This window comes from Eublepharis macularius, chromosome 13 (genome assembly GCF_028583425.1).
Source record: "Eublepharis macularius isolate TG4126 chromosome 13, MPM_Emac_v1.0, whole genome shotgun sequence".
Classification (NCBI taxonomy): Eukaryota; Metazoa; Chordata; class Lepidosauria; order Squamata; family Eublepharidae; genus Eublepharis; species Eublepharis macularius.
Window position 1 is genome coordinate 33,246,053 of NC_072802.1, and position 124,889 is coordinate 33,370,941.

At 42.3% G+C, this 124,889-nt stretch overlaps 5 protein-coding genes across 10 annotated transcripts; 3 read left to right on the forward strand and 2 right to left on the reverse strand.

Annotated features, from left to right (window-relative positions):
• The first annotated feature begins 17,019 nt into the window (after positions 1 to 17,019).
• Positions 17,020 to 22,476, forward strand: C1GALT1C1 (C1GALT1 specific chaperone 1). 2 transcript variants are annotated; one of them, XM_054996614.1, is made up of 2 exons: positions 17,020 to 17,078; positions 21,107 to 22,476. In XM_054996614.1, exon 2 carries the CDS (start codon positions 21,123 to 21,125, stop codon positions 22,071 to 22,073), a length of 951 nt encoding a protein of 316 aa, XP_054852589.1. In that variant the 5' UTR covers positions 17,020 to 17,078; positions 21,107 to 21,122; the 3' UTR covers positions 22,074 to 22,476. The 2 variants fall into 2 exon arrangements, with proteins under 2 accessions (XP_054852589.1, XP_054852590.1); XM_054996615.1 differs by having other exon boundaries at positions 17,027 to 17,078; positions 21,118 to 22,476.
• A 1,356-nt stretch (positions 22,477 to 23,832) lies between these two features.
• On the reverse strand, positions 23,833 to 30,708 carry MCTS1 (MCTS1 re-initiation and release factor). The gene is made up of 6 exons (XM_054995719.1): positions 30,527 to 30,708; positions 28,894 to 29,046; positions 28,405 to 28,502; positions 27,255 to 27,388; positions 25,641 to 25,708; positions 23,833 to 24,055 (listed from the first exon to the last, which is right to left on the reverse strand). Exons 1-6 carry the CDS (start codon positions 30,535 to 30,537, stop codon positions 23,974 to 23,976), a joined length of 546 nt encoding a protein of 181 aa, XP_054851694.1. The 5' UTR covers positions 30,538 to 30,708; the 3' UTR covers positions 23,833 to 23,973.
• Positions 30,709 to 34,741: 4,033 nt separating this feature from the next.
• CUL4B (cullin 4B) lies at positions 34,742 to 64,058 on the forward strand. The gene is made up of 20 exons (XM_054996126.1): positions 34,742 to 35,795; positions 38,904 to 39,019; positions 44,441 to 44,544; positions 45,880 to 45,949; positions 46,911 to 46,984; positions 48,339 to 48,501; positions 48,601 to 48,690; positions 48,929 to 49,011; positions 49,519 to 49,586; positions 51,076 to 51,194; positions 53,025 to 53,217; positions 54,123 to 54,227; positions 54,506 to 54,616; positions 55,958 to 56,043; positions 56,945 to 57,052; positions 57,646 to 57,759; positions 58,713 to 58,818; positions 58,896 to 59,068; positions 60,094 to 60,246; positions 61,016 to 64,058. Exons 1-20 carry the CDS (start codon positions 35,237 to 35,239, stop codon positions 61,109 to 61,111), a joined length of 2,691 nt encoding a protein of 896 aa, XP_054852101.1. The 5' UTR covers positions 34,742 to 35,236; the 3' UTR covers positions 61,112 to 64,058.
• Positions 64,059 to 67,839: 3,781 nt separating this feature from the next.
• Positions 67,840 to 89,173, forward strand: LAMP2 (lysosomal associated membrane protein 2). 2 transcript variants are annotated; one of them, XM_054996248.1, is made up of 9 exons: positions 67,840 to 68,005; positions 75,739 to 75,857; positions 76,768 to 76,975; positions 79,155 to 79,316; positions 79,752 to 80,089; positions 80,568 to 80,690; positions 81,505 to 81,571; positions 81,978 to 82,145; positions 87,038 to 89,173. In XM_054996248.1, the coding sequence occupies exons 1-9, from the start codon at positions 67,915 to 67,917 to the stop codon at positions 87,178 to 87,180; spliced, it is 1,419 nt and encodes a 472-aa protein (XP_054852223.1). In that variant the 5' UTR covers positions 67,840 to 67,914; the 3' UTR covers positions 87,181 to 89,173. The 2 variants fall into 2 exon arrangements, with proteins under 2 accessions (XP_054852223.1, XP_054852224.1); XM_054996249.1 differs by lacking the exon at positions 87,038 to 89,173 and adding an exon at positions 83,382 to 85,393.
• A 5,003-nt stretch (positions 89,174 to 94,176) lies between these two features.
• On the reverse strand, positions 94,177 to 119,912 carry ATP1B4 (ATPase Na+/K+ transporting family member beta 4). Of its 4 annotated transcripts, none has more exons than XM_054996739.1 (9): positions 119,621 to 119,912; positions 119,321 to 119,385; positions 108,072 to 108,240; positions 104,378 to 104,506; positions 103,169 to 103,276; positions 101,019 to 101,215; positions 98,382 to 98,438; positions 97,178 to 97,270; positions 94,177 to 95,490 (listed from the first exon to the last, which is right to left on the reverse strand). In XM_054996739.1, exons 2-9 carry the CDS (start codon positions 119,381 to 119,383, stop codon positions 95,332 to 95,334), a joined length of 975 nt encoding a protein of 324 aa, XP_054852714.1. In that variant the 5' UTR covers positions 119,384 to 119,385; positions 119,621 to 119,912; the 3' UTR covers positions 94,177 to 95,331. The 4 variants fall into 4 exon arrangements, with proteins under 4 accessions (XP_054852714.1, XP_054852713.1, XP_054852715.1 ...); XM_054996738.1 differs by having other exon boundaries at positions 119,603 to 119,912; XM_054996740.1 differs by having other exon boundaries at positions 119,592 to 119,912.
• Between the last annotated feature and the right edge of the window lie 4,977 nt (positions 119,913 to 124,889).

A 124,889-nucleotide genomic window follows, 5' to 3' on the forward strand; every position in this document is an offset into this window, starting at 1 on the left:
CAGCGGAGTTAAGGTGGGGGGTGGATATTGCCTCCTGCTCCGCTCCTAATACCTGCTGGGTTAAGGCAATGGGTGGGCAAAGTCACCTGTTCTGCTTCTGATCCCAGCTGGGTGAAGGGGGTGGGCATTACCAAGTGCTCCGCTCCTAATAACAGCTGAGTTAAGGTGGGAGGGAAAATTCCACCTGCTCTACTCCTAATACCAGCTGGGTTAAGACGGGCGGTGGGCATTGCCACCTACTCTGCTCCTAAAACCAGCTGGGTTAAAGCAGGGGTGGCCATTGCCACCTGCTCAGCCACTAATACCAGGTGGGTTAAGGCAGGGGAGGGCATTGCCACCTGCTCCACTCCTAATACCAGCTGGCTGAAGGAGGGTGGGCATTGCCACCTGCTCTGATCCTAATACCAGCTCAGTTAAGATGGGGGGTGGGCATTGCCACCTGCTCCGCTCCTATTATCAGCTGGGTTAAGGCGGGGGGTGGGCATTGCCATCTGTTCCGCTGCTAATACCAGCTGGGTTAAGGCAGGGACTTGCCACCTGCTCTGCTCCTGATCCCAGCTGGTTCAAAGGGAGGGTGGGCATTGCCACCTGTTCCGCTGCTGATAGCAGCTGGGCTAAGGCAGGGAGAGGGCATTGCCACCTGCTCTGTTCCTAATACCGAGTTAAGGAGGAGGGTGGGTATTGTTACCTCCTCTGCTCCTAATACCAACTGGGTTAAGGCAGGCAGTGGGCATTGCCACCTGTTCTGTTCCTAATACCAAGCAACTAAACAAGAGGAACCTACTTGAAAGATAAACTGGAAGAGTGGATGACACACGAGTAGGAAATAAGGCTCAATCACCAGAAATTTACAAAAGCAATTTACAAAAGCATTATACTGGAGTACAAAACTCTCAAGTCCAATCAAAGAATCATGTACATCATAATCAAACAGCACCTCAGAATTAACTCAGTGTAACTACACTTGTCCACGTGTAGGACAATATAACACCCAATCAAGGAAGGCATTCAACAGGTAAGTATCAAAGTCAATAAATAACTACAGTAATGTCTATAAGTAGTATTCTTCTTTTTCCAAACAAAGTGTTGATGGTGGGTCACAGATGAATAAGTCCACGATGCCCGACGTGTAGTGCCGGCTTGGTACCGCAGTTTCGTATTCACAACCTCCTCAGGGGCAAAGTATATCCACCACAACTAAAGAAGACATGTAATGATACATAACATACTGCATCTAGAAACATTAATATACTTCAAAAGTCAATAATACATAAACAATAAAGGCTTACCAATAGTCAAACCATACATCTATATTCAAGTCAAACAGTCAGTGCCAATACAGTCACAATGAGTCTCAAATGATGTTCTCACATGCACAGCAATACCAAAGGGTGAAAATATAAGCGCATGATTGCAATTAACGTGTAACGCTGGGAAAGTTTCTGCCAAGACCTATTATCAACTTAGAGATAGAGGCTAAGTGAAGGGCTTCACTTAGACTCTATCTCTAAGTTGATAATGGGTCTTGGCAGAAGCTTGGCCGTATACTCCAGTATACTGGAGTTTTGTACTCCAGTATACTGCTTTTGTAAAATGCTTTTGTAAATTTCTGGTGATTGAGCCTTATTTCCTACTCGTGTGTCATCCACTCTTTCAGCTGCTCCTAATACCAGCTGGGTTAAGGTGGGGAGAGGGCATTGCCACCTGCTCCATTCCTAGTACCAGCAGGGTGAAGACAGGGGGTGGGCATTGCCACCTGCTCCACTCCTAATATCAGCTGGGTTAAGTTGGGTGGTGGGCATTGCCACCTGCTCCACTCCTAATACCAGCTGGGTGAAGGCGGGAGGCGGGTATTGCCACCTACTCCCATCCTGCTTCCGTCCTGGGCTTTCCACTGTGGCACGTTTTCTGGAGGAACATGGTGCCTTGCCTAGGCTTCCCTCTGTGGCAGCGCCCTCTGGTGGTGCGCCAGGGTATAAAGTGAGTTGTCTGAAATACACTTACTCAATTATATAGTAAGATTGTTCTTTTATTGCACTTTCAGCACTTAACACTTTTCATATAAGAAAGTATAAAAAGAAAAAAGAAATGCTTTAATATATATTTCAGCAATAGATATAGTAATATTGTGTTGTACCCTCTGGCAGGTTGTTCCTTTGCTTTACTTCTTGTTTCTATTCCAGCGGGGCCCCTTTATTTGTTCTCCCAAAAACAAACAAGCAAACAAACCCAAACGTCTCCTTTGCAAAGGCAGCAGCTGAATATGACTAGACACAAAGGAGTGAAATTGTTGAACAAAAACACATTAATTCCAACTACCTTTCATGATATGTTGAATGAGGAGGTGGACAGAGGTGACAAGATTCTGGACCGTACCATTTCAGACTATAGGGAGAGCTATCATGTTTTTGAATGTTGCCCCTGCAGCCTGAAGCCAACAGATGTGTCATTTGGTCTCATGTCAGAGTACAAGATAAGAAACAATGCTGATGTACTCATTTCTTTCACTTTTCTAGGGATGTCACCCAATTCAAGGCATCTTAGTCAACTCATGTATGAGTTTTCATCAGTCACCTTTTACTTCATACATTTGCATGTGAGTGAAAACAATGTTGCTGAAGAAAGAAGGCATACTTTGTTTTCAGGTGATATGCCCGCAAGTCACAGCAGGCATCACTTTCGTGGAAGCATTTCACCCAACACAGGAGAAAAGACGAGAATGCCTGTTCTAAGACGGCGCCTACCACACATGGTTTTCAAAATTCTTATATTAAACTGCTCTCTGATCAATCAAGAACACCTGTTGAGCCACTCAGCACTTTTGTAAAGGAATACTCTGACCGTTTAACCAGTTTGCAGTGCAATCCTGTGCAGGTTGTCTCCAGTCTAAGCACACTCATTTAAATGGGCTCAAACAGGAGCAATTCTGCATGGGATTGCACTGCAAATATTTCAGCACTATGTTTTACTTATTTACTCATAAACTTGTATCGCTCTTTTACTCCCCTTTATTCATTTTATTAGTTTATTCGCTTGCTTTACACAGTTTGCATAAATCCAAAGTCCATTTGCCAAATGGAATTCGTTGCATAGTTGTTTGGATTCTGGCCTATATACATTTGTAGATTCTAATTTGCCCCCTGAAAAAATTGCTTTCTGTGTATCTTACTTTCTTCTCCTTACGTAAAGGGGGCGGGGGGGGGAGAAGGAGGAAGAGTACAGATGGCTTAAAAAGAAAATATACTGCCTAAGCCCTTTTCCCTGAATGGGATTCTAATCAGCCGTGCCGCAGCTGCAATACTGTGTTTTGTGTTCCTGTGATTTATTACAGCAAGGGACAGTAGACATCATCTGCCAATGTATACGTGTAAAGTAACGAAATGGTTTCCCAAGAAGAAATTAAAATGAAACTGCTTTTAGAAACCGGTTGGCATTTTCTTTGTATCCTGCCTGAGAAAATCTTTTGAAAACCTTTGTACGAGACATAAGCACAGAATCTTGACAGTAAGCAGCTCTCTTTCATTCCAAGGAGCTCCAGGAAGGAGGCCTACTCGTTTTAAAGATTAGAGGTTAAAATGGCAAAGGAAAGGCTTACTCGAGCAGGTTGAGTGTTGGGATGGGAACACTATGCGGGCAGGAGAGAAACATGAATAAAATGTATAGTTACAACTATGAATGTACCACCTTATGTTTCATAAGATGACCAAGGACAGCTTGGAATTTCTGCAGACAGGTTATTGTGCTTCCAGTGCTTCTGCATGAGAGCACATCACAATTTTGCATAGGGATACCTGCTCCAGCTTGGAAAATTCCTGGAGATTTGTTGTAGGTGGAGTCAAGTACATCATTAACATGCTGGTATAATTTCACCCAGAGGTCAGCCAGCATAATGCATGATAATAATTTAATTTAAACTGTGTAGAAAATGGACACTTGATCATTCTGAATATATTGTTGATATTTATCTTGAACAAAGAGCAGCCATATTTTGTAATATCAGAGCTGCGGGAGCCAAAAGTTAAACGTTCAGCCTCTCAGACTAGCCTAGTTTATGAATTTATGAATTTATGAATCTAGCTAAGACTTTGAAGAGAGGTACATCAAATAAGCTTTTAAAAACATGTCTGCTTCTTTCAAGTTATAGCTTGTCATCCTAACTCTCTAAGGAGCACATATTACCACTTATTGACTTCGACACACTATCTACCTTGGCAGCTGGCATTGTTGCCCTTCTGACCCAAGCTGCACAGAGCTGAGTTGTAGAAGCAATGCTCAGCAACTTTAAATCAGGCACAATATTTCCAATAGCCACCATCTACTGCTACACTCGCACATCTCCGTAAGGTGGCTTTCTTATATGAATAAAACATTTTAAATTGCAAACCTCTACTCCAGGCATATCCTTATCGCAAACAAGCAATTGCTTACAGTGGCAAAAAGTGCAGCACTGCTGATCAGATTTATTCAGAGCTTGTTCCTGCATTAGAGAATCAAGGAAAATAGAAACATTAGTAACTGGCATACCCACTTTCCCAGCCTATTTAGCAGCGTGTAAAATGGGACTCCTGCATCTATCTTGCCGTAGGTAAGGCCTGGAAATCATCAGAAGTTTCCAAACACAGTTTCCATGGATTATCAGTCTTCCTGTTGTATTCATCATCATCATCAACATCATCATCATGCATATCCCTCCCTTTCATCCATAAATGGCAGGGTGGATTCCAACAAATTTAGTATTAAAAAGTCATTGAAAATTACAAAGCCATTAGTAACAGTGGCCCCTAGTTAAGAATGTTACAGCCACTATAAGTGAAACCAGCATCTGTCAGTCCTTGGCAGGTAGATCCCCAAGTCCTTCACAGCAAGCACTCAGGTGCATTGGTTGAAGTAACTTTTATTAGAGATCTATACAGTCCAAGTGGTCTATACGAATGCGTTAGCAGAACTGACTATTCAAAAAGGGGTAGTGTCAATTATAGGGAAACTTCCCGCCCTTTAGGTCCGTTAACATTCTGGCATGAAAACCCCAAAGAGTTACATGGGAACTGATTAGTTTAGGCTAGGCATAGTACAGGATGAAATCATCTCAGTCTCTGAGAAAAGATACATTGCTCGCTGCCCGCAGCTTGCATCCAAGGCCACTTACTGTAAAAGTGAAAGTAAATACCTTCAACAGATAACAGAGAACCCCCACTGGCTCTCCTGTACATTTCATGTTAGCAGTTTACACTTTCAGATGATTATTACAGTGCACAGAATATAACCTCAGCAAACATTTATGATCAGCACAAAATGCAAAACACATTATTGGCAGGTATGCAGGCAGGCATACATGACAGCATCCATTATTTATTTATTTAAAACCACTTATTAGCAGAACTCAAAGTGACTAACAATAAAAACAGAACAAACAAAAATATATCAAAACACAATTTAAAATCATAATTTAAAACTATAAATGCTTTTTAAAAACTGGCTAAAGAAATGTCATTCTGAATACAACAGTCTTCAGCTGCCTTCTGAAGTCTGAGAATGAGGGGGCCAGGCATATTTCCTGGGGACTGTTCCATAATCGTGGGGCAGCCACTGAAAAGGCCTATCACCTGAACTTCTTTGGTTGATGGGATAGTCAGGAAGATCTCTTACTTTTTGCATCAAAAAGTATGATTACAGATTTCAGGCATGTGCAGTAGTGGCAAGATTGGTATTTAGAATTGGAATTCTAAAGTCTGGAGTTTCTGGATATTTAGAATTCCATTAAAGTCAATAGGAAATACTCATTTCCCACTTTTTTTAAAAAAAGGAAAAGCACATTTTTAAGAATTCCTCTCATGCTCCAGATCCTTTTCCAAGACCCAAGCCAACCCCAAAGAACTGAGTAAATATGGACCATCAACAGCAACAATCACAATTCTCAGAAGTAATGCCCAAACACTGGACAAAGACTGCAATCTGAGCATTCCGATCCCTGAGTAGTGCAAGTGTCAACAAGGCCGAACTGGGCATGACATAGTGGAGGACAGAGCAGCTGGTGCTGAAGGAGAGCAAATATCTGGGCAGCACTGGCAAGCACACAGTGTAGCCGGCAACAAGTGGTAGAATGGCAGGCAACTATACCCAGCAGCATGGGTGCTGTACAGTGGAGTGTATGGGCACAGTTCTGGAGCAGCAGTTGGAAGAAGTGAAGCGGCAACAGAAGGATGAGACAATGGGATAAAGCAGGGTTTCCCAACATGGTGCCCATGGTGCCTGCTGACACCTTTCCTGGCACCTGCCAAGTGTTTTTAGAAAGAGGGTGGAGCGAGGTGTAAAATAAGCTGCTGATAATTCTGAGTATATTTGGGAATGGATTTATCAGTATGACCGAGAATCTTGGATATAATCAGGATTCCCAAATATAGCCAAAAATACAAATAAGGTATTTTTCCAGTATATTTTCAGACCAGATATACTGAATTGCACACTCCTACACTCTCCCCTAAAAATAAAATATCTGCTTCAGCAGAACACAGACAGGAGAAGAACCAAAACTCTCTCCCTCACTCATGCAAAAATTCCTAAATCCATTACCTAAAACATTTAAATCTATCTTAATAATCCTTATCACGCCTAATATGTCAAAAAGAAGTAAATAGTAAATTTACTAATAAGTAAATAATTGCATCAAGGGGCAGACTGGAACACAAATGCAGGATGAGATGCTCAGGGCCAAGCTACAAGTGACGAATGACACAGGTTGGACACTTGTCAGCTTCCCTCAAGTTTTGATGGGAAATGTAGGTGTCCTGGTCTTGCAGCTTGGCTCTCCAACTGCTGTCCAATGGACTTTTCAACTGTCACTTGTCCAACATTCCACCAAGCTGCCTACATTTCCCATCAAAACTTGAGGGAAGCTGACAAGTGTCCAACCTGTGTCATTCGTCACTTGTAGTTTGGCCCTCAGAAAGGAGTACAGAGAGGACTGGTCGGATGCAAAGCATTAACCAAAGGCAAATGGCCAGGGCACAGCAAGGAGATGATAAAGCAACTATGCCTGCCTTTCAGCTGGAAAGGGCCAAATGCTTTCTGCTGACTTTGCCTACTTTGGAATTCCGTACGTGCTTTCACCCCAGCCCCCCATCCTTCTTTGGCAATTCCAGTCTAGGGACACTCAGTCTAGGAACACCAAGGATAGTCAGGGCAAGAAGCTGTCCAGGCAATATCTAGCACTTTACATGAGGCTTTAGGGGCATGTTTTGTGTTATTTTGAGTTGGCAGTCCACCACGAGGCAAGTTTTTGCCTCTCTCAGCCCCCCTCATCGTTTCTTCTGTGTATCTGAACAGTGTCTGAAGCTAATAGCTATGATTAATCTGTTGGATTAATACATTTCTGCATTCTTTATATATCCTTTTGCATATGAATTAGATAATCTATTGATGTCTAGATAAATTCTCAGTTGGTTTATGTACCATATTAAGATTCTCAGGATTACTGGGAACCATGTCTTGAAACATCACTGGGAGCTTTGGTGCAGAATTCCAGACTTTTTGAAAAGAAATTACAGGAAGAGGTCCATTTAGAGCACTCCTTTAGAGCGCTCAGGAAGTTAATTATGCTGATGTTATCATGATATAAAAGATAATATCTTAGACAATGCATATTCTGTCTACAGAAATTATATTAAAGATTCAATGACTATAATTTCTGCCTCTAAAATTAGATACCTATGTTGAGTAACTGCAACCTGAATTGTTAACCTTCCGTCAACAGACAGCAGGCTCAGGGAAACAGACTGAGCCCTTTTCTTTCAGGAATAGGATGGCCTTTCTGTTCATTGAAAAAGCAGTCACTATAAAAGAAGACAGATGCAAGTGTCAGTGGTTACATTTTAGGCTAACTGAAATAAAATCCCCATCCAGTGTATCTTGTTTATAGCGAGGGTCCAGGAAGAGGGGTGTGAATCACAGGAGACAGCTATTATGTTTGATATTCAAGAGGATGCCAATAAATGACATAAACAGAACAGATGCGGTAAACAGAGAGAGAAACAGACACGCAGAGACAGGTTGACAGACAAAACAGCAGAAAAGGGTGAATTGCTAAATTAGTAGTAAATTAATAGTGATTAGTAAATATTTGTTATTATATTTTGCAAATGCATAGAAAATAGAACCAAGTAGTCTTGAAAAATAAAGAAGTAATTGAAATATTGGAGAACCAGTACGGTAGTGGTTAGAATGCTGGATTATAATCTGGGAGATCCAATTTCAAATCTCCATTGTGCCATGAAGTTTGATGGGTGATCTTAGTCCAGCCTAATCTACAGCAGAAGATTGTTGTAAGGATAAAATGGGGAAGGGGCAAGGCTGCCATAATCACGTTTCCCAAAGCTAATCTGCATATTTTGCACACTGTTTCATAATTATGCAAATCAAATACATGTACTATTGGTGTTACCTACCAGTTGTTTTACATTTTCTACTTTTCACTACTACAAAAATGTCATGGAAAAGCTACCTTTTCCTGTCTCTTTGGCCATGCTAGGATTTGCTCAGGCTCTATTTTGAGCAAAGGTGGCATGGAAGAAAGAAAAATGGGACAAGGCTCTTTGCCCAAGGTCTCTTGTTTTGTAGCTCCAGCGGTGCCCCTGCAATTAATGTCCAGTGGACCGTCACAGGTAAGTGATTCTTGTTTGCTTTTCTCCCAAGTCTTTTATAGTTAAATATAATACCTTTGATAGTTAAAAGCTAGATGTGTGCATACACCACAAGCTGTAGTGTTTAGCCTTGGTAAAAATGGACAGTCTTCATAGTCATCTGAAATAAGGGATGGGATGCTGTTCTATGTCCTTCTAGATTCTCTTGGCTTCCATGAAATGTAATGTTGATAAACAGAATAGGAACAAGAAACAAGTAAATTTATAGTCTACAGCCATAGGGCATCACAAATTTTTCAAACCATACATCACGTCAGCTAAAAACAATTACATCTAGTATCACAGACGTAAAGAATTAAATAAAACAATACAACAGACCAAGGTATCCCAGAAATCATGAAATCACCCCATTCAGTACCACTTTAGATCTAATCTTGGCTGCAAGAAGGGGCACCCACAGTTAGTGCTGGGATGGGAGACCACCAAGGAAGAGTGGAGTTGCTATGCAGTGGAAGGCAATGGCAAACCACTTATTCGTGTCTCTTGCCTTGAAAACCCATGGCCCTGGGGTTACCAAGAGTCAGTTGCAACTTGATGACACACAATTATTATTATTATTATAAATACAACCACACTTGTCTAATCCCGTTATCCAGATCCCCAGATGATACAGTAGAGGTACTGAGAGCCAAGGTACAAGAGACAAATTACACAAGAAGGAGCATGTGAAGGGAGTGGCAATGTTAGCTGGGAAGCTGAGTTTTAAAAGAGGTCGGAAGGCTTTGTCAATTTCCCTTTCTAAAGAGCCAGGGAGATGCTGCTCAGAGGGTTTGTTAATTTCCATTTTGCCTCCAGAAGGCTCTGTCAGTTTCACCTCCCCTTCTAAGAGGTGAAGAGGAAATAAATTCTGAGCAGCCATCTCCCTGGCTCTGTAGAGAGGGGAAATTGATAAAGCCTTCCGATCCCTTTTAAAACTCAGCTTCCCAGCTAACACTGCGACTCCCTTCACGTGCTCCTCCTCGTGTAATTCATCTCTTGTAGCTTAGCTCTGAGTCACTGCTTGACAGCTGTTGACAATTGGTTGAAAGTAAACAAATTTAAATTGAACCCAGACAAGACGGAAGTGATGCTGGTTGGAAAAGAAGAAATCTTGAAGGACATCATGCTACCGACCTTTGATGGGGTTCAGTTGACTCAGGCTAACACAGTTAAGATCCGTGGTGTTATACCACACCCAACACTGATGCTAAAAAAGCAAGTAAATGCTGCAGCAAAAAAAAAAAAAACACCTTCTCACAGCTCAGAGTAGCCTAGAAGATGGCCCCATATCTTGACACGGCCAATCTGGAAAAAATGTTGAATATATTTTCCCACTGTAAGTTGATACGATGTGCCACTGGAACCAACAGGCCAGTTGCGATCCACGGTTGGGTAAAAGGTGTTATACATTTTAATATTATTGTAATTCCTATCTGATGTAGGTAACACCATGAAACAACAGTATAATGATAGTCTGTAATTATTGTTGGTTGCTTATTCCAGTATCAAGTGATAGCATCAGTCCAGTTACAGCAACATAAAAATATCATTTCAAGCTTCTAAGAGGTTTGCCTTGCTAATCTTCTCCCTTGTAAGTGGAGATGGGGGAGCTGAAAATGTATTGGAGTGACACTTGAAATCTGTAGCTACATTCGTCATTCTGCCAAGAACAGGGAGAGAACCTGCCTGAACACCAGCAGGAAAACAATTTGCTGAAATAGCTGAAGCAGTAAGTTGCAACTCATTGAAAACCATCCCTGGCACCCTGCTACATGATCAACAACTGTTGAAGTGGGACTTGAAATATGGGCTTGATGATGCAAAACAGAAGATATATAACGCATACTTTGGACTGACCTCCACTTGGTGGAATGTGATAACCAGCATCGGCAGAGCTATCTGCATCTCTCAGATGAAATCATCTGAGACACGATTGCCCCGGTCGTGAGTGTTCAAAGATACTACTCCGATGCCAGAACTCAGAGCGTGAAATGCGAATATGTAACTTGTTCCACTTGTACTTTAATCAAATCCAGGATTTTTTTTCCCCTACCCAGATTGGCTCTCAACTCCTAGGTCTGATTCTCATTGAGGCAGGTAAAGATTTATGTGATCGAGCATGTTTCAGTTTAAAACAAATCCCTTGCACAGAATAAAATAGATGGCAGATAGAAGGTTTTTAGCCTGGTAGCCTCCTTGACATGCCAGTTTTCTACATGTGCATGCTGCTTTTATGGGGACCATTAAATCATACAATTTCCCTCCTTCAGCCTGACGTGGTGCACCCCTGACAGATTTGCCATCTTACTTTAAAAGGAAAAACAGGTGGTTTACACCACTCAGTGGTTCTGTCTTGCACTTCACACAATACAGATCTGTCTGCTCTGTTTCTCCAACGCTACATCTCTACTCAGCTCCAGGGCTTTTATGTTTTTGACAGCTGAGACATGCATTGCACACTTTAAAATGTTTTCTTTTTAAAAATAAGAATGACCTCCATTACTGAGGGCGCAAGATTAGGACTGCCAGCATCCAGGTGCAGCCTAAAGTTCTCCCCAAATTACTATTGTTCTCCAAACTAAAGAGATCAGTACTCCCAAAGGAAATGGCAACTTCTGAGGGCAGACTCCATGCTTCACATCCCACTGAGTTCCCTCTCCTCCTCAAACCTCACCCTCCCACATACCATTCCCAAATCTCCAGGAATTTCCCAAGCAAGACTTGGCGATCCTAGGCAACATGGCATGTAGCCGCTCTTTGCTCCTTGCCATATTGGTTTTCTTGTTATAATCTTACCTGATTTATTATTCTTAGTTTTGTAAAACACCTTGGAGGTTTTTGAATAGAAAGGTGGGGGGAAACCCTTAAAAAGTAAACCCTTTTAGAGAAGCCACCAATTTTAATTAATATTAAAATAATCACTTTTCTGAGTGTGCGTCATCATTGTAGGGAGGTAAGCCCAAAGCTGTAACAAAGAGACAACAAGGCAATCTTTAAAGAAAGTAATTCTGCTGCACTGGGAACAGCTGAGTGATCCAGAGACAAAACAGAATTGACCCACCCTTAGGAAGTTGACTGAAAGAACAGAAAGAGACACGGTCAGAGCAGGTAGCTTCTTCTGAGGGAAGCTAATTTGGGTTAATAGGAAGCTTCAAGGCTTTTTTTCAGCTGGAACGCGGTGGAACGGAGTTCCAGAACCTCTTGAACATGGTCACATGGCTGGTGGCCCCGCCCCCTGATCTCCAGACAGAGGGGAGTTTAGATTGCCTTCCACGCCGTGGTGCGGAAGGCAATCTAAACTCCCCTCTGCCTGGAGATCAGGGGGCGGGGCACCAGCCATGTGACCATTTTCTCCGAGGGCAACCCACTGAGTTCCACCCCCTCTTTTCCCAGAAAAAAAACCCTGGGAAGCTTTAATTATTTATTTCTTTATCTAAGGTTGCACTCTTGCAGTTCCCATTTCAAGGTAGCCAATACATCATCCTCTGCAAAAAAAAAAACAATTTTATTCTCAATTTGAGGGCGGAGAGCCACGCTCTTGCCTCCAAAGATGTTTGGCCAAATTCTGCCCACAATGCAACATTTGAGACACAACAGGGTACAGTCAACCATTTTCTTAGAATTTGAGCAAGGCTGAATTATATTTTCAGATATTGCTTTAGTCCAAGTAGCTGAACTGTAAAGCATTAGGGAAACCACTTTCAAGTTAAAAGCCTGTAGAGCCCCGGGAATGTACTTCTCTCCCTTATTATAGAAGAACCTGATTACAGCATTTGCACAGGGTTTTGCTTTGTTAAACACCATTCTGAGTTGGGGATTCCAAGATAAGTCTGCCGAAAACAGAATCCCAAAATAAGAGACGGTCCTAACTTGTTCAATATTAAATCTGTTGATTGATCATTGTAACAGGGACTATCTCCTACTTTTGGTGAAGACTAGGATCTTTGATTTCTGGTAGTTAATCACCAGACTCTCATGCAGAGAATAGTTGGGAAAGATTTGCAAGGCCCTTTGCAGACAAACTCTGGGGTAAGACAAAATGGCGGCATCATCCGCATAAAGCAAGACAGGGACCCTAGTCTCAACTAATTTAGGTGGATGGCATTGTCCTTCAAAATTAGATACTAAATCATTTAAGTATAAATTAAACAGAAAGGGAGCTAGTAAATAGCCCTATCTTGCTCCTTTTTCCAGGTTAAATGAGTTTGTTAAATGTTCTTCATGCCCATAGTGCACTTGAGCAATTGCGCCACAATATAGTTGTTGTATAAGTTCTAGGAACCTTTTGTCAGTGGTGGCTTGGGCAAGTTTACTCCACAATTTGGGGCAATTTATAGAGTCGAAGTCCCCTTTAAAACCAATAAAGGCCACATATAATCACCCCCTTTTAAAGGGTGAATATTTCTCAGCCAGATGGTAAAGGACTAGGCAGTGGTCATAAGTTGAGAAGCCCGGTTTGAAACCAATCTGCTCATGACCCAGCAAAGCTTCTGATTCCATCCAATCCAAAAGTTTCCTAAGTAAGAGGATACAGCTATCCCAATGAAGAAAAAAGGTTATTTGGCCAATAACAAGCATTCATCAGATTTAAATATTGGGACTAGAGGTGTGCACAAACCGAAATACAAACCAACATTTGTCACGAACTGGGGCAGTTCGTGGTTCGCAAACCGGCAGTTCGTCAGAGCCCATTTCTGACGAACCACCACGAACTTTAGGCTGGTTCATTTGGTTTGTTTTTCGGTTCATTGTTGCAGACAGCCTGGTGCCGATTGATCAGTTTCCTAGGCAACTGGGGGGGGGGAATGGGCTTTCTGCAGCCCCAGAAGTAACCTTCTGCTGCCCCGGAAGTGACGTTTTCACAAACCAAATGAACCAGTTCATGAACCGAGGCACGTTCATGAAAGTTCATGGTTCATGAAACGCGATGAACCATGAACCGCTCAGTTCGGGATTTTCCCAGTTCGTGCCCACCTCTCACTGGGTATATAATCAAATGTAACCATGACTATAATCAAATGTAACCATGATTTAGACATCTGGCAAGATGAATTAATTAAAGTGAACCCTGGGACTAGGACTGTAGTCCACCATTGAGGATCACCCTTAAAAATTTCATTAGGACTTAAATTGGGGCCAGGAGCTTTTCCTAATCTTAGCCTCCTAATAAGACACATGACCTCCTTGTTTAACACATCAGGCCAGGGAGCCAAACAGTCAAGAGAAATAAAATTCGGATTGGAAGCACCAGCATCATAGAATAACTCCCTTAACTGATTTTCCCACAGTTCCTTCATTCATGATGTGGTAGTTTTCCACACAGAAACCCTGATTTTTAAAACTTTCTTTTTACAAGTTCTCCATGGTAAGATGTCTTAGTCAAGAACTGGACTTAGTCAAGAACTTAGTCAAGAACTTAGTCAAGTCCAGTTTCTGTACCATGCATCTGATGAAGAGAACTTGATTCTCGAAAGCTTATGCTACAATAAAATTGGTTAGTCTTAAAGGTGCTACTGGACTCTTTTTGATTTAGTCAAGAAAATGTTTAGGAGGAATAACTGAAAACAGGAGCCATTGTCTCTGTATGTTAAGGGACTTTTCTTGGACTACCTGTTCATAAGAATGTGTTTCATAAGAATGTGGTTTAGGTGGCATGAATATTGCCTCCTTGTATCTCAACTGGACCACAAACCAGAGTGTATTGCACTACCTTTCAATACAAGAGCTGCTTGTTGGGCTGGGAAATAGAGGCAGGAAAACTGCTTTCTTTTTTGCCACAAGATGGCAGTGTTTCCTTTCTAATTTCTTTTTAAAATCTTAAGAATAGTTAGGACAAAGATAAGTTGAGTGTTCTTCGTTTTTTTACTAGAATTCCTATATTCTACCAAAGTGTTTTGAATTTACAAAGTAAAAGCACCTACAGAATTTCTTTGCCAGTATTTTCTGTTGTCCCCCCCACCCACCCACCCACTTGTGGAATTGTCTTCTGAGACCAGCACTCTCATCCTTATATGAGGGCAAAATCATTGGTGCTTTTTGTAATTGATTTTTGATTTTCCATTCCTGCCCTAATTATTTGGAGGCGCACTTTTTCTTTCCAGGTTTATTTTATGTTACTGACCCCTGGGCGATTTTCATCTCTTCCCTAAAAGCATGATTTGACTGTTGTGATGCATACTCTGATTCCATCCAGGTTAGATAACTGTAACACACTTTACGTAGAGTTGCCACGGAAAACTGGAAATTTTAGCTGGTTCAGTAGAGACCACACTACTGTCAAGGGCAGGATACAAAGGTTGTATCTCCCCAATACTGAAAGATCTGCACTGCCAGCCCATTTGTTATCATCAGCGTGGTGTAGTAATTAGTGTGTCAGACTGGGATCGTAGAGATCCTGGTTCAGATCCCCATTGTGCCATGGAACCTTGCTGGATGACCTTGGACCCATCAGCCTAACCTACCTCACAGGGGTGTTGTGAAGATAAAATAGAGGAGACAAATGTCTGCCACTTTGGGGTGACGCTAGTGGGGTATAAATGAAATAAATGGATGAATAAATAAAAATGATTTTCCACCAAAGTTCAGTGTGCTGTTTCTTATCTTTAACAGCCTGGAACCTTGATTGTTGAAGGACTGCCTCTCTCCATATCATACATCCCACAAGCTAAGATCTACATTCCAGCCTCTTGCTCTTTGCTCCTCTGCAGAGGTGAGGTGGGTAGCACAGGTGGTGACAAACCTTTCGAAGATTCTCCCCCTTGAGGCTTGCCTGCTGCCTACCCTACTGTTAACAGCAGCAAGCCGAAATATTTCTTTTTACCCAAGCTTCTAACACAAGTTTTATCTCATCCTTTTAAGCTGGTTGTTTTATGGCATATATGGAGCTATTTTTATTATTATTTTATTACTATTGCTTATAAATGCTGATTAAGCAGCTATTTATGCTCCTTTGTGGTTTTATCATTTTATCGCTCAGTGTTATTAATAATTTTATGCTCCTATTGGTTTTACTTTTTTGTTCGCTGCTTCATGAGAGCTGGTCTAGGAATCTCCTAAATAAAATAAACAAATATTGCTGCTTTCATCTATATTGCTGATTTATTGTTTTGGCTGCTGTAATTTAAAAACAAAAAAACTGTTACTATAAGCCATCAAAAATGTCTGCTGAGTAGATAAATGTTTTAAGAAAATAATAAATCCAATAGCATATTGGTGTTAAAAGATTCTAAGGATACGCAGTTGCTAATAGATCAGAAGATCCAACAAGTCCCAACATTCTTTGCAAGAATCGCAGCTTGCAAAAGTCACCAAATGGTCCACCAGAAATTATCCTGCGCTTTCCCACTGAACCACAATCTAACTTTCTTTACCTTTCTATGGGGCAGAAACTGGAGATTCCTACCTAGATCATTACCAATGTGCAACAAAAATGTTTATAAAAATTATAAGCAGCAACGTTGTAATGAAATAACTTGGATTTCTTTCATTTAGTATTCATTGTATTGAGTACTGGGAGTGCTTGGAGGTGTTTTTTAGAAGCATTCATCTAGTATCATCACCTAGCTGCATGGCATTTTTCTCTTAAGTGCTTTTATACTTTTTTCATAGACTGCATGAGATAACCATTGTCTTAAAACACTTCCGTAAGCTTACATCTTTTCTGCAGGATGACCATTTGGCGGCAATGTTGTAAATAATAGGAGGATTTGCACACCACAGGTTTTAACCCAGGAACTCCAAACAATAGGCATAGTAGGAATATTGTGTTTGGTATGTTAATTAGGTATCAGTATTTGTATAAGTGTGTGATGTTGAATTAGATTTGTTTCAGTATTGGGGTTCACCTGTGGTTCATAAGCTTTGGTTACTGTTCTGGATTTCAGTTTGCTATCGGTTTTTGTCAGCGCAAAACTAGCAAGGAAATATTCTTTTTCACAAAGGAAAAGCACTCTGAACATGATTTCTCACGTTAGTCTTAAAGGCGCTACTGGACTCTTTTTGACGTTAACAAAATCTCCACAACTCTTCTGGGTTTCCAGTGGAAAGTACGAGACGACCAATGCAAAGAAACAGAAAGCTGGCGCAGGAGAGGAGAGAAATGCCGCATCCTTCTCTCATAGACTTTTAAAGCGTTTCTGGCTTCTTGCCCCCATGCCCCTCATAGGAGGGTCAATGTGTACCGGAAGTGCTTATTGTGCACAACTTGTGTTTCTCTTGAGCTCTGAGAGGGGCGGGCCGTCGCAGCCGTCCCCTAACCTCCTCCTCCCTTCCTTCCGAGGAGGGGCGGAGCTGCGGTTTGCACCATAGAGATAAGGAAAGGAAGCGGATCCGGTTTCCTTTCCTAGAGAGGGAGGGTGGCTGTCGCTGACTTCGGCTGGGCGCTGTGGGAGCGGCTCCTCCTAGGTGAGCCCTCGGGAAGGGGGAGGAAGGGTCGCGGGGACGGACCTCTTTGAGCGGTGGGATCCTTGGGGGGGGGGGCCTTGAGTCCTCCCCCCGCCCTCTTTTCGGTGGGTCTCCCTGAGGCTTCGCTTATCCTAACCTCCTTTCGAGTAAATCCACAACTGCAGAAGAGGCAGGAAGCCTTGTCGCAGCAGATCTTCGTTCTGCCCCTTCACCCAGCCCATCCTTACCTGCAGTTTACAGCGCAGTTTGTGCAAAGAATACATAATTCAAGCGGGGGACCCGCAAGGACTTGCCGAGGCGTCTCCCCACACACCCACCCACAATATTCTCTTTTCCCTCCTTTTGGCAACCCCCATAGCCTCACCTCTCCCTGCTTCCTTCTCTTCTTCCCACTCACCCACCAACTTACCTTTAACTGCCCCTCTGTCTTCAGTTTTCCCTCCTTCCTCCTCCCAGCAGCCTCTACCCAGGAAAACTATGGCCCACTTTTGCTGTGCTGGCAACAGGGTCAGACACAATTGCAGGTGGGGAACCTGCAAGAATTGGGCGGGGGGGGCTTGTAATTCCCCTGTATCTCCCCTATCTCCACTCTCTTTCCCTCATCCTGGCAGTTCTCATAGCCTCACCTGTCCCTGCTTTCTCTTCTTCGCGCGCACCAAGCGGCTTACCTTTATCTACCACCCTGTCTTCAGCTTTCGCTCCTTTCCCATAGCAGCCTCTACCCAGGAAATCTAAGTTGGGGGGAGGGGTTAAGTTTTCAGATTTTTCTGCAAACCTGGGGATTTTCTCAGATTTGTAGAAAAATCTGGTTTGTCAATCCATGCCTTCATTTTCTGGATTTAAGTATCCACATATTTTGTCCTGTTGAGAATTTGATATATTGATTGGCAGCACCAAAAATGTTCACATTGGCCATGTTAATATTGACTGTAGTAATGCTACTTTATTTGCTGCAATTTTTGTGCTACAGTCAAACTCACAGAGTAGAGGGTAGATTGACTCTGTGTACTCAGAAATTGTATCATATAGATACTGTTTATTTATAGAGTGCTCTCAGAGTTTAAAGTGCTACATGCATATTACCTTGTAATATTTCCAACCATCCTGTAAATTAGGTTGCTGTTTTCATCCCCATATTCTAGAGACAGGGGTTGAGACTGACAGAGTGGCTTGCCTGGTGTTCGTGTGACAGAGGCATGATTTGAACCAGAGATCTCCTCCCTCACAGCTCCCTTTCTTAACCGCTGTGCTCCACCAAAAAGTTATGAGACCAAAAAAAAATACAGGCTGAGATCTGCTTCTGAAAACTTTTACAAGTCACTACTATGGCAACAGACTGGCAGCCTTTGAAACTTCTGCCCAAATCAACTTGTAAAACGTCTGCAGTGCCACTGCCTTTTCATTTGACTGCTGCAGTGCAAACTACAATGTAGCGTGAATATACAATATCTTTTGTATATTTTGTAGAACCCTGCACAGGAGATCAGTGGTATTATTCCTATATTGTGCCAAGTTGGAGTGGGGTGAGGTTGCCTGCATGAATTGTGGCTTCCTTGAGACCTCATAGTGAATTCATGGTAGAAATCAATTACAAAGGAGGGACTTCCCAATGTCACTCACCTTCTTGGCTACTACATTACACTCATGTATGCTTGTATTTAGATTTTAATCCTACTCTATCCCAAAAGCTTGGTGGTGGAGAGTGCCCTCAAGTCATAGCTGACTAACAGCAACCCCTAGTGGGCTTTCCATGGCAAGTTACGAGCAAAGGTGGTTTGCCATTGCCTACCTCTGCAATCTTGGTCTTCATTGGAGGTCTCCCATACAGTTACTAACCAAGGCCAACCCAGCTTAGCTTCTGAGATCTGACAAGATCAGGCTCACCTGCGTTATCCAGGTCAGGACATCCAAAAGTTTAATATTACAGAATTTCCTGGCTGTTATGTAAAATTGCAGACAGTGAAGTAAAGAGTAGCTCCTCTTCTCTCACCTCACCAACCTGAGACTTTTCTAACACTTGTGCACTACATCGAACTGAGATGCCATGTTGTTTGAAGTGCATTAGGCTAACATGGCTACCTCCCTAGAATATATCAGACACTTGAGCATGAATACAGCAGGAGAGAAGGCAAAACACTGTTACATAAGCAGAAGAAGGCAAGACGCTGTTACATAGTCTTGCCTTCTCTCCTGCTGTATTCATGCTCAAGCGTCTGATATATTCTAGGGAGGTAGCCATGTTAGCCTAATGCACTTCAAACAACAGGGCACCCTAAAAGTTAATTTATTATGGCATTTGACATAATGGGCTCTGGCCCAAGAAAGCTTATGACAGAATACATTCATTTACCCATAAGGTATCATGAGGCTCGTTCCAAATGACAGTTAACTCTGGACAAATGGTAAAACTGACCTGTGTATTAAGTAAGAAGTGCTTACTAAGCCAGGGTTGTATAGTGGTTAGAGGAGGACAGGATGGAGGCAGATTCAGATTCCCTGTTACAGAGAAATTTACATTAGGGCAGTCACTCTCAGCCTAATCTACCTCATAAGGCTGTTGTGAGGATAAAATAGAATAGCGTAGAACCATGTATACTGTCCTGAGTTGCAGTAGCATAGTGATTAAATGGTTCAGCTGCAGATCTGCACTCTGCTAGTTCGACTTCCACTACTGCCATAAACTCTGCAGGTGGCCTTGAGTAAACCACTCATCTCAACTCTAGCTCCCCAGCTGTATTGTGGGGATAATAACACTGACTTTGTTTACCACTGAGTGGGGCACATCTGTCAAGAAGAGCAGTATATAAGTGCAGTTGTTATTACTATTGCTGCAGGAAGAGATCTGTGACTTTGTTCACTGCTCTGATTGTAGCACTAATCTGTCGAGAAGGCCGACATATAAGAACACTGTTGGTTTTGTTGCAGGAAGAATGGGGTAAAAATAAATATTTCAGACTATGTATAGTAGGCTATGTATTGTAATCTAATATGTTTGATCTGTTATGCTTTTGAGCGGTTAGTTTATTGGATATTTCAGTGTGAATTTTTGTAAGCCACCCTAAGCTGTGAAAGGGTGCGTTATGAAACATTTACTAAATAACCAATAATCATGAACGCAGCTTTCTATTCTGCTGTATCCTTCAACATGTGGGACAAGCATGTTTTGAAAGAGTGGGCAAAATATACCTACTCTGTACCATTCTCTAACTATGGTGTTTGCTTTGACAGCAATGTAATTAGAAAATAATTATGGGCGCCCTGGGTCTCCCAGTTGAGCTGATAGCTCACATGGCCAATACACTCACCACGGTACTTCCCTGCTCCCCCCACCCACCCACCCCCTGGTAGTTCTTTATTCCTCCATGTGAATTCCTAAAGTAAAAGCTAATTGAGAGAGAGCTCTTTTACCACCAGGCAAACTACAGGCAAACTGGCATTTTTCTTGTAGGGAAGAGCTGAATAGGTGTGCTAATTAATCCCCTTCATCTCTTTATGTAAGAACTACTTAACTATGCTGTTAAAAATTGTGCCTAGTGCTGTCACTATATGATGGATGGCTCATGACCGTGCTGCCCTTTTCTGTTCCTTCTGTATCCGACAGTATCCAAAACTTTTACGGGCAAGAAAGACATTTAGAAAATGGATAGATTAAATTCAATAGTATCTTTGCCATTTCCAAACTTGGTTGATGGCCAAGTCAGCATAGGACATTTGCTGTCCCTTCTCTCTCTCTCTCTCTCTCTCTCACACACACACACACACACACTCACTCACTCACTCACTCACACACTCACTCGCTCACTCACTCACTCACATACCACACACACACCCCAAAGTACACTAATCTAGCACAGTAAAAATACTTTTAATTCTTGGTGTGGGCATGTATTCCTCCATACTGAAATACTAATTTTGTTAGGACTCTGAAGCAGGATACAACCAGGGACACATGCAAACTAGGTTCTCAGTTTATACAGTTGCTAACAAAATGCCTCTCTCTCCCACTTCCCTCTGCATCTCATTGGCAGTTTTCTTCTAGGAGCCATGATTTCCGAAAGTGGTGCATTTGTGAAGGGCATGATGCTAGGAGGGGTCTTCTGTGTATTGGTCACTCTTCTTGGACACATTAAGATGGACCACAGCACCAAATCTCACGAGCACCGCCACCTTCAGGCTCCCAGAAAGGAGGACGTTTTAAACCTCTCTGAAGATGAGCGCCTGGATCTTAGCCACAGCATCCGTGTCTATTGCATCATCCTCGTCAAACCTAAGGACCTTAGCTACTGGGCAGCTGTGAGGGAGACCTGGAGCAAACACTGTGACAAGGCAGAGTTTTACAGTTCTGAAAAGATCAAAGTATTTGACTCCATTGTGCTTGACACGCAGGACATGTGGATCATGATGAGGAAAGCATATAAACTCGCCTATGAAAATTACAAGGATGACTACAACTGGTTCTTCCTGGCTCATCCCACCACCTTTGCCATAATAGAAAATCTCAAATATTTCCTGCTGAAGCAAGACTCGTCCCAGCCATTTTACACAGGCCGAACCGAGACATCTGGAGACCTGCAGTACGTGAACGGTGATGGAGGGATTGTCTTAAGTATTGAATCACTAAGGCGACTTTATAAAATTTTTGAGGATCCAGACAAGTGTCCAGAACAGGGGGGGATGATTTGGAAACTGTCTGAGGATAAACAGTTAGCTGTCTGCTTGAAGTACACAGGGGTGCAGGCTGAAAATGCAGAAGATTCTGAAAAGAAGGATATCTTCAACACGAAGTCAGTTGGTTCTCTTATTAAAGAGGCAATGTTAAGTCACCCCCAACAGGTGGTAGAAGGGTGTTGTTCAGATATGGCCATCACGTTCAGTGGGTTGTCTCCTAATCATATGCATGTGATGATGTATGGAGTCTACAGGCTCCGAGCATACGGACACAGTTTTAATGATGCCTTGGTTTTCCTACCTCCCCCAGGCTCTGATAATGACTGATGACATTGTTACACTAGATGTGTATAATGCATATAGAATATGTGGTCATAATGTACAGCATCTTTCAACAAACAGCATGTACATAAGCTGGTACAAATTTTGTATTTGATGGTATTGGTGTAATGATTTCTTCTCTGGCACAACCTGCTTTCACAAGTGAGACAGGAGGTCTTTTTTTTAAAAAAAATCCTTTTTATACAGACTTAAAGATCACATGAGAAACCATTCAAGGTTTCATTGTCAATACAATGTATAGTTATGTAAATATTTAATAAGAAAATATCCATGATCTACTTTAAATTAAATCTATTTTTACAGAATTTTGATGGGTTTTTTAGTATCTCTAGGTTTTCCGAAATGGTCAAATGAGAATGCAAATTTGCTATTAAAGTCTTCAAATGTTTCCTTCTGACTTGTGCATAGACATCTCAGTCTTTTTGCTCCTTTTAAGATGAAGCCTACTCTCTTGTAACTTTTGTGTCATAAAGGGAGTACGGGGGGCAGCTTTGGCAGCAACAGGGCCATCTGAGTGAGGCTGGGCTGGGCAATACTTCATCTTAGTCCTCTACCCTACCCCCAAAGTCCTGCATCAGCATCACAAGCAGTGCAGTGGTTTAGGTTCATTATAGCACCAGTTTTTGTCTTCTTTACATTGTAATTTTAGAAATGTTTTTACCATTTTAGTGTGCTACCTTGAGTGCACTGAATTGCTTATCAGATGTTGCATCCTATCAATTACATGTAATCTGCTTTGAGTCTCAGTGAGAAAAGTAGATTAAACAAATATTGAAAGGGTATAAAATGCTCTAAACTATTACAGAAAGCATGCAAGGGCATACAGTATTAAGGAATTAATACTGTTCTGAAGGCTGTAGTCCCTTAATGATGCATGACTAGGTACCCTACTGTGTCCCTAGCCTGGACACTGGAAGCTATTTTAGATATGCCCAAGAACCTGGGCAGGCCAAGCAGAATGATCAACTTTATGATAACATATTATGCTACTTTTGGAAGTTTCCTCAGTTTCTAAGGAAGTGTAGCATATGAGCTGTATCATGGTTGAGAGGTATATCCTTTTGGTCTTGCAGAACTAATTGCACTCTTTGGCTGGGATCCAGGTGCGTCAGTTTAAAATAGGATGGGAATGGCTAAAGATCTGCTGGCCAACTGGAAATATGAATCTTTCACTTTTTATAGGGGCAATGTACCCACAGCACCATATCACGACTGAAACATCTTGCAACAGCCCCATGTAGGCCCTTCGCTGTGTTCTGGCTTCTCTTTTACACACCTTGTTGATAGTGTTTGAACACTGCTCTCATTTTTAAGGGGACTTTGCAAAAATCTGCAAGTTTATTTTACCACCTAAAAATATCAGCCTGTTGCATGAAGAGTCGCTTTACCCACTGGCCTCTGAAACCTCAGTCCAGGTGGTGGTGTTGTAGATCAAGTTACTCAACTTGTTAAGCAGTTGACATTCTTTCCACTCCTAAAGGAAATGAGTTCAACTCACCGCTTTTAAAAATATGTGGTGGAGTTGGCAGCAGGGAAGTGGGGGGGGGAGAGAGAGAGAACGTGGAAAATACATGAAGCTGCCTTATATGAAAATAACAATAAACCAGGGCTGATATATACCTTCCCTTACCGTTCCCATTCCATCATCAGCAGATTAATCTCATGATTGTTTGTCAGTGTTTTTTAAAACTAAAAACTATTTATGTTCAAGGTTGAGTGTTTAGAAAAGCATCTCAACAGGAACTGAGCATTCACTTGATTTATTTAGTGTAGTCACAGGACAAAATAAATTTGTACATTCAGTCACACGTTAAAAACAAGAATTACAAAGTAGTCCATGTTTACTGGAAGTGCATTCCTCATGTGCTGCGCATGTTCTGCTGCTTCACTTGTATGTCTTCATGTGCCACAGCCCATCATTTAAATAGTGGATATTTTCAATGCCAATTCCTTTGTTGACTTTCTCACTTTAAGAGGAGTGGGAGGCAGGAAAAAGAAAAGCATATTTCCAGTGAAATTTAATTGGACTATATAGCCCAATAGGACTAGTCTCCAAATCAACTTGTCATCTAGTTCAGTTCAGCAAGAGAATCTTCCATTGACATCAAGCAGAATCTACACCACCAAGATTTTGTGCAGACACACCATTTACTGCTGAGTGGGGAAAGAAGCTGCACTGCAGCCAATGTCAGAGAGGTCTTCCTGGGCTTTTGCAAGCAAAGTTGCAAGTCTGAATTCTAATCCCTCCCCTCCTTCCAGCATACCAATCCTCCCTTAAAACAAAAATCTTGCTCACAAACACGGAAGAGGGCTGGCTCCCAACTCCTATTAGCATGCAATTAGAAATGGCCTTCTGGAGCATTCTGTCAGCAACTCGTTTCACCAAAAATTGTGCCTGCCATCCCTCCAACTCCAATGACCTACTCTGAAGTCATTGTGCCACAAACACGATCTTATTCACCCCACACTTTAGCCTCTTGGTTGTTTTAATGGTGCATCTGAGAGTGCTCACGTTAGGCCCAGGAGCCTCTGGTTGCTGATCTAGTGCAAAGCCTTACAAAAAGATTTCCTTATTTTCATATTTGCTAAGAACCTTGAAAATTGCTGGCAGCAAAAAATGCAACAGAAAGTGACTAGGGAGCACGGCCTAAAGTTCTGCCCAAAAACATCTGCAACCCACTTTCATATGTGAGAATCTTGACAGTTCATAATTAAAACTACATTTCATACTTTGAAAAAAAATGCATGTTTTAGGAAACACAATGAAGGATCTTCCATCATTTGCGGCTGCTGGGAAGAGCCAGGAATCGCAGCCTCTGCACTTGCCTGGGTGTAAAGAAAAGCCTCACTGACAAGGGACAAGAACCTCTGGTTGCTAGGGTCTCGCACTCCAGGGGCACGGGCCATTTCCCTCAAGGCCATCACAGAATATTTAAAGAGCAGCAACTGGAGCAAGAGCAACAGGAGCATCTCAGCCCTGAGTAGAGGCCAATTCCTATCACCGCCCTTTCAGTGCCTTCATCTGATGCCTTATATGGCCGTTAAAAATTATTATTTTAATTACATCTCAATTTACTCTTATTATTGCTGGGCAGGAAGGTGGTGTGTACATTAAATAAATATTTGCAACCTAAGAACTGCACATTCTTGCAAATTCAGCTGTGATTCACAAAAAAAAATGGGGGAGGGGTAAGTGTACATTTACACCCAATAGTAAGGGAACAAGAAAAGGGTTTTCCATTATGATCTTCAAAGGAAAGGAAACTGAACAGTTTATGATGGTACCACACAAGCTTAGAGGGCATGACTGCCTTCTGCATAGCTCCTCCTAGCTATGAAAAATATGCAAGAGTCATAGAGGGCACTGTTTCCACATCAGTGGGAGGAAGAGCAATGCCAGGCTAATTCTGAATTAATTTATGGAACCAACAGTGCAAGAATAATGTTGGCCCAAGATGCAGCTCTACAGTCATTCTTGACTGTAGAGCTGCATCTTGGGCCAACATTATTCTAGAGAATGATAGCATTTCCCTTTTTAAAATCAAGACTTACATGTCGTCTGCTGACATCTTCATGACTCCAACACACAGCGCATGTTGCTTTCCTTCGGCCATTATTGCCTACAACAATTCGTTTAAGGAACAAATCTCAAATATTCTTAAGCAAAAAAAAACAAAAAAGAAAACACCTTATCAAAATGATCACTGCAATGAGAGCATCCTGGAACAACTAGTTAAATATGTAGATGTAAGAATACTACAAGGTCTGACATATATACTGCTAGACAGTTTACTTGTTGAGAAAAAAACTTCCTAAATCTTTTTAAAAGTGTATTTGCATAGGCTCCCAGTGGTCTCCCAAGAGACTCAATAGGGCTGCTCCTGCCTGCATAGACTCAGCAGCTCTGGATTATCTTGCAAAACTTTGTCAGGGTCTTCAACCTTTTTAAGCTCCCTACAAGGACATATTTGGCCATCATGTACCAAGTGTCAACAGTCATCCTTCCTGGAGGAAGGAACCCCACACTGAACTGTAGAATCCAAAGGTTAACCTGGAACTTCCTCAAGCCAAAATTCAAAGAAACCAATACAAAGATGAACACCATGGTAATCATAAGTTTGCTTTCCTTGACCACCTGATGTCTAACTGCCTGGGCAGAGAACCCATTAAGATTTTACTATAAAATCCTACATGATCAGAAACTCACATACCCGAAGGGCAGCCTGTCCGGATAGGAACCTGTGCACCAACTTAGAGCTGCTCAGAGGTTCTCTTCTGACTGGGTCCTCTCTTAGGTTTATTTATTCAGCTATAGCTCAAACAGCCATTTTTGGCCACCATGCCAGCCCTCTGGAGCAGCCTCCCTGTGAAGGTAAGGATAGCCCCCATCCTGGGGTCATAGGCTTTTTAAAGCCTTTCTGTTAAAAAAGGCACTACATGGAGGCTGAGGCTTTTTCCATTGGCGGTTTCATCAGCACTGTACAAACCATTTTGAGCCTGTGTAGGTGGGAAAGGCAGAATATAAATATATACTGCTAGACAGTTTACTTATTGAGAAAAAAACCTTCCTAAATCTTTAAATACAAATAAACCACAAACTCCCAAACACAGTTTAGTGTGATTCTAGAGGGACACAGAAGACCAGTGCTTGGTCCAGCCTTTGTACTGAGAAAGAGGAACAGAGGTTGGATTGAAGAACTTATTTAAGGGACTGAATGACTTTAAAAAAAACAACAGGACACTTCAGAAACTATAAGGAGTTGTATTATAAGACGGTTCCTTCAGTCAATGTCCTCAGACCTATAACCCATCAGACTAATACTGCAAACTGACTAGAAAAAACAACACTAATACAAAACTTTGCTCTTCTTCATGCAAGTAATTCTTCCCATGTGCTACAGTGAAAGCCAAACTATCCTGCTGGTCCCTTGCCTGTTTTGTTCCGCTCCACTGTCTAATGAGATCTTTTGTGCCTACCCAGAGTGATATGGATTGATATTTTATTGTTTTGTGATTTTAAATTGTACTGTATATATATATATTGAAATTGTGGTTTTATGATGTTGTGACCCATCCTGAGCCCACTCATGGGGACAATGGGATATAAATCCAACAAATAAATAAATAAAATAAATACAGCCCCACAAAGCAACTTCCCAAGGATACTACAATTGTATCTGCAGCAGCAGGGTAAAGTTTTGCTCCAGGAGACGTCAGACCAGGACACATTATATTTGCTCCGCTAAGTACAAATTTAATGGCTCCTTTATCAACCTGTTGATGTGGTAGAATGAATGGATCTAGGAAAGGAAAAACGTTAGTATCAGAGCAGATACAGCAATAATTGGGCTCAGTAATATAGCTGAACATCTAATGCAAGCATTATTGAGTGTATGTCAGCAAGAGTCTATTTTCTAAGATGAAGTGAACTGAAGAGAACTTACTATGCTGTTGACATTGTTATCAAGTCACTTCCTTACACACCCTCAAAATACAGTATTCAAGTTTCCCTTAACAATTCATTCTCTGATACAAGCTCTCTTATATTTTGTCTGCTTTGTATCTCAATCCACATGGATAAAAATTAAAATGAGCACATGGTCTTCCCTTCAGCTCCAATCCCAAATCCTCCTCATCTACAAGGAATTGTCAGAAGTAGCAGTTGACCTTAGATTTTACCTACTCTCGGATGCAGAACCCAAAATTTTGTTGAGTCCACAACAACATTATTTTGTAGTACTTGGAACATTCCAGGAAACTTGCAAATTGTATCCAAAAGACTGCAGTTTAATATCTACTTAATACAAACAAGGAGGTTCATATATATATATATCAAAACGTGAAAGAAAAAAGGATTAAGGAAAAAAAGACTAGGGACCAACAACACCAAGAAAGAATATATTTGAAGAACAGCTCCAGCCATCCTAGAACAACACATTTGGCAAATAATTTTTAAAAACTCAAACAAAAGTGTTGCAATGTTATCAGATTAACTGCCACAGAAAGCAAAGCACAAGCTGAAAGCAAGAAAAGGTGAGAAACATAAATACAGAATGGAAAGAACAGGCAATCTATGTACTACACACAGTAAGTATACAAAGCTAAAAGCAGACAACAGAATCTGGAAAGCTTCACCATAAAACATGCAAATAGCCACAATGCAAAGAAGATGCAGCTTAATACAAACAGTTAATGAGTGAGCTCTTACACTGTAACTGTGCACAACGTTTATCACAGACATTCAAGTGTAGGTAAGGAGTATGTTTTAATAATTTGCTTCTCCCCATAGTGCCTGCATTTTTTCTTCCACACTTACATTTATGAAGTAATCTCAGTGTAGGATAAAAAGGCCCTTCCCTTTGCCTGAAGAACAGCAATTCTCCATTTACTGTAAGGATTTCTATATGTTCATGACTGGAAGACACAAGGTTAACTGAAGTTTTAATAGGTGATTTCAAATGGGGATTGGGGTTTTTTATCCAAGAGAAATAATTTATCCCTTGCATGTTTACAACATTTTCTGTGTTACACAACATAGCTTAAAGGACTATATCATCCAATTTATCCACTCAGCTAGATAAAAATCATGATTCAGGATAGGCCTCCTCACTGGAATTAATATTCCTTGTAAAACCCAAAGAACCAGATTTGGCCTTCTGGTTCTTTGTAGTTCACAAAATATAGAAAAACACTTTTAAAATTTGATCAAGCAAAACACCAGTTTTGATATTCTATCATTATTATCGCTGGCCCAGGTAAATACAGTAAGAGCAATTTGAAGATCAGTGTAAAAGGAGATACTCACCATCGTACTATCTTGACAGGGTCTTTCTTTGGCATAATTTGGTTTAGCCATGGCTCAATACCAGGAAACTGATCTATCAGTTGGTTCTTAATGCCTTTAATAACAGATGTTTTTAACTGGATGCAGTTGGATACATTCTCCTTTTCATCAAATCTGTCAAATAAATGAAAGTGTTTCTGAAGTGATCTCCAGATTCACAACTCATCCCTACCTCATTAATTTAACCGTAAGTCAGCCATATACTTGAGAGACTTATGACATGGCGGGGGGTGGGGTGGGGGGAACACACCTTAAGCCTCCAATAATCTTATGGATGACTCCTTAAAATATCGTTCTGGTATTTCAGGTATTCTCCCATTCTGATTTTAATAATATTGTTCCTTGGCTCGTCTTGTGACTGTAATAAACCTTTGATTGATTGATTGATAATATTGTTCCTTTTGTGTAAGCTTATTTCCATGTTACTGTGCCTTCTGCATCACCCAGAATGATACATATTTCATGAGTATGCTTGGCAACTGACATTTTAAGCAGTTGAGTATCAATTAAGGATTTAATAATTGCATGCAATTATAACAATTAACAATTATAACAATTAACATTTAAATATCTAGCCTTTATAGAAGGGTACTCTGACCCTTTTCTTTTACAAGAATCCCCATGCTCCACAAGCATGCACTGTAAAAAGCATGCACTCCTGCAAGACAGGAGAGACTGCTTTTTTATATATTCCTGGCATAACTTCGCTGAAGCAGGGAACAGGCTCTTATTTTAAAAGATCACAAGCAGCTTGTTGAGTTTGGCCAGTGTCTGCCTATTCCAGCATTCTCTGCAAGTCCCAGCAACTAGCATGCATTAAATGTTTGCTGTTGTAATTCCCACTATTAGCTAATCACACTTTTTTGATTCCTGGAATTTTACAAAAGGTCTATGATAACTCAAATGCTAAAGCAGCCAAAGGTACACTTTCAGACCATTCTTGCTCTAAAGTTTCTAGAGGCCTATGCCATTTGAAAGTCCCCACACTCAGCACAAAAAAGATCTCTTCCTACAAGTCTACAATAACAACTGTGCTTATATACTACTCTTCTAGACAGATTAGTGCCCATTCAGAATGCCGAACAGTCTTGTTATTATCCCCACAATACAGCCGGGGCTGAGAGGAGTGGCCCACTCAAGGCTGCCTGCTGAGCTCATCGTGACAGTAGTGGGATCTGAACCAGCAGAGTGCTGATTTGCAACTTAACCATTCCAATGCCTTTATCTCCTCCTGTGTTTTTTGCCTTTAACCATCAACACTGTGCCTCCTACTCCTACAGCAGACTCAGTCCCCACCTGGGTTTTGGGTAATCTATAAAGTCCTATCTTTCCGCATACCCTGTGCAAGCAGAGGCCGCTACTTTATCTGCAGGTGGCCTAGTTTCACTGCGTTTGAGATCAGCACGCTCCCCGGTCATTTTACCATTAAGATACGATTATGCTACATTTAACCCCATAGCTTCTCCGGGGAGCTCAGGGAGTAAACCCCCCTCCCCGTTTATTCTCACGATAACTTTAAACCCGCTGCGCCCGAGGAACCCCGCGCCCTCGGACATCCTCTCTGGGCTGGTTTCCTGCTTCGCTCCCCACTCACTTCTTAAACATCCTGGGGCGCTGGGTCCCCGCGCGACCGGGCGGAGCGAGGGCCTGGGAGGGCGGGGGCTGGCACCCACTAGCTCCCGACTCGTCCCTCCTTGCTCTTGCACGCGGCCCCTCAAGCCCACCTTCTCTTCTGCACCAGCCGTAAAGGTAGCCCGCGTCGCTTTACGGCCTTCGCGTCGTAAAGCGCCGCCCTGCCGCACCTTTGCCGAGCCAAGGAAACACCCTGAATCGCTTGCGAGAACGGAGGGAAGCCAAGACTACACCTCCCAGGAGGCAATTCGTGTGGGAAACGGAAAGGACCTCCCTTTTCTAATCTCGGTTTAGCCGTTGCCATGGAGACTTTCATCCGTTTATATTGGCCTTCAGACGAAATTAGACGCAAAAAACCGATTTCAAGTGCCTTATTTACGCATTATCCCTGTTCTAGATAGTCCAGACAAGCCCGATCTTGTTATATCTTGGAAGCTAAGCAGGGTTGACCTTGCTTAGTAATTAGATAGGAGTCCTCCAAAAACCAAGGTTGCAGAAGCAGGCAATGGCCTGTTAAGCTCATGCCTGGAAAACCACAGTCCGACTCACCATAAATCAGCTGTCTTGACAGCACTTTCCTCCACATTGAGTTGCCCCAAACACAAATGCCACCTCACTTTTGAAATGGCAATAATAGTAGCAGGGTAATTATGTTACTCCGTTGCAGCCCAAAAGGTGCCAGTGCACTTCTGTTTCATTTTCCTGCAACAGACTAACATCCCTCCGAAGCACCAAAAATAAACACTTTTAGGGCATCTTGTTTTATTGTAGCATAACCTTTGAGGTCTTCAAAATTTACCTACATATGCAAGTGCCATCATGTCACAACTGACTTGGGGTGGCAAGTGACTTTCCAGGCAAGTGAGGAGATGGTGGTTTGTGATTGCCTTCCTCTGTGGAGTCTTCCTTGGTGGTCTGCCATCCAAGTACCAACCCTGCTTAGCTTCCAAGATCCGACTAGGTCATATCGCCTTCCCTCCCCTTCAAAAGTTTATGCTAGAATAAAACCATTTGCTGTAGCTAACACAGCTGTAATAATCACGGCGGCATAGTTATGTAAAATCCAAAAGTAATCAAGAAAATCACAAAATCCAGTGGTATTTTTTTAAATCTCCATCTTAACAAAACTACAATAATAATAAAACCTACAATAACTGATTAATCCCTGGTCCTTTAGAGATGACACCAGTTATTGAAATCTAACTCAGCAATTTCATGCTAGAGTTTTCCTTTGAAGTTCTTCTATTGGATAATAGCAAATCTTAGATGAATGTAAAACTGCCTTATATTGAGGTCAGCATTGAGGTCAGTATTTAGGTATTGATAGCAGTCAAGGTCAGTATTGGCTACTATGACTGATAAATGTTATCTAGGGTCTCAGGTAAAGAACTTTCATACTACCTGAGCTTTTTAACCAAAAATGCCAGGGATTGAACCTGGGACCTTCAGGGTGCAAAACAGATGGTTTACTACTGGGCCACAGCCACTACAAAACTTATCAGCAACAGTGCATGTTTTTCTAGATTTTGAATTTTAGCTAATTACAATGCATTTTTTAAGGTAAAGTTTCACAAAACGTTGTAACAGGGAGGGGTAGTCCAAACAGCCAGATTGGATGTCTTGCCCAAACAACCATGTTGCTTGGTTTGAGAATTTCACTCCTCATGATAGTGGAGCAATGATGATTTTTATTTATGGTAGCAGATTGTGGCACCACAGGCCATCTATCCCTATTTCTGTTTTAAAAGTGCAGTCCATAAAATCCCTCATTTATAAATTCTCTGGGATTTTCACACATTTAGAATTTTAGGGCAAAAAAAAGCCGCCCATATTCATTAAAAAAAACCACATAACAGATTGAGAATGGGTTGTATTTTTTATAAAGATCAGTTAGTGTTTCTGATGTGCACAGAATTATTCTTCATATAGGAAGAACTTGTTTGTTATTGTGTTGCTGCAATTTATATATTAATGAAGGTTAAACTGTGGGTGAAGAGCTACCTATAGTTAGAAAGTAATACAACTATCTAAATCCTAAGGAATTCAGCACACACTGAAGAAAAAAAATACCAAACCTCTTCTCTCATTCTCTCCAGTTTAAGTAGCTATCCATATCACACATACACGAAACAGAGCACAATATACATAGTGTTGCTTCCAATTTCAGCTTCAGCTGTGAAACTTCATATGACTTTACAATATCCTGTTCACTTCCAGCTTGCAATCTACTGGGCATCGGTATAAAAGATAGGCAGGTCAACATTATAGATTTAAGAGTGGTGTAATTCTGCTGCTTTTCAACACAGAGGCAAGTTGGCAAGAACAGAGATATGAATGAGTCAATAGAAATTCTGATGTCAAGATAAACTACACACACAAAAGGAATAAAATTAAAATGTTTATATATGTGCTTAAAAGTTCAGAAAGAATGTTCAGCATTAAGAAAAAGAATATAAATGTTGTGTCCATTATAAAAATGGAGTATTTATTATCGCCTTCATTTATACCTGGGCTATCTCCCCAGTGAGGAATCAAAGTGGCTTTGTTATCCTTTTTATCTCAACATCCGTGTGAGTTAGGTTAGGCTAAAACTGGGTGACCAGCCCAAGGTGACCAAGCAAGCTTCCATAGCAGAGCAGTGATTTAGAACTTCCAGATCCAAGCTCAACACTCTTTAACCACTACACAATACTGGCTCTCAAAGGGCAGGTTATAAATTGAGGGTGTCATAAAGAGCAGGTCATATTGGAAGCGATGGGACACCTTGTGTCTAAACAACACACAGATTTCACTGTGAGAACACGTGCATCATCAGCAAAACTTTTAGGAATAAACACTCCAGATGCACAGTCAAAAAAAAAAGACGACAGTAACAGTGTTGGTCTGGAGCTTTGAATCTTGAAAGCTGAGACCCAGTTTGGTGCAGCGGTTAAAAGTGCTGGACACTAATCTGGAGAACAGGTTGGATTCCTCACCCCTCCACTTGTAGCCAGCCGGGTGACCTTGGGTGAGTCACAGCTTCTAGGAGCTCTCTTAGCCCCACCCACCTCACAGGGTGTTTTGTTGTGGGGATAATAGCATACTTTGTAAACCACTGAGTGGGTGTCAAGTCATCCTGAAGGGCGGCATATAAATCAAATGTTTTATTATTAATATTAGAAATCCATTTTGTCTTTAAGGTGCTACTGGAATCTTTCTCTTCTGCACAAAATTAACAACGTCCCTGTCAAACAAATGTATTATTGCATAAACTTTCTTCGCTAGATGTAAGAATATCTAAAAAAGAGAAAAAAGTCAGGTAAACGACGGCTGCAATCCTGTAAAAACTTACTTAAGGAGCTGACCATTAAACTCAGGACTGATTTTTGTGTAAATAAGTAGAGACGTCGTGCTGTTAGGATGCAACGTTATGAGCTGTTAAAAAGTTGAGCGCGCTTAATGCTGCACAGGAGCCCGATGCTAACATGCAAACAAAACCAGAGAAGGTCCCAAGGCGTTCCCCCTCCCCGTTTTCCTCAACCTATTCCCGGCCAAGGCAAGAAGGGGAAAACACGCCTCCTAAGCCTGCCCCTAAAACGGGCAGGGAGGAGAGACAAGCCGCATTCGAGGGACTCCAACCTCCCCCTTTCTTCCGAACTTCTCCGCGTGCACAGCGCCCCCCTCAACCCTCCGCCTAGGTAAGCCAAGACGGCTGAACCCGGTGGGGGTCAAGCCCCGTCGCGCCCCAGGGGGAAGCAAGGCCGCCGGAAAAGCCGCTCCAACGGCCAGCAAGGCTCAAGCCAGCCGCCCGTCCTTTCTGGGATCGAAAGCGCGGCAGCCCCGCCTCTTTCCATAAGGAAGCGCCGGAGCGCGAGGGCTTCCCAACGGCCGGCCATCCCATGGCTGGGCGCGCGAGAGGCCAGCTGCAGCAGCCACCCGGCAACATGATCACTTCCGGTAGGTCAGAGGTCACAGGGGGCGGTGCCAGGTAGCGGGGGAGGCAGCGACGGGAGCGGGGAGAGGAGGGGAGGGCCGCGGGAGAGGGGGAGGAAGGGCCGGTCGCGTTCCTGTCCGAGCCCAGCGTTCGTCCGGTTGAGCCCCACAGGAGGGAGCTGAGGTCGGTTCCGAGGCTACCGGTAGTGCTTCCGTGCAGGGCGGCCTCCCGGCATTCCTAGCGACCGGATGCGCCGCCATCTTTGGGCTCCCTACTTCTCCGCTCTAGTATTGACAATAACAAGCCGCGATCCGAGGCCGGCCTCTTTTCCCCCCTCCCTCTCCTGGCAACGAAAAGGAGGAGGAAGTGGAGGGGAAGTGAGAGAAGGGGAAGGGAGCCCCACTCCCCTCTCCCCCCGTCAGGAGAGAGGCGGTCTCGGGCAGGGGGACGAGAGAGAGAAACCGGGAATCTGCCCGCCTTTGAGAGCGGAGGAGGGGGCAGAACCCAAAGAGAGGCCTGCCAGAACCGAGGGCGGGGAGAGACGCTTGTTCCCCCGGGGCAGGCAGAACTGCCTGAAAGAAGGAACCGGCCAGAGGGGAGGGCGGACAAGGAGCTCTTCCCTCCCGACTGGCAAGGAGGCAGAAGCTTCGGATCTCTCCGGCGAGGCACAGCTGTTCCGTTACCGACTCTCTCTCTTTCTGCGTGTCTGTCACACCAGAAGGATTTGATGCCCTTCAGCCTGCTCACCTCTGTGTGTTCATGTTTCCCACAGGTTTCTCTTCCCCCAACCCCTCAGCAGCAGCGGCTCAGGAGGTCAGACCTGCCACTGATGGTAGCAGCACTAGCTCCTCCTCTGCCTCCAAGAAGAGAAAATTAAATAGCAATAGTAACAGCAGTGAGAGAGAAGAAGTGGACGCCATCTCCTGCTCTTCCCTTCTTTCCAAAACGAATTCTTCCTCCTCCACCTCTCCCTCCTCCTCTGTCGTCACTACTGCTTCTACTGCCTCCTGTTCCTCTTCAGGGGTTGCCTCTTCCAACCATCACCTGCAGAAGAAGTTGCGCTTTGAGGACTCATTGGATTTTATTGGACTTGATGTGAAGATGGCTGAAGAGTCTTCCTCTTCTTCCTCTTCATCACCTGCTGCTTCTTCTCAGCAGCAGCACCAGCAGCAACTCAAAAATAAAAGCCTTCTAATTTCCTCAGTAGCTGTGGGACACCACGCAAATGGCCTGACCAAAGCTGCCTCCTCCACCGTCTCCAGTTTTGCCAACAGTAAACCTGGTTCAGCCAAGAAGTTAGTGATCAAGAACTTTAAAGGTAATGGATGGCCATTGTTTCTTATCTCTGACATGTACATATGTGTATGTGGTTGGGGTGGCCTGTATATTGCAAAAAATCTCTGGGGAGCTTCAGTGCTCTCCTGTAAAGTCCCATATCAGCAGAAGCAAGACCACCTATTGTGTCCTCATAACCAGGGCTTTTTTTCTAGGAAAAGAGGTGGTGGAACTCAGTGGGTTGCCAGCACAGGGGACAACTCTTGGCAGGAGGTGGTGCCCCTGGTACCACGTGCGCATGCAAAGTGCACACATGCTCCCAGGGCCAATGACGTCACAGGGTCAGCTGGAACAAGGGGGGGGTAAAAGTTTAAATCGCCCTCAGAGAGGTTCAAGAGGTTCCAGAACTCCATTCCACCATGTTCCAGCTGAAAAAAAGCCCTGTTCACTATCACTAAGTGAAGCACTTTATTTTTCCCATGGGAATGAATGGCAGCATGCAGAGACTCCACTGGGGTGGGTTTAAACTGGTTCCCTCTCACTGCTGAGCCTGTAAGATGACTCTAGAATGGATAATCTGAGTCCAGCCTATTCTGGACTTTGTCCAAGAGAATTAAGTAGGATAGTTGACAGCTGAGCCAGCCCCCTTCTGTACAGCCTCACCCCTTCATCTCCATATCTCTTGCCTCTGTTCTGTTCCTTGGTGTGATGCTAGTGTGGGAACACTATAGCATGACAAAATTTCAGGTCTTTAAAAAGTTGGCAACATTGAAACCTGGTTCTTTTAAAAAAGATATTATTTGCAGGGAAAAACCTGTGTTTGTATCCCATGGCTTATCAGAAAAGTTTGAGGCACGACTCCTGTAAGCAGTCATACAGAGATCTGTATATACAGATATGTGCAACCTTCTGCTGCTGCCTGTGAAAATATATGGATTTGAGCAGAACTCCAACAATAGATAGAACTCTATCTTCCTCTTGAAATCACATATGAGAAGCTTTCATTAAACCAAAGCAGCAATTCTTGGTGTATTGTCTTAAATCATATTGGGATGGTGAGACAATTTGCAGTCAGCCCTACCAATCCAATGTGAATTCATGACAATTTGATGGCTCTTTGCCAGGGGTACCTCATCTTTTCTGATGGGGGAAGATGTGATTCTTCCCTGGAGCTGCAGATAGAGACAATGTGGTGTAGTGGTTAGTATGTAACTTTGGAATAGTCTCTTTTAGGGGAAAGGCTTTGGTTAATGGAGGAGACTCGGCTTTGTATGCAAAAGTTTCCAGGTTCCATTCCCAGCATCTCCAGTTATAAGGAGCAGGTAGTAGATGATGTGAAAGACCTCTGCTTGAGATACCAGAGAGCTGTTGCCAGTCTGAATAGACAGAACTTACCTAGATGGACCAATGGTCTGTTCTAGTATAAGGCAGTTTCATGTGTATTCATGTCTAGCCTACATCACAGGATTGTTAGAATAAAATGTAGAAAGGAGAATAATCTACACCTATGTTTATTGGAGGAAGGAAGGAATAAAAATGTATCAAGTATTAGAACTTATCAGTCACCCCTGTTTGAGAAACTCCTACATTTATATACATTAGACTGTCATTTTCTCAAGTGACAGAAGGCCTAGTTTGAAAAAAATATTTCCTCTAATGTATAGGACTGAATAAGGGACTTGGATTTATTCCTAGAATTGTCATAAGTAATTATGTACTGATGGGGCTTGGCAGTGAAGGTGTATAGAATGAGAGTTGGACAACCTGAATAAATCCTGGCTTGGCCATCAGTTGTGCTACTGGGTGAGCCTTTGAATAGAGTCTTGGCATATCAAAGGCCTGTAGACTGGTGTTCTGTGGCAAATGACACTACCTGTACATGTAAGGGAGAGAAAAGTAAAAACATATAGAGCAATACATGCTCACTTGTTTATATATATGTGTATTTATCAATATATATTATGAATCTGCCTTATATTGAATCAAACTATCAGTCCATCAAGTTCAGTATGATGTACTCAGACTAGCAGCAGTTCTCCAGGGTCTTTCACATCATTTAATGCCTGGTTCTTTTAATTGGAGATTGTAGTGACTGAACCTGAGACTTTCCACATGCAAAGCAGAGGCTCTTCCACTAAATCACAGCCCACCCCCCACACACTTCTATTGAACCGCAGCCCCTTGTTAGACATGTTTGAAAGTATTTTCTCTTTCTCTCTTTTATTGTGTGGAGAAATCTCTGGCTCTTATCTCTTTTCCCCAAAAATACTTATTTGCCTCTGATCATTAAGTGTGCATCTCCCTTCAACATGTACTTCCTGGTCCTTTATAAAAATCCAGTTCGTTCTGATCTACCGTTTCCATGTTTCCATGCTCTTCTAGAGCCTCTAGTATATATGACATATCAAATTAGTAGGGCCATGCATAAGTATATCCTGGATTTATGCCTCATGTCTGCCTCCTTTTCTGGCCTCCCTTCCTCTATGCATAGTTCTGGTCAAAATTGAAACCTGCATAAATGTCTGAGGATGGCCTTACTTAAGTGTGTACATGTTTGTGTTTGAACTTAATCAGTAGCTGCTGTATCAGAACAACACCTGATACAATATAAAATGTATTGGACATTTAATAACATCAGGTCACTTGAAGAGAGTACATAATGTCTGGAGAGTCATATTTTATCTATTGCACATATCTATAATTATAGTTAGAGTTTTCATAGCCTACCAGTAAGCCAAACTTTACTTGCCCTTTAACAGCACTCTAACAGAAAAAGTCTTCTATCCCAACACAATGCTCATGTTTAGTGAACCTTGCAAAAAGGAGAGTTCCAGAGTTCAGAGCATTTGATGAGGACAGTTCTTGCATATTTAGGAGGGCTTTTTAAAATTCACCTGAGAAAGCCTAAATGATTTTCACAGTGGAGTCAGAAAGAAAAAATATCCCTCAAGAGCAACCTGCTGTTCCACGTATCAGCCAAGTCCTTGCAAATGGTCAGAGTTAATAGGAAAACTCCACGGAGTTCTGTATCCTTTCTGTGTGGACCAGTCTAACAGTTATTTGAGCCTCTGGTCTAATTCAGCAAGGAAGTTATTGCATTCTTAAAATGTATTTGCAGCAATCGATTCTAAAAGAATTTAATATCTTCCAGACAAACCTAAACTGCCTGAAAATTATACAGATGAAACCTGGCAAAAACTGAAGGAAGCTGTAGAGGCAATTCAAAACAGTACTTCAATTAAATACAATTTAGAAGAACTCTATCAGGTAAGCATTAAAATATAATAGGCTTCAAAGTGACAAGTGGAGCCCTGTATACCTACGAAGAGTGCTGTTTGGGGGCATGTCCTTTGACTGTCATTTCCTGATTTGTGTTGGATTTGGGGTGTAGTTATAGATCTGTAATCTCTCTCTAGATGAGGAGAAACTTCTGGTTAGATAGAGGACTGGTTCACATAACTCTTTTTTTGGACTTGTTTTCTATCCAAGAAGTGTATCTCTTTTCTTTTTTGCCTCAGTGAACCCAATAAAAATATTCTGATAGCGAATTGATTAACTAAGCAGTTGACCGAGAGCCCAGTCTTCTCACAACCATGATGGAATTTATATGGAAATCTTGCCAGAGAATTTATGGTGGCTGTTTTAAAATTGTGGTTAATCTTCATTACTTTGTGGAGTCATACAGTTCTTGGAGGGGGGAGGTGGTAGAAAAAACATACCTCCAAGAGCTCATTCTTGGACATAAGTGGTAGGGAAGTGAGGGCTCTTCTCGCCCCTGCTTTGGCCTATGACCGTCTCCATTTGCTTCAAGGCCAAGTTCACTGGAACTGATCTGACTTGGAGGTGAATCATAGCATGGTAAAAGGTAGGGATTCCTGTACAGGAATTGCCTCACAGTAAAAATTGGAACGTTCAAGTCAAAGGAAAGGAATGCCCTGCTCTGTCCCAGCTGCTGCAGATTCCTTCCATTTCTCTTTTGGGCCCACCAGCTCCACCTTTCTTTTTCTACAACACTTCTCTGGCTTCTTGATTCCATCCCATATTATTATCATTCTTAACATATTTGTAGCCTACCTTTTAAACAAAATTCTCTTAAGGTGGTTCACAATCCATGAAAAACCATACTATAATCATTAATAGTAGCATAAAATAAAAATACACGCTTTGTAGGAGGTCTTGGTGTGTACAGAAGCACCAGATGGTCCAAATAATGTCACAGATACTATTCCATCTTTTCATCACATTTTTTTTACATTTTTGTCTCAGTACCAGTGTGTGTATATAATATCTGCCCAGTCATACTATATACATCTATTCCAAGAAGGTTTATGTCACGATAAGACTGTTGATCCTTAAGGTGCCACAAGCCTGCTCTTGTTTTTGCTGCAGAAGAATAATTTGGCTATCTGTCTGGAACACTTTCTGTATTTGCAATTTTTTTTAAAAGATGAAAAGTATTTGTGTAAGCAAAGTTAACAGTATACATGGAGTTTAATAGACAAATCTGGGAAAGAAAGTTGCAGAGACTGAAATCTAACACATGGTGTTAATGACCAGTGGTCACAGTCGTTATTTACTGGGTTGGGTTTTTTTTCTCAATCTGTGCTTGAAACATTTTAAATTCTAAGCATCAGCCTCAATACTTGAACATCTCAGATTTTCCCAGCATTGCTATCAAGTATGCATAGGAAATCAAAGAACAATTTTGGTGTAATGCATTTGTTATTTCTATCCCAAAAATATTAATTTATAAGTTACCTCAGTGAAGGTGGCCCTTAACTATCAGGTTTTGGTGTTTACCTAATGATTTGTTATCACTACCTCTAACATAATTCATTAACTTAAATGTTTTAATTCTATTCTTGTCTGACTGAGAGTTACAGGTTTCGCTTGCCTTAACAGGGCAACAAAGAAGCATTTGATTAATTTAATGAAACAGGTATATGATGTTTTGATAGGCTTTATGGATTGATCTAGCAATGCTTCTTTCCATATATTCCATGTATATGCTACTGCATATATTTGTTTGGACAGTAGTCCTGAACCATTTTTGGCTCTGTATTAAATTTTATGGCAGTCTTTCTTGGTGACCAATATAGCACTACAACATACTGCATGGTTTTGAGTTTATTTTAATGTATGCCTGTAGTTAAATATACAGGTGAAGTTGAAAAAGGTTTCCAGTAGTCCTCTGCTAGCCCACAGACCCTTAAGATTTTATAATTATGCATATGTCAGATTAGTTGCTTTTCACCTTCTTCCTTTATGTTCCATTTTTGCTCTTGGGAATGAAAGCCAATTTTTTAATTCAATTTCTTCCCGGTGTGTTCAAAATGTTTTTTCAAAGACTAACCCAGGACCTTCTAACTTCAGGGTATTGCTCAGCACCTCTGGTTCAGATGAAGTTATATGGGATTTCAGGGTATGGATCTTGAAAACAATTATTTGGAAATTCTTGTGTTTAAAGGAGCTTGTTTCTTATATGATACAACAGAACTAGAATTATTTGTTAGACTATCATTGTTAGGAGACAGTGTGATTCATTTCTTAAAACAGGGTAAATGTTGAACAAAAAAAGATCAAAGTTTTATTGCTACTTCAGTGTTGACATTTCAGATGAGGCATTGTCATTGTGCATTTTATTCTACTGTTGCAGTCCTGGTCAAAGTTCCCAAAACATTCTGCATAAAAGTCAGAGGCTGTTTTTTATGTAGCGGCAGCCATGCTCTCATCATGTGGCTGTGATTATTGAATTTTAACCGTGTCAGTCTGTCTTGACTCCCATCCAGGATAAAGACCAGATTCTGCAGCTCCAGATTTGGTGTTAGTGGAACCATGATCAGGGCAGCTCTCGGTTCTAAGACTTCTTGTTCTAATCAGCTTGGATGCTGTCGTGTGGGTTAACTTTGCTGTCCAAGCTTTGTGGCCAAAGAGAGGCTCTTAAACATGTTTGTCTTTTTCTTTCTTGGAGTCACTGCCGAAAAAGTGATGAGAAATAGAATGTTGAGTGTTGAATACAAAAGGTCTCATGGTTACTACTACCCACAGTTCCCTCTCCATTTAAAACCCAGTTGTATGGGAGGTAGCTAAGCAGTTATTTGTTGTGCTTGCTCATGCACAGCAATTACTGTAGACTAAGTTTTGGAGCATTCATTTGGCGATTTGCTTACCAAAATATTGTTTGGCATGTACTTTGGGATAAATGCATTTATTCAATCAGTCCATTCAATCATCTAGCTGTCCTTATGTGCATTCGCTGGAAATCCATCAGTCTCTTAAGGACAAGGCCTTATGCCCCCCCCCCCCGTGTAACTGTGCCAGTACAAGAGATTCTAAAAGCGTAGCGGTGGTTGTTTCTATTGAGACAGTTTGAATCTAAATAAATACCTTGGGTTAAAAATAGTCATGTAAATTGCTGGTGATGTGATGCTAAATAAACCAGTTCTTTGCTTAAGAGCAGCTGCCTGGTAAATGGATCCAATTCCAAATGTTACTCTTCAGGCACCATTATCTATGACACAACGTGTCTTATTTTGAATAGCAGTACGTTTCTTAGCACAGGCCTTCCTTTACCAGTAGCAAATAAAACATAGTGAAAAAGCAGCAGGCATTTTATGTCTCACTTTTGCGATGCTCATTATCTAGCTTTGAGGCATAGCCATTTATCCCAGCTTGCTTTCTCCCAGCCCCCTCTCAGATAAGTCTGCATAGTTGTTTTGAGAACTATATTCATTCATTTTTTTATATAAAGAATTTGATTATATGGTGCCTTTTAATATACATGTTTTAGTGAGGAACTGAACTACTGTTAACTACAAATAAGGTCCTGCCCCAAAACTAAATTTCAGCAGTTGGAAGGGGAATTGGATCAATGCAAGCAAATGCAGATCTGTGTATTTAGGCTTTGTCTTAATGTTTCTGTTGTATGCTTCAACCATTCAAAGTCCTGCATGTGCATTCTCAGTAGACTATTATTATCCCTGTATTGCAGATGTGGCAGTTGAGGTTAATAATTGTGAATGAAGTGAAACTTGAGCTAGGTGTTTTGTAGCTGATAGGCTTAGCTATACTGATCCACCTCTATAGTTTGCTCTTGTCGTGCAAGAGTTAAGTGCTGTCCCAAGCACTTTTTTGGCCCAAAGCAGCATAACAATTGTGCTAGAACTATATTCTGTAACACATCTGTGCTAAGCAAAGTTAGACTCAGATCTTTGGCAGCAGATCCTGTTTGAGGTGAAGGTAGCAGCATTCTTGGTCTGAATATTGCTCATTTGCTAATCTTGGGATCTTTTGGGTGTTCTTCCTTTCCACTTGCTTGTTGTTAATATTACTATAGGATTATTAAATGCTTGTCTCAGCTCCATACTTTTGTGCCCAGTGAGGGAGGGGGGCATTGCAGTCTGTTCCTAATTCTTGGTGTGTAAATTCTCTGAATCAATGCAAAACACAGTAGTTGGTTTCCTATTTAAATGTTTAGATACTGGACAAATGAGCTTAGCAGATTGCACCCAAACACCATAAGTGATTTGAAAAAGCATCAGTTGTTAGAAAGCAAATGCAGCCTCTTTAAAGTGCCCAGTTCGCAGGATGTCCATGAAAGAACTTGGGAGCATGCTGAGTGACTCTGCTTCCAGATACATTTGGAACCCTCCTAGTCTTGATGGGATAGGGCAGACCCCTGAGGAAGGTGTGTACTGGAGGAAGCTCACATCTTCAGTCATTGTCAGGCCCACATCATCTCTTCTTGGGACTCTGGGAAGCTTCAAGCAGCTGCTTTCTGCTGATTGTAGCTTCACAGTGACGATATAGCAGGTGGATGCAAATCCCAAGAATCTTCCTGGGTCCATGTAACCTAAGGTCTCTGTGACGGGATGGATCAACTAAATGAAGACCATCATGCTTGACAGAGTAACTTCAGCTAACCTCGCTGGTTTAGAAAAGCCATTGCTAAAGGAAGAATTGTGCATCTGGCATCTTTCCACCCTCCATGTTTTCTTCTTCTTGACGTACCCATGCAGAATTTGTGCCAGACCAATATGCATTATTTTCAGAGGATGACAGTATCAATAGAAATACTTTTCTGGTGTCCTAGTTAAGTCTCTTTGAGTTATTGAAAAAGATGTCTCATCCTCATTAACTGTGTCCCCAGCAGCTGAGAAGGCGAATGGAGCAAAAGCTAGCAGAAGAATATTTTGTTTTATTGCTGTGGCACTTTAAATGCAACTCTCTTTGAACAAATAGGGCTACAATCTTGGAAATCATACCTATTTGTTATAGAAAACAAACCATATTTTTATCAAACCTATATGATAATTCATTTTCACTGTTGGTAATCTGCTCAGAGTCTTCAAAATCCTAGCCAGTGACAATAGATGTGCTGTATAGCCAAAACTGTTATTCATTACTGTCTTCTGTTAGGTCTGTGACCATTTTTACAGGTGATGATATTGTTGTTTAATTGTTAACTATTCTAACATCCAATGGTGTTCTAGATATACATAGGAAGAAATTTGTTACTTTTGTTCTTCTTCAAAGTATCATATAGATAACCACATTTGTATTAGAGATGGGATCCCAAAATCACATATATGAATGAAAGCCAGTTATGCTATGCACATTTTTTTGTATTTGAAGACTTTTTTCCTCCTTGGATCTCTATCCCTGACCCTGTTTTTTGTTCTTTTTTAGGCTGTTGAAAATCTCTGCTCCTACAAGATTTCTGCAAATTTGTACAAACAATTAAGACAGATTTGTGAAGACCACATCAAAGCACAAATTCATCAGTTCAGAGAATATCCTTTTGATTAGTAAATCATTAATGTAACATAAAAAAATTTTATCTGCTTGTCTCTGGCTTTGGAATCCTGTAAACAGTTTTCTGATTAGCTCACCGATTAAGAAGCAGCCAGAATTGTTATTTGTGGATTTTTAATTGTGCTAAGACTGTAATGAAACTGTGGCTGTTTCTTAAAGGGATAGTGCAAAACCTAATGATTGTGTGGCAGTTTGAAAAGCATAGAAGTAGTACAGTGTTAGTTAGAGGGAGAGTTGATTAGGCTAACTAAGATATTGGTAGTGCCATTGCACTTCGTATTGTGACGGCCTTTGGCCATATACAATTAAACCTACTACTACTACTAATGCCATTGTACACATCACAGATGCTTGAACAAGAGTTACGCAAGAAGGAATGACAATATTTTGAACACTCAAAGAATGTTTTAACAGGGGAAGTATCTTTGTTCAACCCTGTAATTAAAAAGTGTGTTGGGGGGGGCGGTTCTAATCATAACTAAGCTATTATATTCCCCTAGGAGCATCAGTCACTCCATATGTACAGCAGATTTTGATGACTTCTGTTTTTACACTTTAATTTTAGAGATTGGGAGTTTTTATTCTGGGGGGTGGTGAGGAATAAAAAGTTAAGTATTGAAATTGGTCTTTAGAGTACAAAGGAAGCTTGACTCAAACGCTTATACCCTGGGAATCTCGTTAGTGTTTAAGATGCTATGGGACTCTAATCTAGCTACAGTATCCAACAAATCTCTTGATTTATGGTTGTTCTTCTGAAGGCTACAATTCAGAGATGTATGCATGCATGTTGTTGTTGTTTTTCTTCCCTTGGTCTCTGAGGTGCTCCTTTATCAATCCCTAAGTGATTTTTTTTAGCTCTAGGGAATGGTTTGAGATATAGAGTGAGAGCTTTTGATAAGGAAAGTGACAAGAAGAACTTGGGTGTTTGGAAGGCTCTGTGTACACTTAATAACATCACCAGATCACAGAATAAGTTGTGGAAATTGATATCAGATTTGGGCGTTTTGACTTAGAAGTGAGGGTTTCTTACATGGCTATACTCTGGTTGATTTCAACAGAGCTGCACCATAGTAAATGTTCGATAAATACTGAACCTGCTTATATTAGTATTGGGGATTAGCTATCAGTTTTGTTTTGTGCTTTTAGCTAACTTTAGGTGGACATACCCAAAAATAAAACACACAAATGTTTTAAAATTTAGTTTGGCTTTTAGAGTTATTTTATAAGAATTAATTATGAATGTAGAACTGTGGTGTCAGCCTTTTGGTTTTATACATCATATTTCGTTATGACATTCTTAACCGCTACTTCATGGATTCATTGGATAGTGTTCTTTTTCTCAAGAAAATAGACAAATGTTGGCAAGACCATTGCAGACAAATGGTAAGGTTTATTTTCAGTTTAGAGGGTAAGCTTGGTCCAAAGGCCTGCAGTTCCCTAAAAAATTGCCAGGTTCATGATCTTTAAGTCCAGGCAGATGTTGGGAATAGTTCTGGCGATGTGAAAACCTGTGTAAATACAAATGATTTTTGCTTTGCAGCGGGATCTTTAAATTCAAGCCTTGTATATTTCCACATTGCCTAGCAGTAATTTTCATTTCGCAAATAATTCTCAGTCTGATATTCACACAAATATAATTCTTCTTGTTAGTTGTGAGGCCAGAAAAAGTTGGCGGTATTTAGAACATTTTTATTTTGCTGCTTTTCTAGATTCTGACAATTTTCTCTGATTTGCTCCTCTTGAAGGCTATTTCTGTGTTTTATGCCTCACTTGTTGTGTTGTATTGTTATGTGGTATATTTCAAGAATCTTGTTATGATATCCTTCCTTGTATGCTGTTTATTTCTGTTTCTTATCTGCTCCCTCACCAAGCCTTGAATTAGATAAAAACTACAAAAAGCCCTGTTAACATACAGCATATAAAATAAATTTAAATGAACCCTCAGCAATTAAAACAATATTTATTGAAAGCCAAAACAAAAGAGGCTTTTGAAGGTACTCTGGCTCACATTTTTGGGAGTATCTGGGCAGAATAGTTAGGAATCACCATTGAGATGATCTGCTTTGATTGTTGAAACTTGTAGCATTGAAAGGGAGATGCAGTCAACAATCAAAGGAATTCAAGGGAGAAGGTGGTCTCTAAGCTCTCCCAGCATGTCTGACTTTAAAACGTTACTGTTGTAAGCATACACATTTGAATGTACATTCCATTGAAATGGGTAGCATTTCCTTCCCAGTAAACACATTTAGGATTAGGTTACAAGAATAAACACTTGTGTGGCTACATATGATAGACTTAGTGCTTAATCTGTCACAGTGCTGATGGCTTGCATTTCTTGTTACAGATAATGATTAGAAGTATCTTTTTGTTCCTGGATCGAACCTACGTACTTCAGAATTCAATGCTGCCATCAATTTGGTGAGGATGGAAAATAGCAGTATTGATTTTTTTTTTTTTAGACTTCCAAATGGTCTGTCAAATATAGATTAGCATTTTTTTCTTCTGTCTTGACTGAATGATGCAATTTTTTTGTGAATGGAGAGCCTTTCTTGTATGGTTAGTTTGTGTATGTTTTCCCGCCTCTTCTTTTTTTACAATGTAGGGTTTTCTGTGGTGCTTTAAAACTGAACTAATGTCAGCATCCTCAAGTTCGGGAAGCAATAAGATTTTAGACCACGTAACAATTAAGGGATCAGTTAGTATCCAGTGACAATTCATGCCCGGTGTTAACAGTAATGCATGCTAGGAATTAACCGGGCCTCCTGAGCTAAGCATTCAGCAGTTTTCAGAGGCAGAACCAAATACTAGTTGACGATGAGAGACTTAGAAATTTTCTAAGCCTGTTTTCTGTTTGAAAGACTACCCCATGTTTGTTTGTTTATATTTCCTTCCATATAAGTATACATAGGTAAAGGTAATCCCCTGTGCAAGCACCGAGTCATTACTGAACCATGGGGGGACGTCGCATCACGACGTTTTCTTGTCAGACTTTTTACAGGGTGGTTTGCCATTGTCTTCCCCAGTCATTTACACTTTACCGCTAGGAAACTGGGTACTCATTTTACCGACCTTGGAAGGATGGAAGGCTGAGTCAACCTTGAGCCGGCTACCTGAACCCGGCTTCCACCATGATTGAACTCAGGTCGTGAGCAGAGCTTGGGCTGCAGTACTGCCGCTTACCACTCTGCGCCACGGGGCTCTTCAAGTATACATAATTCATGTTAATAAATGTACACATAAATGTTACTACATGAATCTAAATCTCAGGGTTCTCAGTAAAATTCATAACTAATGTGGTGCCCTTGAATTTTAACATACATGTTTTGCTGTGTACATCATCTTAGTTCATATGAAATCTGGCGAGCTGTTGTATAAGTAACAATTACTGGCTACTCAAACATGACAATTTTCTCAGCTCTTTATGGGAGGCGTGGCTATCAGGCTTGCCTAACTTCACCCTTTTCTCTCTGGATAGAATTCAGGGCTAAGTAGTAGAAGATCAGATGAAAATATTATTTCCCTAAGTCAACCATAACTATCTGTCTTTGGTAATGAGTTCAGGACATGGCTACCTGAAAAACTATGACTCATTCCCTCATACAGTGTTCAGGAAATAGTCCTACTAGGCTCTAAGGCTTCTGCCTAGGCGACTAGCCACTTGAAACAAAATGAACATATGCCAGGGTGTCTGGTATAACACTAACGATGCCAGTGGACTCTGCTTTGTTTAGGCGTGTTTAAAAATTGCTTAAGAACCGTTCTCTTTCTTCAGGGATATGGGGCTAGAATTGTTCAGGACTCACATAATTAGTGATCAGAAAGTTCAGAACAAGACCATTGATGGCATTCTTCTGTTGATTGAGAGAGAGAGAAATGGCGAGGCTATTGACAGGAGCTTGCTCCGCAGTCTTCTAAGCATGCTTTCAGATTTGCAGGTAAGAAAGGCACAGTTCACTTTTTAAGCCTGCGTAATGTGTTAATAATGGCTATAGGAGCATCCTTAAAAAGTGATTCACTTCTGTTCGTCCCCCCAGATTTATCAGGATTCTTTTGAACATAGATTTTTGGAAGAGACTAATCGGCTGTATGCAGCAGAAGGACAAAGGCTAATGCAAGAAAGAGAGGTATTTTGTTTCCCTGTTGCTTTGGTAGTTATGAAACTGTTTGCTTCCAGACTTCAAGAGTGAAATGGTACCTCCTATGACATTTTTTGTTTCACTGGAAGTAGCTAACAGGAGGCACAGCATCAGTGGTATGACTTGCATGTCCAGTCTTCAGATTTAATTCTCAAGAAAGTTTTGTCATATGCAACTGTTGGATAGTTCCATTGTCTTTAACTTTTCTATATAATTTATTCAATAGGTTCCAGAATATCTTCATCATGTCAACAAACGTTTGGAGGAAGAGCAAGACAGAATTATCACATACTTGGATCAAAGCACCCAGTAAGTATGCAGTAACCTGGAGTGTGAATCCCAGTAGTTGCTTTTTTGCCAGTGTGTGGGATCATGTACTAAATGTGGAAAACCAAGTAAGATATACCTCCATCAGTTGCAACCCTTGTCTCTTCCTTTGCTTTCTCACCCATAGCAACTGAGAATGTAAACTCCTCAAGGTGTGGACTTGTCTCTCTCTCCCAACCCCCTCACTCCCCTTAAACTGTTATCTTCCCAACTATGGAAAAGGGTTACAGTGCTTTTTCCCAAGGTCTGAAAAGAGCCAGAGATGTTGCATTTATTCATATGTCAGCTTGCTGTTGATTGTTCTGCCTTTTTGAGAAGGGGAGGAAGACAAACTGAGTCACACTTTTTTAAAAATCATGTTAACCATGAAAGTGTTATAATAGTTGAGATGTTACTATGTGACATATAGCTACTCCTGGTGTTCAAGATGGATTGAAAATGGCTACTACTGAGCCAAAGGAATATAATTCTAAACATTTGTTCCTATAGGAAACCACTAATTGCTACTGTAGAAAAACAGCTACTAGGCGAACACTTAACAGCCATTCTACAGAAAGGTAATCTATCTTTCTTTATAGAAATCTTACTGTTTACTGCTTCTTCGGGGCTTTCAGTACCTGTGCTCGAAAGGATATGACATGGTCAGGTGCTGCTTCTTAACCCCCATTGCTACCCAGTTTATGAAACTGCACTGAATGGTTATCTGGGGTTCAGGACAAGTCCCATTCTCCCTGCCTGAGGTAAGGAGCCACAGCAGTGTCTTCAGATGTACTTCAGATTAATAACTCTAGAAATAAAAGCAAATATGGATAGAGCTTGTCTGTAATGGTAATGTGACTTGAACAGCAAGATGTATGGCGATAGCTGCGTTACCACCATTTGAATATCCAGAAAAGTTGGTTAAACAGCAATGTCCAGGAGGCAAGTTTTCCCAGCCACCAGGTCCATGCATCTGTGGGCTCCCACCTTTCCAGATGGGCATCTTGATGCTTCTAATCTTTGCTGGCTGAGTGGACATCATCCTTGGGCACCTCTTTTCTCTTCAGTCTGCCTCAAGCTGTCAGAAGCCACCTATGCTGGAAAGCTTCCAGGCAGTTAGCCCATTTGTCTGCCTGCCCTGTAGGTTGACTCTGTGGCTGAGTAGGGAGGGCAAGAGTCCTGCCAGGTGTGGGAGCTGTTGCCATGGAATTCCCAAAGGGGTGGGGTTTAGTTACCATAGATTTCTCCAGGTAGTGGGTGGAGCAGAGAAATAAGTTTGACTATTTGGCACATTTCATTAATTGGCAATCTCCGTTGCCAATAAATCTCCCCGTCTGTCCCTGGCCCCATTGTGTGGATTTTATGATCCACACTTTAGGGCCCAGTTCAGAAGTAGATATTTCATCTTTAGTATGGTGTAGGGAAAGACAAAATCATTGAACTTGCTCTAACAGTGTAGAATAGGAACCAGGAGGCTGAGCATCATAACAATTGTTCTCCAGATTGTGAAATACAGTCATTAATGTGGTCTCTTCTCTTAGCAATCTTAATTTTTTATTTTAAAAACGACACCACAGTTGACACTCACCATTGCTGGTGCTGCCAGGAATCAAAGATCTTTTTTAGGCTTCTCTCAGAGCTTTTGTGCACACAACTAAATTTATGAAGACATAGTTTAGGGATTAAAGTTCTATAATGTAGTTTTCACTATAGATTTAGAAGCCAGAGTGAGAATTCAAATAGAGCTTTCATTAAATCTGCGTAGGGTCAGTTCAGGCTTTTGCTTTCTATCTGTTCTCTTTTAATTATAAATCTAGTTGCTTCTGTATTCTGATTCATGCTGGTTTTCGACAGCCTGTGTCCATAAAAGAAACTGGCAACAGCAACAGAAACCCTTTACAGTTGCCATTTTCCTTGTTTTGCTCTAGCAGACTTCTTGTAACCAGAAAATAATGGGAAGAAATTATCTGTCTTATGAACCGAGGTGAAACTTTTATGTATTTTTGTTGAACAAACATGCACGGATTTGGCATAAATGTAACGTGCTTTAATACTGGAAACTTGCAGGTTTAAACCATCTCCTGGATGAAAATCGAATTCAGGATTTGTCTCTACTATATCAGCTGTTTAGCAGAGTGAAAGGAGGCGTGCAAGTTCTCTTGCAGCACTGGATTGAATATATAAAGGTACAGACGTATGACTAACCTCTCTCTGTCAACTTAGGAGCAGCTCTTACATTTATTGGGGTGGGGAGAAAATCCTGTATAATATTATAAACAGACTTATCACTAAAAGACAAAGGCCGAAGCAAAATATTCCTGTATTAAATCATGAGATCAATAAATTAACAAAATAGTCTAAATATGGGTTGTGCCAAGTTTTCATCAGTGTACTAAAACTACAGATGGGAGCTGTAGTTATGTTAGATCAATCATATTTTCTGTCTTGAAACAATGTTTTGAAAGTGTGAGGAGGCATTTTGAGCTGAGTGGGAGATGTAAAGCAAGAAAGTCATACTCGGTAAGCAAAAATAGCTTCACTCACAGAAATGCTCAGCTGAATCCATACCTTAACTTTGTAATTGGTTGTCTTTCTACCCAAATCTGATATGGCTTCACATGTTTACAGTTCCATTTTTTTTTTACTTTTTGTAACACGAGTAATATTTTAAAAATAATCTTGACAATTTCTGCATCAGTTGACTGGTGCCAGAAATAGTCTGAAGTGAACAGTGCATGGTTGTTATGCCTTGAGACCAAAAGGCACAATTTGCTTATGCAATTGGTCTGATTCACATAGTAAGAGATGGGATAAGTGTGTGGCATAGTAAATGTTGCCGTGTGTTGCTTTTCTTTTGTAAGGAACTGGGCCTGTGCAATTGTGCAACCTTTTAACTTGAAAGTCAAAATGTATCAAATGATTTACCCACCCAGATAATGTCTTGTAACCCAGCTGACTTGTGTGCATCAGCTCTTGCACTGTGCGGTCAGAGTAGCCTGGCTGGTACATGGATCAAGACTCTTGAGTCACCAGTATGAATTCTCGCGTTTTATTTACCCAAGGGGATGCTGTACCTTTTAATTAGGAAAGGAACTTTGCCTGCATAAGGGGTTCAGGGATGGAAAGAATTCTGCCTGATACTTGAAAACTGCTGCTTGTCAGAGTAAACAATACTGGACTAGGTGAACAAGCCATCTCTAAGCCATCTTTGCATGTTCATATGCACTTTTGCATTTCAAAAGTGTTCTAACATTCAGTGAAAGAATTGTGGATTACCGGGTAAAATTACTCTGGAGCTTTTAATTCTCTTGGAATCCTTCAGTTGTCAGGGATCCTTTTGAGTCACCTAAGGATGCATTTTCCCCCCTCAGGATGCCATTGTCCATGGGGTTATAATAACAAAATAAAACAGCATGTACTGAGGGGTAGCCATATTAGTGTTTAAGATGTTACAAGGTGCCTTGCTTTTGCTGCCACAGAATAACAGATTTTATTTTAGCGTAAGCTTTTCACAGACTAAAGCAATCTTCAGATTCGCTAAGTAGATGCATATATATGGCTGCCTAGTAAAGATCTTTCAGAGACATCTGACAATGTGGGCTCTACTCTATGAAAGTTAATGCGAGAATAAAACTGTTAGTCTAACAAATATGAAGGGGACATGGCTCAGTGATAGAGCATCTGCTGTGCATGCAGAAAGCCCTAGGTTCAATCCCAGGCTGGCATTTCTAGTTAAAAGGATCAGGTAGTAAGGAAAACGAAAGATCTTTACATGAAAGCCTTAAGAACTGCTGCCAGTCAGATTAGACTAGAGTATACTGACCTTGGTAGACCGGTGGTCTGATTCCATATAAGGCGGCTTCATGTGTTGAAGTCACAAGAAGCCTATTTTCACCAAAGATAAAGTGTAGCTGCAACTAAAAAGACTTTCTTCTTGTGATGCGCAGATTGATTGCCTACAAACTGAGTGCAACTTAAACTGGTGGCTTGTTTGAGATGATGTTTTTGTTTTGCAGGCATTTGGTAGCACCATTGTAATTAACCCAGAAAAAGACAAAACCATGGTCCAAGAGCTACTAGACTTTAAAGATAAAGTTGATCATATCATTGATATTTGCTTTCTGAAGAATGAGAAATTTGTCAATGCCATGAAAGAGGCCTTTGAAACTTTCATCAACAAAAGGCCAAATAAACCAGCTGAGCTCATAGGTATGTTTTTCATTATTCCATGACTGTCCATCTAGGATGGCAACAAAAACCGTAATTATGTGACTTGCTAGTTTTGTAACAAATGTGCTGTTGGTGTATCCCCCATATAAAGAATGCTGATTATACTGTTTTAGGCATCCTTTTTGCAATCAACAAGCATCTTAGCTTCACATTTAATAAATCTGAGATAAATATATGTTAGAAAATATTACAGCTTACCAAATTGCAAACATTTGCCACAAGGGAATGGTCTAAAATTTAATGAGTTCTTTATCTTGTGTTATGATTTTTCAGTCAAAGCAGTACTATTACTTTCACAAACTGAATGTCAAAATGTTATTTAAGTTTACAGTGACATTAGGCAAAACCTTTGCTTCAAATAAGGTGTTTATGAAATTCAGGGGAGCCAACTTCTGCTGGGAGTGGGTGTTTAGCTTAAAGGCAACACAAGATAAAATCAGAGGTGACTAACTTTTGGCAAGTTATATTCGTCAAGTAGGGAAATCTTGTTTTAAGATGTATTTAGGAAAGATTTTATCACAATAAAAATACATAGATTAGTCATTTGGTGCAGTTTCTCTGGGGGCTTTGCAGCCCTTGGCTTAATTTTAAATGGAATTGGGGCCAGCCTTCAATCAGGCTTGATACAGATATCAGCTGTAATTGGTGTGCAAGGAGGCAGGCTGGAGAGAAGCATTTCTGTATGTTCCTTTGGTCTGCATATTGGGTCCATTGTGCTTCCTTTCTATAGAGATGTTCAAGTTGACAGAGCCAGAACTGGACACTGCCTGCAGGGCATTCATCAATTATAAGCAGCCGCACACTAATGAAGGTTACAGAGCATACTCTAGAGTAAAGTAAAGGCATACTTTAGATCTCATAACTCCCTTCTGGTTTTGTTTCAGCTAAGTATGTGGATTCAAAGCTTCGTGCAGGCAACAAAGAAGCTACTGATGAAGAGCTTGAAAAGATGCTGGATAAAATTATGATCATATTTAGGTTCATATACGGTAAGAGCTGAACTTTTCTGTAGCATTAAGCAGCTACACAAGTATTAAAATAATGTTGAAAGGAGTTTCAGTACAAGGTTTAAAGAATCCAGTTATAGCTACTGTCCTGTGGATGATTGCCTTTCCAAATTGGGGTCTCAGAGACTAGTGTGAAGTCCTAATAGTTCCCTTCAGAAAGTCCAAGAGCTGCTAGTTGCTCACCTAATGCATGGTAAGGGGGCTACAACTAAAATTCCACTGGGGCTTTTTTAAAAAAATAAGTCTTCTGTCTTCTACAGGAAAGGATGTTTTTGAGGCCTTCTACAAAAAAGATCTAGCTAAGCGGCTATTAGTGGGCAAAAGTGCATCGGTAGATGCTGAGAAATCCATGCTTTCCAAACTCAAACATGGTAAGGTTTTCCTTTGTTCTCTAAATTCTCCATCAGATTGTCTCAATGTGTTTCCCTTCTGTCAGAAATGCTGCTTGCATGGGTGTATTTGCAAAGAAGGGTGTAGGAGCCCCCACACTGAGTCTCTACCACCACTTTTCAGTGTAGGGGGAAATCATATACTTGAAGCTCCTTAGTATGCATAATTATAGGGGAAGAACACTTCATCATTCTTCACAGGCTTTGATGTATGTTTCCTATGCAGAGAAAGAAAAAAAGTTATAAAAGCAGCCCCGAAAGACATACAGAATGTTCTGTTTAAAGGGGCTTATGTTAAAGAGCAGCTAAAGTAAAAAAGAAGCAATTAGTGAACATTGGTATCCTGAACCTTTTAAGCAGACATTTGAATCAAGAAAGATGACTTTATGGAGTGAAACCCAGTATAGGTGCGGAAACAAAGGGCAAAGTGCATATTCTGTAGGACATGTGGAGCTCCCACGTGCTTTCAGGTCAGGTGCAGGCAGTTCCAGAGGCACATCCCCTTTTTGGGCAAGGAGCAGTTCCTGCTGTTGCTGAGAAGGGGAACACTTCTTGTTGAGAAGTTTACATGCATATCAAAACACCTAGTGAGTTCTGGACCAGTGTACCTTCTCAGTACTGTCTGCATTAATCTATGCATGTTTATATCGGTTTGATGTGAAAACAGTTTATCTTTTATCAGTGGCAAGTGTTAATTCTATGATCCTCTGCCTGTTCTTGGAAACAAATTCCAGAGATTTTTAGTAGGGCTTGCTTCTGAGTAAATACACTTTAGGATCCCAGGCCTTTGCTGATGATCTTTCTACAAATCTGAGTTTTACATCCTCCATACTGGACCTTTGTTTTTGACACAATGAAGTCCAGTGCTTGCGGAACTAGGATTTTCTGAGCCGCACTGGTTTAGCAAAGAGAACTTTGAAAAATCTTGTGGCACCTAATTGTGAAAATAGTTCTGACATGAGATTTCATGGGCTACAGCCTACTTCATCAGAAGCAGATATGTTTCTTAGTGACTGCATGTGTTTCACATACACTACAGTATGGCTGATGAAAACACTCACTGCCAATTTATGAATGTTTTAAAGTACTACTGGTCTCTGTGTTTGATGCAGAGCTTTAAATAATTACTTTCTAGAACTGATCTGATAGTTGCAAATTGATCCTGCATGCTCTGATTTCAGTCAGGATTGTTGTGCAATTATCGTTTAGTGCTATAAAAGAATTTCTTTATGATATCTAGTTAATGACACATTTTTTACATTTTCTGTTGGAATCCACAAAATAAAACTAACTGAAATTTCAATCCAAATACCATTTTTATAGAATGTGGAGCTGCTTTCACTAGCAAACTTGAAGGAATGTTCAAGGATATGGAACTTTCTAAAGACATCATGATACAATTCAAACAGGTATGAATACAAAACCTGCCGTAGTATATTTCTTTCTGGGTGTGTTCTGCTTTCCAGGCACTTCTGGTATTTTAGCAAAAAAAAAAACCCTTTTGTAAATACACTTCCCAAATGAACCTTTTTTCCATCACCATAGGAGTAGCTGCCTCTCATTTTAGTTCTTTTAATTTGCATGGTATGCCAAATCTGTAATGCCCATTGTTTTTTGTGGAGTCTGTATGGTGGTGTAGTGGGTAAAGAAACTGTGCTGGAGACACCTGTGTTTAAACTCTGCTTGGCCGTGAAACTCTGGGTGCAACCACAAACACAGCTTATTTCACTGCTTGTGTACTCCTATCCCTCCTCCCCTTGCATGCAAAATGAAACTGAAAGCTTTCAAACAAATAGCAGTTTGCTATGACATCTCAATGTGAGGATCTGGGGAAATTGAAGTTTGTTTCTTCTCCGCAAAATTGGGATTCCAAACCATGGTTTAATCCGTTTGTGAGAAAGAAACAAGTTCCACTTTTCCCAGATGCCCATATTCAGGAGTCATTGCAAACTGGAGGGGGGTTTTGGAGGCTTCGAAAACCAGAAAGCTTTCTCTGACAATCCACATGCTGGGGGGGAGGGGTGTTAGACTAACAGCATGACAAGCTACATTCATTCCTGTCATTCACAAATAGTCACAGGGTTGCGATGACATCAGAATAAAGTCACTTTATTTTAGCCCAAACTACCTATCGAGTTTCATTGTAGTAATAAAATAGGGGGGAAACACTTGCACCACTCTGAGCTTTTTGGAAAAACAACAGGATACAAATGTCATTCAGATTTATTTGTACAGAATCTGACAAATAACGCTTCTAACTTGTTTGTAATTCCTTAATGTCATTCCTCCTGTGTTTGGTTCTGCTTGTAGTATATGCAAAATCAGAATGTACCTGGGAACATTGAACTCACCGTGAATATCTTGACTATGGGCTATTGGCCAACCTACGTGCCTATGGAAGTCCACCTGCCATCAGAGGTAAGGCTACCTGCACTTGAAAAAACAAAAAAAAACTATTACTTTTGCCTGGCTTTGACCAGTACAAATCAGTGGTTAAAAGCTAAAACTTAATTGCCTCCTAATTTCCAAAACTCTGTGTGTTCAAGAGCCAAGAATGTCTGAGATAACATCAGTCTCTTGGCAAGATATTAAAAATAACTTATAAATTGAGAAGTAAAATTGGGCATGAACTTATGTTTCTGTAGATGCAAAAATAACATTTCTGGGTTTGAAAGACAATGACAAAATTACAATTGGATTTTTGATGCATCCTGTATTTCTCCCTTTCTAAATTACATAAACGACAAATAGTTTTGATAGTTGAAATTATATAATAATATCATACTCAAAGAGAAGCTACTTCATGATTAAGGCTACAGTCCTAAGAATACTTTCCTGGGGGTACGCCCCATTGAATAAACTGACTTCTGTGTAGGCATGCTTAAGATTGCTTCCTTATATTCAACTATTAATGCAGCTTTTGTAAATTAAAAAGAAGAGAAGGACAGAATCTGGATGTGAGAATACTTGTCAGTTTATATAAAGTGCAATTGATATTGTTGTTTCTCTAGATGGTAAAACTGCAAGAAATATTTAAGACCTTTTACCTAGGAAAACACAGTGGCAGGAAACTTCAGTGGCAGTCAACATTAGGACACTGTGTACTCAAAGCAGAATTTAAAGAGGTAATTTTCCTTTGATACCTTTATGAACCACTTGGCACATGTTTGAAACTGTAATGTAGACTTGAAACTTAACAGGAGTTTTGTGGCCATTCTGAAACTTTCTTATGGCTCCCTGGGTTTCCCCCTGGCTCCTTTGAACTCTTCTTGCTTCTGTCTGATTCGTACATTATTCTGCTGTGCAAATACTCACAAATGCAAGGCTTTCCGTGCTTCAGAAAAAATCAGCAAATGGCAAAGGACATTTGTATTATCGTGCATGTAAAAGTAGTGCTATTCTGTGTTTTTGATCTAGTGCACATGGAGCTTATTTAATTTTTTTTGTATCTTATTTTACTCGGTTTACGCACTTCCTTTCTCCCCAATGGGGACACAAAGTGGTTACATTGTTCTCTCTTCTCTGTTTTATTCTCAAAATAGCCCTGTGAAGTAGGTTAAGCTGAGTGTGTGTGATTAACCCAAGGTCACCTAGTAAGTTATAATGTACAGTGAAACCATGGTTTTAAGATTGCTGAGCCAAGCCTTGCCCAGAAGGCATGTATAGAGAGATACCACTGAAACTCACTTGGCACTTTTCAAGTAGAGAGGCTGAAGTAGTTTAGGAAATGGTTTTAATGGTTTAATCACTGCAAATAAAACACCTAAACTATGGTTAATACACACCATGCTTCTTAAACCCACTTCAGATCAGTTTTACATCCTGTTTATGTGGCCACACTGTAACCATGGTTTGTGCTGCAGTATAATGTTTAACTTAAACTAATGGAAACAAACCATGACTAAACATTGTGCCTGCACAGAGTTGAAGTAATCGACTGCAAAGGCAGCAGTTATCAAAATAATATTTCCACAAGCCGTATGTGTCTATATGCATAGACATGGAAGTGTCATAACAGTGAATTACATGACATCTTCAAAAGTGGTACTGTGACATTTGATTGCTTTCTTCCTGACAGGGCAAAAAGGAGCTACAAGTCTCTCTGTTCCAGACTCTAGTGCTCCTCATGTTTAATGAAGGCGAAGAGTTCAGTTTAGAGGAGATAAAACAAGCCACCGGAATCGGTTAGTATTGGGAGCTGCTGGTGGCTTCTGAATGTTAGCTGCTAACCAACTAAGCCATCTATTTCTGTGTGTTGTAGAAGATGGAGAGCTACGACGAACTCTCCAATCGCTAGCCTGCGGCAAAGCAAGAGTTCTAACAAAAAGTCCCAAAGGCAAGGATGTGGAAGATGGAGACAAATTTACTTGCAATGATGACTTCAAGCATAAGCTATTCAGGATAAAAATCAATCAAATCCAGATGAAAGAAACGGTACATCTTTTGTTTTGTTTTTTTTCTGTAGTTTACTGTAACAGATGTCAAAGACTTTCTGGATGCCTAGGCAGTGTCCCAAATCACCCAAAGGCAGCACAGTAGCAACCACATTGACCCAGCTGCCCATTTATGCAGCTTGGGTGAGCCAGAGTCATTTGATGCGGTGAGAGTGTCTGCCCACACCCTCCTTTTGAGGTTGGGATGCCAGATCAGTGGGACAAGGCTCATTCCCATCAATTCATGGGTTGAGTGTTAAATGATATTGGACCTGTCAGTTCTCTAGGTTTGTTTGTATTTTTAATGAGTACCTGTTTATAGTGCATACATGATAATTTGGCCTAGGATCTCTTGCTGGTTGGCTTGTTAGCTGCATTTGTTTTATTATAATACCCTGTTTAGTGCCCATTTTCTTCCTATTATCAAGTACCTTTCCAGAATAAAATCTGGGAAGAAAGCTTATGTTTTGCACTGAGTCTTCTCTCTAGATAGGTTTTGAGTTGATAATGAAAATGCACGTCCTTCCTACTGATTTTAAATGGGCTCCCTGCTTAGAAGAAGTGTCCCATCACTTACTTCATTTATACCCCATCACTTTCTACAATGGGGAGCCAAAGCAGCTTACATTACTCTCCTCCATTTTATCCTCGCAACAAACCTGGTTAGGCTGAGAGGGTGTGTGACTGGCCCAAGGTAACCCAGCAAGCTTCCATTGGCAAATGGGGATTCAAACCCAGATCCTGGCCTGACAACAAGTGCTATATCATGCTGACTCTTGAACATGTACAGAATGCTTTTAGCTTCCTTCACAATGACTGCAAACAGGTGGTTTGAGTATCTGGGTTATATGGAAGAGGCTTCCTAGTCTAAGTGTACAGTATCCAGATAAACATCAGTACTTTGCCCACCGAAAATTAACTGTTAATTTAATTTTCTCACTTCACATTAGAGATGACAACAACAGACTTATTTTGATTCCTGGTATGTTTCTTTCCTCCCTTTCTCCCAATTTTTTGCATGCTCAGGTGGAAGAACAAGCAAGCACTACAGAGAGAGTCTTTCAGGACAGACAATACCAAATCGATGCAGCAATTGTGAGAATCATGAAAATGCGAAAGACACTTAGTCACAATCTGCTTGTGTCAGAGGTGTACAACCAGCTGAAGTTCCCAGTAAAGGTAAAAGTGTGAATAGTGTTCAGCAATATATTGCTAATACTCTTAATTTAGCACTTTCTCCAAAAAAAATCAAACCACTTTTCATCGGACTGTCCAGCATGTCAGAGCTTCCAGCAATTTAGCCAGACAATGAAAATGATTTCCAACGATAGATCAGCTAGAGTGGCAGTGAGTTTTGTGTGTGTGGGGGGGGGGGTGTTACCAGAACAGGCAACTCACAGCATATACTTTGGTGCACTGTGGAATCAGATCCTGCCTTCCCTAAACAGGAAGATCCAGCGGTGGCTCAGCAATTGGCGCTTGCTGCTTCAGTATGGCAGAATGCTATACAAATTCAGGAAGCCCTGTTGGGCGTGTGCAGTTTGCGGTGCTGTATTTCAAGATACCTAGGGGAGCATGGAGGGGGAAATGAGCATTAGCTATACCAGCTCCTGGGTAGGGGTGGGAAGAGGTGGTGGTAAGGTGAGATGCAGTGGTGACACTGGTGCTGGCAGGCTGCCAGAGGGGGACACCACCCCTGTCCAATGCCCAAGGCCATCATTTACAGAACCAGCCCTGGGGAAATCTTTAGACAGGAAGTGCATGTTTACAGCCACCTGTTCAGTGACTGAAAATGAAGTTCCAAATCTAAATTCCCTATTGTTTATAAAGATTTGCACACTTGAGGGAATTAGATTGAAAAGTATACTGATGCTATATAAAATCCATTGTTTTTTAATAAAAAAAGAGATACAGAAACAATTGCTGATGTTCTGAATTGCTTTTGCAGCCTGCTGACCTTAAGAAGAGAATAGAATCGTTAATTGACAGAGACTACATGGAAAGAGACAAGGAGAATCCCAACCAATACAACTACATTGCATAAAACACACACAGTGGGCCTTTGTTTTCCTTTTCTGCACACTTGATGTTCTACTTGGTTGCTGGTGGATAAACAAGCCTGTTGGTCCCATTAAATTAACTTTTTTCTACTACCAATGACTGGAGTGAAAGCAATGTAACGGGGGGGGCGGGGGGATAGTAGAGTGGACTTTTCCAGTGGCTTTAACATGCCCATTTAAGAGAGTAGTATTTACATTTTAAGAAGAATGCTGTTGAACTCTTTGCATGATATTTGGTATGATGTGCAGAAATCTGTAAGGAAGTACCCAGTCTTTGTGATTCTATTGATCCCCAGATCTAAAGAGGAAGTCTCTCTTTATCGTAAGGCTATCATCCCTTTTTTTCCATTTCAAAACAATAAAAGGGTAACATTTAACAAAAATGTAGTCTTTTTAAAAAATGCTTAAAACTGCATGCATATCTCTGAATTACTGTACAGAGTTACTGGATGTATTTATCAAATAGCAAAACCTTAAAGGGATATAATTATCCCTCAGAGTAACAATGGTCCTCCACCATATCCTCAGAGTATACCAAGACTTTTTTGCAACTGTTGGAACAGAATTTGCACCCTGGCACACGGACCTTTGAGATTTATATAGCTTATCCTCATTTGTTGTTGGCATCCTGAATGGCTTGGGTTTGTGCTGTGAAGATTAGGGAGTAAACTGCTGATACTTCCTCTATTCCTAAGTACAATGCAAAAAAGAAAAAAAGGAAAATATTACTATAAAAGCTGCTGTGGGGAAACTTGTCTCCCCTTCCCCCCCTCTCCCCGCTTTTTTTCCCAAAGAGGGAAATTCTAACCACATGAACACAGAAGTGGACAATGCCACAGGTTCTTCATCCCTACCTCTGAAATCCTAAGTTTTTTGTCCATGATCTCCATGGCCCTGTGGATATTACACCTGTGTTTGGCAAAGAGCGCTGTTTTAAGGCCTGACCTATCTGCCCAGCCCCCAAGTCCTCTGTAACTTTGGAGGACAAAAGTAGCTGCAAAGAATGTGGAGATTAGGTCTTCTTTCAGACATGCATAGTTATAGATCAGTGCCAGCGAACGGCAACAAAAACTTTTTTTCAAAACTTCTGATCTGGGAGCACACACACCCTGCCCCCCGTTCTTTTCTCAATTCTTAACTTGGAAACTAAGCAGCATTAGCTTAGCTATCTGGATCATCTATCCAACCAATTAGAGAAGATCCTGTGTTGCGTGCTATGTTGTATTCATTGTGTTTAGGGAATTCGTTTGTTATGTGGCTTTAAAACCTGCACTGTTCTAAATGTTTCTCTTCAAGCATCAGGCTTCCTGTTAAGAAAACTAAGGGCGATTTATCAGTGCGTGAAGCAATATTGATAACAGCTATCGCCTATCAGCCCTGACCTTCAACAGGTCTTCACAGCTGGCCCCTGCAACAAAAATTGTTACAATAGTTCACCTTCAGGTTTTCGTTTACCGTTTGTCCCCCACTGTGGAAACATTTCATCATCTCCTTACTGGCATGATCACCTCATGCAGCGAAGTAATATTTCTGGAGGCTTAAGTACTAGAGGCTCTGCTGTTGTACAGGACTCTGAATAATCTTACTAGGAAAGTGGAGTGTGGTTGAGCGTGCAGGGAGACAGTAACAAGGAATTTAAGTTATGTATGGAGAAGCTTGGCAGAAAAATAAGTCAAATATGGGGGGACAGAGGGATACAACTTGATGAATTAGTGCAGTAAATGAAATACATGATGTAAATGCAGTGTTTCTGAAGAAAGGATATATCTGCCCTCTCTTTTATTTCCAAGTGAATATGGCAAGATCTCTTTCTCCCACCCCTGGATTGGTGATAGCTATGGCAAAAAGACAAAAAAATAATCTTTTCAGCCATACTGTTCAGCAACTCTTTTGCTGAGATCATGTGCCTGCTTTATTGAGCCATAAATATATTTATAGTTTGTACACTTTTTTCTGGTAGGCTTAAACTGACCCACACAGCTTGTCTGGCCATAAATTTTTAAATCTTTCATCTATTGCATGCAGTTTATAGCAGCCTAATTTATAAGAAGTTACAGTTTATTCTGATAAATATTTTAGTTTTTTGGGTTTTTTAAAAAAAACTTTATACCCAAAATAGATTATTTTTTTTCTTTCTTGGCTGATTTAAACAAATAAAAGTGACCATTTTGTTTCAAAACTAATGGCAAATGTGTTGTAAAGATTGTTCTGTTCTATAGCTTACACAAAGGTGCCAAAGTACATACAGTTAATAAAAAAGTAGAAAATTGTTAAGTTTACTTTAGCTGTGGTTTTATCTTTTTGATCTTTCAGATGCTCATTTTTTGTCTTGCGCGTATGCGTGGTGTGGGTGTGGGCGTGTGTGTCCTGGTCTCCTTAACTTTTCCTGAGCGTATCATCTGTCCTAATGCTTTCTCTTATAAAACAAATGTTTTTGTTTGTGCATTTGAAAATACCACTCCTTATTTTTTTGTGCTTTCATATAATAGGAAGAGAATCTCCTTTTTGAAAAGTTTAAAGTTGTAAGAGTACAGCAGCATTCAAAAATGTAATATACTTTTTGTATAACTAAATTCTTCAGATGAGTAACTTTGGAGTTTGGGAGAGGGAGGGGCATACAGTGGGAGGGAAAACAAACCTGTTCCTTTTAAGAAGCCTTTTCAGAAGGCCATTTAGAGTATGAGGCTGTGCTTGATCACTGCATAGAAATGTTCAATTTAACACAGATCTTGCAAATGGGGCATGTCAGCATTGCGTCCTTTAATGCAAAAAAAAAAAAACCTTTTTAATGTTTCATAAGAAGTCAGTGATGGGTACAGAAAGTCTCTTCTTTGGTAAATAATGTAAATACATGTCCTTTAAAAAGAGTGAGTCTGTTATCTAGGTATTTTGTGTCATTTAATAAATAATAAACAGTTTTGTGTTGCTAAACTCTTCATTTTGTTAATGTCCGTGGAATGTGTTTCATGTTCGTTGAGTGTTGTCATTCTCAACATCTTTCAAAAGGGTGGCTTTCTCACAACAAAAGAAGTCTGCTGTATGCCTCTCTTAACATAAAACAAACATGGGGCTTGTGGCACCTTAAAGATGTAAGTTTCAATGGGCTTTCTAGAGAGCCCACTTTGTCTGTACATTTCCAAGAGGCAGTGTGTATACACACACACACACACACAAGCAGAGGGGAAAGGAGCAAAATTGTAAAACAAATTATAACAATATTGAAAAAACTCTAAAGCATACAAGATTAATATGGTGACCACACTCAGCTCTGTTTAACCTTTTGTTGTACAGCCATGAACATTTTGAATATTTTTCTCATTGCTGAAATAAGTAGTCCTATGTAAGAAAGTTTGACAATACTGATATGCTTCCATGGCTAGAAGAAACTGTGCCCGCGACAGTGTTCGCACTATGGCATCCTTTTAGGTCTGTCACTCAGCAAGTTGCTCTCACAACAAAACAAAGTTTCGAGGAAGAACACACAGTAAATGAGTGTGTGTAAACCTCTAGCAAAGTTGATTTAGATGTAGCTGATTCTTCTCAAGGCTGAAGATCTAATAAAATGGCTTTTCAGCTAAATCTAGAATTGCAGAATACTCTGGGTGGACAATTATGCTAGCAAAGAGATTTGGAGCCATTTCTCATATTTATTGGAGCCTCTGAAGGACTTGTATTTCTTTGATACATGCAAGAAGAAATTAAGAGTGCTGCAGTTTGTCACGCTAGCTTCACTGGCATACATCAAAACAACTGGATTAAGAACAGGCCCAGAGTAATATTAACTTCAAAAGATCCAGCTGCTTGTGAGGGCCACTTAAAGGTGGCCTACATTCAGATTTTGCTGCAAGTGTTGTGTGGAGGGGAAATGAGCAGAGGCCACAGACAGCACTCCTTTGTGACCCAAACCAACCCAGATGATTGAAGTCACAGAGCTGTTCAAAACAAGCAAGAGGCAATTATCCTGAAAGTCTGGGCTTCCCCATAAGAGGATCAAGACAGCTTGAAAGAGTTCACTTTCAATCTGCTTTTAATGGCAAAGGGGCTTCAAGAAAAGTTGCAGGTGCTAGAACCCAAAGCAGGGGCCTGCCACCCAATTTTCTTAGAGCCTGGTTCAGTTACATCAAGTTGCTCCCATGAGTGAATCTGCCCTCTCAGCCTTACACATCAAAATGCAGACTCTCCTTCCATGAACCTTGCTGTTTTCCTGTTGATAGAAGAGGAGCTGTAGTCCTGTCTAATGCAGACCCAGACAGACCAAAGCACAGTAAACTACTACATGTTTTAATGTTTATTTATAATGTTTTTATTGGTTGCAAATTGTATGTTGCAAATTGTATGTTGTTACACCACCCGGAGCCCGTCTGACGGGAAGGGCGGTCTAGAAATGCAGTAAATAAATGAATGAATGAATGTTTTCAGCATGTAATAATTAGAGATTTCTGAGGAGCTGTATGGAAAATCAGCTTTTCTAGGAACCCTGCAGTACCATCCTAAGCGGAGTTACACTCTTCTACACCCACTGCCTTTAAATGGGCTTAAAATGATATAACTACTTAGGATATCTCTGTGGACAATACTCAATAGTCCTATACTTGCAAGCATATACAGGGCTTGAATAGTACTGATGAAAAAGAGTTACAGCCATGCAACTGTAGTTAGTTAATGCTGACCGGACTACCACAATCAAGTTTTTGGGACCCTGGCCTATAGGTTGCTTTACTATCTGAAGGTTATCAAAGGCTTGTGCTGCAGTGGAATTGGATAGTCTAGGGGTGCTGCTGAACTCTTTGATTTTGCTACTACAGACTAACACGGCAAACTCCTTTGAACCTTTACACAAGCAAACTGATCCCCACACCAAAAGGAGCTGTCTGCATCTCCATATCAAAGGAGTTGTTTACATCCCCCCTCCCCTCCCCCCCTCCCCTCTCCTCCTCTATATTTGGCCAGTTTCGTTCTGCCCTCCATGCATCTGACGAAGAGAACGTGATTCTCGAAAGCTTATGCTACAATAAAATTGGTTAGTCTTAAAGGTGCTACTGGACTCTTTTTTATTTTACTATCTGAAATACTCTTTTTTTGCCTGCTCCAGATCTTACTCCTGCCCTGCTGTAAGTAATATCCTTTGTAGTGCATCAGTTTATTTGGGTCTTTTTACTCTAAAACTTTAACTTTGCCAACATTTCTATTCTGGTTAATGGGGTGCTGAATCCAGTTTTGTGGCCTCCCTCCATTGGGATATGGGTGGATCCCCTCACACTTATACTTTGCTTTGGCTTTGTTCTCAGATTCCTGGTTGGCTCTAGATTTCCACTATACAAATACTATGGCGTTGTTAATTGGATGTTCCAGTTCTGTTGTATGAACTTGCTCTCTGTCATCTGCCTTGAACCCCAGTAAGAAAGGCAGACTATAAGTAACACAAATAAATATCATTCTAAACACATTGTTAAAAATTACCTTTAAAGTAAAGTCGGCTTATAATGCAAAAGAGCCATTTTGAGCAGAATAGATCAATGAATGAATTCAGGCACTGAAGAGTCTGATGATTTCTCAGTGCCTCCCTCGCCTGCCTGACCCGTCTCCGTTCTCTTTCCCTCCTCTCTTGCCAAGGTGACAAAAGGCGTCTCCCATCAGTTCTGCAGCTCCCAAAACTTTCAAATCGGCGGCGTATAAGCTGCACTCACAAAAAATGCACACGCGCATCACATATAGCCAGAACACTCTAGACTGTTAAACGTAAAATACACACCGCTGTTAAAAACGTACCGACAACAAAATACTCACAGAGCAGGTGCCTGTTTAAACACACAGACCACCACGCAATGCGCCGCTGCACATCACTGTGCCAGCGGCAAACAGCAGCGCCTTTATTTGCAATTGTTACAAGGCTTCACGTGACTGGCAGGACAGCCTTAACTCAGCATTTTCCGTCGGCGGCTGCACAGCTTAATTGTTCGGTTTGCCGTCCCCGCCTCTCTCACAAAGAGAGCTGCCATTCAAAACGCAGCACATCTGCGGTCCTCCGCTGTTGATAAGGTTGCCAAGTTCCAGGTGGGGACTGGAGATTTCCCAGGATTATTATTCTTGCTCTCTGGGCTGTAGAGTTCTGTTCCCCGGGAGAAAACAGCTGCTTTGAAGGGTGGATTCTATGGCATAATATCGTGCTGAGGTCCCTTCCCCCCAAATCCCGCCCTCTCCAGGCTCCACCCCCAAATCAACAGGAATTTGTCAACCTGAAGTTGGCAACCCTATTTGGTTGCCAGCCTCCAGGTGGTGGCTGGAGGTCTCCCTGAATTACAACTACAGAGATCAGTTCCTCTGGAGGAGATGGCTGTTGGGGGGGGGGGGTATCTATGGCATTATACCCTGCTGAGCTCCCTCCCTTCCTCAAACCGTGTCCTCCCCGGGCTCCACCTCCAAATTTCCAGGAATTTCCCTGCCTGGAGATGGCAGACCGAGCAACTGTATCCTGCCCTTTCTGTCTTGAGCCAGGAAGATGAAAGCTGTACACGAATTTTACCAAGCGGGCGACGTATAAAACCAACTGAATCACCGCAGGCTGCAAACGCGTCGAAAGAGTCCTATCCTCCCTCGTCGATCCCGGAGGCGGCTTGGCCTGTGAACCGCAGAGTCTGCGCCGGAGAGAGCCGGGCGCTGCGATTGGCTAGCTCCCGAAGGCTCCTCCTCCTGTCTCTCCCCTCCCGCTCCTCACACGGCAGGTTTCGGGTCTCGGCTTGGCTGCGCCTGCTGGGAGGCTCCGGCTCGTTTCTCCTGCGCTGGGGGCATGGAGACGCGGCGCTCCCTCTTCGGCCGCCTGCTGGGCCCGCTCTGCTGTGGCCTCCTCCTTTTCATCCTTATGTTACTGGACGGCTCAGGTGAGGGCGGTTCTTGTGGCGAGTGTGGGCAGTTTCCACCCGCCGCCGCTTGGGCAGGTTGGGAGGAAAGCGTGACTCTGGAGGAAAGTAGTAGTTCGTGGATTCTCTCTTATGAGAAGCAAACTGCTCAAAGAGGTTTTGTAGGAGTCTGAGGAAAAGGAGGAGGGTGCCGGGTGTGTCTCTGTGAGTCAGCGTGCTGGTTATAACTTGCTGCTAAATTGTTTGAGTTTGGTTTTTTTCTTGCACTGGAAGATGTAGGAATGGTTCTCTTGCAGCTATGCACGGAACTTCCAGAGAGACAACAGACACACTCTTCAAACAACATAGATAAGCGATTGAATGAGTTGCTACCCTGTGTGCGCTTCCTTCTAGTTAGTTTTAGGTGGGTCGTTGTGTAGGTCTGCGGAAGAACCGCAGGATTTGGGTCCAGTGGCACTTTAGAGACCAACAAGATCCTCAGGGTATGAGCTTTTGAGAGCCAGAGCTCCCTTTTTCAGACACCTTCCAGTTCGTTTCAGGGGGGTGGCTGTGTTGGTCTGCCGTAGAAGGGTAAGATTCTGGTCCAATAGGACCTTAAAGATTTCCAGGGTATGCGCTGTTGAGAGTCAAAACTTTCTTTTTCATACATACTTCCACTTCTGAACATATTTGGTGAGGAGAAAGCTCATACCCTAGAAACTTGTTAGATCTTTAAGGTGCTACTGGACCTGAATCTTGCCCTTCCAGTTAATCTCTTCTGGTGGATGTGTATGTAGGGAGTGAAGTAAGCAAGTATGGGCTAGTACTGAGTACAGGTAAGAAAGCATCCCGTCTTTAGTTTTGCACTTCCAAGGAAGTTCTGGTAAGAAATTTAAGCTCCTTTTACCCTGTGTGTGTATCTTTTTTTCGTTGGATCTCTCTGTTGTGTTCAGCAATGCAGCAAATATGCTTGTCTTCAGAGGGAGTTGGCCTTTGGGGTCTTTCAAGTAGCTGGATTTCTGGGGTTTGCTCTTGCCACGTAGCCTGCATGTTTGGAACCCCTCTACTGTAGAACTGTAGGCAGGGGTAGTTTTTGAAGGTTTTTACTGTTATACTGAAGCATGAAAGGTGGTGCAGGTAAGAAGCCTACAGTGTCTGTAGTTTAGTTTGGGAGGGGGTTGTCTATTAAATGGAAATCTAGGGAATGCATGGCTGTTGAGAGCTGGGGCGGGGGGGGGGGGTGTAGGAGGCTTTCACCTTTTTTCCTCCATCAAAAGAATCTCAACACTCAGCTTGTATCCATGCTTACCCTGTAGTTTAAGTTCTATCACTTCAGCTAAGAGAAGCTGCTTGAAATGTCTCCAGTTATCTACTAAAACCACACTGTCTAAATAAATGTGACATTTATGAATTGCCTTTCCACAGATAAACAAGTTGTTGCCAGCCATGCTGGTCCAAAAGTAAAATCCCAAATCCCAAGCACACAATCCGTGTAATACCTCCTATTAGGATTGATCCATGTCACATATTATAAATTGCTTTTACATTCATATCCAGTTCAAACATGGGAGCACTATTTAAAAGCCCGTCTAAGGCTGTAATCCTGAGAACACTCAACACCTTGTTTTGCTTAACTAACAGTGCAATCCTAAGCAATGTTACTTCAAGTCTAAACCCATTGATTGCAATGGGCTTAGACTGGAGTTACACGTTTTAGGATTGCACTGTAAGGGAAGCTTGCAGTTACAGGTATATTCACGATCCTGCTACACCCAAGAGAGATCACTGTGATCTAATCTCTCTCCACCTCACAGCCACACTCTTCAGTATGCGTTTAGCAAGCAAGGAGAAGGGACATGACACAGATGAATGCCAAAAGAAAGTGAAGGGTTACCAGTCCAGTAAAAAGAGGGGAGTAGAAAATAATACCCAAGTCACTGTTTACTAACAACACTAGAAGAACCCAGCAGCATCAACACAGTGCATTCAAAGGGCAGACCTCTAATCTGGCACCAGAATAAAAACACTGTATTAAGGAGTATCATGTGGTGCCTCAACGGTGCAACAACACAGACATCAGCTCCAAGCTGTAGAATTGATGACATGTGGGTGCTTTGCCTGTAAACAGTGGTAGCGCATGTTTGTTTTTAGTTCCACTGTCTGTTGCTCCTTCCCAAAGACAGTATATCGGAGAAATACCAAATAGAATATGAATTATCCCATCCCTGGTTAGTGCTTTGTGTGTGAGAGAGACAGAGGCATCAAAGAGCAATTATGCTCTCTTTAAAAAAGCTCTTTTGTCAGTAAATGTAATTAGAGCCACTTGAGTTGTTTTTTCCCCCCATCTGTATAAAACAATTAAATGTGGCTGGCTGTAACACAGTCGCAGCAAACCCCAGCCTACATTAAATACTCATGATGAGTTGGCTGGATTGTCAAATAACTGACTGGGTCAAAAGGGTGGCAACCAGTTGTGGCGTATGGTTGAGGTGGGTCTGAAAACGGTCCCCCTCCTAGTAGATATCTGCATAAAAAGGGGCAGGGAACCTGGCTATGTGGTGGTGGAGAAGACATTTATAAAGCAAGGCTCTACTTGCTTCAAAGCAATTAAGGATCAAGCATGTTGGTGCATTTTACTGTTGCATCTGGACAAAAGATGCCTTATTTGCAATGACATTTTGGGGGTCCATCCTAGGGATAGGCTGTAGATTTCCTTTTTGCCTCAGAGCAGCTCTATGATGTTAGTTATTACTGAGCAGAAGGTACTAGCAGATCTCCCTTCTTCCAGAGCCGCTGTTACCTAACAGAAGGGGGAGGCTTGCTTTTTCCCCCCCTCCTTACTCATAGGTCTGCTCTGGCCAGGCTTCCTGAAAAAAAATCCTTTGGAAAATGTTCTAATATCCGAAGAAGAACATGATTTGATTTAGTGTATTTGTTTTCACTTGCATTTAGTAAACATAGCTTGTCAATTCTGTGTTCTAGTAACAACAAATACTTGCAATATTTGATTAGGGGAAGAATTAGTCACGTGGCTTGAAGGTTACACAGAAATGACATTGAACGCTCTTAGTAGAAAATATTTTTATTGGCACCATACTTCTAAAAAGTTTAAGGCAATATAATATGTACTTTGTTTAAAGTGCAGCAGAAAACCAGAGGTACTGAAAACTGTTGACTTGCTGACACTGCATTCCTGTACCGGGTCATTCCAGTCTAAGACCACTGATTTGAATGGCCTTAGAGTGGCTTAACACTCCTTGCAAGAATGTACTTTGATGTTAGCACACACTAAGAATTGAATGCTATGCCAAGGGCGTAGCTGTCTACTCATCTGTTTCAATAGAATTTAACTCTTTCACAGAGGTTACTGGGGGACTGCGGTTTCACAGTCACTCATTGTGGCAATACTTAAGTTCCTTATCCGTTTGTTGATTACACTGTCTCTTCTATCCTGTGAGAAAAGACATGTAAGAATGCAAGTTAAATAAAAACCAAAGTCAGTGGAACATGTGTGTATTGTCTCACGCAGTTCGTAGGGATAATTGCCTGAAACTTTAATTACAACTTTAAACTTGCCAAGCTTGCCTAATGCTGCAATGATGCACCTTCATTGTCATGACAATGGATCTTTAGAAATGGGAACATTTCCATGGAAAAATAAAACTAGAAAAAATTCACTAGGAAACCTTCTTCCCCACATCTTTGGCTCCAGCCCTCAGAAGAGCATTAAAATCTCCTTCAAAATCTTACAGTGTGAGAGTTCAGTGTCTGAAACAAAGTGGGATGGATCAGAAGCGAGTCTTTTCCTGCAAGCATGGTCACAGCATCCGATAACACGAGGCCTTCAAAACCTTTTCAGCAGCCAGGAAGTGGGAATACTATGAATGCTTAATTGCAAAAAGATGAGTAATAGTAACAGAAAATGTGACTAGATATGAGGCTCTTGGTGTGTTTTCTCTTAAATGAAAGTGGAAATCAGCTTCATTTCTCCATCTCTACTGGAAAGTTTAGCTTTTTTGCCGGGGGGGGGGGGGTGTACTTGAAGCTGATTCCTGTTTTTGTGGCTTCCTTTTGTAGACAGCTGAAACATGTCCTGCTATGAACAAATTCATGAAATACAAGAGGCTAGCTCCAGGCCTAAAGCCAAGATCTTCGTAGGTTTCAGCAGCAGAGCTGGAAGGAGTCATGGCTAAAAAGGCACACACCTAAAATAAATGTTAAACTTGTAGTTGGGTAAGAATAACAATAGGTAGTATTCTGACAGGGGTCTCATCCTGTCCGCACCAGATATTCTAGAGGAGTTAGGAAAAATGTGCTAGCTATCAGCTGGCTGAAAAATGAAGGTTCTAGTAGAGCTGTTGTTCCCTTCTGCTCTTTACATTTTAAAAAGGCTGAATGGGAATATTGCCCTCTTCAGCTCCATTCAGTACTACAGTCTCTGGTTTAAATCTCAGGCTGGCATCATGGGGGTTAGGAGGCTTTGGTATGCCACCCCAGAATATTTTCCTGTATGTAATGCGGAGATTCTACTGGCCTATCTTGCCTGCTGTAAAGATTACTGAGTGTATGAGGTATAGAACTTCGGAAGCATTTGCTGCACAGTTAAATGGGAAGAGCTATTTGTTCAAGAACTGGGCGAAATGTTACAGATCTGGATCCTGAGTTCCAGCTGTGACCACCTAATGTCATGCCAGCTTGGTTTAAACAATATGACTTTGGAAGTTTGGAGTGTTTTATAATTAAAAGAGGTTGTCCCTGCTCTGAGAGGAAAATGAGTGTTAATACAAGCAAACTCATAATTCCAAATCGATTTAAACAACAAAAGCAAAAAAAATTCCATTGCTCTGTGGGAAACTATTGTCCTCCTTTTCTACCAAGAATGGATCCACAATGCAGTTTATAACATTTTCTAAGCATTACAAAAATACATGTGGCTGCTGACTTTTATATTTGAAATGTGCCCAATATCAGTTCTGCAATGCAGCATGTTCCCCACATTGCAGAGTGGGGGCTTTTCAGTCATGCTGTAACACCTCTTTTCCCCCTTTGCCCTTTATTTTGTTACATACCAAATCTCCAGCATGGTAGAGTTCTGGGAAGCTAAAAAGCTGGCATGCTATTTTGTGATATTTTGATGGGTCCTAATAAGTTGTTCTGTTTCTTTTGTTTTGATTTTGTAGGGAGTTTGTTTGTTTGTTTGTTTGTTTTGCTGTTCTAGTCTTTGGAAGCAGCATATGTTTTTCCCCCATGGAGAGTTTTTGGCTCCATGCTGAAAAACCTGCCACGAAGGGGCTGGTCTCCAGACAGTAGACTCTGGCTGCCTCCTTGTGATCTATGATCAGCAAAGTCCCTAACTTAGTAAACACGTCAGTTGCTCATCCCTATGCACATGTGGCAAAGGGAAATGATAGGTAGGTAAGGAGGTTAAAGGATATTTCAGGATATTTTCAGAGCCAGTTTGGTGTAGTAGTTAAGAGCGCGGAACTCTAATCTGGAGAACCGGGTTTAATTCCCCACTCCTCCACTTGAAGCCAGCTGGGTGACCTTGGATCAGTCACAGCTTCTAGGAGCTCTCTCAGCCCCACCCACCTATTGTGGGTATAATAATGGCATACTTTGTAAACTGCTCTGAGTGGGTGTTAAATCATCCTGAAGGGCGGTATATAAAGCAAATATTATTTTATGAATTTAAGGGTTTCAAAAGCCGGTGCTTTTGGCTTGTGCCTGCCTCCAGCCCTTGCTTTGCTGAAATATACCCACTGTTAGTAGCTGACCAGGGATGTATAGATATATGGGCCCCAACATGTTGAAGGGGTCTAATTATCTCTGGGCTTTGCTGGGTCTTGGTGCCACATGAAAGGAGGTATTAAAGCCTCCTCTCCCTCTTGTGAATGGCTCTTCCAAGCTTGACTTGACTGCTGAGGGCACAAGGTGCACACAGAGCTGCTGTTAGTTGTCACTCTGCCTCAAGCCTGTCTGCTATTTCGGCTTCCAGCCAAGCCTAGGAGTTTCTATTCCTTAAACAAGCACACCCATCTCTTTAGCTAATGTCTTCCCCATGTGTACTAATGCACAGTATCATGAAATGCAGTGAGGATTGAAGCAACAAATAGCAGTGTTACAATTGAGGGGTTGTGGTCCAGGCATTTGCTAGACTCAAGTAGTTCTTTTAGGGGGCAAGTCTCTCATAGTGTTCCAGGAAAACCTGTGGTTCCTCTGAGACTTATTGGGGGCCTTTTATATAATATAATATAATTGGGGACAAGTTTCCCGGAGAGGCAGTTTGTTCAGTACTCGCCACTAATTCTCAGTAGTTTGCAAAAGAAGGGGAGTATTTGTTAGGGGCACATTCTCTGTTCACATCAGGTAACAGAGAGACTATCCATGTCACCCATATATACATGACTAGAAATGTCCCAGAATCCTCTGCAGCACACCTGTCCTTCAAGAGATACTTGGGCACTAGTTCTTAAACTTTCTGAAGCCCACTTCTAAAATTACTACTAAAGACCTTCTTGAAAAGTACCTCTATCTTGTGTTTCTGCCTAACAAACATAAAACACAGTAATACCAGTTAATGAGCTGACATTTTTAAGTTTAGCATTTATAAATATATAGCATTACTGAGCCATGGGCAGCCTTTTATGTCCATTTTGTGTAAGAGGCAGAGGCAAACCCAAATCTGCTATCAAGTTGACTCTTTCCCTCAATTCCTCCCTGTTGGTTTCATGACCCATTAGGGGTTCCCTGATCAGTAACATGGAAAAGATTCCTTAAAGAATGGAATGTGCAGCTGCAGAAAAGGGTTGGTGTGTTAATAGGTAATCATTATTTTTTTTAAAAAAGGCTGTGAAACAGTCCAGCATGGCTAGTAAGAGCCCCACACTGAGTGCGCACCGTAGTACATACTCCAAAATACTCTGCTATCTTTAAAGTTATGTGGCAGTTATACAGTGATCCCTTGGCAGAATCAGCAGGATGCAAAGGCTTTTCTGAAGGAATTCTCTTTGAACACCACTGGCGGGAACTAGAGATGGAAAAAAACCTGAATCATGCAGTTTGTGGTTTGTCGCATTTCACGAACCATGAATTTTCATGAACCTGCCCTGGTTCACGAACTGGTTTGTTTGGTTCGTGAAAACATCACATCCAGGTCAGCAAACCATCACTTCCGGGTCAGCAGAAAGTCACTTCCAGGCCACAGAAGGCCATTTCCAGGTCTGCAAGAAGTCCATCCCTTGTTGCCTAGAAAACTGATTGATCGGCTCCAGGTTGTCTGCAGTGACGAACCAAAAAACAAACCAAACAAACCAGCCTAAAGTTAGTAGTGGTTCATCAGAAATGGGCTCTGATGAACCACCAGTTCGCGAACCATGAACCAACCTGGTTCATCAGGAACTTTGGTTTGTATCTCGGTTCATGCCCATCTCTAGTGGGAACCAAGACAGCATCTGTACCACATTATGTTAAAAAACGAGAGAGAGAAGAGTTTGCTCCCAGGCCTTCTGGTGAGGTCTAGAATATGGCAATGCTTTCTACATTACAATTCGAGGAGACATCTGGCAAATGAGAGGCCTACCAAAAAATCTCTTGTGGAACTACTCTAATACATGTAGCTTGTTGCTTATAACAGTCTAAACCTCAACTTTATGCCATATAAATAGAAGCAGAAGATGAATATTAGGAAGGAGCGAGCTTATCCATAAGCAGTACAAATAAAAGGTTGGGATTGAAGAAGTGGCTCGAGTTGTCTTGACAAGTAAATAATTTTCCAGCTTCTTCCGAGATGTATGCTGTTGACGTAGAACTGAAGGATGCTTCCAACATCACATGTCTCTATGCAAAATGGATGATGAACTTCTCGATAACATATGAATCCAATATTAGTGAATATGTAAGTAAACCTGCTATTTGGGCTTTTGGAATACGTTTTGTAAGAAATCTTGCACAATGAAATACCTCTTGATGGCCAAGGCTAAAGGAGTGTTTGTTGTATTTAAAAGGAACTCTTTAAAATAAGATGCTGTCTTAAATTTGACAAGATACATCTCTCTGTTAATATTATTGATGTACTAGTGAGGGACATGCAAGGACTCTGGGGGCATTTCATTTTCCCTTCCCCTGTATTCCCCTCCCAATACTGCTTCTCCCCTTTCTCTGCTTCTTACTCTCCTACCCTACAACTAATTCACTTTTACCTTTATCTGTTCCTTCTGGCAGCCTCTCCCACCTTTTCCATTTCCCTGCTTCCTTCCTTCCCCTTTGACTGACAGAAACCAAGGCTTGGAAGGCTCAGCAGTATTCCCCCCCCCCGCAACAGCTGCCAAGATCTTGTAACATGGTTCTGCCATGGATCCACCCTGAGCCTACTGATGCAGGGAGTGTGGAATATAAATTGAATTAAATAAATAAAATCTTGGTGGGCATTAATCTCTTAAAGTTATTGAGGTTTCTTCAAAGGGAGGGAGTTCTGCCAGATTTCAGATTTTTCTGCATCCCCCTATCTGACCCTGGTCCCATTGTCTAGAATTTTTGATCCACACTCCAAGAACTAGTTCAGAATTGGGCACAATGATGTACTAGATAGACTTCAGGAGAAATCACAGCTTTACAACTGCCTAGCAAATGAGTTTCACTTTAAAAGGTGTACAGAGTCTGACAGCCTGAAAAAAGTGATATTTGAACTGGAACAAAAACTGAAGTATAGCATTTTGGTGGCTCTTATCTGAAGGAGATGAGCTGTACCCCTGCTGTTAAAACTAAGCTTACTGTTTAGGACTGGCACGCTTTCTCCAATCTTTCAGAAAAACAAAGCTTTTATGCTCCCAGAAAATGTGAGGTATGATGGAAGCTCTTGTAATGGAACCAATGGCCCTCTGCTGGCAATAGAGTTTGGAGAAGGTCACTTCTGGAGTATCAACTTTGCAAAAACAGATGATACTTACCAAGGAAACATCACCTTTATCTACAATACCAATGATGCAGAATTATTTCCAGATGCTAAAAGGAAAGGTAAACACAGGATTCCAAATGGTTCTGCAATAATAGTTTCTGCTGCTGTGGTTCTTATCCTAGTTGCCTGTTAGGGCTGAAATCAGGGCTACCACTCTGGAAATCGTAGAGAGGTAGCCATTTTAGTCTGTTGTAGCAAAATAAATTCCAGTGGCACCTTAAGAAATGTGTGATGAGTCTTTTTAAGGTGCTACTGGACTACTTTTATTTTGCTAAAACCCTGAGCACAGGTAGTTCATATTCTGTACCAAAGGATCTGAGTTTTGCAATCTGTGTAAACATTACACAAAGTGCACCATTCTGCATATCTTCTCTTTTGCATAAGCCAGGTTTTAGCAGTCATAGGAAGGGCTGAAGCCCCACCCATTCCGCCAAACCTTAAAATCCCCATCTAGTTTAAGATTTGGTAGATGTTTCCCATACTTCTTCAATCATCTCTCTACATCCCTAAGAACCAGGGCTCATTTTGAAGGGGAACGCACAAGAACACAGTTTCAGCAATTCCCCAAAGAGGTCACATGTCAGGTGGCCCCACCCACCTGACTCTCAGCCATTTTGGGCGTGTTTCAGCCTGGATCGGGCCTCTGACAGGTGGTGGATCACTCTTCTGCTCATCAGTAGCCCAATCCTGACCATTTTGGGCCCCTTTTCAGCCATCTTCAGACCCCTTTTTGCCGTTTTGGGCCCAATTTCGGCCCTGAATGGGCAGGATTGGGTCCAAAACAGCCAGAATAGGTGATGTCAGGGGATATGGCATATGCAAATCAGTTATGCTAATTACACACTTCCGGTGACGGTAAGAGGCATGGCATATGCTAATGATTATGCTAATGAGCTCCAGCTCTTTTTCTACGAAATGACCCCTGCTAAGAACTAATGTGATGATGACTTCAACATTTCTACACCCACTGCTGCTTTTTCTACCCTCTCACAACTGTGGCATACATGTTCTGGCTAAAACTTACCTTGAACTGAGTGATTGGCAGTATCTTCCTGGCCACTTAAGCTAGAATCTGTTTTAAAGTATTGTGGGATCTCCTCAAGGCTCAGGTGCTGAACCTTGATAATCCATTTTACATTTTTGCTCTGGGTGCTCCTAATTGCTGTGATTTTCAGCAGAGTGATCTATAATTAGACCGTCTAGCAGAGATGACTTGAGTTTCAAATCTCAGAACTCCCAAGTAAGTTGAAAACAAAGAGAAAACACAGTGAGTCAGCATATTGGAAATAATGGTATATTTATATTGTACTGTACCTTCTATATCTAGCAGAAGGATAATCATGATAAGCTACTAAACTACCTTCTGTTGAAACAATTTGGAACTTAATGCACTATACATGCTTTTTCTTTTTTGTTTGCTGTATCTTGACCCTGTTGCATGTGAAATGCAGTATGGCCTACAAAAGCTCATGCCCTAAGCCTCCTGGGCCCAAAACTAATGCAGGAGACAATGATCAGATCTCTAAGCTAAAATTGATCAGGAGAGCAGAGCTGGTGTATCTGTATCTTACTTCTGCTTTCTTCCCATGTCATTTCCCTGTACTAAGTAGTCCTCCCCTGCTAGGAGAAATGCAGGATAGTCATTTCAGATGGTTCAAGGGAATGGGTGATTTCAGATGGTTCAAGGGAATGATGATTAAATGCACAGCCCTCTGCACCATCTCCTAATCAAATTAGCAGCCCCACACAGCAGCTTTGAAATAGCGTATTGGGAAAATTAGTCGCATCTGATAGGACCTTAGAGTTCTGCAGTAGCTTGATTTGCGCTACAGATATATGCTCTGCCACTGAGTCATGCCCGCTCACCCTCTATTAAGGTAGAGGGGAAGGTTCTCAGTTACCTGCAAATTATGCCAGGGTTAACAGGACTTAGGCTCCAGGAAGGAAGCCAGATTGTCTGATTTGCAAGTAGGGAGTCCCACATTCAATCCCTGGCCTCTCCAGGTGGTAGGTAACGTACCTGGAGAGCTGCTGTCGGTCAGAGTAGACCATACTGAGCTCACTAGACCAATGGTCTGACTTGCTATAAGGCAACTTCATCTGTTATTAGCAAAATGAAACCTTCAAAAAGCAGTCTGCCAACATCAGCCTACCATGTAAGAAAAACAGGATATAGCGTTTTGCTTGATACCCAGCACACATAAATGACTTCTTGCATGTTTTTTTTTCCCCGTACAGGACTGATTACTGCCTCTGCAAAATATCCTTTGCATCCGATTCAGTTACATACAGTATTTAGCTGTCATCATGTAGATTCTGTCAAAGCTGGCAATGTCACAAATGATTTCTGGAACATCACTCTGCAAGCTTTCCTTCAGAATGGCTCCTTAAGTACAGCATGTGAGTAGTCCGTCATGTGCAAGTATTTCCGGTAGCAGTATACATGGGGGTGAACAACAGCCGCTGCCTAGTTTGGTCTCTACGCATTCAATAAATTGATCTGCCCTGTCCCAAGTCCAGAGATACAGCTCGGATCTGCTGCTGTCAAGTAAAACCTGCTGCCCTTGATGGCATGCGCTTCAATTCTGATGCGGTTGCAGGACTAAATGCCTGCGCTCTTTGTACCCCTGCGTCAGCCACTTCCCTAGTTAAAATCTGTCAGTTTGTGCAGATAGAACCAAAACCTTGACGGTTACATATCTGGAAATCTGTACCAACTAGATACAGCTTTTAACAAATGCCAACCTCTTTCAGAGTCGTTCTTGCCTCCATTTGAGTGTTCATGTCCAAGACATCATGCTACTACTAGTGTGTGCACTTATCTTTCCTTTTTAGATACTTACTGTGATAAAGATATTGTAGCTACCACTGCTGAAAATGCTGTGAGTGTGCCGACTGCAACCACCACTGAGCCTACTACAGCTGCAACTGTAACTACTACAACTGTACCTACTACTACTACTACTACAACTATACCTACCACCTCTTCAACTGTCTGTACCACCACTACTACAACTGCAGCTGCCTCTGTTAAAACAACTTTGTCACCTACTCCTCCGCCCACTGCCAAAACAGAGGAGAAGCCTATGACAGGAAACTACTCAGTCAACGTTGGTACCACAGTCTGTCTTCTGGCAAGCATGGGCCTGCAGCTGAACGTCTCTAAAGAACAGGTTTTATGTTGTCCCTACATTCTATATCTAGCCATGTAATCTTAAGGTTTCCGGATGACTTGAACATTGTGGGCCTCCTGACTCAAAATATGCTTCACAAAAGGAATAGAGAGGAGTGTGTGGGCTTAAAAGTACCCTTCCCTGAGGGAGGGGGAGGGGGTCCCAGAAATCTATCAATATTCTGTTTTCTTTCCTGTTGGTAGTGTTATTATGGCTGCTATAGCATAGTTTTCCTTTAGAGGGAGCCCAAACTTCTAAGATATAGTCATAAGGTTTGTTGGTGTTACTTGAGGCAACAGCTAGACCAGTTACACTCCTTGGAACTGGAAAAAGTAGACGAAATAGCTATTCCTTTCTGAAAGTAAGTAGGAAATGCTGACCTGCTACTGTTGGAAAGTTCTGTATCTGCCCACAAGAGTTGTTCAGCAGAAAATTATGAGCCTGTTTATTAAATGTCTTAATTTTTTTTAATTTTTAGGTTCCCTTGATTATTAATATTCAGCCAAACACTACTGTTGTAACTGGTAACTGTGGTAAAAGATCTGCTGACCTCAGACTGAATGATCGCAACAGCACAATTATTGATTTCTTCTTTGCAGTTGTAAGTGAACTGTGTGCGTGCAAGACCTCCTTTTTTTTCTTTTGATGGGCATTGCATCATGTTCTACAGCTCCATTCATGTGAAGATAGAACTACTGGGAAGGAACCATAGCTCAGTGGTTAGAGAGCATGCTTGACACGATGAATGCCCCAGGTCCAATCCCTGATACCTCCATGTAAAAGAGTTGAGTGGTAGATGCTGGGAGGGGGACACCTGTCCAAGATCCTGGAAAGCCACTGTCAGAGTAAACATTATTAGGCTAAGTATACAAGTGGGTTGATCTGGTGGAAGACAGCTTCATATATAGTAATTCCTGCAATACCTGTTTGACTGGGTTTAAAGGGAGGGTGAGTCTGGTTTTCCCCACAAAGTGTGGGGAACATAGATACTTGCCTTTAAAAAAAAAAAAACTTCTGCTTTTCCATGTGCTGGAAGCAGTTGGAAGTGGCTTTGAAATGTACCAGCAGTGCTGGTGGGAATCTCTTCTGCCTTCCATTGAAGCATCTTATACAAACACTTCCTCGTACTCCCAGCTCTTGCTGAACTTGTCTGAGCTCAGTAACAAGCCAACAAGCACTGGACTTGAACGTGGCAGGGAAATACTGTACACCAGTGAAGGGCAAAGCACGTGGGCCGCATGTAGCAACATAATTGCTGCATTAACTGCAATTCTGCATTCATTATTGCAAATGGTAGCTTTTGTTGTTGCTGCTTATGCTTTTGAAGCATTAGTAAAACTAGAAAGTAATAGTTTTAAAGCTGTTTGTCTCCACTGTGCATAACTTAAACTTTGGTGGGTCTGTCTTTTAAACAGAAAAACACAAGCTCTGAAAAGTTCTACCTAAAAGGTGTGAATGTCACTGTCATTCGTCCTGCTAATGGTAAGATGCCCACGAGTTTAAAACATCAAGTATGACCTAGCAAATAACTTGTCTGACTTTCTGAATTCATCTTGAGTTGGGTTTACCTGACTGTCCAGAAATTCCGCTTGGAATATTATGCTGTGCAGTTTTCATAGAATCATAGAGTTGGAAGGGGCCATACAGACCATCTAGTCCAACCCCCTGCCCGGTGCAGGATCAGCCTAAAGCATCTCTGCCAAGTATTCATCCAGCCTCTTCTTGAAAACTGCCAGTGAGGGGGAGCTCACCACCTCCCTAGGCAGCTGATTTTCCAAGCAATTAACATAAGATAAACTTTCCTAGCTGCAACACACTATTAAAATCTGTTGGGTTTTACAGTCCACACCTGTTGCTAGTAAGATGATGTGACCTTCTTCTTCTTCAGGCTCTCTTTATGCTGCAAACAACAGTCTCAGTTACTGGGATGCCTCCTTGGGCAGTTCATACATGTGCAAAAAAGAAGAGACTCTTGTCGTGACAAAGGGGTATCGAATAAAGACCTTTGACCTAAGGGTTCAACCATTTGATGTGAAAGAAAACAAGTACTCTACAGGTAAGAATGAACGTTCAGCTGGACAGACTTAGGATGGTGCGGGGGGAGTGGAACACTATGAATGATTACTCTTTCTGGTAGGAACAAAAGCTGATAAAGAAACTCATTGGTCTCCTTGACCAAAACTCAGCTTCTTAGCCCAAAGTGAGCCAGGCTTCTGTGTGTGAAGTAGCAGTTGAATTCCAAGTAGAATCCAAATGGTAGTTCAACTGCACCTGCAGATACTGTCCAAAATACTAGTGTTGGTTGTAGTAAGCAATCCTATTCCATTAGACCATAAGTAACAGAAGATCCAGAGGATAAACCCTTGGCAGCCCTGTACTAGAAATTCCTACAAGTTCAGTCATTCAAAAGGCACCTTCCCCTTATCTATAACTTTTTTTAAAAAAGGAAGGGGACTTTACCCTAAGAAGATACCTGAACAGTTCTGGAATTATTTTGCATACTACTAGTGTGTTAAGACCAGTTGGGTCCTTTGAAAGAAGCTCTGGACTTCTTTTCAAATTTTCTTAAAGCTACGCAGCAAGTGCAGGTTTTTATGCAAACAGGACAGATCTGGCTTTGGGGGATAGATCACTGAAAGTAATATCCATATATGAATATTTCTGGGTGACCTCTCATCATGTCCTAGCTTACCAGGCTCAGGAAAACCATTTTTTCAGGTTGAGTAACCTAGTTCTTTATTACATAGCATTGGACTGTCTGGTAGCATGGCAAATATGGGTAACCAAAGAGGTTGGAACAAAAAAAGTGAACTAAATATAACTCCAAACGTGGCAGATATATCAGGAAAGCTTTAAACTAGCTGCTCTTGAGCCAGACTTTTCTACCGTCTGTAATTGTTGCTACAGTCAGAAGACTCTAATTTATGCCATTTAGATTCTAATTTATGTCATCTAGCGTCCTCATATGGAGAGCCTGTTAGAACTTCTGCCTCATGTGGAGTTTGACATTGATCCAATTAATAAACATGCCAAGATCATAGATCAAGCACTTTAGTGATGTACAAGCAATCTTGCAGAGTTTTGCAGGGGATATAAAGCTTTAATCATTTGGTCGCCTGAAAGACAGTTGCATTCTAGTTCATAGAGTGGTGTGGCAATGGGGCTTTTAACTCCTGCAGACCACCTTCTAGGATTTAGACTGATAATCGTAATTATTTAAGGCAGAGCCTTTTTTGGATTGCCGTCAACAAACATCTTTTTTTTTTTCTTATGTCACCACTTTTGCCTACAGCACAGGAGTGTTCAATCGATGATGATACCATTTTAATCCCGATTGCAGTGGGCACTGCTCTGGTGATCCTGATTGTCATTATAGTATTTGCTTACCTAATTGGCAGAAGAAAAGGCTATGGTGGATATCAGACATTATAAATCTTGCGAGACTGCTCTCCCTCAGTTGCGGCTCAACCAGTGGCAAGCTCTAAAAAGGAAGCCAGCTACCCAAATTCATGATCCTCCTCAAAGGCACAGAGATGCCCCCCGAAGTCACAGTCCAGAATGTGTCTTCTGAACTTGTTAAGATTTCATAAGACAGAGGAAACCAGATACTGAGCAGAATGATAATTTAGTCTACAAGTTTAAACTTGGCAGAGTTCTATTAAATGTAAAAATGCCACATAGAAAACATGCCCATTAAGCAGAGAGCAGTCTAAATAGGAAATTTATCCTACGCAAATTAGAATTAGTACATGCTGCCCTGTACATTCCATTGTTGACAACTGAAGGATAACCTGGCTGCCTTGGTAGCTACCACTTGGAATCCCAGAACACTTGCCAAGTGCGCAGTGCAGAGCTTGTGGTCTTCCACAAGCTAGTGGCACCATAGACTCAGCAGCCAATTCAGCGCAAGCAAGCCTGCTAGACAAGTGTGTACAAACTTCCTTTACTAGTACTGCAAAATTAGTGACTCCTTGAGTTCATGTATCCTGAATAGCTGCATCCGATGCTGTCTAGTGACCCAGGAAACTGCATAAACCTAATCTCATGGGATGTGACTATTCAGTGTCCACAGAGGCAGGCAGGATCTTTCTTCTTGCTAGACCTCTTCTTAAAATAACAAAATCATTTTTTTTAAACTTCATTTTGCATTTAAAACCAAAATTGGCATTTCTTACCTTGAAGTGCCCGTAAGTTGCAGAGTAACTAGGTTCTTGGTTAAACACTTCCTTTCCAAGCCAGCATCTCTTGAAACAGCTGAAGTGCCTGTGACATATCCATTATGGAGCAGGTATTAGTTGGTTCATAAGCTTGGGCATACAGCTGTGCATTTAAAACCTCTTGGTTTTGGTGATTACTACACTTTTGTTTCTTGAGGTGAACGTGACGTATATAGCAGTGGGGTCTGGGAGGAGGAAGGCAGAGCTTGAGCAAGAGTAAAATCCACCATCCATGGTTATAATGTGCGAGAGCACAGGTCTACTACTGGATTTGCATATTGTGCTAGTAGGCATTATGCTGTACAAGCCGCACTAAATGTGTGGGTTTTGTGACTGTTGGTGTTCTACATTTGAGGGAATTGCCTGGAAAAGGGAATTTTCATGCGTGATTGTTGAACAAACTCTTGTGGTTCAACGTTGGTTCCAAAGTGAACAATTTTTAGCAAAAGGAACTTAAACGTGACTACTGCATGGTTTGCTGCACACGCAGTTGCTTGTGGAGTGTGTGTACAGAACGCAGATTGGCTCTTTATTTTTAAAAGGTATACTTTTTAATACTCTCCTAGACTAGTATGAATTGAATTTCCTCTTAGAATCAAGGTGTGTTTCAGCCTTTTCATAAGCATCCTTTTGTGGCTTGAATGGACAACAAAATGGCTGCCTTTCTCCTTGCATTCTCCAACAAATAAGTAGCTTGTAGTTAATGACTCTTGTAAAGACCCCTTTCTTGGCTTGCTGATGTAAGGGAGAGTTAAACATCTGCCAGGATACCATCATAGCCATTGTCTTTTCACATGCTTCTTAGTAGGGAAACATAAGCCAGCTAGATCTGTCTGAACTTTAGCAGCACATTTGAGATAAACACAGCCAAGAGTAACTCTCGCTCCAGCGAGCTCATGAGTGGCATGGGAGCAAAGGCTTGTTTTCTGATGCTGCTCACCAGCCACTAACTGGCTCATGTTAACCTCTAAAATGTCACTGTCTGCTTGAATCTGTTGAAGCTCTTTCTACACTGTATTTCTACATATAGGTGTGATTGTCTGTCTAAATAAAATGCTTTAATAAAGATTCTTCTATTCACAAGGAAGCTTGGTCACATTACTTAATGGTGGGGGGGGGAGCTTTTCCTTGAAGGTTCCTCTGCTACTGCTGCACCAGCCATAAAACTTGAGGTAGAGAAGTTGCTTGCTTTAAAAGTAGTGGCTTTCAAAGTTACTGTTTCGCAGGGACACTTGTCTTCATTGATGTGTCCATTACACACCTGATGCAGAACTCCATACAGGTTATAAAGGATTCTAGGGCATCTTCTAGTACACAGCACTAGACCAGCCTGGGCTATCAGATCTCATTGGTGCCTTGTATGGAGTGCTCCTGCAATCTTTCCTTGACAGTATAACTGTAGGGTCTCTCTTCTCATACTGGAAGCTTCTGCAGAACTTCCAAGTTCTCTGGAGCTGTTGGAAGGCAGCTGATTTAAAGGTGGTTTATATTTCAGTCCACATGCTAACTTCTGCCAGAACACATACTACTGGCACATTTGTGAAGAGTGTTAGCCTAAGTGAGCCTTAACTGCTGCGTATCTGCTGTGACTGCCCAATCCCCTTTCAAAGCCATCATCATGTCCCCTAGCAGTGAATTCACAATTCAGTTACTTGTTGATCCTGTACCAGCTCTGGTCAGATAACAGGTCTAGTTTCTCGGTGTTTTTTATGTGTCTGCATTTTCTTTGCTCTTAATTTGACCTCTCCACTTGCGTCTTAAGAGAACCTTCAGAAGCTGCACCTAGACTGAACTTTATCATCTTAAAGACAGAAACCAGGAACTGGTTTGTTCCCAAGTCTCCCTGAACATCTCTTGTAGAATACTGATCTGTGCCATATAATGCAAACCTACTGGGAAGCTATGGTAGGAAAGGCAATGGATCTCTGGCCTGTGTCCAGGAATCCATGGATTCCCCCTACATACAGCTGGCAGGTTTACTTTTCAGTTACCATCCTTCCTTCCTCTGTAGAGCTCAGAGATCATATTACCTGGGTTGGAAAGGGGCAAGTTTTGAAACTACCCACAAGAGGTTTCTCAGTTGCAACTCCATATCTCTCTCTCTGTTGCACACATACTTCTTCCAAAGAGTTCAGAGTGGCTTGTATATGTTTCTCTGGTAGGGAGTCCCAGACAGGCTGCTTGCAGAAGTTTGCCTGCTAAACTTCAACTGTAAACGGGTAGTTTGTGTCTTCAGACCACATTGGAAGTCTTTATTCCATGCATCCCGTGATAGTGATGGGCCAGTTACATTATATATGCAAAGGACAACAGGAGTGCTTAAGTCTTGGTAACAGTGTGTGATTTTGGTGGCAGGAAACATATTTGCTGCATCTTTAAGAAGGCTTAAAAGGGAACTGAACAAATTGATTGCAGCTGGTAGGCCATCAATGTTTTTTTTATCCATGATGACAACATGAAATCTCTGTCTTCAAAGGCCATGTGCTTCTGAATGCCAGATGGTGTGGACAGACAAAAGTGCAGGAGAGGCAAAGGCCTATATGCCCTCCTTGTGAGTTTCACTACAGCATCTACCTGTTCATCGTTGGAAGACCCAGCTGGGCTCTTCTTGTGGTGATCTATTCAGACATCCAGAGTAAATGGGCTCCATACGTGAATTTACCTTAGCACCTCAAATGAAAAGTGGGCACCAGTGTTTTATCCTCTTACTCATTACCCTTTTTCTATCCAGCTGAAGACTGCAGCCCAGAGGTGGACCACTTCTTCGTGCCTATTATTCTGGGAGCAGCACTGGCGGGACTAGTGTGTTTGATTTTCTTGGCTTTTTTTATTGGCCGCCAAAAACATCACAGTGCTGGCTACGAGCAGCTTTAAAAACAGGATGCTGTTTGGGCTGAACACTTCATTCATCGACCCACTGAGAAGTATTTTGCACCTGCAGAGTTTTTAAAAAGATACATGTGGATTTGTAGAGAAAACAAGTGTTGTGTATTGAGTTGTCTCATTAGAATAGGTTTGAAACCATTCTGTTTTGGAGTGCAGAAGGCTGATCATAAGCCAAATTTTCCTCGAAAATGTTAACTGATGTGCTGAACTATCAAAGTGAAAAGGGCTGCCTGAGGTGTCCCTGTTCTTTGAATCCTGATACAGAAGTCCTGCTGGCTCCTTGCACATTTGAAAGCTAGCTTTGTGGATGCTTGCTTACCTCCACTCCAAGAAAGTAGTTCCACCCCCTTTGCCCTCCCTGTATTAAACGTGCTTTTCATTTACATAGGCCCTAACGCAAACCAGGGTTTTGAGTGAGTTACGTTCTGACATCCTGGGTGAACGGACTCATTTCAGCTCCCTGAGCTGTGGGGAACATCTTTTGTTCCAGCTGTGGTTTACATAGGCACATGCGTTGGGGAGGAAAGGGAGAATTGCTCCAGAGTGAAGAAAGGAACGCATGTTCTGTCCCAGTTTGCTAGCCATGACCTGTCAAGAGAGACGATTGCGTCTGCACCAGCCTAAAACCCAAATATACAAACAGATCTTCATCCTGTATAAATCTAATATGTGGAACTGTGGACTAGTTTGGGGAGCTCTTTGAATGCTGTGTGCGAAGAGCTTGTTCTGACAATTGGGAAATGGGAAAGATGCTCAGCTGATACTTCTCTTCCACAGGAAATGAGGTACGCACTCAAAATGTATGATTTTAAGCAATTCATGGGACAAGCATGTATAGGCGTGCGTACCATTTCAACAGGTGGAGGCTGGGGGCATGTCCCATGTCTTCTTTCCCACTGCACCCCCACCCCTCCGTATATGAAAGTCTTCTCTCAGTTTTCCAAATGTAAAGCTAAACCCAAAGAGCCCTGTACCAATGTGAACATCTGAAGTGGGTCCTGGATCCTGTGGGATGTTGTAACTGTTTCCGTTATATAAACAGAGTGCTATAGCTTTATTCTAATATTTGTGAACAATAGCCTTTGTTATGCCTTATTACAAATCGTCTCTAATTATGTGCACGTATATTGTCATTCCCTATGTAATTTATTTGGTATTTTGACTTGATTCTACACCTGTGTGTACCACTTACTGCTTGCCTTGAGAGTCTTTGGGGAATACAGAAAGGCAGAAGTTCTAAATACAAATTAATAGTAGTGGCAATTAATCCTTTGGGATAACTGTTACCAAAGCAGCCTTCAGTTCTGTAATGGAAATGTGCCTTTGTGTTGTCACTAGAAGCAGTGTTACCTTGCAATACATTTTCCTTAACATAATCAGTAAACATTGCCTTCTACTATGAATGCTTGTAACCAAAATGTTTCTGAAGAAACTGTAGTATTCTGGATACAGTATGCCTTTAGGAGTGTGCGTCCCCTCTCAGCCATTCTCCAAAAGCTGACAGTGTAGTGATACACTTCCTCTCTTATATGCCCAGCTTGTGAGCCAGGTGAAGCCTCTGGAGTGTGATGTTTCATGGGCTTTTTCCCACTTGCCTCTTTGAGAACCTTCCCTGGGCCTGTTTCCTAAGAACTCCAACCCTTTGCTACTTTGAATTGATGGCATTGCTCATTTCGAAGGAGAGTGTCTCTGTCTCTTTGGCAGACTGATGAGAAGGTCAAAGCTTGTCTGGGCGCTAGCCTCTTTTGACCTGGAGCAGACTGCCAGCAGGTCAGAGAGAAACCTGGCAGTTTGCAGAGTGGCGTCGCTTATGTTGTCATTGTTTCTCCTATCTTGTCTGCAGAGATATCAGTGAATTGTTCGTGGAGAATCAAGCACTGGTATCCAATTTTGGGCCGGTTTCTCCAGCTAATGTTGGAGTTCTGTAAATTGGTTTGCATTGTTTTGACATGTTGCAAAATTAAATTCTTCTTTGTGCAAACTTTGAGTTACTGTCATGAAGAACAGCGGGGGAGGGGGGGAGGGGAGCAAACAGCTTTGCAAATATGCCCACAGACATTATACATTGCTGTAGCCCAGCGGCTTATTTATATAACATTTCTGGCCTACAAAGAAACATATTTGATTGGTTAGTTATTTAGTGCAGAAGGCTTCCTCTAAGGATCTCAAGGCCAGTGTATTTTATTCTGTGTGCCTCCATTTTATTTTTACAATTATCCGGTGAGATAGGTTTGCTGAGAGAGTGACTACCAGAAGTATCCCAGCAAGATTCATGGCAGTAGGGAGAATTGAACCAAAGTTTCTCAGGTTATAGTCCAACACTCTTAAACACTGCACACACTGTCTCTCAGGCTAGACTTCTTTACTTGGTAACCTATAGGAAACTCTTGCTTTCTGTGGGTGAGTTGTTGTTGAAAGACCTGTGTCAGTACAGCTAACACAACCCCAGGGGCATCACCCTCCATCCCTTTCTGCATGGCAGATTCTGGCAATGCAAGATTGGGTCAGTTGGGGTGGGGCTTTGAGGCCAACACAGGACCTACACAAGTCTGAGGTAACTGGATTCAAACTTTCAGAGGCATCATATGATCTTTGATTTCCCCACCATCTTAACAAGGCTTGTATTTTAGCCTCAGTGGAAAGCTATAGTTGATAGTTGTTGTGGGTTTTCCGGGCTGTATTGCCGTGGTCTTGACATTATAGTTCCTGACGTTTCGCCAGCAGCTGTGGCTGGCATCTTCAGAGGTGTAGCACCAAAAGACAGAGATCTCTCAGTGTCACACTGACACTGAGAGATCTCTGTCTTTTGGTGCTACACCTCTGAAGATGCCAGCCACAGCTGCTGGCGAAACGTCAGGAACTACAATTCCAAGACCACGGCAATACAGCCCGGAAAACCCACAACAACCATCGTTCTCCGGCCGTGAAAGCCTTCGACTATAGTTGATAGTTCCTATCAGAGCCAAACAAGCAACTGAGATTCACAATTGGATGATTATCTTACGTTTAGCAGCTGCACAGCTGTTTACGTAGCTTTTTAAAATGTCTCTTTGCAAACACAGCCTTTCCATGCTGTCTTGAAGAGGATACTAAATTCACCTTCGGTAAAGCATAGATGTTTACTTAACCTTGTAATTTGTTGACAGTGATCTCTTCGCACACTAGTTTGCTTGAGTTGGAGGCAGCAAGGTAATGCTGTCCATGTTGTACTGAACAATTACGGGGGGTTCATTTTAAGAATTATTTGGAGGCCCAAAGCCAGGCTTAGAGACCCTTGCTTTTTTCTTTAACACAGCTCTGGGAATTAAAGTCCCAAAGATGAGTTGGATGGAGATAAAAGTGACTGGGGAAAAATAACTTTTAAAGGGAATATATAACCATGCTTGGCTGATTTGTTTGTTGCTGCTCTTCACTAACTTCCTGTCCCTTGCTTCTTTTTTTAAATCTTTCTTTCTGCAGCTGAAGAGTGTAGCAATTCTGATGTGACCTTTGTCATCCCTGTGGCAGTGGGTGTGGTGGTTGGCCTACTTCTCATTCTTGGCGTTGTCTGTTACATGCTTGCAAGACAGAAAAAAAGTTCTGGCTACCAATCAGTATGACTTTTTCTGTGCTGCTTCTGCTCCTCCCTTCTCTTTTTAACATATGGTATGAGTTCATGCTTTTCTAATAGTAAAAAAAAGTTTACCTTGCTTGCATCTGTGCTTATGATTGGGAGAATGACAGCTGACCTAGATTGTGGTTGCAGATTGGACTGAAGCCATGATTACCCATGCGGTAAGTTTTTTTTCCTCTTTTATTTTGTGCTGAAGAAAGTAATTCTAGAGAAATATCATCTCACCAACGTGCCCCTACTACTAGTATTACTAGGGTGCTGGCCTACAGCTGAGGAGGACTGGACCAAATAAAGGGGGGTTAACTTTTACAGGAAATGCATGGAACTTCAGCAGTGTTTTACATAAACATGCATCCTTACTCATCACTAACTGTTTAGTAGTTTGAGCAGGAACTGCAGGACTTTCTAGCTCTATCTTTCTGAAAGAGCTTTGGGACTTGAGTTACTGGACCAAGTGTATCCCTGATATTTTCTTACCCTGGCTTCTTTAACTCAGAGCCAAGCTACAAGTGATGCCTGACACAGGTTGGACACTTGTCAGCTTCCCTCAAGTTTTGATGGGAAATGTAGGCATCCTGGTCTTGCAGCTGTAATGGAGAGCCAAGCTGTAAAACCAGGACGCCTTCATTTCCCGTCAAAACTTGAGGGAAGCTGACAAGTGTCCAACTTGTAGCTTGGCTCTGAGTGGGATTCCCAATAATAGTGCATGATATAGCAGGGAGTGTTGAGATGGAAGTGTGTTCCAAGAAAAAAAGTGAAGTCACTGTTTCTGAAATGTTGGCTAATTCTAAGTCGCTTTTTGGAATCTTGGCCCTTTTTTATTAAACCCAGTGGACCAACGGAACATCATCGTTGGTCCTTATAATAGTGCAGGAGCTTAGTACCAGATGGAATCAGATCACTTTTGTTCCAGCTGCATGTTCCAGCAGAATTTCAGGAAATCACCCAGGACATATTCTTCTCAGAAAGTTCTTGTTGAGCAGGTAAGTCCTGCTGAAGTCATAAGGACATTGCATATTGTTACATCATTTGGGGCAGAACCTAGCAAAGCTGTATATTGATTAATCAAGCATAATTTCCAGAAGAACCATCACTGCGTAAGCTAGTTATTGTTGCTATTCGTTTCACAGCATTTTTGGCACCACCATCAAATATGAACGTAGCCCTCAGGCCAACCCTCCAAAAGATCTGGAACAAATGAAGGCATTTTTCTTATAGTTTGCTTGATATTGTTATCTTCAAATCCTGACTTTTTGGAGATGATCATGAAGTAGTTCAGCAGAGTTTGGTAACAGGAAAAGCAGAAGCTCTGAGATAGTATATATACACATCTTGCATCTAAACAACTGAGGACAGAGCCATTTGCAGTTCAAGAACTGCTGTTGTGTGGGATTCCTAAGAAAGAAGTGCAAGCAAGTTGAACCCATATTTGGAGAGCAGGACATCTTGAGTGATGGGTGTTTCCGTTCTCTTGAAGCTGGCTGTTAGCCTTCAGGAGGTGAACGTTCTAGTGCAGTAGTTTTGTACACTGTGGCAGTATGAGGGTTAGTTAGCATGATTTTATCTCCAAATGGAAAGAGCAGGCTACATCTATGAACAATTTATTATTATGAAGTATAAACTACTACTCAGTGTGATCGATTTTGGGATGCAATCCAGTGCTGTCAGTTTCCTCCTACATTAGAAAACTTATTTCTCACTTGTCTTCTAGCAAGAAGAATGAAGTTGGTGATTTAATTTTGCTTTCTTTGTGAGTGGGAATCCCACAGAACAATGATCTGTTAAGCAAAGCAACATTTAGGCTGTGATTCTGCTAGAACCCTTCATTCACTGCAGATTCCTACAGCAGTTTTTGCAGAGCTGCAAAAGGAGACAAGTATGCTGTGCTCATTCTTCTTCCTCTCCTGCCCTCCCCCGAATTCTATTGAGCCTGAAATCGGTCATAGCAAAGTCTACCTCTTTAGGAGGAGGCAGGTAAAAGTAAAATATACAATATAATTATGTTGATGGGCAGGGTGGGTGGGGTTTGAAGGCACGACTGTGAAAAACAAAATTGTCTATCCCAAAATGGCTGAGATGCAGAGCAAACTAGGCAGACAGCGTTGAGCTTTTCCTTGCTTCAGCCACCAGTGCCGCCTTCCGTTTGTGCAGGAAGCTGGTTGGCCTACTTCCCTTCTGGCTAGCTCCCCAAGTGAAGGGCAAGTGCAGTTGTCCTTCCCGTTCCAAATGAATTGGGAAAGGAACAGCCAGTCACTTCCTTGCATCCCAACTGGCAATAGTACAGCCTTCCTTGTCTTATTACTATACATACCCTGTCTTGGAAAGCAGTGTTAAATAGACTGTTTGGATGAGACCTCCATGTAGGCCCAGTTGTTTCCATGTATTTACTATTCTAACATTCCCTATTTATGTCTGTTTTGTTGTACTTTTTCTTCTTCTGAGGTGGACATATGGGGAATCACCCCCACCCACAGACACATGACGCACCTTATCTCTTCAGTGGCCTTTGAAGGTCTCTGAATGTTCTCTACCGAGTCCTTAGATTCAGAGACCTTTTACATTTCACTTGCATTTCTTGACAACACATGATGTACAGAAAAGTCATACATAGACTCAAACCCCTTTTCCTGGTTCAATTATGGCTGAAGTGTATCAAACTCAAACGGAGGGGGGGTCTTTATGTAATTATCTTTCCCCCCAATATAATTTCCATCTGAATTTTAGCACATCCATAAACATTTCTCTTTTATTAGACATTAAATTTTAAAAGAAAATATTCCTGCTACCTTAGGAGGTCTTAAACATGTTGGGCGTGAATATGCTTGCAGAATTGTAGCATGTGTGCATTTGCTACATCCTGGGGAGCTGTGAAATGATAGCTGTTCCTCCCCTCCACACACAAGAGAGGCCTAAGGTGATGCAAGAATATGCAGCAGCTTCCACAGGTGAGTCAGAGCCACTTGCTGTCAAGGGCCTTGGTTTCCTAGTCCAGAAGGTGGTTCAAAAATTCATGTGGCTGGGGTGCCCTGAACTACAGTGGGGGTCCCTTACAGAATTTGCAGAAGCTCCTGTCCTTATGCATATGGCACGTTTAGAATAGACTCAGAGTCTGCAGCTGATTGTCCTTCCTCTCCATTTCATCCCATCAGATCCTGTCTGGTATATTTGTGCTACAGCATGCACCGGTCATAAACCAGCAGCCATGATCCAAAAAGTGTATTTATACATGTGCAAGGAGCAGTAGGTGTGGCTCAATACTGAGTTCTTTTCTGCTGCGCCAGGGTCTTTTTTTCATTCTCCTCTTTTTCCCACTGCGTCACAAGCCTTTTTTATCTACTTGGGTAAGTTGTCATATGAAGAAAGAAGGGGTATGCATTGATAGAGATTTACTTATTTTGATGTGTAGTCCATCCTAGCCAAAGCATATGCAGCAATTAAAAATATGTTAACAAAAATTTCATTTGCATTGATTAAACCACAACTTGCCCTATCCTGGCTACCAAAAGCCAAAAAGAACAATAAAAGATACTGCAGAATTTTCTGGGATCTCCTATCTTGAGCTATGATGAGTCTGCAGGGGGAAATGAGGGGCTACTCTCAGGTTGCTTTTCTGTGTGCACCAGAGCTGTCCTGACATGGTGCCCAGAAGTTATATTTAGAGAGGCCGTTCCCTCTTTTGACAAACATGGTAGTAGAAAAAACTTCTTATATAAGATGGACCCTGGCATAGGTTTTTGTAGTTCATCACTAGCATTTGAATAGAGCCTGAATATCACTACAGAATATGGGTATGGGACTTGTGCCCTTCTAGATAGATGCCATTGCATGAAAAGTTTTAGACTGTGATAGGTTGACAAGTATTACCACCACCACTACCTTTATGGCTAGCTCTAACCATTCTTGCAAAATTTCGTAACTTCAGAACTGGGTGTCTTTATCATCAGCCCAAAATTAGCAGGAGTGAACTTTAGATGTACTTGAGTGACAGTTTCTGAAGGTAGCTGCTGATTTTACTTTTAAAAATCAAGAGGGGAGCTTTTAATCATTTACATAAACTCCTGGCTCCCTTGCTGAAGTCTAAAAGAATGCCTACCATAGCGCACTATGCTGGGATGAGAATGGGAGTCAGCTGATTCACTTCTATCCAGGAAACAAATTCAGGGAAAAAAGTGTAAAGGTGAATTAGTACATATGGTTCCTTTAGAACTTTGGGGTAGGGGTGAAATAAACGACAACTGAATGTCATGCAGCCCTGGAAATCTAATTGGACTATCTTACGTGTATTTTTAAAAACGAAGAATCCTCTCCTGACTTGTGCGTCTCTCCTGACTTGTGCAAGATCAGTTATGGCTAGTGATAGTGTCAGTATTTTATGAAATGTCCTTATTTTGGGGTTTTGTTTTAAAAAAGAAAATTCAAGTAGTCCCCTAAAACAAGTTTGGAATTTCCATTTTCCATTAAAAGAGAGGATTTGATTGCCATAAAAAGAAGGAAAATAAATGCCCAGGAGCAGGTGTTTCTCCGGTCTATTCTGTGACAGACAATGAAAAAATAATTCGTCCCAAAAAACGGTCATTATGCTTATCATTGATTATGCCGACTCCATTCAGCTGACATTGAATAGGGATTAATTGGTTCTTGATGACAGTAAACTGTATGGCTACCAGCGGGGATGTGTAATTCACCTGGGAAAAGAGAAAATATTGATCAGTGAAACAGAAATGTCCAGTGCAGAATAGTTCTGTGTACATTCAGTGGACTAAAGCTTGAATGTGGGGGAAATCAGGTTGGGCATGCCTTGTTTTGCTTATTTCCTTGGAATAATTGTATCCCGCCTTTTATGCTAAATATACCTTGAAACAGTAAAAAAAATCAGGTTGGGCATGCCTTGTTTTGCTTATTTCCTTGGAATAATTGTATCCCGCCTTTTATGCTAAATATACCTTGAAACAGTAAAAAAAATATAAAGTCAACCTAAAAACATAAAATGTAACAATAAAACCATGACAGTGAAACCAGCAAGCAGAAAACATTCCAAAATGATGGCACTGGAGATTTAGGGAGGAAAAATACCAACTTCTAAATGCCTGCCAAAATAAAAAGGTCTTGGTATGAGATAAGACTGAGTGACAAGGAACCAAGGCAGTTCTTGAGGAGCCACTCCTGGAGCCAGAGTACAACAACAACAAAAACCAACCCCACCCTCTACCCTGCATATTCACTTCCCTTCGTTCAATAAGGGTGTGCAGAGCAGAGCTCCAACCAAACAAGAGTCCTAGGTAGGTCCCTGCAGTCTTTCAGAGACCCTGACCCTAAGCCACTTGGGGATTTATAGGCCATCACCAGGTCTATAAATTAGACCTGGAAACAAACTGGAAATTGGCAAAGATGATACCTTCCTTGAGTGATTTCCTCCCAGCAGGTCCATATGGTATTTCCCGGCCATAATTCTATACCAACTGTACTTTAAACTGCAGCCCCAAAAGTTACTATTGCACTTATGGCTGTGGCTGACTCCCCTTGTCTAGGAAAGGGCACAGTTCACAGGCCAGGGCACACATGCATGTCTGTTGATTCTTGATCCACCATCAAATGACGGTTGTTTCCATAGAAACCTGCTGAGTGAAGGAAAGTTCCACCCATGTGTGCTAGATCGTTATTGTTGGTGTTTGGTAGTAGCCGGAGTCAGGGCCTTGGTGGCCTTGATGACAGCAGAAAGGCAGGGTATAAATTTTGTAAAAGGAACGACTAACTGTGTTGAGTTTGGCCAAAATCAACTGAAAACTCTTGTCTTGGGCCCTGGAATTAACAAGAAAAGGAATTTGAAAACTTCGTCTGGATGATGTCATTGGATGTCAGAGTTCCGTGGAAAGGACAAACACTGAGCCCTCCAGATCCAAGAAGAGAAGAGAACTATCTGGGACTAATTAGTTTTGGGTTGCTAAGCAACTGGACTTGCCATGAGATAAGACAGCCAGGGAGCTTTTAAAGGAATGGTAACCCTCAATTGTGTACAGTGGTGTCAGATTGAAGCCCTGGGGGTTTTCAAAGAAAGTGATGAACAGAGGTGGTCTGCCATTGCCTGCCTCTGCAGAGGGACCCTGGACTTAATTGCTGGTCTCCCATTCAAGTACCAGAGCCAAACTTGGTTAGTTTCCCAGATCTCACAAAATCAGACTACTTTCCAGAGCACACAATCCTCAGTTGGTAAGGTAAGAAAAATACTGTGGCACTTGTCTCATACAAAACATTACCACAACAGCTACTGCTCTCTATTTTAATGACTCACTTGCTTTTACATTTAATAACAGCTCTTATTCACAGCCAGGAAAACTAATTATGTATTAATTCAACAGCTGTGCTTCTACTTACATGTGTTGATTTGCCATAGTAAGGAAAGTACATGGGATCAAATGTGGTGTTTGGATAGAAATCCACTGCTTGGATATCACTTTCATTACCTTTCTGCAATTTAAAAATAGGGGCATGAGAAGGACATATGAAGTATACAAAAGACTTATTGCAATATCAGTCTGCTGAAAAGATTTGACAAAATACATCGTAAAAGGGCAAGGGAATTCACCATTTGGCTGGCTATAAGTTACACCGAAGTTGATTCATGTTAATCTCTATTGCTGTATTTTAATTGAGGCATCAAAGGGCTTTTAAAAATGTTTTAAATAAATAAATACTTCACACCACTGTCCATCCCAGCCATGTTAGTCTATCCTAGCAAGTTAAGTCTGATGGCAATTTAAAGAATATAACTGCCTTTATTCCATCTTGTGTGTGAATCAGCTCACAACCTCAGATGCGTATCTGTTCTATTCCGGGTGTCAACACTTCTCAAGCCAATAAGGGCCTTCTACCCCGGCATCTACTATCAAGGATGAGGTGCTGAGGACTGAACTGCAAGGAAAGCAGGTATTCTGCTGGACTACAGCTCCTCTTCCCCCCCACCCCACCAAAAAGAGAACTAAAAGCAGTAGCTAATGGTGTGAACAAAGATGAACCTCTAACATGGGCAGGGCTTGGCCTATCTGCCATCCTCTCATCCTCAGCTTTCCATCTACATTCTGGTCAGGTTGCATGACACGCCTTAGACAAGGATTACAAGTGCAAAGGGTGAAGGGCACACCAATATACAGTCAAAGCAATATACACTCAAAAGATCCCTACACCTTTCCCATGCTGTTTTGTCAGGGGATCTGTAAAGCTACTGTCTCAGAATGTTCCCATCTTATCATGGTGAAACTGTGAAACCTAATTTTTAAAAAATACTGCACCATAGTTTTCTCTTCTCTGCTTTGACAAGGATTACAAGGCAATGTAAATCAAGTGCCTTTAACATTTGAAATATGCTAAATATTCTTTAAAGGCTTGCAGTCTAAATAATATACAGTAGTCATTCCCCCCCACCCCTCACAAACATACACACACACACACAAGCCTTTTGCTTTAGATGAGATTGCTCTTCCCCCTTTTGACAACAGTTTTCCAAGCACTCACTTTTAAATGTCTGGTGACCCATTTTGGAAAACCTTGCTACATAAAATGTAACGGGGGTAGAAATTACCTGCGCTTTGCACTCCACTGTCACTGGAGTCCCATAACCAGGCCGATAGCCAATGATCTGTGAAAACAAGAGCTTTTTTATTAAAAAAAATAATAAAGGAAGCACACAAAATAGAATGAACCAGCTTATAAAGGGTCAGCAAATGAAGAATTACAATTATTCTACTTAATAATTGTAAGTAGAAAAGAAAGTGCTAGATACTGGCAGAAATAAAAGGGCATCATTCCTACTGGTACAGCAAGAGTCTAGTGGCTCAGCTTAAAATGCTACAGTGCTGAGCAAATTACCTTGAACATATCTGTTTGGTTCATTAAAACTAAGTAGTCTGATGGCCAGCTATTACTTGGGTGTGCAAGTAAAGTGAGTAGAACATGACATTTAATGACGATTCATTCAGCACAAGGCACTATCCGGCAAAAAAGTTGCTAGTGCTAAGTCCCATTTTGCTGTGGGGGCAAAATTAGAGTTGGTCCCACTTGTTCCAGCTGGACAGGCAAGGATAAGAACATGAAAAGCATATGGACAATCTTTGACATTTAAGCTCCGGGTGCAGGAACAGCCTCGACTGCAAATCCTGCCATGTTGAGGATCAACAGATACCTTTTTTAAAAAAAGAAATACCTTAATGAGAAATGGATCGCAAAAGTTCCCAAACAAGAATTGTATTTCTTCCTTGCAATGGACTGTAACATAAATAATTTTTTGGAAGAATGCAGTCATCTTTACAGCAAAAAAAATTAACATCCATGATGGCATCATCAAGTTTTAAAACAATTGCATGTGTTCTTCCAGAAAACATTTATATGGAAGTGAATTTAATGGATTTCATTGGAACATGCAGAGCTAGTGCCCTGAGGATTGTATCTTAAGTTGCTGCTCTCTGTCAAGATCACACAAGTGCATAGTAGTTATAAAAACACTTGATCACCAATTTAAAACAGACATTTCAGCAAGCGACTGTCTGTTTGTTTTCCCCAGTTTTAGAGGAGTGTACTTTACTAGCTAAGACAGGCTCTCCAGCAGCAATTTTTTTCCAAACAGGAAGAATCTGGCCAGAGTTATACATACCCTGATGACCCCCAAATGGGGTAACATACTTTATATGAGTCTGTCAGATTCCAAAGAGCATTTAACTGGCCCCAAATACATCTACCAGTTCATTAACAACAAAAAGAGACAAGCATCATTAAGCGTTTCACCCTGATGTGAAACAACTGCACTGGCTTCTGGGACGAGGCTACATCAAGGACCCCCTCCTATAGGGATGTACCCAAAAGCCTAGTTCATCTTTGGAAAGCCTGCTCTTTGTGCCCTTGGCATCAGAGGTATGGGGAGGGGGGAGGACTTGTGAGGCAGGACTTCCTCAGTGGTGGCACCATAGTTATGGAACATTCTCACCAAGTTAATTATGCATCAGCACTATTGGCAATTTCAAGGCAAATTAAAAATGTATATTCCAAAGGGTGTGCAGGATAATAGTCCTAGGATCAAGGGCCATTGCTGAGCCCCCGCCCCGCCTTTCCCCCCGACTTGTTCTGTTTTATAACGGATGTTGCTGGGTTATTTTTATGGTTTGATTTTTATGAATGTGGGTTGATCTTACTGTGCTGCAGTTTTAAGTTGTGTCATCCCACTTCATAGATATTGCTTAAGTCGAAAAGCAGGACAGTGATATTTTACACAAATAAAGAACGTTCCTTCCTGCTAATCAGCAGCGTTTTGTTATATTTACTACACTGCAGCCCTCAGTCCTCCTTTTTGGGCCTAGGCTCACATGTGCAGAGGAAGGATGAGGCACTAGAGTGGACTGCACTATGTCAGACTGTAAAAAGGTAATACTGTTTTGAATACCCCATAAAAACTCTATGCAAATAGCAAACTAATATAACACGGAGAAAAATTTCAATCCAGCCTTCTCCGTGGAGTGCTTGTTTTTTTTCATTTGCATGGAAGTTTTTTAATGTAAGGGAGAGCTAAAAAAATCTGATCGCTCGCCTGTCCTCTGAAGTGGTACAGTCTGTACAACCATTCCCAAGCAGCTGCATAAGCAGAGCAGATTTGTGCTATAACAAACCAAAAAAGCCAGCAGACGTGATGTGGCTGTTATTTTGAGCCATTTTTAAAAGGCTATTAACAATGCAGTAGACGTTAGCCTTAAGAACTGAATAAAACCTCTAGAAGCAATGAAGTCAGAGGTAGCATCTTTTTTTTGACAGAAGATGGTAGGGCTGCAAACCTCCAGGTGGGCCTGGCATCCTCCCAGAATTACAACTGGTTTCCAAACTAAAGAAATCAGTTTCCTGGGAGAAAATGGCAGTTTTGGCAAGTAGTCTCTGTGGCAACACATCCCCACTCAGTTCCTTCTCTGCCCTAAGTGCCACCCTACCCAGGCTCCACCACCACCCCCATCCCTGGGAATTTGCCAACCTGGAGTTGGCACCCCTGGAAGATTGGCGATAAGCACCAGGAGCTGGCTGTCGTCTTCATGCCCAGCTTGCAATCCTCCAGCAGGATCACCTTAGCTACAGGTTCAAACATAATCCTGGACTGATCCAGCGCCCTCATTCCCAGTGTAATAATGTATTTGCAGCATTCCAAGATAGATAACAAATAAAAGTGAATTAGATTTTTTCATACTCGGTTAATCTTTAGCAAGATGCACGGATGTCCCAGGGAATAACCAAAAGTCTCATCTTCCAGCCCTGAGCAATTTTTTAACAAGGATCGCTTGAACTGGCAAGCATGTTTCATGGTGCTTTCTCCAGTGTCTTGGATGAAATAATTGCCAGGTGTGCACACGGTATTTTTGCTTTCTTGAACACTGTCATTATAAGCTAAAATTAATAGAGACAGTTAATGGGTCTTGCGTCTTTTAGTGATCCCATAAGAAGGATGTTAGCAAGGATTAAACATTCAATGACATCGACACATCCTCTCTCTCTCTTATATTGTTACTATGAAACAAGCCTGAAAACTGGACAGTGAAAGATAAGTTTACACATTCAGCGTACTTTGCTGCCTTTGTGAATGTGGGTACTAAAGTCAAGGAGCAAACCTCTGGTCACACAGAAACCCATTCTGGAAACACATGGGCCTTCTCCCAGTTTTCAGGTTGGTGTCCTAAATAGACATGGGCACGAACCAAAAAAATGTGATGAACTAGTGGTTCGTGGTTCAGTGCCGACAACGAACCCGAACTAACGAAACAAACATTTCCCGCTGACAAACCGGTTCAAGGTTCGTGGTTCATGGGTGTCAGAACGCCCCCCCCCCCCCGTTAGACTTAGAGAGCCCATATTCCCAGGGAGTGTTTAGCAGGCTCTCCTCCAGCCAGCACCCAAGTTTGGTCAAGATTGCAATAGGGATCTTGGAGTTATACCTTCTCCAATCTGAGGCCCCCAGGAAACTCCCATTCGATACAATTAGAGCCACCAGTTGATGTTGGCCCAGTATACAAGGGGTTGGCAGTCAGAACTGCCTATCAGGGTTTGCAGGGATGAGATTGGAGTGCCCATGGCTACAGAACACCCCCCTCCCCCCTGCCTCCCCCCGGGTTTCTTCTCCCATGTAACCAATTGTAACCAATTTGCAGCTCCATGGTTGGAAGGAAGACCTGCTAATCAAGGTAAGCTGGGCTTCAATTCGGGTTTCCAGGGCGACAGAAGGCATGCAGACAGAGTTCAGGCATTCCCCCAGCTCCGTTTCCAAGGGAATTGATTGATGGTGCCTGACTGTCTGGCTTCATGAACCGCGGGTGAACGCAACGAGCCGGGCTTCCAACGAATGCTGGTTCATTGGCCATGGACCCTCATGAACCACCGGTTCGTGAACAGACGATCAGGCGGTTCGTGGGTTTTTTTGGTTCATAATGCGGTTCGTGCCCATGTCTAGTCCTAAACATGATAACCTAGATCCAACTTTTTCTGGCACAGCAGCCAGAATTGCTGGTGTGAAGCCCTGTTAGAAAAGCAACAGTTGTACCGCTGTGCTCCTTCCCCTGGCTCCACTCCCAAATCCCCATAAATTTCTCAAATCAGAGTCGACAACTCTAATTGTACTTATCAGATATTCGGCAGGGTCAGGGGAGTAGGATGTGAATCCACATCCTTGCCACCCTTCCTGAACAGCTAAAAGGTTAGTACCACCTGTTTTCTAACAGGGTTTTGTGCATGAAATCTTGGCAGTTTGATGAAAGGGATAATTCTATTAGAGATGCACACACAAAAGTGTGTAATCTTTAGCTAGCTTGGAGTGGACATGCTCTGATACTTGAAAATCCATCACTGGTATGGTCCTTTTTTGCGCAGCCTATCTTTCATTCAATTTCTATAGTACAAAGAGATAATTTCCCGAGTTCTGTATTGCAACAAAATACTGTGATTATATAACCAAGCAATCAAGGAGAAAGGCCAAAAGAGGCCAAAAATAGTTGGGAACTTTCTCTGAGAATGATTTCCGGCAAAGTGTATGAGGAGGCATTTTTAACCACACATCCTGCAGGATTGCATCACTCCAAGCAAAGCCCACTTAAGGATACAAATCTATACACACCCAATTGGAATTTTCCCATTGAACATGCTCAGTATCAGGCTACAAGCCCTTTTAAAATCCTCTACTCAAACAGTTTCTTGGCTCCTCTGATATTATCTGTTCTAACTTGTATCCTTTACCTTTCTTCCCTTTATATAGTTATTAGCTAATACAGAGTTGGAGTAAAGCTGTTTTTTTAAAATCATTTTTAAGTATCAAACAGAATTCAGTGAAGAGTAAAATCTAAAGAAAGCCACCTTCTAGGAACTGCTGTAAGTTTTCCACATAAGGTTGCCACGATTTGGGATCTGACATATTGAGGGAAATGCTGAATCCGTGTTTAACGTGCGGTCTAATCATAACTCCTGCAATAGAATAAAGAAAAATGAGTTATAAATTTAATGCTTAAGAGGCCTGGGGTATAGAGCAGTCTCAATGAAAACAACATAGAGCAGGATTTATAATTATTCCAGTTCCAAGCATGTACAGCGAGGTTTAATTAAGTCTGGAAATAGCCAACACAGACATGGATGCTGAGTCCAAAGGACCTTCAAGGATAACAGATTGTACAACATTTATAAGCAAATAATTCTGAAAGACTTCCTTGCAAGACTAGGTTTAGCATAGGGTTGCTAACTCGGAGTTAGGAAATTCCTGGAGATTTGGAAGTGGAGCGTGGGGAGGGTGGAGTTTGGGGAGGGGAGGGCCTCAACAGGGACCTCAGTGCCATAGATCCCACCTCCAAAGCAGCTATTTTCTCCAGGGGAGATGACCTCTGTCATCTGAAGATCAGTTGTAATTGCAGGAGATCACCAGGCCACCACCTGAAGGTTGGCAACCCTAGTTATCTACATAGGATAGGGAGGCAAAGGCATTTTTGGTGTACCCACAAACCATGTACTCAGAGTTCCATATAAAATAAAATTCTTTGGAAACTTCAAAATATAGCAGCCATATCGCTAACTTAAATGGACAAATTTAAATGTTTTTTCCAGCACTAAATGTTATCTACTGTTGGCCGTAATTCAAGGTCTTGTCTTTGGCCTTTAAAGCCCTACATGCTTTGAGAGGATGATACTTAAAGAGCTTCCTTCTCCCATATAAATCATATGCCAAACCTTTGAAATCTGCGCTGACATCCTTCTCTGGGTCCCTTCCAACAGATGACAGCCAGAGAGAAGGCCTTTTCAGGGGTGATGCCCCATTATTTAATAATCTCCCCGGACAGATTCTTTGTGGATTGATTTGTGTTTCTGCTTTAATAGTCACTTGTGGGTTTTTTTCAGGTTTTAACTGCTCTTGTGTTTGTTTCTCTCTGTTTTGTTGTAATTCCATGTATTCTTTTACTTTTGTAAGTCTTGACTTCATTGCACACCTTTTTGTAGACTCTTTAGAGTGCAAAAACCCTTTATAAATGACTAAGATGTATAGACAGAAAGGCAAGTCACTTGAATTCAAGTACTCACCTGGTGGAGAGACTCTATCCCTGTATTTAGGTGTGTATGGGCTCAGGGTAAGCACCAGTCCATACAAACAAGCTGCAAACATTCCAGCCAAGAAAAGGTAAAAAACTAGATAAAAGAGGAATATTCGGCCTGCAAGATAAGGGGGGGAGAAAAAACAAATTGTTGATGACTTGGGGAACAAGAGCTATATAATATGAAAGGGCAACAATTATATGTAAGGGCATCAAATTGTCAATAGAAACACAGAGCAAGCTAGGCTCAGTCCTGAAATATCCACACACAAAAGAGATGGGCATGTCTGATATCCTCTGTATTCCTTTGATATTATTATACAGATTTGTTCCTACATTATGGCGAGAATAGCCAGTTAGGGAGGGCAAGCTAATAGTCTTCATTGCATTGCCACTGTGCCCCTTTCCACATGCACAACTGTTTCCTCTTGCAGCAACAAATCTGTATAGCTGCTTTGCCTCCCAGCAACCTGTACACAGCAGGATTTCTTGCAGGATTCTGCATATAGAAGGCACACAAAGCAATGAAGATTTAGGGGCAGTGGAATATCCAAGCAATATTGATCTAATCGTTGATTTTGTTGGGATGGATTTTGTTAGGTCAGGGATTTTTTAAAATTTGTTTCTTTGCATGTTGCTGGCTTTTACTATTTGCTGGTTGCTACTGATGTTATATTAACAGCAGCTGCCTTGAGCCAAGAAGAAAGGTGAGGTATAAATATAACTAAATATTATAATTAACTATTATAATTATTAATTATAAATAATTAAATAATTAAATATTTAAATTCTTTTTTTTTTACTGCTAGCTATGACTGCTTTCTTATTGATGCTGCCTCAGGAGTTTTGGTACTGATGAGAGTTTATGTGGAACACATCTGTTTTAAATCCTTTCATCAGGCTTGTCTTCTGGCTGTCCCTCCATGAATGCAAGTCGTTGTCACATCATTCTGCTTTGTGGTGAGAACGTTCTTTCAGTTCCTAGACAAAAAGCTTAGTCACTGGGTCAGCTGAACGTATTTGGGCCTGGTCTGTAGAGTTCTAGTCATTGATGTGGATCTATCCACATGTGATCTTGACTGCAAGCTGCATAGCCATCTCCGCTTTGCATTGCACATCACCAGTATTACTCCCATACATTTCAGTTACACTTTGGACATGCACCATTCCATCAGTCTTGAAGTGATAGCAAGTTTTCTCGCCTCCATTTTTCTTGTTGATTAACTTTCGGCTCCAGGTATCATTGGTGGTAGGGCAGCGCAGCTGAACAACACACACACATCCTTTTGGGGGGCATGTTTTAAATTAAATTTGTAAAATGCATTAGATAAGGATACTTTTGAATGTACATGATCTTTATGGGAGGGATGTCAAACAACAGTGTGGCTCATCCTTGGCTCAAATTACTGGGTCATTGTTGGGGCTAAGAAACTGATGGTTTTTGGAAGCAAAGCAAATTAATTCACCAGGACCTGATTCTATCTGCCGTTGGTAGCAGCCACTGGTGGGTTTGGATGCCTTTTGGTTTGGTTTGACTTTTTGAGAGGAAGGATACTTTCTCTTGGGATATCTGGGACACAGCAAGGGAAATGTGTTAACGCGCAGTATCTTTGGTTAGATGCATTCTACAAAGAAGGGAACTTGCCAGGACTGCTGTAACAGTGTCTAATATATCCCCCCGCCCCCGCAGTTTTAGTGTAGTTGTCAATTTGCTGACAAATCCGTATGGAATTTGTCTTATTCAAGAGACGCTTGTGGGCAGTGTATTTGGCTCTTGAACTCATTTGACCGTGAAACCCCTTGCATTAGGGAATTGCATGGCCTGTTCCCAGCACTCCAGTGTCTCCTGCAAGGATCACTGAAAACAGGGCAAGGATGGTTTTTTTGGTTTTGGTTTGTTGATCAGATGGAATTCAAAGCACACTTTTAGAGACAACAAGGACACGGAATGAAATAGCTCTTCCATAGTGTCAAAACCGTGAAGGGGAAGCACAGCAGCATAAAACTTCATTTTGCCTTTGATTATGTCATGGCCTAAGATAGCAGCTGGATAGTCTCAGGAGAATAAAGTCCAATGCGTGAAGCAGGGATAATAATAATAATAATAAAGCAAAAAAAGGTAACTTGTTTATTTTTCCTCAGGAGGAGCCTGAAGACAGTTTCAGAACAAGCTTTGAGAACGCAGATGTGCACTTTCACCCTCTATGTTCTTGAGGTGTTTACACTGAGAGGAATTTTTAGTCCAGAGAACAATCTGGGAAAGCCGAGGGATCTGTAACAGTGCAATCCTAAGCAGAGTTATACCTTTCTAAGCCCATTGACTTCAAAAGAATTAGAATGGCATAACACTGTTTAGGATTGCACCGTGAGTACTTTGGCTCAGGCCCAACCTGTATAAGGAGCCTCTTTTTGAACAGAGGGAAACATCAAGGCAATCGAGAAAGAAAATTACTAATAATTAAGGAAGACCTACTTGGTGCTAATACTATGAGTCTCTGATTAGGAGCTTCTTTCCCCTCATGCTCATGAATTGATCCTCAGGCCTAGTGTTATGTAGCGGAGAGTTATTTGTAATCAAACCAGGAAGCCCCCTATTGAAATCCCTATTCATCCAATAAGTTCATTAGGTGACACATTATTCTGTCTCTCCTTCAATCTGTTCTGCCTCACAAGGTTGTTGTGTGAATAAAATGGGAGAAACAGATGTGCCATCACCCTGCGTCCCTTAAGAGAAGAGCAGACAACAATGATAGATTTAATAAACTACAGAACCCTCTTGTTATCCACCCAGTTAACTCCCAATTCCTATCTTCCCTCAATATGAGAATCAATACGTAGTTATGGATAGTATTGCCTTTACTGTGTCTAATAAGCATTCAATACCACTTCCGATTGTCAAAAATAATTTCTGTGTTGAATCTTCCTTTTATCATTACAGCATTTCTTTTTTTTTGTACCACATACTCTCCTAGGCAACTATGCTTAGTGGTCATAGAAGGTCATTATGAAATCCACCCAAGGGCTGAATACACGTTTCGACCATGGGAATATTCCTTCCCTGGCAGCCATGTGAAAGAAGTAGTGTGTAGCCTGGTCCTAAGTAATATGGATAGACTTCAGACATCTACAGATACCCTGTCCTTTTTCTAAGCAGTTGTTATAAACTTCACTGTAACTGAGAATATTTTTGACCCATCAGCATCCATAAATCCTCATGGAAAAGATGCTCTGGCTGTTCAAGACTGGGTTGAACAGTAATAGAAAAGAAAGGAAAAGATGCTCTGATGACTTAAGTTCAATTTTTTCCCCAAAGGTTACCCCAGATTCAGTTGTATTCAATGATCAACAACACTCGCTAGAGTATTGCTTTATTTTTGTTGGGTTTGACTACACATCTCCTAGACAAGCTAGTTTTGTCATGTTGATGCCACGTGGACAATTTTGCAAGCCGCCACGAACCCTCACAGTCTGATCGGGTTTGTGGTGACCCCCTTAAACAACTAGCTTGAGCTTCTGAACTATCACAGGCTCATATGTAAAGTGGTTCTCAACGACCCAGAAATTGTCTGGGTTTTTCTTTCAGAGGCATGGAGAGGTATAGTGCAACTGCATACATCATGGGAAATAGACAGCAGGATGAACGCAAATCTCTCTCAGGGGATGGAAAAAAATGTTTCACCTACCCCAGCTGTGAGCTGTTCTGCCCAAACATTCCCTGGTCTCGGGATTCCACAGGAAGACTTTCAGCTCTTTCATCATGTCACCCCATGTTTTCTTGGCCATAGCTGGTGGCTTCCTTTCCTCTTTGTCTTCTCCTGTGTGCTGTTGAGCTCTCTCTTCATCCCTATTTTCCTGGAATGATGACAAAGCAAACCCCCCCCACCATGCACAGTATTTTTCCCCTCCAGAATGAACATTCCATCAGTCAAAAAATAAATGTCAGCAAGCTCACAATCTGGAGGTGATTCAATTTTCCATTTTCTCATCATTGCTCCTTGCACTACAGAAACTCTCCCCCTACCCAGTCATTTATTATTGTTCACCACCGTGGCTCCTCACGTTATTTTTCAACCTTCACTTCCCATCCTGACATCTTCATTTGTGCCACTATTTCATTTCTAATCCTCTTGAAGAGGTCCAGAAGAGAAGGTTGTAGTTTCATAAGAAGTTTCACTACAAATGGAGAGGGGGGCCACCAAATGAAAAACAGGGGCTGCACATTCCAGGCAGCCAGTGCAATCCCAGTATGCTTTGTTCGACTTTCTGAGGCTGTGAGAAAGGCCCTGATCTAGGATTGCTAAACTCAAGGTGGTACCCTGAGTTCTCTGGGAATGACAATGGCTTTCCAGACTACAGAGATCAGTTCCCCAGGAGGATATGGTAGCTTTGGCGGGTGGATTCTAGGGCAGCATATTCCTGTTAAGCTTCCTTTCATCCCCAAACTCCACCTACGACAGACACCAGGGATTTTCCAGGCTGCAGATGGCAACTCTACCCCTCCACCAGGAAGTCTTCTCAGTTTCATAGCAGGGCTTCCCCAACTACTTAGCTTCTCCTTTGTGGCTTTCCAAATTTTTTATTACACAATGTGAAGCACAAAAAAATCAGCCCTTGAATGAGGCAGCAGGTGGGGAGAGGGTTCCACCAACATTGCACTTCACCTTATGCGGACAGCATAGCATCACTGCATGGGTATTTCCTTTGTGCCCTGATCCGGAACCAAGCTGCAAGAGGTCAGGACTCAGGATTAGTTGGGGGGGGGGGGCGCATAGGAAAAGTGTTGCTATGGCAACGGGAATTTCCAGCTCCAACATGAAAAATTCCTGGAGATCTGGGGGGTGGAACCTGGAGAGGTTGGGATTTACAGAGGGAGGGGGCTTAGCTGGGTATAATACCCATTACAGCCTATCCTCCAAAGCAGCCATTTTCTCCAGGGGAACTGATCTCTATGGCCTGAAGATCAGCTATAAGTCCAGGAGATCTCCAGCCTACATGGAGCCTGGTGAGGGTGTGGTTTGGGGAGGGGAGGGACTTTGGTGGGCAATCTAACAAGGCTTGTTCATCATGAGAACCAACCCAAACTTTCTAGGTTTGCAACTTCACTCTGCCTGGCAGACTGTTTGGGGAGCCACTGCACTTTCACTCTGCCATAGAGAGTGGAAGAGAGGAGAACCATTTACGCCACCCTAGACCCCTTAGAGTAAAGGTAGGATAAAAATATTCTAAATAACGCCCCCTTCCTTTCCCCCTCCTCACCGCCTTCTCAGTGCTAGAATTGCAAACAGGAGGTCTTCAGTAAATCACAGTTCTGGTGCTTTCACTTATGGAGGTTTAATTTGTTTGCTTACAAATCGGGATTCTAAACCAGAGCTATCACACCATGGTTTAGAATCCTTGTTTCATCTTCGTTCTTCTGTGCCTCCACACATGGGGACTGCGCAGGCGCAGGCCAGCCGCCGGAGAATTTTCTAGAGCTTCCATGGCTCCGAAGGGGCCGTTTGTCGCGCGCCTCAGCGACCGTTTTCCCGCCCAAACGGTCACGTGCTCCTCCAGCGACCAACGGCCCCTTCCCTCAGTTCTCTTCTTGCCGCCGCTTGGAGAGAACGTGAGCTTCGTTGCTCTGTGCTTTTTGTGCTTCGTGCTTTATTCTGACTGATTGCTTGGCTTTTGACTTCGGACTTCGTGACCTCGACTATTCTTCGGATCTCGTTTTGGACTTTGTTGTGGACTCGGTAATTTGACTCGGACTGTTTTTGACCTTCCTTTTGCGTGCCCCTGAAGATGGCCTCAAAGGCTCTCTTCAAGCATTGCCTCCAATGCCACACGAAAATGGCCAAGACCGATGGCCATGAACTGTGCCTGTTTTGTTTGGGGGAGACCCATAATGTGTCGGCCTGTAAGATTTGCCAGGGCTTCACCAGCAAGGCCCGGCAGGAGCGCAAGGCCCGACTGAACTCCTCCCTGTGGCAGAAGGTCATGTCCGGAGGCGCTCCGTTGCCCTCCCCCAAGGCCGGCCCTAGCCCCTCTGCCGAACGGCATTCAAGAGCTGGCTCAGTGGCCTCCGCGAGGTCGGGGTCGAAACCGCGTCCCCCGAGTACCTCGGCGTCGAGAGCGGCCTCTCCAGCGCAGGGACCGGTGCGGCCGCCCCGTAGCGCGTCATCTACCAGGTCGGATCCGAGACCTACGTCGGAACCGAGGATCCTGGTACCGAGTCCCCGGTCGGAACCGACGTCCGGATCGGTTCCGATGAAGCCTAAGAGGTCGAAGCCGAGGTCCCCTTCGAAGGCGAGGAGCGCGTCGGTTCCGAGGTCTTCTTCGGAACCAGCGAAGAAGAAGAAGAAGACCAAGCATCATCGGTCGCCGCGTCCCGCTCCTCAGGAGGAGGTCATCGTGCTTCCTCACACGCCTTCCCCTCATCTGGGCTCCCCGGAGCCAGAAGACATCTCCGTGCCGGTGCCGGATCCGATGGCCTTCGAGACGGTGCCCGCAGAATTCTCGTCGGGGCCGGAGCCGAGCCCACACCGTCGGAGCCGACCATCGCTTGCCCTTCGGTCGCCGAGACTGGAACCGAGCCCGTCTCCTCGTCGGAGCCGTCCGTCGCCTGCCCGTCTGTCTCCACCTCCGGTCGGTCGTGAGCGGCATGGTTCCGGGGACAGTGTCCGATCGGTCCGGTCCGCTGCGTCCCGGCATCGACAGGCTTCCTACCTCCCTTCGCCATACCGTTGCCAATGGGAGGGGGCACCTGCGGGCTTCTCCGTGTCGGAACCGAGGCCTTCGACATCGAGGTCGGTGTGGGCTCCCCCTCCGCTCCAGGTTCCGGAATCCCAGCTCGGTTCCGATGAGGAGGATGTGGAGAGCTTTGGCGGCTACCAGTCGGAGTCCTGGTCCGAACCATCGCCAGCTGAGGAGCTAGTGCCATCGGCGGACTCGCCATTCGAGGACCTCCGCATCTACGCCGACCAGATGGCAAGGATGGCCAAGGCTCTCGAGATGGATATCTCTTCGGCAGTCCCCCAGACCAAGGACAAGCTCCTCAAACGTATTTACGGGGACAATCCGGCGTACGTTGGCTTCCCCATGCTCGAGGGTATTGAGGAGATTGTGGAGAAGGTGTGGCAGGTGCCCTGTGATCAACCTCCAACATCCAAGCGCATCGAGCAGCTTTACAAGATCAAGCAGGGCACCTGGCCGGCGTTGGTGAAGCACCCTCCACCTTCCTCCTTGGTCACAGAGGAGTTCAACCCCCGACGATCGGGACACTCCTCGGTGCCTGCCGATAAGGAAGGCAAGAAGCTGGATGCCATGGGCAGGCGCCAGTACATTGTCTCTTCACTGGGTCTGAGGATCGCCAACTACCAGACCATCATGGCAGGGTACCAGCTGTACCTCTGGGAGAAGTTGGCATCCTATACCCGAGACCTCCCTCCTGAGCAGAAGGCCGTGGTGTCCCTGCTGCAGACAGAGGCTGTGAGGCTGTCTAAGCAGCAGATGAACGCTGGGAGCCACGCTGCTGACACCGCTGCTAGAGGGATGGCGTCGGCGGTGGTCCTCAGGCGTCACTCTTGGTTGCGGTCGACGGCCCTGTCCCAAGAGGTGCGTTCCAGGGTGGAGAGCATGCCCTTTGAAGGGGACTCGCTGTTCTCCAAGTCCACCGACGAGACCCTGAAGAAGAAAAAGGAGGACAGACAGACGGCGCGGTCTTTGGGTCTGGCTCCAGCGGACAAGCCCTCCTCCAGGTCACGGTACGCTCCCCGGTCTGGCCCTTACCATTACCAGGGCAGATACCAACAACAGCGTCCGGGCTACCAGCAGTATCCTGCCTACCAGCAGCGGCCTTACCCTCCCGCACAACAGCAGAGGAGGCGTCGGCCCTTCAAGCCTCGTCCGGCACAGCAACCGGCCCAGCAGAAAGATCAGCAGGGCGCCGGGAGGCAGTACTGACGGGTCACGCCAGCCGTATCCCCGAACTTTTCGGACAGACTGAGTCCACTCCTCTCTGAGTGGGAGTCAATAACATCTGACTCATGGGTCTTAACTATTGTTGAACTGGGATACGGGCTGGAGTTTGTTGAGCTGCCTAGATGCAGTTCACCCCTGGCAGCTGTCAATAACACCATGGCAGAGCTGGATGCGGAGATCGTGTCGCTCTTGGCCAAGGGTGCTGTGGAAGAATTGCCCTATGAGGACTCTGTGAAGGGTTTCTTCTCTAGGTTCTTCCTGGTCCCTAAGAAGGATGGGGGCTTACGTCCCATTTTAGATCTGAGGGGCCTTAATGCCTTCCTCAAGGTGACCAAATTCAAAATGGTTACGTTGGCGGCTGTGATCGCCTTACTGAAACAGGGAGATTGGTTTGCGGTTCTTGACTTAAAAGACGCATACTTTCACGTGGGCATACGGAAGGAGCACAGGAAATACCTGAGCTTTGTTTACCGGCAAAGGGTTTTCCGGTATAAGGTGCTCCCCTTTGGCCTGTCCACTGCCCCACGAGTGTTCACTAAATGTGTGGCCCCTGTGGTTTCCTTCCTACGGGAAGAAGGCTGTACCATCTTTCCGTACCTCGATGACTGGCTCATCGTGGCTGAATCGGAGTCTAGGCTGGTGCAGGACATTGCCTTGGTACTTAGCACTTGCCAACGCCTGGGGCTCCTGGTGAATTTTGAAAAATCCAAGCTGGTGCCCAACTGCAAGGTGTCCTACATTGGTGCACTGTTAGACTCCGTGGAGGGTAAGGCCCTGCTCCCCTTGGAGAGGGCTCGGTCCCTAAGGGGTCTAGTGTCCATGTTTAAAAGGAACCAATTCCAGTCTGTGCGCACTATCCAGTGCTTACTAGGGCATATGGCAGCGGCTACCTCTGTGGTGCCTTTCGCTAGGCTGCGTATGCGCCCTCTCCAGAACTGGTTTGTGCGGAGGTACGATGCTCTGCTGCACCCTCCGTCCCTCAAATTCTCTATCCCGAGGGTCATCCTCTCCTCCTTGGACTGGTGGCTGTCTGATGACAACTTGTTTAGAGGGACCCCTTTTGGGTATCAACACCATGACATCACGGTTACCACTGATGCCTCTCTGTTGGGATGGGGGGCTTACTGTGGTGATGTGTCTGTGCAAGATGTCTGGTCTGACAGGGAAAAGACCCTCCATATCAATGTGCTTGAACTAAGGGCCATTCGTTTCGCACTTGTGTCTCTTACAGCACTACTGAGAGATCGTCAGGTCTTGGTGCAGACGGACAACACGACTGCCATGTACTACGTGAATCAGCAGGGGGGCACAGTGTCCATGGCCCTGTGCCGGGAAGCCACACTCACTTGGCAGTGGGCTATCAAGAACGGCGTGTCGCTCCGTGCCATACACGTGGCTGGGTCAGACAATGCCCGGGCAGATGCCCTCAGCAGGGTCCCTTTGCTGGACCACGAGTGGGAACTGAACGGAGAGTGCGTTGGGCCGATCTTCCAGATGTGGGGTCATCCAGTGATAGACGTGTTCGCCACTGCGGCGACCACCAAGGCCCACACGTTCTGTTCCAGGGCAGGGAGCGACCCCCTCTCTATTGGGGATGCCTTCCAGTTTACGTGGACGCAGGGCTTGCACTACATGTTTCCTCCGTTCCCCTTGATTCCCAGGGTCCTGTGCAAGATAGAGGAGGACGGGACGGACTGCATCCTAGTGGCCCCCTTCTGGCCACGGCAGGTTTGGTTCCCGAAGCTCCTGCGGATGTCCCAACGGACATATGTGAGTCTGCCCCCTCGGCAAGACCTTCTCTTAAATGGGAGCCTAGTCCACCACGATCCCAGGAAGCTGCACCTAACGGCTTGGCGGATCGTTCCTCCCCGATAGGCTTTACTGACGAGGTACAGAGGGTCCTCCTGAATGCTCGTCGGCCATCCACTAGGCGCGCTTATGCGGCCAAGTGGCGCAGGTTTGAGCTCTGGGCACTTGCCAGAGGAGTGGTGCCCGAAAGCAGTCCCTTGGGGGTTGTGTTCGAGTATTTGTGCCACTTGCGTGGCCTGGGCTTGAAGGTGTCCTCCCTCAAGGTACACTTGGCAGCGATATCAGCTGCTCACGCCCGAGTAGAGGGTGCTACGGTGTTTTCTCACCCACAATCCCGCCAGTTCCTTAAGGGCATGTACAATCTTTACCCACCTGTGTCGGCGCCAGTGCCTCAGTGGTCGCTGTCCTTGGTGCTCTCACGTCTCATGTTGCCTCCATTTGAACCTATGGCTACATGCCCCTTGGATATGCTATCCTACAAGGTAGCATTCTTGGTGGCCGTCACATCGGCCAGAAGGGTCAGTGAGCTGTCTGCACTGCGGTCTGACCCTCCCTTTCTTGTGTTTCATCCCAACAAGGTGGTCCTGCGTCCCTGCCTCGGGTTCCTGCCCAAGGTGGTGTCCGCCTTCCACCTCTCGCAGGAGATCTCACTGCCTGCATTCTTTCCTCAACCTTCCTCTAAGGGGGAAAAGGCCCTCCATTCCCTAGACTTGAAGAGGGCCCTAGCCTATTACCTGGATAGGACGAAGGGATTCCGCTCCTGTCCTCACCTGTTTGTATGTTTTGGGGCCAAGGACAAGGGTAACAGGGCTTCCTCACAGACCCTGTCTAGGTGGATTGTGACGGCCATTAGCAAGGCCTATTCCCTGGCAGGGGTGGCTTGCCCGCTTCATGTCAGAGCCCACTCCACGCGGTCCCAAGCATCCTCTTCGGCACTCCTCAGGGGGGTGCCCCTGGTTAACATTTGTAAAGCAGCCACATGGTCCTCTGCAGACACCTTTGTCAGGCATTACGCCGTTGATGTCAATGCGGAGCAGGATGTATCTGTGGCCAAGGCTGTCTTACACTCCCTTTTTTCCTGAGGGAGTTTTGGAATGACTTTCTTGGCGTACCTGTTGGGTACCCTTGAGTGAAAGTGTGTATATATGTACCTGGGGGTGTGTATATATGTAAATATTGAGTATTTATGTGTCCTTACACAGTATTTTTACATAGATGTATATATGCATATCTATTTATTGTTGATCTTGTTTGCTTAATAAAATTGTGTTGGACTTCACCCCCGCCTTCCTTATTGTGTGAAGCTTGGTACACTCCCATGTGTGGAGGCACAGAAGAACGAAGACGAAAACAGGGTTAACATACCTGTAACTTATGTTCATCGAGTTCTTCTGTGCTGACACACAACCCTCCCTCCTACCCCGCTGTGAATTCCAATGCACGACAAGGTGATGGCTGTAACGGAAATTGGTGTTTTTAAGGTGTTATGGCTAAAGTGTGTTGGTCAAGCGGCGGCAAGGGAGAACTGAGGGAAGGGGCCGTTGGTCGCTGGAGGAGCACGTGACCGTTTGGGCGGGAAAACGGTCGCTGAGGCGCGCGACAAACGGCCCCTTCGGAGCCATGGAAGCTCTAGAAAATTCTCCGGCGGCTGGCCTGCGCCTGCGCAGTCCCCATGTGTGTCAGCACAGAAGAACTCGATGAACATAAGTTACAGGTATGTTAACCCTGTTTTATCAGTAAGAATCAAACTGCATGTGCCTGACTCCTGAGATCACAACAAATTGAAATTTACTAAAGACTTCCTGGTTAGCAATATCAGTGCTGTACATGGCAGGAAGGAGCATGCATGTTTGGCCTTGCATGCTCCTTCCTGCCATATACAGCAATTTGTTGTGATCTCAGTTTGATCCTTACTGATAAACAAGGATTCTAAACCGTGGTTTGATAACTCTAGTTTAGAATTCTCATCACAAGCAAACCAAGGTTTCTTTGGGATATCTGAATGCATCCTAGGAAATCATCATGACCCAATGTGAACACTAAATTGATGCAGCCTTCTAATATTTTGGTTGTTGTGGATTTTCCAGGCTGTATTGCCGTGGTCTTGGCATTGTAGTTCCTGACGTTTCGCCAGCAGCTGTGACTGGCATCTTCAGAGGTGTAGCACCAAAAGACAGAGATCTCTCAGTGTCACAGTGTGGAAAAGAAGTTGGCAGGTAATTTATATCTACTCAGGAAGGTAGGGTTGGGCTGAGTCATCCTGTAAGAGTTTCCCAGGGTGTGGAATGCTAATGGAGGGAGGCTCCTCAGGATACAGTGAAGCCTCTCTCCATTAGCATTCCACACCCTGGGAAACTCTTACAGGATGACTCAGCCCAACCCTACCTTCCTGAGTAGATATAAATTACCTGCCAACTTCTTTTCCACACTGTGACACTGAGAGATCTCTGTCTTTTGGTGCTACACCTCTGAAGATGCCAGTCACAGCTGCTGGCGAAACGTCAGGAACTACAATGCCAAGACCACGGCCATACAGCCCGGAAAATCCACAACAACCATCGTTCTCCGGCCGTGAAAGCCTTCGACAATACATATAATATTTTGTTTACATTGTCTGTAACAGTTGTAGTTAGTGTTGCCAACTACAGGTTGGAAAATTCCTGGAGATTTGGGGGAAGGTTGGGGTTTGGGGAGGAGAGGGAACTCAGCAGGATATAATGCTATAAAAACATCCTCCATTCCAGAGGAACTGATCTCTGTTGTCTGGGAAACAGTTGTAATTCTGGGGGAGCTCCAAGCCCCATGTGGAGATTGGCAACCCTATTTCTAGTGCACAAAACAACACCTACTTTACAGACTTAATTTGGTTTAATAATCATTCCCTCTTTCCAGGAAATCCTAGAAAGGGTTAAGAATCCATTGGCTACCTTTAAATGCAAAATTCCACAATTTTCCAGTTCCATATGTTGAGCTTGGAGCTAATTATAAAACACTACTATAAGATTTCTAGCTGTCAGAAACAGCTTCTAGGCTATTCAGATATTTGGGCTGATACTGCACAGCAATGTCTCTGTGTGTGCTTACTTCCTACCTGCTCAGCCTCTAAACAAGAGTAGGAGCAGTGTAGTGGTAAAGAAACTGAGCTGGGATCCATGAAGTCACCAGTTTAAATCTCAACTTGGCCACTCCTTGCTAGCTGACCTTAAGTAATCTACATCCTCTCCGTTCTCTGTCTACACTATGGGGAAATTCATTTCAAGGATTGTTGTAAGGGTTGCTCTAATTATATCAATGAACTGCTTTGAATTCTGAAATGGTGAGAATTATTATTGCAATTTAAAAACTATCTACTCTTTACAAAAGGTACCATAAATCTGTAATATTCTTTCTTTATGCAGAAAAATAACCCACATAAGGAGGTCAGCCCCAAAACTTCCCACTCACTAAAGATGCTGAATACTTGGAACAAGCTTTATCTTTGCTGGACTCTGTCTTTTATGAGATATAATACACTAGGTCCCCTCATTTTTTGCAGTAGACAAGGGAAGAGAGGCCCAGAAAATAAATTACAGAGCAAGCCCCAGCTGCTATTAAGCCCAGTTGTGCTTACATGGGGTGTTAATGGTTCCAGGCTATGCAAGGCTACTCCTGTATGATGAACTTACATCAACCAACACCTCCCCCCACCCCCATTTCTTTGCAGCAGACTTGATGATGGAGTAACACCAGTGCTTCTTGGTCCATCCAAACACAGCTATCCTGGGAAAGGATTCCTACCGCTCACATAACAGTTTTGCATAGTACATTCTGTCCAGCAGTGGATCATAAGAGTCACATTAGATAAGAGAAAATGAAAATTGAAGTAATTCTTGCTTAAACTTCTTACACTGAAATAAATGATGCTTAATTTGGAGTGTGCCCATAGACATGCAGCAACGCAGCATAATCTTGTTTTCATGTTTATTCACAAGAAAACAGTTTTCAGTGGAGCTCATGTCCAGGCAAGCATACATAGGATTGTGTGCTAAGGGTGCAAGACTAACACCAGGGAGGAATTGCCACTGAATTCAGTAGGATGAGTAATTATACACAGCTTGCTGACCCACTTTAAAAAAAAAAAAGAATTTGTCTATCCAGTTTAGTTTTGCACTGAAGAGGTCTGCGAGTCTCCCCAAGCATGGACCGTGCAGTACTAAACAAAGTTACACCCTTCTAAGTTCATTGAAGTCAATTAATTTAGAAGTCAATTAATTTTAAAGGGTGTTACTCTGCTTAGGACGGTACTGTTAGTTTGGAAAATACTTTAAATACTCTTCATAGAAACCCCTCCTCTTAGCCACTGGCATGTTTTATCACTGACTTTCAGACAGGCTGTGGTTTATATGTCAGTTCCTAGTGACATTTGCAAGAGGAGCAGTCTGAACTTCCCTTCTGTTTGGATGGAATCAGATTTCACTAAGATGCACACAAAGTTGCCTGTTCATTTCTTTAGATCTCCCTCTATGCTAGGGAATAAGTATCAGCAAGCTTTTACAATTAAGTAGCCAAACTATGTCAACATTCAGAGCCAGAAGTTAACAAAGAATTGATAAGAGAGCCTATTTGCATGACTAAAATTTGGCATATTGATTAATAACCTATAAAGGTCCTGCAGCCAAAACACTGGTTGTTATGAGTTTGCTTTTAGGACGCAGCACACAATAGATACTATATAGATGCTATATAGACGCTATATAGACATAGATGCTATATACGTTTGCACAAAATTATCTAGATGAGGCACTTGTTCATAGGGATTGCTTGATTAAAATCATACTAAAATCTCCCTTTTAGTTTGTGATGCACAAATTAATTACTGGCATCAATGAACCAATTAATGCTTTGAGCATTTAACTTTTTTATCAACAACAAATTTCCACCCAGTAATTTCTTATGAACAATCAGAAAATCTAGTTTTGCATGCTGCGTTATTGTATTTTTCCCTTTATATTTCCCCATTTTCCTCCAGGTCTTGACTGAAGGGGGGCAAGGACAAACCATGAAAAAGGATAGTTCAATTCTGCATATAAATCCTCCAGATCTAGTACGGTTGGGCATGAGAGCAACAATGGAAGCCACACCTGTGACTCTTTCTTCTTGTTGCCATTGAGTATTGCTTACTTACCAGCCTCGGCTTATAGTTCCCATGGTGGTCCTCAGAGCCTCCGGAGGTGGCATTCATTTCCATGGCTTTGTACAAAATGCAGAAAAAAATGGAATAATTAATATGGACGAAGCCACATCTGAGCTAATGGTGCACGCAGCTCTCTCTGTTGCATCCGCCAACCCTGGAGAGTTCTTGAACTAAACCCTCTCTTTGGAATAATTCCATCATTACTATCACACACTTATATTTATGGGAAGCAGACTGAGAAGTGAAATCAAACACAAATGACCAAGAAGAAACCTCTTTCTTAGGCGTCACCTCCGGCAGCGGGTGAAAAGTGTTGTTTTTTCGACGTTGCAAGGAAGAGGTAAGCTGTAAGCGGAAAGTCAATAAGTGAATTGCTTTCATTAGGCAGATGAGCTCATGCAATAGGAGTCCAGATAGGAATGAAGACCCTCTTCAAAAAGAATAGTTGTAGACTTGAACAATGTGGTCTACTTTAAGAGAAATTCCAGGAAAATGAGAGTCTCTCTGGGAAGAGAATCACTGTTGTCTCTGTCTTTGGTAGCTGGGGATCAGTTCATTCGGTATTACAAAATAGCAGGACCTAAGCAAAAAGAGACTGGATATATGTGCCAATATGTCCCTGTCAGTCATGGGGGCACCTTGTATGAATGCTTGCAAAATCTCTTTAGCAGTTGGGGGGATGCTATATTTATCACTTTTGAGTTCCGGCAGATCAGGTGTGGGAGTCTGCAGTGTCAGTTTCCTAGCCATCTATAATTCCATGAGCTCTCTGAAGATCGCTGGAGAAAAGCTTAGCAGGATTGTGCAAAATTAATGCTGCATGATGCTGTTGGGTTGCTAATAGAAGTCCCACAACATACACATGTGTTATGTGCATGAAACATTGGCTCATTCACACGTTTTGTACCAGATGCTGTGGTGTGGAGGGACAGAGGTGATCTGCTGAGGATATAACATGTATTGCCACTTTTTTAAAACTAGACTGTCCTTTTAATAGCAGGCCTGACATGCAAGACATTTTGCAGCCCAAACTATTCTTCGTATATCATGATGAGCTAGAATTTGCATATTTAATTTCAGCATGACAGGCTGATAAGGCACAGGAATAGGGACAGTGGATAAGTTAGCAACTTTGTCTATAGCATGGCTGCCCCTCTCCTATTCCAGTCAGATGGATGCCATTGACATTGAGTGGAGACTTACAGAAATGTTGTATGGGCCCCTCAGATATTCCAAGCTTCTTCCCTGAACTTTACATTTAAATTTTTACTCAAGATTAGTATTGTTACAGGATCCCTTACCAGTTATCCCTTTCCTTTTGGCACCAGTTGCTTGAGTTTTTTTTTCTGTGTTCTTTTTTTATCCAACAATCATTTCTTTCCTCCCTCCAACTGACGCGGAATTCTGTCTGTCTTCAAATCCCAGGCCTCTCATTGGCTTATAGCTGTGGTTCTCAGGCTGTAGGTTGGGACCCAAAAGTGAGGCAGAACTCTCTTACAGCTGGGTCATGAAAGCTAAAAGGAAGGAGGAGGAGGCACAGGGTGAGCTGGAAGAGGAGGCTAAATGACAAATTTGTGATTGCCTCCAGATTATATGTAGGATAACCATGAAATACAGCCCTGTGATTGAGTAATGCTATATATTTATAAGTATTAAACATGAAAAATGTGTTAAGTGTTAATTGATGTGAGAATCTTGCAGTTTATGTTGGGGAGGGAGGAAGATAGTCCAGGGTTACTTTGCAAGAGTGTCCCCAAAACTACAGTAACTAAGAAGAGAGTGCCAAAAAATACAGTGAGTTTAGAAGTGAGTCCCACTTCAGAAAGTTTAAGAGCCACTGACTTAGAGAGATGCTAGTCCAGCATAATGGGTTGAATTTCAAATAAAATAGCAGCCTGTAGCCCTTTTGCTTACAGAGATATAATGGAAAAACTTCAGGCAGCGTTGTAGCCCACTGATCTCCAACATGGTGCCCCTGGGTGCCATGGTGTCTGCCTGTGCATCTCCTGGTGCCCACTTGCTTCTTTCCCAAAGCTTTCCTCGAGTTAATTGGTGCTTCAGAGGAGCCCAGGAGCTTTCACTTTTGAATCTGCAGAGAGTACAGCTGCCTCAGTTATAGGAGGATGCTTGGCTTGGAACTTCCAAATGCTTTTTGGAACCTCTCAACATTTTGTAATTGAAACAAATGGCAACCATCTCCTTGCAGCACCCGCTATGTTATCTCAAAATTCCAAAAATGTCCACAGGTTCAACAAGGTTGAGGACCCCTGTCCTAGCTGATTGTTCAGGAAGTATTAAATCTGTTCTCATGTTCCAGTGTTCTGACTGAACACTGAGCTTATTGACAAACACTTGGTGGGACATTATTATTTCTCTTATTTTGCTGTTCCACATCATTGTATAGTGCCTGCTGTTAAGCCTCATGACTGTAACAAAACAACTGGCTCCAGAGGCATGGAAAAACTAAAATGCTTTAGCAGAGCATACAGAAAAGCTTGGGAGACTCTTTCCAAAAATTCTGAAACTGCTGAAAGATAGCTGTTCTAAGACAGTTAATCCATGCTGTTTGTTATGGCACACCAGTGCCATAATGCACGGCTCATATGAAATATGCACGGCTCATATGAACCCAAGCTAGCCATTCTTGGAGAAAGCTGTTTCTGCATGATTTGCTGCTCTGGCCTCATCTTCTTAATTCTCCTTAGCTACCCGTCATCTCTGCATCACATGTGGCTGAATCATTCCATTGCTGCTGATACATAGACATAACAGAATCGCTCACTTTCAGAGGAGGTTGCCCATTGCCTATATGCATGTATCACTGGCTCTGAGCTTGCATTAAGAGTAAAATGTGCGTCCAATTTTTTATTCTGCAAAAAAAATTAAAATCTTCTTATCATCCTATCCTACCTCACAGGGTTGTTCTGAGAATAAATAGGATGTGAGGAGAATGATATAAGCTGCTTTTTGTCTCTACTGGGGAGAAAAGGGGAGTATAAATGAAGAAAACCAATAGCTATCAGAAGCCATGAGGAAAGCTGTTCTGGTAGGAACTCTCATGTGAATGTTTGTCACTGGACACCCTGGCTGTATCAGGGGCTTCTTGCAGAAATAATCAAGTCTTCAACGAAGACAGATCTTTCTGTATGGTACCCGTCAAAATATTCCAAACAATTTTGCTAACTACTGGCCCCAAATGCCCTGCTGCATTCTGCTTTTTTGTCACTCAGAAATACCAATGCACACATTTCTCCTCCCAAATACCAATATAAGAAAGCCCTTCCCAGCAACACTCTAATATGTTGCTCCATATTAAAGCTTTAGATGAAGCACAATGCCCATAAATTATGCTTGCCACATTGGTAGCAGAAGTAACATGCTATCTCTGTTGCAGGGTAGCCATATTTTCCAAAAAACCCATTCTATTTTGGTTCCAGATCTGTTGTCCTTGTAAAGCAGCTTCATGTTACACTGCTTGGCAGTCCAGATTTTCTTTCAATTTCTTCTTTAAAGTCATCTGCCCCCTTCTGGATATGATTGCTCTTCCTGCCTAGATTCTTTAAAATGATTGCAATCTGCTGCTGTATGTGTCTGAGTGCCAAAGAACAAGAGAGGCACCCCTGGTAAAGCGAAGAACAAAAGACAAAGTGGTCAAGCCACCGCCAGGAGGATACAAATAAATACTACCCCAAAAAAATCATTCCGCAGTCAACTTTATAAATTCAATAAAGTGACTAGGTGCTCAAGAAATATAATACAGTGCTCAGTGATAATTTCAACAGTTTCCAGTATGTCCACAACAATAAATAGCATTTACAACCGAGTAATACATAATAAATATCATAATAATAAATATCACATATTTAAGATCTATACAAAAATATTACATATATAAGATCTATACAAAAATAATACTCTGTTGGTAATGGCCACAGCAATACAAAACATACACCCAGCAAAAAATACTACACAAGTCCTTATAAATCTATTTCCAGTAAGCTGGGGGGGAAAGCTCCAAGGAGATGTTCAAAAATATAGTAAGTATGAACAGTCATGTTGTATTAAACATTTCTCTTTTATCTTTTTCTTTCAGGTGGAGAAGTAACCATCAAGGACGACGAGAATAAGCGCCTGCCTATTCCTCCAGCCCAACCAGGGACCAGCTGTACTAACACAGGTTTCATCCACAGACTTCCTCAGGGGCACAAGTATCATCCACCTTGATAAATATCTGTAATAAAAAAAATTACTTAACCAAATATATTGTGTGCTAGTAAAATTAATATTTAACCCAAACACACTCCAAACTCACTACCGTTAGCAAAGATCACTCCCACGTCTCATAGAGCGGTGCACCAGAGAATATGGCCATGTGAACACCTGTCAGGAGAGATTAACAATTTAAATGTTTAGGAATTGCATGCATACAAGCCCTTAAAGGAACATCTTGACATTATGAACCCTCAAAAACACTTATTAGAAGAGTAAAGCCAATGTACTGTCAGAGAATCATTACATAAAACAAGTGAGAATTAATTCATTATTCAGTCTTACTGGTTTCAAACTTCCTAAATTGTGAATCTATTGTACTTCTCAACAGAGCAGATCCCTCTGTACTACCAGTTGTGGACCCTTGGTGGCCACATAAAGAACTGTGAACCGGAATTCATCCTCTCTTTGATGTTTACTGGTAAAGTGCAAGTGAAAGAAAAAAATAAAAGAGAAATGTTTAATACAGCATGACTGTTCATACTACTTACCATACTTTTGAACTTCTCCTTGGAGCTTCTTTTCCCAGCTTACTGGAAATAGATTTATAAGGACTTGTGTAGTATTTTTTGCTGGGTGTATGTTTTGTATTGCTGTGGCCGTTACATACAGAGTATTATTTTTGTATAGATCTTATATATGTAATATTTTTGTATAGATCTTAAATATGTGATATTTATTATACTGATATTTATTGTGTATTACTTGGTTGTAAATGCTGTTTATTGTTGTGGACATATTGGAAACTGTTGAAATTGTCACTGAGCACTGTATTATATTTCTTGAGCACATAGTCACTTTATTGAATTTATTTTTTTTAAATAGATTTTATTGGATGAGGTGATATAAAATAGTTGGTTAATACATACATCTTATCCAAATTGAACCTTTCTAAATATATAACCCCACCCCCTCCCCTCCCCCTATTCTCTGTTGACTTCCAACAACACTCGAACCCCGTTTATTCATAGAGATTATTATTACACTATATTGCAATTATATTATATTAACCATGGTAAAGATCTTAATATATATTCCCTTTCTTAAAGTCTTATTTAATAAAGTTTAAAATCCCTCCAAAGACCACAGTTGTCCTTTAACATCGCATTTCTTTTCCAAATATTTCTTGAACTTCTTCCAATCTTCCAAGAAAGTTTCTGGATCTTGCTCTTTCAGATTTCTAGTTAATTTGTCCATTTCGGCCATGTACAACAGCTTCTTTGTCCATTCTTCAATATTCGGTACTTCTTCTTTTTTCCAATATTGAGCATATAAAATTCTTGCTGTTACT

Coding starts and splice junctions, on each gene's coding strand:
- LAMP2 (XM_054996248.1), top strand. CDS start 67,915: ATGGAGACGCGGCGCTCCCTCTTCGGCCGCCTGCTGGGCCCGCTCTGC. Junction 76,976..79,154: donor TCCAGATGCTAAAAGGAAAG/GTAAACACAGGA, acceptor TTCCCCGTACAG/GACTGATTACTGCCTCTGCA. Junction 80,090..80,567: donor TGAACGTCTCTAAAGAACAG/GTTTTATGTTGT, acceptor TTTAATTTTTAG/GTTCCCTTGATTATTAATAT.
- ATP1B4 (XM_054996739.1), bottom strand. CDS start 119,383: ATGGAAATGAATGCCACCTCCGGAGGCTCTGAGGACCACCATGGGAAC. Junction 98,439..101,018: donor TCTTGCTAAAGATTAACCGA/GTATGAAAAAAT, acceptor TTGTTTTCACAG/ATCATTGGCTATCGGCCTGG. Junction 97,271..98,381: donor CAGTGGAGTGCAAAGCGCAG/GTAATTTCTACC, acceptor TTTAAATTGCAG/AAAGGTAATGAAAGTGATAT.
- CUL4B (XM_054996126.1), top strand. CDS start 35,237: ATGTTTCCCACAGGTTTCTCTTCCCCCAACCCCTCAGCAGCAGCGGCT. Junction 48,502..48,600: donor GCATGCTTTCAGATTTGCAG/GTAAGAAAGGCA, acceptor TCGTCCCCCCAG/ATTTATCAGGATTCTTTTGA. Junction 51,195..53,024: donor ACTGGATTGAATATATAAAG/GTACAGACGTAT, acceptor TTTGTTTTGCAG/GCATTTGGTAGCACCATTGT.
- C1GALT1C1 (XM_054996614.1), top strand. CDS start 21,123: ATGATTTCCGAAAGTGGTGCATTTGTGAAGGGCATGATGCTAGGAGGG.
- MCTS1 (XM_054995719.1), bottom strand. Junction 28,503..28,893: donor CCTGTCAAGATAGTACGATG/GTGAGTATCTCC, acceptor TGTGTCTTCCAG/TCATGAACATATAGAAATCC. Junction 27,389..28,404: donor ACTGAGATTACTTCATAAAT/GTAAGTGTGGAA, acceptor TTCCTTTCCTAG/ATCCATTCATTCTACCACAT.